This window comes from Clarias gariepinus, chromosome 20, assembly GCF_024256425.1.
Source record: "Clarias gariepinus isolate MV-2021 ecotype Netherlands chromosome 20, CGAR_prim_01v2, whole genome shotgun sequence".
In the NCBI taxonomy this organism is placed as follows: domain Eukaryota; kingdom Metazoa; phylum Chordata; class Actinopteri; order Siluriformes; family Clariidae; genus Clarias; species Clarias gariepinus.
In genome coordinates this window covers 27701740-27845918 of record NC_071119.1, presented here as the reverse complement: position 1 = coordinate 27845918, position 144179 = coordinate 27701740, and the positions used below count along the sequence as shown (strand labels likewise).

Below are 144179 nucleotides of genomic sequence, written 5' to 3'. Positions count from 1 at the left end.
CATCACGTCACTCCATGAGAGCGTTGTAGTCAGAAGCGTCGGTTCGGTTGTCTGTGGATGAACAAGCAGCATTCTAAAATGTCAGGTAAATGGGGAAAGTATGGAAAGTTCCAAATGATGATAGAAAAGCGTTCTGCAAATATTGCAAATGTGAAGTAAGAGCTCACCACGGTGATCTGGTAGCTCATGCTGCGACTGAAAAACAGAAAAAAAAATGGGGCTCCTTTCTCAAATGCCAGAACATTATTTAACACAGGCAGTTCCTTTCTAAGAAATAATGCACCTGTGAAAGAGGCAGAGTTGAAGCTGGCTGCCCATGTTGCTTGTCACTCAAGTACTTACACTGTTGACCACTTAGGAAGTGTTGTGGAAGAAATTTCGAAACAAGGCATTAGTTTACATCGAACGAATTGCACAGCACTAATTAATTCAGTGATAGGACCAGTAGTACATGAAGACCTTTTGGAGGATGTAGGAAATGGACCATACTCTCTCATTGTTGTACAAGTTAAGTTAAGTACAAGTTAGTACTTCTGACTAGGGTCAGAAAATATCAGAGAGGACATGTTCTTATTTGACCTTTATTGTATGAGATTGTGTATTAAAAAAAACACAGTGTGTGATATTAAGAATTTGGGTAAGACAAAAGGCCAATACTTTAAACTTAAACTTATATAAATTTATTTTAAGGCCCTTTGTGGGAATCCAGCCGTTGTCTAATCTGATTGGACACTGAAAAATTGGGCTAGTTTTCATTCCATTTGGGCGGATTTTGAGTTGTCATTGGGCTGGAAATATTTCTGGGACCTGGCAACCCTGGTAAGCGTTCAGCGTGTAATGTGTAATGTAATGTAGTGAGTGCAGGTGTACACGCGTAAGAGAGTGCTCCGGGTTTAAAAGTGTTTTCATATAACTATTTTTACAGGTAAGCTGATGTTAATTAATCGTTAAGTAATGCACAACAGTATTATTTGTTCATGCAACTGTAGTTGGAGTAGTTTTCAAAATTATTGAACTTAGTGTTAATTGAGAGTGCTCGCGCCTAAATCGGCAAACAATGGCGTCGATAATTTGGGTACCAGGTCATAACTTTTAGCAGGTACAAAAATAAGGAACAAATGATTAAAATACCATGGTTCAGATGAAAGTGGGTAAGAAGTAACTGACTGTGAACTGAATTAATGTTAAAGGACATGAATCAGCCGTGTGTGGTTATTAAGGGAGCCAGACAGAAGCGCACGTGCGTATAGACTGACCTGCTCCCATGCTAAAGCCATGCTATTCCTTCAGCCATTAAGTTTAACTAGCATCTTGCTATATTGGGTCAGACTGGGTGTTAAAAGTTAGAGTTTAGTGAGAATGTGTTTGGTTAAATACAGTGATGTGTAGAGTTAAAAGCGAAAAAAGTTAAAAGTAAAAGTTTTTGGAATAGTTAATATAATTCATATTGAGTTCAAGATGTGGTTTACATGATTAATGTAATGAGACAGATTTATACACAGTATTGATGCTGGGGAAATGTGAATAAGTGCACATGGAATAGCCATCCTTATAGCTGTAAATATTGTGTTTTCTATTAACATGAATCTGTTAAAGCAGTATAATCTCATCTTTGTAATGTAAGTTTAAAAATGTTTGTTTATTGTTAGGTTTGATAGCAGAAGATCTGTGTCATGTAATGTAATGCTTAGATGTATGTTTAGAGGATTGGGAATGGACACTGATAAAGTGTAAGCGTTCAGCATGTAATGAGTGAGTGCAGGTGTACACGCGAAAGAGAGTGCTCCGGGTTTAAGTGTTTTCATATAACTATTTTTACAGAAATAAATATGTTGCCCAAGGATGAGCGCCGTCTCATTCTTAAAAGTGTATATATATATATATATATATATATATATATATATATATATATATATAAAAAAGCACCAGCGAGGAAGGCAACAGCACCAGAAAGGTAACAGGAATGAGATACACACACACACACACACACACACACACACACACACACACACACATATATATATATATTTTTTTTTATTTATTTATTTTTTATTTTATTTATCACTTGGATTAATCATTCATTCTGACAGCACTGATGTTTATTGTAGACAACCATACAAGGGTAATTGTTACTAAGCCTGCCCTGGGTTTCTTGTTTGTTGCCCTCACAGAATCCTGCAGCTAAGCCTGGATGTACATTTACATTCCAATAAAGGTTACTGATGACACGCCTCTGAAGTTTGACTTTTTGCACCATTAAAATACTTAGACAACTAGTTATCATATCTTCTTCTCCATGAAACATGTTAATGCTCAGTAGTACACATATATGGTTCTTTAATGTTTTTGCATTGTACTAAAATGCATTCTTTTTCAATTGCCATATACAGTATCCCAAATCACTATGGCCGTTAAAAAATACAACAAAAACACAACACATTTTTCTTTCTTTTTTTTTATGAGGTGTTAGTGCAGTATATAGGCCCGTGGCACAGCCTAAGCTTTTATCCTTAATGCTTTTCCCCCTCACATTACTTTTACTTTGATACTTTAAGTAGTTTTGAAACCAGTACTTTTACACTTTTACTTGAGTAAAAAGCTTGAGTTGATACTTCAACTTCTAAAGAAGTCTTTTTAATCCCTAGTATCTATACTTTTACTCAAGTAATGAATGTGAATACTTTTGACACCACTGATAAGCAGTGGTAGGTTAGTGGTTAAGGCATTGAACTAGAGCTTGGAAAGTCTCAGGTTCAAGCACCACTAAATTTCCATTTGACTCTTGATGGCTCAGATGTGTAATATGATAAAGTCACAAGTAATGTGTTTTAAAAAAGTGTGTCCCCAATGAAGAAAGCTTGGTGATTGAATCTGAGATTAAGGGCATGCTGAAGAAGGGGAAAAGAGGTGATACTGTAAAACGGTGATGGGTAGGTACAGTATACTGTAGGGTCCAGAAGAGAAATGTGGAAGGATTGATTATTTTAGATTTTGCAAAAAGCGTGGAAATGGCAGTGGTCTTGTCTCATAGTAATAATGACGCACAGCACTGCGCTACTGCTTTAAAATACATTCACATCAATTACCACACAGAGCTTTATCAATAATCTCCCAGAGTTATTAACTTTGATTGGATCGCCATCTGACTCCACAGAACTCGTTCAGGCGACTGAATATTTAGTCAACATTTCGTTATAGCTTAAATAATGTAGCTCCAGTTAAAAGAAAAATGATTAGAGATTAAAAAAAACTTGCTTCTTGGTATAATGACCACACGGTATTTAAAACTAACCTTTGAAAATTAGAACGCAAATGGCATCAAACTTTGTTAATAATAATTGTTAACAAAAAATTTTTAATATTCCAAATGGCATGGAAGGAGTGCATCCTGAACTATAAAAAAGCTCTCAGTCCAGCTAGATTGTTGTATCTCTTTACACCACACCACATCAGAACCTAGATTAGTTTTTAGTTTTTTGGTAAGAAACCAACTAATGAGTGGATCAGACCTGCTGTGTGTGAAATACACAATAATGTAATTAAGGTTATTTTATTGAGAAGAACTTTACAGCCTGACTGGTTTAGTGTTAACTCACTCACTCACTCACTGAAAGTTTCATTTGATTATTAATCCACAAACTGGAGCTCAACATTTTAGTAAACCTTAAAGTAAAATTAACAAAAGAGAATTTACACATTTACATTTTTATTAAAACACTGCACTTTTTACATATAATACAATCACTCTGAAGTTTCTCTCTGCTGTAGTTCTGTTTGTTGGAGCGACACTAAGCCAGAACAAGCTCGCTCTGTATCTGATCTGAACAATATGGCTGTAATGTGAGACGCGTGAACACTGAGACACAGATGAAACCTGAAGCTGCTGATTCACTAAATAAAACTGATGTTCCAGTAAAAACTTTAAAGCGTTGTTGATGCGCCTGCTGTTTAAAGATGATATTCAGGATTATATAATGATCAGATGCAAATATTAAACTGATATTAAATACTGAGTCCTGAGGACACGCCCTAACCCCTACAGGGTTTCTCAGCACGGCTCAGATCACACACATTAATCTGTTTGTACACACAGTTGTGACGTGACGAGACAAACACGAGTTTAACCAGCAGGAGGACAAGTTTAGACACGAGATCAAGTCTGAAATCTATTTCCTTTAAAACTACTAGTTATTATACCGAATCACATTTTAAACATTAATGGAAATGGTTTATGGTTAAACATACAGTGAATATTTAGGACCAATTATGTAGGAAATAAAAAGTATAATGTTTATAATATCAGTCCAGTTAAAATGATCCAGTGATGTGTGGAGTTATTAGGATCTCTTCACCTCTGAGTACACCACTGAGCCGTTCTCTTCAACACACGTCACACTCCAGTTTTCTTCCTGTAAGACACAACAGTATATTTCAGTATGTTCAAATTCAAATTCAAATTCAAATTTTATTTGTCACATACACAGTCATACACAGTACGAAATGTAGTGAAATGCTTACACGACCGCCAGTGACCTTAAAAAGAGAATTAAAACTTATAGGTAATAAATATCAATAGACGAGATATGATAAAAAATTTAAATTTAAATAAAAATTTAACTAGAAAAAAATAGAACATGAAAATAGAAATATATTGTATGCATAGAACTATAATTTTGTGCAAGTATGCATAGAAAAAGTGACTCTGTGCAATAGTTATTAAAGTGACTTTGTGTAATGGTCCAGAATGTAAACGTGAACATGTAGTGTAGATGTGATGTGCGTGGAGTTGTCCATATTGTCCATTGATGTATAAAGATTGATTGGTTGATTTTGAGAATTGTGAAAATATTGTGTTAGTTATGCCTAGTGGTGTGGTTGAGAGACCTTATCGCCTGCGGGAAGAAGCTCCTCCTCAGTCTCTCTGTGTTGGCCCTCAGGGAGCGGAATCGCTTCCCAGACCGCAACAGAGTAAACAGTCCATTGTTGGGATGGCTGAGGTCCTTCACGACCTTCCTGGCCTTGGTCCAGCACCGCTTGGTGTAGATTGAGTGCAGGTCAGGGAGCTCGATGCGGATGATGCGCTCAGCTGATCGCACCACCCTCTGTAGAGCTCGTCTGTCCTGCATGGTGCTGTTCCCGAACCAGGTCGTGATGTTTCCCGTCAGGATGCTCTCTATGGTGCAGGAGTAGAAATTCCTGAGCACCTTGGAGGGCAGTCTAAAGTCTCTCAAGCGTCTGAGGTGGTACAGACGCTGCCGGGCCTTTTTTACCACGGTGTTGATGTGACAGGACCATGTCAGGTCCTGCGTGATGTGAACACCGAGGTATCTGAAGCTGTCCACTCTCTCCACTGGGCTCCTGTTGATGACGGGGGTCTGGTAGTTCCTCTCCTGCTTTGTACTGAAGTCCACTATCAGCTCCTTTGTCTTGCTGACGTTCAGGAGGAGATTGTTTCTCTGGCACCAGTTCTCCAGATTTCCAACCTCCTCCAGGTAGGCCATCTCATCGTTGTTGGTGATCAGGCCCACCACGACAGTGTCGTCAGCAAACTTGATGACGGTGGTGGAGTTGGTAGTGGCCACGCAGTCAGAGGTGTAAAGAGAGTACAGCAGGGGGCTCAGAACACAACCCTGGGGGGCTCCAGTACTGAGAGTGATGGAGGCTGAGACATGGCCGCCCATCCTTACTGCCTGTGGTCTGCCAGTCAGAAAATTGGAGATCCACTGACACATGGATGAGCTGAGTCCCAGGTGCTCCAGCTTGGTGGTGAGTGTGGAGGGAATTATGGTATTAAATGCCGAGCTGTAGTCGATGAAGAGCATTTTCACATAATTCCCCCTCCGAGTGTCCAGGTGAGTGAGAGATGTGTGGAGGAGATGTGAGATTGCATCGTCCGTGGAACGGTTTGGACGGTATGCAAACTGTAGTGGGTCCAGTGTGTCTGGTAGTGAAGAAATGATGAAGTCTCTGACCAGGCGTTCAAAGCACTTCATCACTACTGAAGTGAGGGCTACAGGGCGATAATCATTGAGGGAAGCAGGATGAGGTTTCTTTGGGACTGGAACAATAATGGACTCTTTGAAGCATGTGGGGATCACCGACTGAGATAAAGAGATGTTGAATATCTCAGTGAACACAGGTGCTAGCTGGTCTGCGCAGGCTCTGAGGATACGGCCTGAGATGCCGTCTGGTCCTGCTGCTTTCCTGGTGTTCACTCTCTTGAAGGCTCTCCTCACGTCATGCTCGGTGATGATGAACGCGCTTCCGGTGCTGGCAGTGACTTCCTGTCTGCAGCCATTAGCGCCGCTAGCATTAGCATCGCTAGCATTAGCATCGCTAGCGTCTTTAGCTGCAGCCTCGAAGCGAGCATAGAAAGTGTTCAGCTCATCTGCCAGAGACACGTCTGCGTTTATCATACCGGATGTTGGTGCTTTATAATCCGTTATTGTCCTTAATCCCTGCCACAGGCTCCTAGAGTCACTCTGTTGGAGTTGTGACTCTAGTTTTCTCCCGTAGCGCTGCTTCGCCTCTTTCACCGCCTTCCGGACGCTGTATGACGCAGCCTTGTACGGTTCCATGTCCCCCGACGCGAGTCCCGTGTTGTAGGCAGCGGTGCGAGATCTCAGAGCGTCGCGGATGGTTTTATCCACCCACGGCTTCTGGTTGGGAAACGTTTTAATAGTCTTTTTCTCCACGGTATCATCCGCTAGTTTCCCGATGAATCCCACAACCGCTTCCGTAAACACGCTGACGTCACCATCGGAGCTGTTTCTGAACATGTCCCAGTCTGCGTCATCGAGTGCGTCCTGTAACGCGGCCACCGATTGGTCCGTCCAGCGCGCGACCTCCCTCTGAACCGGAACTTCCTGTTTCAGCCTTTGTTTGTATTTTGGCATGAGGAAGATGGCGGCGTGGTCGGATTTGCCAAACGGAGGGCGAGATTGTGCCTTGTAGCCGTCCTTGACCGTAGTGTAACAATGATCCAGTGTCCTTTCGCCCCTGGTGGGGCAGGTGATATGCTGATAAAAGTTTGGCGCTGCGCGTTTGAGGTTGGCACTATTAAAGTCCCCCGCCACAATAAGCGCAGCGTCCCGGTGTTGTGTTTGTTGTTGTGTGAGTGCCTCATGCAGCTCGCATAAGGCAGTGTCCGTGTCCGCTTGTGGTGGAATATAAACGGCGCTGATTATGACCGATGTGAACTCCCGAGGAAGGTAAAAAGGACGACACATGATGGACAGTAGTTCCAGGTTTGGTGTGCAGGAGCGTGTGAGAGGAACAACGCTCGCGCTGTTGCACCAGCTGCTGTTCACCATTAAACACACGCCGCCTCCCCTTGACTTCCCCGAGTCTCGCGTCCTGTCCATGCGGTGAACCGAGAAGAACTCGGCCGGCTGGATGGCGTGGTCCGGCACCGCTGGGTTCAGCCATGTCTCGGTAAAGCAGAGGAGATTGCAGTCCCGAATGTCTCTCTGGAACTTTATCCTGGCCCTGAGGTCATCGAGCTTGTTCTCCAGTGACTGGACGTTGGCGAGCAGGATGCTAGGCAGAGGTGTGCGGTGTGCACGGGCTCTCAGCCTGTTCCTGACGCCGGCTCGTTTCCCTCGGGGCCGCCGCTTTGCGTCGCGTCCTTTGTTGTCCCTCAGGATCTCACTCGGCCAGCTCGGATCCGGAGTTAAAAACGTCGAATTGTGAGTACATTGTATACCAATAGAAACAAGAGTGTCTCTATCATAACTAATGTACTCCATGGTGGTAATTTGACTGGTTTTAAGACGGTAAAAACTAACTTAAATAACAAAAACAAAGAAAATCTGGTCGGAGCAGTCGTGACGGCAGCCGACCTCACCGGCGCCATCTTGGATCAGGGTGAGACTTTATCACTCCTGTGGAACAAATGTGAGTTTTACACCAAAACCTCTAATGCATTTCACATCGTGATCATTTACACAAGTTTAATTTAAACACTTACCGCTTTAACTCTCTTCACATCAGAGTAAGTCAGATCCTCAGATTTATCAGAAACTAAAGATACAAAATCTGATTAGTTTAACTAAATATGGAAAGACAGAGTTTACAAAACAGAAGAGATCTCATTCTTACCTTGTTGCTTTTCTTTTTTTCTCTGAATAAACAGAGGTGATAATATTACTAATATCAGGATGAGATATCCTGCAACAGGATAACCTCCAACAGATATCACGACAGGAAGCAGAAACGTTCTCTTTCTTCACCTGAAAATAACAAAACATTTATAAATGTAATGAAATGTAGTACTTTTTAGTATTTCATGATACACACAGTGTCTACAGAAATGATTAAGTCCTACTAAGTCATGATTAAATTTAACATTTTATACTTTCACAGAATCAGTACACAATTTTGAAAGTTTTTTATTGTTGTTTAAATACATCACAATATTTCAGAAAATAATATTCTGTTATAAATTATAATGATATGAGTATAATCTCATATTGTCCAGCTTTACATAAAACACACACTGAAACCCCTCAGAGATTCTCATATATAATATTAATGAACCCTGTACTATGACACTGCACTGAACTAATACTCCACTGTGTGTGTTAAAGACTCTGCCGTACCTGGGTGATGATCACAGAGCTGTGTGATGTTGAGAGAAGTTGTTTTATTGCTGACAGGGTTTGCAGACACACAGGTGTAAGTGTTAGTGTTAATGTCCTGGTTGTGTATTTGCAGTGTGAGACTGAGGTTAACACTGAGATCTGTGTTATTGGTGATATTGAGTCTCTCAGTCCCTCTGTACCAGGATAACGTCACATCTTCTCCATTCTCCACAGTGCACAGGGGGAAACACACCTCTGTGGGGGAAACACTTTGTCTTTCTCTTTGATTTCTTATTACTGGAGTTGATACTGGAGCTAAAATACAGAAACAAATATAAAATATAACAGATTAGAAACAACAGCTTTAGAAGACAGATGAAGCCACGAAATAGTTAAAAATAACAGAGTTACTGTTAGAACAGTAGAATTTAATAATAAACCTCCAATAATACCTTATTGATTAAAGTTAAATAGAGACACTGGAACTAATTTGGGCTGGGCATTCATGGCCACTATGGACACATTTATGCACACTTTTTGCACTATATACTTATACTTCATTTATGGACCACTGCACAAACCACTTTAATAATAAGACACTTTAAGAAGTCACTTTATGCATATTTGCACACCTCAGTCATTTTTACATTTCTTATTTGGACAAATTTTTATTTTCTTCTTTTATATTTCTATATTATAAGCCTATCTATTTTGTTCTTATTTGTACAGTATATTTTATTTTATTTTACTTAGCACAGTATATTTTACTAGTTAATTTCATTTTTCTACAATATTTCTTTTACTGCAATATATCTTTATTTTTACTTGTACAGTATATTTTACCTGTATGACTCTGTACATGACAAATAAAATTTGAATTAAAAATTTCACTCACACTTTTACTCACCATAAACACTGACACTGAAGGTCTTAGATGAGAGACGTCCAGCGATGACGTGTAATAAATAAACTCCAGAATGATTCCTGCTGATGTTCCTGATGGTTAAAGCTCCACTGATTCTGTCCAGCTGCAGTCGCTCTTTAAATCTCTCACTGATTTCTGTAACAGTTTCTCCTTTAATCACCTGACTGTTCAATATCTTCTGCTTCGTTTTCTCAGGTCCATAAAACCACAGAATCTGAGCATCACTCTGAATCCCAGTTATCCCAGTATGTAGAGTTATAGTGGTTCCTTCCACTTCCTGCAGTGTGAGCGTCTCGTCTCCAGCTGCACACAGTAAACCTGCACCACAGATTCAGATTTAGATTTATTATTTCATTCTTAAACTATACTGTACTACAGAGAGTTGCTGGATTTAAGTTTAAAAAAACCTCGTCCAAATCTGACACAGTAAAAGGCCGAAAGTTTCTGAACATTACACCTGTCTATGGTTCTTCCCCAAACTGTTATACAGTGGTTGAAGCCGGTGCATTGTCATGCGGAACGGATTTGGGTGTTTTAGTTCCAGAAAATGAGGACATTTCTCCCAGAAGAGTGGAATTTATTCTAACAGTGAAGTGGGAATAAATCTAAATGGGGGGGGGGGGGGGGGTTATGTTGTTATGTAATCAACCAACCGCGGCAGCAGCACAAGCATAAAGTCAAGTAGATACAGTTCTGGAGTTTACATTTAACATCAGAATGAATACAAAGTGTGATCTTTGTAACTTTGTTCATGGGACAGATGTTAGTACCGAAGGACTGGCTTAGATGTGTAAAAGTTGGATGTGTAAAAGTTAGTGCCCCCTCTTTAAATACTATATTTTTTGTGCAAAACATAGAGAAAAACATCTGATCATAGCAGGTCTCAGTATTGGGCAAATAAAACATCAAACAAACAACAACAAATATCTCTTTTCACTGTGCCATTATTATTATTATTTTTTTTACAAAAATGAAGCCAAAAAGAAAAAAAAACATATTGGCAATACTAAGTACCCCATGATTCAGTAGCTTGTAGATTCACCTTTAGGAGCAATAACTCGGAGTAATCATTTCCTATATGACTTCATCAGTCTCTCACATCTTATCACTGTTCAGCTCAACACTGAGCAAAACTCACTACATCCAACACACCAAGTATTAAACCTGAGTTTCTCGTTTATAAACTCTTTATATTTACACTTCCAGTTTCTTCTGTTGTGAAGGAAAGGTGTAAACTTACAGCATAGCAGGAGAAGAAAAGTCCAGAGAATCCTGTTTCCTGGTAAAATCTTCATCATTTCCTAATCCATAGTCAGCGTTTCTCAGCCAGACGTTTCCCCTTTGTCCCGAACATCAGTGTGAGTGAGGAATTCAGAGCACAAAGCAGTTAAAGTCCATGCTGTATGGAGCTGCAGTACACAGCCTTCCTCACACTGTTAGCTTAGAGAACTGAAGCCTCCTGTAGAAACCCTCCTGTCTCAGCGTGTTCAGTCTCTACATGCTCAGTGACGCTTCCCTTCAGCTCTGGGGACGGCAGGATTCATTTATAAAATGTCTCTCACATGGGTTTAGTGGGAGCACTAACACTCCACGTTATTTAGTACAGAACAGTCTGTGCAAAAGTCAGTGCACCCTTTGGTTTTTAATTAAATAGTCATTCAGTGTCTATTATTAATTATATGGGGGGTGTAGAGGGGAAATACACAGGACATTAATAAAATTTTTTGTCAAATAGCCATGCAGTACATTTGTGTGATGTATGAGCAATAATGTATTAAATAAGGTTTATTAATGGAGTTATGTATGGAAGTATAACAGTGCCAAAATTCCTCAAAGCAAAACAGCAAACGGAATCACATTTTTTATTTTTTTTTTAACCTTTATTTAACCAGGTTAAATGAACAGGTTTCTTATTTACAACTGTGGCCTGGCAAAGGCTGAGCCTTTTGGGGGAAGTAGGGGAACTCATAAAAATAAAACATTTTAAGAAATATAAACGAAATTACGAAAAAAGAAAATGAAAGCAAAAACAGTAAATAAGTTACATATTTAAAAAAAAAAATAATAATAAATTTAAAAAAAATTATATATATATATATATATATATATATATATATATATATATATATATATACCCATACATATACATGTACATATAATACTTACACACATACACATACACACACACATACACTCGTATACATACATACATACATACATACATACACATATATGAACAATGTGAACAGTGGAGCAGCAATGAATAAAAGCAGCTAGTCTTAACAGCTACACACGTCTTTAAAGTGAGCTGAGATCTGAGATTGAAAAACAGACTTAGGAATGAGATTGTCCAGTTTTAATGTTTTTTGCAGGTCATTCCAGTCTCTAACAGCAGCGTTCCGAAAAGACGACAGGCCAAGTACAGAAGAAGCCTTAGGAACTGTCAACAGAATCAGGTTAGCAGATCGAGTGTTATACCCAGAAGAAAAAGAGTGTAACAATTCTTGTAAGTAAGGAGGGAACAAACCAAGGAGAGTTTTGTAAATTACCACATACCAATGGATTTTGCGGCGGGTATACAATGAAGACCAGTTGAGAGAAAAATACAGGGTACAGTGATGAGTTTTGAAAGGAGCGTTTGTTATAAACCGGATGGCAGAGTGGTAAAGAACATCGCGCTTTTAAAGCAGGCCTTTGGATGCTGATCTATAAAAAACATCACCATAATCAAACATGGGGAGAATGGTCATTTGCACCAGAGTTTTCCTGGCAGATAATGTAAATGCAGAACGCATTCTATAAAGAAACACAGGTTTTGATTTGATCTTAGACTTCAAATTATCAATGTGTTTTGAAAAAGACAGAGTGTTATCTAGCCAAATACCCAGATATTTATATTCAGTAGTCTGATCCAATGGTGTCCCATCAAGAGAGCATGAACTGAAAAAAAAAAACTTGTCACAAAAAAGCAGTTTGAATTTTTCTGCTTTGAAATTTGATCAGAATGAAAAAATTCTTACAGCATTTGTACTGCTTGAAATTTTAGACACTGCAATTTATTGTGGTTGTATATTTCAACTGAAAATGTAATTCAAGCATTTAAGATTCAATGCAAAAATATTCACCTTACTGAATTGCTGTTCAAAAATATATTCAATTGTTAAAAATACAATCTTTATTATTTTTCAGCCTCACAAATTCCGGTTGAAAAACACAGCAGCCCTGGGTAACAGTGTTACTGTCCATAAACAACACTGTTCCAACAATCACCATGGAACAGTAACAATCTGAACAGCTAATATTCTCATCCTAAAGTCATTTAGTCTCTATTCATCAGTTTTAGACTTGTGATATGAACACACACACTCCTGTATTATGATTAATACATCATTCTCGACTTCCCTCTAAAGGCTCAACACTAACAGATCTGAAATACATTTAACTTAGATAGTGAGTGCAGTGGCTGAGATTAACTGGTTCTTGGTGTGAATGAGTGTGTGAATGTGTGTGGAGTCCTGGTGACCCATCCAGAGTGGATTCCTCATTCATGTCCAGTGTTCCTGGGATCCACCTCCATCCTGACCAGAATAAACCAGATAAACCAATAAACTCTTTCTGCAATTCTTTAAAACTAGACAGTAAAACCAGCCTGTATTATACAGCAGTGCAGTTCAGGGGATGGATGGAGATTTTCCATCACTGAGAGCAAAGTTACTGAGGACAAGATGATTGAACATGGGGCTTCTGTAAATAATAATTTTAGGTGGTTAGTGTTCAGATCCAGTACGGATCTATCAAGTAACAGAAACTTCGAAGCACTTTTGTAAGTTGTTGTGGTTAAGATCGTCTGCTGAATGCCTAAATGTAAATCTAAAAGTAAGTCATTTACATTTAAAATACACAGATTTTTATCCTGTATCAAAATAATCTGTGATAAAAATATAAAGCTGAGAATCAGGAATAAATGTGTGTCTGTGTTAAAGTAGTTAAGCAGCGTACAGACCCAAAGACACAGACATTATTATATCAGTATTAAAGCTGAAGATGTGAAGAGTTTAACTCTTTGCTCAGTAAGAACACAGAAACTGAGAGAACAATCAGAGAGTCAGTAGATTCCCCAGCTGAGTATCTGAGACTCACAGGCAGTTTTTATTTCCTCTGTGGTTCCTGTTGTGCTGGAGAATCTAATGCACATCTCTCTATTCCCCATCATCCTCAAATCAATACAGACAAGTTATCTAATGCTTTTAGCATCTAAAGGTCTGTGTGGCTCAAAGCCATGAAACACTCAGAATAAGCAGAATAACCAGGGAACTGGAGGGGTGATGGTTACAAAACTGTATTTAGATAATATTGTGGCGTAGGCGGGGCGGCGGCGGGCGACCATCATGCCTTGCGGGAGGGGTTCTATGTGTTCACCCTGTTGGGGAAGTTTATTTAGATTGGTGGCTTCGGCCATGGTTGTGCGTTCAGTGTGTGTGTCATCTCTATGCTAACTGTGCTCTAGTTTATGTTTAAGGCTGAATTAGGTGTGGTTCTCAAGGTGATGGTGCTACTTATGCTGAACTGTTTGACTGAAATAAACTTCTCCCAGCCATTTGCATTGGGTAGCAAACAAGCTCCCTTGTTCTCCAAGATCCTTCTAGCTGTAAAAATGCTACAATATTATCTAGAGAACTAGTTACCTAAATAGCAGAACTAAAGATTATGTGTAGCTGCTTGGAAAAAGAAATGCGTAGAGTGTGTAGAACAATGATAATTGAATGATTAAACTATATCTGATCTACATTTATCCAGTCTCACATTCAGAGACCAGAAACAGTGTTGTTTTTGTGTGTTTTTGTTTCTTCTTAGAACACAAATTTTTACTTCTCTGTTTTTGTGGTTTTTCTGTTCTTCATTTCTAATGAATTTCATATAGAACCAAAACACACATCTCCTTTTCAGACAGCCACATCAGCACGCTATTCCGGGTATATTCAGAAGATCTCAGAGAGAGAGAGGGAGAGAGAGATGCGTCACAGTGTGATCTATACCTCTGTCAGGTTATCACGTCTATAAATGGTCTAACAAAAGACATTTCCAGCAGATTGTCTCAGTTAGAGAAAAAGACTAAAGACTTCGAGCTGCTTCCAGTTTCCCAAACAGCCACATGTTGAGAGAGTGTTTCCATCATCAGTCTCATACTTTCGGTTTGTAATGTTCCTGCACTAACACACTGTTCTGACTGTAAGACTCAGTGTGTGTCTGGGCTTGTTGATTTCACCTTAGAAGTTAAAAAATGAGTCACATGACCATATGATTTCTCCAGAGATTATAATGAGCATTATATAAAAAATGATAATTATCACTTAATGAAAAAAAAAAACACACATCTGTCTAGCGTTTGCAGTTGATGAGGACAGTGTTGTGGGTTTAGAGCGTCCTGTACGTCCCCATAAAACCCACAGTTTAACAGGAATCTAATCCTAATTTATATTTACAAACAGGGAATATTTCAATATTCTGCTTATTCATTCATTAAACCTATAACAGTGGTCCATTTCACATTCTGTAATATAATTGTACAGTAACGGGAAGCGTGATCAGCAGCTACATAAAGGTGAATGTTTTTATTCAAAATAACAAGCAGAGACAAATCCTAAGTACAATATCAGAGACAGAATCAGGTAAAGGGGCGGGTCATGTTCAAACAGGTATTCAGAGGATGAGACAATTATCAGGGAAGAAGAACTGACAATACAGGGTGATCTGAATGGTGGAGTTTATAGAGGGAAGTTCACTTCACTGACCTTCTCTGTAGACGGAGCAGGGAGTAGGGACTAGGGAGTGTCCTCGTGAAGTACACTTCAGAATAAAACGCAGGTTGGGAGGTCATGTCAGCCATGTTTGTAGTCAGAGGTGCATTCTGGGAAATGGAGTCAGACAAGAAATTCCGCATAGAAGATTAAAAGAATACAATGTTTAATATTTATACATAATATACTGTGATATTCTATAATCTCACCCACCCACTCCTGATGATTTGTCCTCCTGTAAAACAGTGTTATGTGACACATCATGCAGAGACACTTATGATTAGAGATTCTTTAATACACAGTGGCTATGTTACTGAATTATAGCACAGGTCACATGGTCAAGCTTCACACACACCCTGATGGATCAGTGGAGGTTCTGTTTCTGAGACAGAATATCAGTTTATCATCTACAGTGCAGTAATGTCGAAGGCATTCAGACCTCACGTCATAAACCACAGAATGTCAGGAAGAGCAAGTCAGAAGAAGCTGAAAGCAGAAGACGCTTCGACAGCAGAGTATTAATGTAACACTGAACATTCAGCTGTGTGTCTGCATGTGTAGATAACTCTCATTATAATCACTCATGTTTCATTCGGACCTGTCTGACCCATCCTGGTGCCCCGCTTCTGGCTGAAGATCTCGTCACATGGATGCCCCGTGTGTCTCTCTGGGATGCGTCTGGTGTCTGGGGATGATTCTCTCTACCTAGAAAATGGTTCTGGCCTGGAATGGTGTTGGCAACTGTTTCTCTGGGGACTTGACAGTTCGATAGTTTAGGACTGGAACTTCTTACAAGTCTACCTGGGTCTTCAATAACTACCTGGACTCCATATTAACATCAATTGACATCAGCTATTATAGCTGAACTGCCTCCCACCCTACACACTGTATAAATGCAGATGATTTACTGCTTTCTGTTTCACCCAAATGAGGATGGGTTCCCTGTTGAGTCTGGTTCCTCTCAAGGTTTCTTCCTATTACCATCTCAGGGAGTTTTTCGTTGCCACTGTCGCCCTCGGCTTGCTCACCAGGGACAAACTGACCATTTTGATTCATACAAATTCACATTTCATACAAACTTAAATAATTCTTTTGATTGTGTAAAGTTGCTTTGCGGCAATGAAAATTGCTAAAAGCGCTATAGAAATAAAATTGAATTGAATTGAATATTAGACCATACCCAGATAGCACACACACGTTGCGGAGATGTCTATGCAACGTCATCTTTTTCATCTGGCAGATGTCGCCGAGACGTCCGTGCCCGATGTTAGAATGACGTTTAGCCTATGTATTTAAGACGTAAATGAATTGAAACAACCCTGGACCGCTCTTTAGACGATGTTAATCAAATGTTCATACATCTGCCAAATGTCTGATTCATGTTGGATAGACGTTGTTTTATTAAAACACCCCCCCTCCCATTATTTTAATTAAATACCCTCGGCACGTCTATAATGCTCCCTAATGCATGTTACAATGACCAAATATGATAATAATAAATAAACCACACTCTTAACTAATAATAAAACACAGATTTGTTTATTTTTATAAAAAAATACATTTAATAACAAGCAAACATTTGATTAATTTATACAAAAATGAGAAAACAAGATAACAAACCATATACAGATAAAACAATACACTTTATATTTGATGACGCAGACTGGGACATGTTCCGAAACAGCTCTGATGATGACGTCACCGTGTTTACGGAAGCGGTTGTGGGATTCATCGGGAAACTAGCGGATCATACCGTGGAGAAAAAGGCTATTAAAACGTTTCCCAACCAGAAGCCGTGGGTGGATAAAACCATCCGCGACGCTCTGAGATCTCACACCACTGCCTACAACACGGGACTCACGTTGGGGGACATAGAACCATACAAGGCTGTGTCGTATAACGTCCGGAAGGCGGTGAAAGAGGCGAAGCAGTGCTACAGGAGAAAACTAGAGTCACAACTCCAACAGAGTGACTCTAGGAGCCCGTGGCAGGGATTAAGAACAATAACGGACTATAAAACACCAACAACCGGTATGACGAACGCGGACGCGACTCTGGCAGACAAGCTGAACACCTTCTATGCTCGCTTCGAGGCTGCAGCTAAAGACGCTAGCAATGCTAATGCTAGCGGCGCTAATGCTAGCGGAGCTAGCGGCTACAGACAGGAAGTCACTGCCAGCACCAGAAACGCGTTCATCATCACCGAGCATGACGTGAGGAGAGCCTTCAAGAGAGTGAACACCAGGAAAGCAGCAGGACCAGACGGCATCTCAGGTCGTATTCTCAGAGCCTGTGCAGACCAGCTAGCACCTGTGTTCACTGAGATATTCAACATCTCTTTATCTCAGTCGGGGATCCCCACATGCTTCAAAGAGTCCATCATTATTCCTGCCCCGAAGAAACCCCACCCTGTTTCTCTCAATCTTTCTACTGTAGTCCTCACCTCAGTAGTGATGAAGTGCTTTGAACGCCTGGTCAGAGACTTCATAATTTCTTCACTACCAGACACACTCGACCCACTACCGTTTGCATACCGCCAGAACTGTTCCACAGACGATGCAATCTCTCATCTCCTCCACACATCACTTACTCACCTGGACACTCGGAGGGGGAATTATGGTAAAATGCTCTTCATCGACTACAGCTCTGCATTAATACCATAATTCCCTCCACACTCACCACCAAGCTGGAGCACCTGGGACTCAGCTCATCAATGTGTAAGTGGATCTCCAATTTTCTGACTGACAGACCACAGGCAGTAAGGATGGGCGGACATGTCTCAGCCTCACTCACTCTCAGCACTGGAGCCCCCCAGGGTTGTGTTCTGAGCCCCCTGCTGTACTCTTTGTACACCCACGACCCACTACCAACTCCACCGCCATCATCAAGTTTGCTGATGACACTGTTGTGGTGGGCCTGATCACCAACAATGATGAGTCGGCCTACCTAGAGGAGATTGTAAATTTGGAGAACTGGTGCCAGAGGAACAATCTCCTCCTGAACGTCAGCAAGACAAAGGAGCTGATAGTGGACTTTAGTACAAAGCAGGAGAGGAACTACCAGACCCCCATCAACAACAGGAGCCCAGTGGAGAGAGAGGACAGCTTCCGATACCTCTGTGTTCACATCACGCAGGACCTGTCATGGTCCTATCACATCAACACTGTGGTGAAAAAGGCCCGGCAGCGTCTCTACCACCTCAGACGCTTGAGAGACTTTAGACTGCCCTCTAAGGTGCTCAGGAATTTCTACTCCTGTACCACAGGTTTCCTGTATATAACCTACGGAGGTTTTGCGATAATTTGCGCCCAATGGACAATAAACGAAACACTCTCCAAGACGACTCGTTCTTCTGAGTCACATTGAAGATTTGTTCAAAAAGAACAAATCGTTCATGAACGACCCAATACTAATTAATATCTGTGCATGCATGTACTGTTTACTATAACACTGTGACAGCGTGTGTGTGTAAAACATATTTTATTTCATGTTTGTAAGCCTGTGTGTACAGTGCGCGTGTACTGTTTCTTATAACACGTGTGTGCGCGCCTGTTAAGCAAAAGAAAGTCTCATTAGCGAGGTTAAAGATCCATTTTCTCCCTCAGCCTGTCGTTTTGTGTGCATGCGCCTAATTTGACACCGTGCCCGTTCACACACACACTCTCTCTCTCTCTCTCTCTCTCTCTCTCTCTTTCTCTTGCCTTTACACCCCGCACCCCCTCTCTGCTTCACACACACACACACACACACACACACTGCTCTACACAGAAACTCTGCTCTGTCGTGGTTCTTTTTAAAAGTAAGTTGCAGGTTCATTTGTTTTATTTTTACTTTACAGCAGTGATTCCGTTAGTGTGTCGCTCACATGAGTGTCATTAGTGATGGTTCTTGCAAATTTTTTTGACACAACATCTTTCCGTTAATGTGTCTTTGTGTGTGTGTGTGTTAGTGTAAAATTCAAATAAGAGAGGAGAAAGGTTTACTGTGTAAGATGAGAAGGGGGAGACAGGAGGGGCTGAAAGTGAGAGTCTCCTTTTACTTTTGCTTTACACACACACACACACACACACACACACACACGCTGCACGCATAAACGGAAACACTTATCTGTTGGGGATTTATTTTTACTTTTTTTTAAGGTAAAGTGCAGTTTAATTTGTTTTATTTTTACTTTATATTTTGTATAAATTATTTTAATGTATTTTCAAGTTATTCTACACCACCACACTTCTTGGCTCCCTGCACTGGCTTTCTTTAGCTGCCCACATAAAAATGCCAAAAAATGGCCCAGCATATTTATACTTCTCATTTCTAATAGCATCATGTTCCCTCCGAAACTCCAGCACTGCTCGACTGATCCCACCATCTCTCATAGGTCGAGGAAGACATGTCTAGACTCTTTTCTGTTCTGGAACCTAGGTGGTGGAATGAAGTTTCACTAGATGTCCATACAGCAGGGTCTCTGGCAGCCTTTAAACATGACTTAAGACATATCTGTTTTTTCCACAGTCACACCTACAATCACAAAGGGAGGTGATACAATTTTCGCCTGTCATGAGGATAGATTTTGCCACTGTCCTCCACTCGTTACCTGTATTAATGGCATCTGTTTGAACTCGTTATTAGTATAAAAAAAACACCTGTCCACAATCTCAAACTGTCTCACTCCAAACTCAAAGAGCTGTCAAAAGACAACAGAAACAAAATTGTAGACCTGCACCAGGCTGGAAAGACTAAATCTGCAACAGGTTAGCAGCTTGGTGTGAAGAAATGATGTCTGGTGGTAGTAAGTATGAACACCAATTACTTCTATGTCCATATACCATGTAAAAACAGGCTACAACATGAAATAAACAAACATAGCACCATTTTGGATCCGGAGCAGCGCTGCGTGCTACTGCCGCACCGCCATCTTGGATTGTGTGTTTTAATGCCTATTTCACTGTCAAGGTTTTTAAATTACTGACCAAAAGTCAGTCCTGTAACAGGTTTGTGGCATGCGGACACAGCTGGCTAGTGATGGTGGTGGGCAGAGTGGGCTTACACACCCTGCCCTGATTTTAAAGCGGGGAGAAGCCTGCGATCCATTACCGATGATTAGGCCGCAGCCACGCCCGTTTCCAGAGGCCCCATACCACTCGTGAAGTAGCTGCTTTTATTTCTTGTAGTATAGCTCATGGTCACAGACTAAGTCTAGTTAATCAGTGACTACCTAGTGGCGGGATGGGGGAAACAAACCGGTGTCAGGAACAGGCTGAGAGTTCGTGCACACCGCATGCTTCTGTCTAGCATCCTGCTCGCCAATGTCTAATCACTGGAAAACAAGCTTGATAATCTCAGGGTCAGGATAAAGTCTCGAAAGTTCTTGACTGCAATCTCCGCTGCTTTACTGAGAAATTCCTGAATCCATGCCATGCCATCCCGCCAGTTAAGTTCTTCCTGGTTTACTGCATGAGCAGAACACTGGACTCAGGGAAGTCAAGGGGAGGCGGCTCCTGCACACCCAACCTGGAGCTACTGACGTTCCTTAGGAGTTTACATCTGTCATATTTACAGTAGTGCCATTTATATTCCACCTCAAGCAGGCACTTATTTTATCATCTCAACATGAATTTAATAGACCAAAAAGATTTCAGTCGAAAAGAAGTCAGAGCTTCCTCAAGTTTTATAAATAACTTGAGCTGGACAGAACTTTCGCACATCAGCTCTTCCATTGCATTTTAAAGGAACTTCACAACTCTGTGTGGTTTTGTCTTCACATAGTCACTTAACCCTGCGTATAAAATAGTTAAGAATGTCCGTAAATGTCTATAGTGGTATAGATAATTAAATTTAACTGAAATGATTGTTCAGTGTTGGATATGAAAGAGTGAAAGAGTTGTGTAAGTGAACCATGTGTGAAGATGAACGAGAAGTTTCGTTTCACAGGTTTTTTTTCCTACAGCAGTCAATTTTACTTCTGACTAAATTGAGATCATTCAGCAACATGAGAACCCACGTTCATCATCACAGCCTGAGTCTCCTGTTCCTTTTAATATCAGGTACGCATTTTAATTATGTATTTTATTTATTAGCATACATTATAACTAGAAGAGGGATTTGCAAAATTTGCAGTGTGATTTTGACTTTTAAACACATCTACAGACTGGTTGTAGTGTATATTTCATTGCTACTGTAAGCATAATACATATTTTAAAGAATCAAATATTTCACTTAAGACCATGTTATTTTATTTTATTTTAAACAAAAGAATAAAATCTAATTTAATACCGAAGTTAATAATAATAATAATAATAATAATAATAATAATAATAATAATAATAACACAATAATGACTGGAAACTGCTTAATTAAGGATAAAGAAAAAGTATGTGAACCTTTTTAAATTTTAAGAGTCAAGAGTATTGACAAATATAATGTGCCTAAAATAACACAAAAGAATCTTTATTGAGAACAACCATAAAAACCTCATAGTGGTAGTGGAAAGTGTGTGAATCCTTGAGTGAATGACCCCCAAAGGTCTTGTTTAGAAAATGAGTTTGGAGGTACTAGAGCTACTTTGAATGATAATACGCTAATGTGAGCCATGCCTCGCCAAAAAGAGCTTTCAGAGGATCTATGATCAGGAATTTACATATATCTGGACAGGGTTACAAAGTGATGTCAAAGACTTTAGAAATTCACCAGTCTACAGTTGGCAAATAGAGACATTTTGGGACTGTGATTTCTCTACCAAAAAGTGAGCGCCCAGTCAGAATTAAATGAAGAGCACAACTAAATCTCACCAATGAGGTAAAGAAACAACATAGAGTAACAGCCAAAACAGCCTACAGAATGCCATTGTAGTAAAAAAATCTGAAATATTAATCGTATACTTAGCATCAAGAAACTTGCCTCTGGTGTGAAAAATAAAAATACAGAGCAAAGCAACACTGTCTGTTAGCAGTTATGAAATCAAACTAGTGGTTTGTTAAAGATCAACAAAAACTCTTTCAGGCTGAGCTGCTCAAAGACACACTGCTGAATTTACTGCAGAATGTGAACATGATATAGATTTATACTGCACGTTTTTCATATATAAACTGGTTTGTTTCTTTTATCAGATTTTGTACAGTTTGGAAAAGCATTTACTATAATAAACGATTAGGATTATCATAATTACCATAATACATTAAAGACCAGCTGGACGTAAATGTTATTTTTGTTTATTCTGCACAAATGTATATCTGACGAATTCCACAAAAACTGAGACATGAAGAAATAAATAAAAATGCAATGAAAAGAAATAGGTGCAAAAAGTGTATAGACAATTACAAAATGAAGCCTATCCATCTCTGCTAAACAAGTGTTAATAAGGATCACTTAGAAATATATTAAGGTAATGTTTGGTACTGTATAGCTGTGTGCTGTTTTCTTATATGTATAATTAAGTATATGTATTTGGGGGGAAATCATTTGACAGAACCAAACAGACACAGTTGCAGCATTGGTAAGGTTTTCAATAATTAGTTTCTGTTGGTGATTATGATTGCTGTGAGAGTGAAGTAGAGACAGTGGAGTGGGTGAACAGGGCAGAGATGGGTTTGATTTCAATTAAATCCATTTAAATATTTATAATCCATTTATTTGAAAAATACATATATATTTTTATTTTATTTATTGTGACTCTTAAATGAGATCCTCAGTGATCCTGATCCTGTTTCCTCTCTCAGTGATCTTCAGCTCTGCTGGTGAATCTTCAGTTCAGGATCTGATCGGTGCTGTAGGAGACTCTGTTACATTCCCCATCAGTGTCCCTGTTTCTGGTAATCTAATTTATAACGGTAACACAGTTGGATTGGTGTTGAATAAACAGAGTGACACAGAGCTGAGTGAGAAGTTTGTGAATCGTCTTCAGTGGGTCAGTCAGAGTGGGTTCTTCACTCTCTCAGATCTGAGAACAGATGATTCAGGACTTTACACAGTGGAGAGCACTAAAGAGCAGAAGGGAAAACAGGATTATCAGTTGGAGGTGTACGGTGAGTCTGTTCTTCACAGATTTTAGACATAAACAATAAAGAATCTTAAACTCTTACCTTATCAGATTGTTCCTGATGTTTCTGTACAGAGAGAGTTTTAGCTCCTCAGGTGATGAACTCAGCCTCCAGTTCTTCAGAGTTCTGTTCATTCCTGTGTTCTGTGAGGAACGTCAGAGGACTGAAGCTGTCTTTATATGAAGACGGTGTTTTATTAAACCAGGCCAGCAGCAGCGACACATCCAACATCACACTGAATCTACATCTAGAAATAAAGAAGACAAACAATCACACCTTCAGCTGTGTGGCTTCCAACCCAGTCAGTAACAAGACAACCACAATCATCACAGACTCCTGCTCTCTGAACACAGGTACAGAATACACAACACTGTCTGTTATGAGGTCATTAATGTGATCAGTAAATATTAAACAGTGTTGAGCTTTTCTAGTAAAATAATAAGTGTAATGTGTTAGAATCAGGACGAATGTAAAGATTTGATTTGAGTAAAGTACAGTAGATGCACATTACTGAAAATGTATCAAACCAGAATTCAGCAGAAACTTGGTGTAAATACATAAAGTTAAATTCTCATCAATTAATATTTATATATGTGTTAAGGAGATGAACATCAGTCACAGGTAACTTTATAATTACTCTGAATGATTAATATCTGTGTACTGTAGTGAGGCTTGTAACTGCACGTGACCTATGACCCGCTCTTAGTTTCAGTTTTTTATAACATTATCAACATGTTCTATATACAGTACAAAACATACATTAATGCTGACCTCTGCTGATCCATTTCTAAATGATTTCTCAGATAAATCTATAACCTCACCCTCATTATTACTGCAATATATTAACCTGTAATGTCAGTCCTGACTGGTTAAGGTAAACCCTTATATAGAGCGTATAGAGCAAAGGCCCAAGAACCTGCAGGAACTAAAGGACACACAGTTGGATCAATCTGACTCAGGACACTCAAATAAAACATTTTCATCTGAATCTGAATTAATATGTTATTTAAAATAATGCAGCAAATTTTGCATATACTTTATAAAGGCTATTTTACATACTGTATGTTATTATGTATTCCTATATAAAGCCAGAGGAACATCAGCTCAGGTCATGAACACCATGTTTATCCTTTTCTTAACTCACAGTGAAGTAATTTAGATTCTGTGTGTTTTGTTACAGCACAAGGTCGGATTTAGGCTCATGTAAATTGTCTTGCTTGTGATAAACTGTATGTGTAAATATAAATAATATTCAGTTTAGCAGTGTTCATAAAACATGTCTTTAAACACACTGAACTATTAACACATACAAAGTACAGCAGAATACCTAATGATATTTATATAAACGGACAGCACTAATGATACTGGTTTGTATAATTTAAACTATGTTGTGTGTTTTTTACAGGAGCTGATGTTAGTGATACCCGTGTGATCACTGCTGTCATATGCACTGTGCTGTTATTAGCGGCAGTAATCGTGATCGTGTGTCTGTGGAGAAAGAGAAATAAAATGAAAGGTATCCCCACATCTCATCTCTGTTCTCAGTAGACCTGCATTAATATTAATAGTTTTGACTATTTTGGAATTTATTCATATCAACAAATTGTGAATTTACTTTTTTATTGCAGTTAATGTGCAACAGCATGTGTTCACACTACACATGATAAAAAGTCTCATTTATATCCTGATTATCTGGATTATTTTTCCAATCTGTCTGTCAGTGTCTGACCTGATCTCTGTGTTTTTTATCTTAGATAATAAAGATAATGAAGTTCAGTATTCTGAGATAAATAATAAATCATAAACACACTCAGGTCAGTAACTGATGGACTGACAGACACTGACAAACATTTTGCTATAATTAAAAGTAAAAATAAACCCTCACAGTATAGTGTGATGTGCAGCAGCTCATGTGTGGTATCACAGCTTGGAGGACATTAGTGTTGTTAAAGTTCTTGTGATGCTGCGGTCTAAGTGAATTTAAGTGTTACTGAACTCATGCGCACCATGTCTGACTCTCACAGCTTTATAAATGTCTACAGTGTGGTGTAGTGGAGTCTGATATCTAATAACAAGTCTCAGTCTTACTCTCAGATAAAAGCACTGATCTCTCTCTCTCTCTCTCTCTCTCTCTCTCTCTCTCATTTAAACAGCCACATCAGAATGTGAACGTGTCTCTGAAGAACGATGTCAAATAACGACGGTTTATGACAAAATTCGACCAGAGAGAACATCAGACTACAGCAACATCAGAACAGAATAAACCAGAACTGAAGTGTGTTTATGTTATTGGTTGGGTTGGAGTGAATAATGTTAGAGACATTTTATTTGGACACAAAAAGTTGCACAAATTAAAAAGAATTCCTAAGCTTATAATATATTCCTATGTTAGATGTGTGAATGAGTGAGGTTAATTTATCATTACATCATTACGACTGATTATCCTTTAGCTTATAGCTGAATGATAGCCTGAACATGATAGTTGTTTTTAGTTAGTGTTTGTTTTTATAAATAGAAATGTTCTCTAAAACCATATTAGTATAATATATATATATATATATATATATATATATATATATATATATATATATATATATATAATTTTTTAAACAAACAGAATAATTTATCACCATCTCTTTAATTTAATTTTAATTTAATGTTGGAAATGTTAAGGGTTAAGACGAGCTGTTTGCATGAGTTCGAGTGAAACCGTGTTTTAAAGTGGCAGGTCAAATTTAAACATTCACACTTCAGCTCTTCCTGTGTATTTCTAAGAAACCCTCAGATCTGTGTGTTTGTCCTGTTACATCCTGAAAGGATTCACAGCGCATCACTTTTTCCACATTTTGTTATGTCACAGCCTTATTCTAAAATGGATTTAATTAACTTTTTTCTCAGAATTCTACACACAACACCCCATAATGACAACATGAAAAACATTTAAGATTTTTGCAAATTTGTTAAAAAAAAAAAAAAATTAGAAAGCACATGTACACAAGTATTCACACCGTTTGTCATGAAGCTCAAAACTGTGCTCAGACGCATCCTGTTTCCCCTGATCATCCTGTTTCCCCTGATCATTCTTGAGACACAAATCTGGGAAAGGTTACAGAAAAAATTCTGCTGCTTTGAAGGTTCCAATGAGCACAGTGGCCTCCATCATCACCAAACAATGATTGCTTATATATGAATACACCAGTGCAAACAGGTATTGTCAGAATTTTTTTTTTTTTTTTTTAATACTAATTGTATTAACATTCTTGGATATACAGTGAAGTGTCCAGTGCTTTAGCACAACATTTTCCATATTGTTTTAAATTTAAATCTAATGAAATATAAATAAAATCCATATATGGATATTAACAGCCAGACTAAATGCAGATTGCAGTAACAGGTAGTCTCCGCTAGATGGCGGATTTTACCTCAGACATCTGTAGACTAGACGGGCCGGACTCGCTGCACTTCCGTCAGATCTCGACGCCATCTTGAAGAAATCTAAAGCCGCAGCGCGTCACATAACAGTGAACTAAAGGAAAAGCGAAGATCGAGATGAGCAGGGCGAATTATGTTATATATAAAATGTATATAAAATAATCACCAGAGTGATATATATTTATTTTGTTTAGTTTGCTTATATTATATATAACTTCTATTTAACTGTGGATTTTTATTTTTATCATTCAATTTTCAAATATACCCGAAGCTTCTACTTTCATACTTTTACTGTTACATATTGTACTTGTCAGTTTTTTGTGTTTTAATATCAATAAAGTCTACAGAAGATATCTATGGTAAAATCTTCCCTCCTACTGCCGCCTAGCGAAGACTATCTGTTACTGCAAGCTTTATTTATTCTTTCTGTAAACATGCATGCGTATTTTTATATTTAATAAAATAACTGATTAAAAACGTAAAAAATAATTTATTGAATGTATTTTAAATTATTATGTACGTGTTTTCTGTGTTACAAAAATGTTTGTCTTAAGTGGATGAATAATTTTAACACAGTAAGAGCATGGACTTTGGTATTTTTAATGATAAAAATGTAATGTAATTAAATAATGTACCATTAATAAATGTTTTTTCAATGTTTTTAAATAAATATTTTATTAAATATTAAAATACATGCATGTTAACAACAAGAGTAAATAAAGCTTGCAGTAACAATCTCTTAATTTTGACTAAGAATTTCTATAATATAATATTATTTAATGCGCTGCGGCTTTAGATCTCTTCAACATGGCGTCGAGATCAGACAGAAGTACAGAAGAAGGCTGTGGTAAAATCTGCCATCTGGCGGATACTACCCGTTACTGCAAGCTTTATTTACTTTCACATTAAAAATTAGATTAGATTAGATTTAACTTTATTGTCATTACACATGTACAAGTATAAGGCAACGAAATGCAGTTTAGGTCTAACCAGAAGTGCAATTAGCAGAATGTGTAGGATAAAGGTATAAGCTCTAAGTACACTTAAAAGGTATATATTTATATATATATATATATATATATATATATATATATATATATATATGTGCAGGGAGAAGCTGTGGGTAGTTATTACAGAAGGATATTATGTGAGCATAATATACAGATTACGAGTAACTGTAATTATACATTTACAATGGATGAACAGTATATACAATTTGCTATTAACTGTAGTCTGGAATTTACAAGTAGACATGTACAGATAGATATGAACATAATGTTCAGGTTGCTATTTTCTATAGACAGGAATTTACAAGTAGAATGTGTGAATATATACTCAATCAGAAGTTTACAAATGTATTGTGCATGGATATTTGTTTATTTAAACAGGTATGTACATTGTAGTGCAGTCCATATTAAATAGGGTAATGGGAATGGGAAGAATATAAGGGTGTGTGGGGGGGGAAGGGCAGGTGTCAGTGGGGGGCAGATGTCAATAAGGAGACAGCTCTGGGAAAGAAGCTGTTCCTCAGTCTTCTGGTTCTTGACCTGGGACACCTGGAGCGCCTACCAGAGGGCAGGAGAGAAAACAGTTTGTGGGCGGGGTGAGGGTAATCCTTAAGAATACTGCGTGCTCGACACACACAGTGTTTCTTTTGAATGTCCTCAGTGGCTGGAAGTGGAGGCCCTATAATACACTGGGCAATTTTCACCACCCGCTGCAGTGCCTTACGCTCAGCAACAGAGCAGCTTCCGTACCAAACTGTGACACAGTTCACCAGAGTAGATGAGGACAGCTGGTTCTTCTTAAGTGTTCTCAAGAAGAATAGGCACTGGTGAGCCTTCTTGACCGGGCTAGAGGTGTTGGTGGACCAAGATAGGTTTTCCGAAATGTGGGTCCCCAGGAACTTAAAGGATGAGACAGGCTCAACAACCATCCCGTTGATGTAAATGGGTTCATGTGAACCTCTTCTTCCTTTCCTGAAGTCCACAATGAGCTTCTTGGTCTTATTAGTGTTAAGGAGCAGATTATTGTCTGTGCACCAAGTGGCCAGGTGCTTGATCTCCTCCCTGTAGGCAGTCTCATCGTTGTTGCTGATGAGGCCAATCACTGTAGTATCGTTTGCAAACTTTATGTGTTGTTAGTTCCATAGGCCTGCAGTCGTAGGTTAAGAGGGAGTAAAGGAAGGGGCTTAGCACACAGCCCTATGGTACGCCAGTGTTGAGCATGACGGTAGTGGAGCAGATGTGGCCTGACCTAACATGCTGGGGTCTGTTGGTCAAAAAGTCCATAATCCAGTAATCAAGTTAGGTGTTAATATCTAGATCTTTAAGTTTGGTGATTAACTTAGAGGATAAAACAGAATTAAATGCTGAGCTAAAGTCAACAAACATTTGTGCATAGGTGTTTGTATTGTCCAAGTGTGTGAGTATAGAGTGCAGCGCTATGGAGACTGCATCATCTGTGCTCCTGTTGGCACGGTAAGCAAACTGGTGTGGGTCTAGTGAGGATTGGAAAGAGTCCTTTAGGTGCATCAGGACCAACCGCTCAAAGGACTTCATAATAATGGTGTGAGTACTACGGGGCGGTAGTCATTCAGGCACGTTGGGTTAGAGTGTTTTGGCATTGGCACAATTGAGGTAAATTTAAAGCACGCTGGTACAGCTGCTTGGGCAAGGAACATGTTAAAAATGTCTGTGAATACCCCAGCGAGCTGCCCTGCACATGCTCTCAGTACGCGCCCAGGGATACCGTCTGGTCCAGCAGCCTTGTGCACGTTCATCCGGCTCAGTACGTTGTAGACGTCAGATGAGGTAAGTGTGATGGGTGAGTGGTCGGGTGAGGAGGCGATCTTGGTGACATTTTCTTTATTGTCTTTCTCAAAGCGAGCATAAACGTCATTAAGCTCATTCAGAAAGAAGACATTAGTGGCTGTGGGGGTGTAGTGACTGGATTTGTAGTTGCTGATGGCCTGGATGCCCTGCCACATGCATTGAGGGTCAGAATTTAAAAAGTGCTCCTCTAGCTTTAGTTTGTAGCAGTGTTTGGCCTTTTCGATGCCCCTCTTCAGGTTAGCCCTGGAACTGCTGTAGGCCTGTGCATCACCTGATCTGAAGGCAGTGTTGCGTGCCTTCAGTAGGAGACGCACCTCCTTGTTCATCTATGGCTTCTGATTTGGGTATGTGGTGATCTGCATCTGGGTTGTGACACTGTCTATGGTAGTGTTGATGTAATCCAGAACAGAGGAAGTATAGCTGTCTATGTTCGTGTAAAAGCCACAGGTGGCCTATGTTGCAAACATTCTCATTAACATTAAAAAGCATATACTTTTGTATTTCCCCGTTGAAGCCCAGCGTCCATTGACTTCAATGCGGCTGCTTTAAACGTTTTTTTTCCAGTGCTTTGAAACTAGACGGTCATTGGATAAACGCTGCGATTATTTCAGGGCCAGGACGCTGGGCTGCTGCATGATGATTGGAGGAGCTGTTTAAAGGGCGGAACCCCTTTTTTGATTGACAGCATGTCTTAAGTATACATCAGCACTACAGAGTTCAGTCCCATTGTCGGGTTATAGTAAAAACTTTCGGGTGGATCCCGCACTTAAATCCAACTAAAAAGTACTGATCCCGCACTTAAATCCAACTAAAAAGTACTGAAAAAAAAAACAAAACTCAGGCCGGGCTTCCAGCTGTTCAGAGCAGATTGCGACACAGAATCAATGGGGAAATCGCGAGGCGGCGGGACATGCTTTTACATCAATGAACGTAGATGAAAAATGTGACACCACTGAAGATGTGCTGTCCTGATCTAAAGGCATATTCCATCAACTGCAAGCCTTTCTATTCGCTGCGGGAGTTTTCCTCGTTCATTCTTGTGAGTGTGTACATCCCTCCACAAGCGTGTGCAAAGGCAGCATTGCAACAGCAGGCTGCTCAGATCACAGACACCGAGCAACAACACCCGGACTCGGTTTTAATTATACTTGGGGATTTTAACAAATCAAACCTTAAACGCGAACTGCCCAAATACAAACAGCACATTTCATGCCCCACCAAAGAAAAAATACTTTGAAACACTGCTACACCACAATAAAGGATGCATATTCATTCATTCATTTACCTTTATTTAACCAGGAAAAAAAAAACTCACTGAGATTAACATCTCTTTTCCAGGAGTGTCCTGGCCAAGATAGGCAGCCAAATAACAACAGACATTACAAAGAAGACAGTTTACATATTAAAAACAATCACACACAATTTGATTTCTCTCTAAGTTACACAATAAGGACTTAAAATTTTTAAGTGACACTAAGTTCTGTAACTTTATCTCCTTTTGAAGAAGATTCCAATCTGAAGTAGCAGCATATTTAAAAGAAGTTTTACCAAGTTCAGTCCTAACAAAAGGCACACAAAGATTGTAATTTGATTGAGAACGTAGTGAGTAACTCCTAAATGAAGTCCTTTGTATAAGACAGCAGAGATAAATTGGTAAACAACCCAAAATTGCTTTATATATCAACAAATCCCAATGCATTTTTCTACAGATACTCAAAGAAGGCCATGCAACTCTATTATATAATTCACAATGATGTGTTGAAAATTTACATCCAGTTATAAATCTTAGAGCTCCATGATACAGAGCTTTTTTTATCACTTAATGATAAAAAAAAAAACATAAAAACATAGCAAAAACTATTTCTTTCTTAACCTTAAATGAAAAACATGACTTATTTCTAAAATAAAAACCAAGCTGCTTCTTTAATTTATTTTGCAAATACTTGATATGTGAACTAAAACACAATGTGTTGTCAATAATAATGCCCAAATATTTGTATTCCAACACCGACGTAACTTGGCTCCCCTGATAAGTTTGAAGTACAATAGATTTCTCTGAGGTTCTAGAATTTGAAAATAGCATACACTTTGTTTTGTCAATATTAAACCAACTTCAAAGCACAGAACCTATTTTGAATCGTATCAAAAACAGACTGTAAAGAAACTAAAGATTGTTGCTTAGAAGGAGCTGAGCAATAAACAATGGTATCATCTGCATAAAAATGGAACTTTGCATTATCAATATTAAAATCAAGACAATTTTTATATATACTAAATAATAATAGCCCTAACACAGATCCTTGAGGGACTCCCTTAATGATCTCCAGAAAATCTGACCGAGCACCTTCCACCTGAACACATTGAGTTCTGCCCTGTAAATAGTTTGTAAACCATAAAATAACATTTTCTGATAACCCTACCTGTCGAAGCCTTTCTAATAATATAATGTGATCCACAGTATCAAAGGCCTTTGATAAGTCAATAAAAAGACATGCACAATGTTGTTTATTATCTAAGGACTCCACAATATCATTCAAAACCTTTAAGACGGCTGTAGTGGTACTATGCCCTTTACGAAAACCAGATTGATTAATAGATAGAATATTATGACAATTTAAGTATTGAACCAACTGATTACTAACTAAATTTTCTAAGACTTTTGAGAGAATACACAATTTAGATATTGGTCTTTAATTATCCATTAGGGAAGAATCTCCCCCTTTTGGCAAAGGAACAACAAATGCTGATTTCCAAATCCTAGGAATTATATTAGTTAGTAATGAGAGATTAAATAAATATGTCAATGGAGGCGAAATCAAATCAGCCGCTAATTTTAGATACAGTGGGGCAATCTGATCAGGACCTGACGATTTATTAACATCTAGTTCCTTTAAAGCCGAATAAACATCGGTGGGAGTAATCTGTTGAAAAGCAAACTCACTAGACCATAGCTTACGTTCAGCATTAAGGAAATCTAGGTCAAAAACTGTATTATTATTTATCGGATATACAGACCCTGACGCAATGAAATATCTATTAAAACTATCAAGCATTTGTTTTTTATCTGTAATTTTGGTAGACTCTATCGTTAAGCAAGAAGGAAACCCCGAATTGGATTTACTACCAGTTAACAGTTTAATATTCCTCCACAACTTCCGAGAATTTGTCAAATTTTCTGTGGTTTTATCAAGGAAATAATCAGATTTCAATTTTCTAATTGCAGCTGTACATTTATTTCGGAGCTGCCTAAAACATAACCAATCAGAGTTTAAATGTGTTTGTCTAGCCCTGGCCCATGCTACATCCCGTTCTTGAATAAGTTCACACAAGACGGTTGAGAACCATGGGTTATCCGGACATTTAACTCTATATTTTCTCCAAGGTGCATGTTTATTAATAATTGACATAAAACTGTTATAAAAATATTCTCAAGCAAACTCAACATCCGGAATTAAAATAATTTTGTCCCAGTCAATTTGTGAAAGATCATAGAAAAATGCCTGCTCACTAAAGTGTTTCATAGAACTAACGCTAGAACTATAATTCTTGTGGTCTGCTTAGGCAGCCGTGTATCTCTGACTACTGCCACAACACAATGATCACATAATATCATTTGCAAATACAGAAACTGAGGAATATTTATGCGGAACATTTGTAAGAACAAGGTCTAATAATGTAGATTTTTCTTGATATTTAAAATTGACCACTGCCTGGTTCATCTTCTCCCGACCTATAGACAAAAACTTAAATCTGCTAAGCCTGTAGGACTGTAAAGACAGTAAAGAGATGGACCAGTGAACTGGACTGCACTGATTGGAGTGTTTTTGAAGCTGCTGCGACCAATCTGGACGAGCTCACAGATTCCTACATCAACATCCTACATCAGTTTCTGTGAGGACATGTGCATCCCTACCAGGACATTTTTAACATATAACAATGACAAACCATGGTTTACAGCAAAACTTAAACAGCTTCGTCAGGCCAAAGAGGATGCCTACAGGAGTGGGGACAGGATCTTGTACAACCAGGCCAAGAACAAACAAGGGCGATCAGAGCGGCTAAGAGAAGCTACTCTGAAAAACTGGAAAATCAGTTTTCTGCAAACGACCCTGCTTCAGTGTGGAAAGGCCTGAAAACCATCACTAACTACAAGACGCTATCCCCAACTCTGTAGGGAATCAACAACTGGTTGATGACTTAAATGAGTTCTATTGTACATTTGAAACACCCAGTCTCACACCAGACTCCTGTCTTGACCCTCTTTCTACACCACTTTTATCATCTCTGACAACCACTCTCTCCCCCCCTGCACTCCAGGTCTGTGAAAAGGATGTTCGCCAGATTTTTCTGAAACAAAAGAGAAGGAAAGCACCAGGCCCAGATGGCATTTCAACCAGCCTGTCTGAAATCCTTTGCTGACCTGGTAGCCCCTATCTTCACACAGATCTTCAACAGATCACTGGAACAATGTGAAGTCCCTTCGGGCTTTAAACGTTCCACAATCATCCCCCTTCCGAAAAAAAACAACAACAACCCTAAAATCACAGGACTTAATGACTACAGACCAGTCGCCCTAACATCTGTGGTCATGAAGTCATTTGAAAGACTGGTGTTGGCCTATCTGAGGGACATCACAGGACCCTTACTGGACCCCCTGCAGAGCAAACAGGTCTGTTGATGATGATGCAGGATTTTACCATCTTCAGATATATTCTGTAGACTAGACCGGCCGGTCTCGATACACTTCTGTCAGATCCCGACGCTATATTGAAGAGATCTCAATCCGTGACAAACTAATTCACCAGACGACATGAAAGGCTAAATATGGAGTAAATAGGCTTACAGAAATAAGAATGATAGACATGCAGGAGGATAAGAGATTAAAATAAGTCACCAAAATGTATTTTTTCTCTAAAGCTTAAATAAAGAATTTATATAAAATAATATTAGTCCACTTTTGTTGACGCGATGCGGCTTTAGATCTCTTCAATATGGCGTCGGGATCTGACAGAAGTGCAGCGAGTCCGGCCCGTCTAGTCTACAGAAGAAGTCTATGTTAAAATCCTCTTACCTACTGCCATCTAGCGGAGACTACCTGACTTACAGTACCTAGTACCTAGTGAAAATGTATCAGTAATATTACAGTTTCCCCTCACTAACAGAAAAGCACTTCAGCGTCTGCTAGGTATAACATACTGCCTGTCGCAATACATACACAGTCAAGGGTTAGGGTTATATATAGGACATACTGTATGTCCTATATATATAATATGTTGTGTTTATATTTCTTTTTATGCTTTGTGCTGTTTTGAGACACCTTGATTATTAACTGAGATTTTTCTAAAATAAATAGTTGTAATAAATTATGATTATTGTCATTATGATGAAAAGCTGTTTGAAAAAGTATGTGCATTATATTCTGTAAAATAATAAACCTTAATTTATTAGCAAAACTGAGATGTAGGTCATGAAAATGGAAATGCAATGCAAATTGTATTACGTTCTACTTCTTTGTCTTTCGGCTGTTTCCTTTCAGGGGTTGACACAGTGAATCATCTGCCTCCATCTAACTCTATCATCTGCATCCTCTTCTTTCACACCAACTGACTTCATTTCACTCTAAACTCTGTAAATAAAATCTATTAAATAATAACACACCAGATAACTCTTAAATAAATCTCTTTTCCTCTGCAGCCTTGCCTGGGTAATGTGTGCAGTATCAGGGTTCTCTGCACTGTCTTGTAGAAACATGTACTTTTCAACATTAATGGTGTCATAAAAGATGTGAAAAGGACCTTCCAGATGTCTGAAGCACACAGTGTCAATTCCTTCCGTAACGAAAATAAAATACGAATTCATCTGACCACAGCACACATCCATCCCTCCATCCCAGATGCCTCAGAGCCCAGAACAGTTAACGGTGCTTCTGGACACTGTTAATAAAACGCTTCTTTTGCACAATACAATTTTAAGTAGAATTTATAGATGTAGAGTATACAGTACACTGTAGTGCTTAACTCAGGCTTGCCCAAGTAATCCTGAGCCCATGTAGTTATATCACTTGTAGAGAAATGAAATGCAGTGACGTCTGAGGAATCGGAGAACACGATTATCCAGTTTGCACCCTTTCCCTTTACCTACTGAAATCGTCCACATTCCTTGAATCTTTTAATAATGAATTACATTTTAATAATTTCATTTTATTTCTTGGGCTCACATTTTACACCATCATTTTTCCAATGTATTGTAGCCACAATGTAATAGGTAGGACACATAAAAACATACAAGCACATACTGTACAGTAGACTGAACCAAAGTCAGAGGTTTTATGAGGTGAGTATAGAATGTTATACATTTTTATACTTTTACAATCAAATGTCAGTGTTTTAAAAACACAAAATCACACTACTGTTTACAGTAATTAACAATAACTATATATGTAATAAAGTGTTAATAATGCTTGCTTTTCTCCCACACATAACTCGCTGGGTTTACAGGTACTCAGATCTCAGACATTCAGATCACTGTTTCTTCTGTAGTCTCGATCAGATATTAATTCTAAATAAAACTCATAAATCATAAATATAACATCCTTTAAACAAGTGTATGTGTGTGTGTGTGTGTGATCAGCTCATCGTTCATTAAGAATGCCAAAGTTCTTGCTGTTTGTAATATAATAAAATACAATTAAGTGATTTTTATCCATCTGCTTATGACTTAATGCTGATCTACAAAGTAACATTTTTATCATAGGAATCATATTATGTGAATTACACAGTATTTTTAAATAAATGTTATCAGTGATTTTAGTAAAGAATAATAAAGTAAATCAGTGTTTGTTGTAACTCTGACTTTAATCCTAAACTTCTCTGAGGTTCACTGTTGTACAGTTTTATACAGAAACCAGCTGTAAGGTTTTTTTTTCTCTATTTGGAGATTCTAACACTGTTAGGTCCTTCGGTTGTCATTGCTTCTGTTTTTAAAATTAATACATTAATTAATTAATTTTAAAAGTAATAAAAATTTAAGTTTGGAAATCTGGTTATTTTTCCTTTTTATTACACTTTAATGCCAAATATTAAATAAACAGCTAGTAATACTGCTATATAAAAGTAATTAAGGATTTGTAAGACTTTTAGACACAGTGATGTATATGAACAGCAGGGGGCAGTGTTGTACACCAGACCATATTTATGTAGGTGTTCAAGAACAGATCAAATCTCTGAGGACATAAATATCAAACTAATGATGATACACTCCAGTTTTCTTCCTGTAAGACACAACAGTATATTTCAGTATCTGAATCAGGGTGAGACTTTATCACTCCTGTGGAACAAATGTGAGTTTTACACCAAAACCTCTAATGCATTTCACATCGTGATCATTTACACAAGTTTTATTTAAACACTTACCGCTTTAACTCTCTCTGGACTGAGTTTCACATCAGAGTAATTACATGTCTACAATATGTGATAACAATACAGTACTGGCATTTGAAAAAAAAAAAAAAAACACCTAAAAAATGTAACAGTTTAAAGAAAACTTTAAAAACACCTTATATCTCCACAAATAAATATTTAACACTGAAAATTTTTAATGATCACAGAGAATATAAAAGTATATATCTTATATAATTTTAATATTTTACACTTTCACAGATTGTACAGTTCAGATTTTTCGAAACTGAGCTTTGAATTGGTATTAATATTTATCACCAGATAATCCCATATAAAATAATGTAATAAAAAACATAATATTCTGTAAATTATAACAATATCAGTATAATCTCATATTGTCCAGCTTTACATAAAACACACACTGAAACCCCTCAGAGATTCTCATATATAATATTAATGAACCCTGTACTATGACACTGCACTGAACTAATACTCCACTGTGTGTGTTAAAGACTCTGCCGTACCTGGGTGATGATCACAGAGCTGTGTGATGCTGAGAGAAGTTGTTTTATTGCTGACAGGGTTTGCAGACACACAGGTGTAAGTGTTAGTGTTAATGTCCTGGTTGTGTATTTGCAGTGTGAGACTGAGGTTAACACTGAGATCTGTGTTATTGGTGATATTGAGTCTCTCAGTCCCTCTGTACCAGGATAACGTCACATCTTCTCCATTCTCCACAGTGCACAGGGGGAAACACAACTCTGTGGGGGGAACAGTTTGATTTTCTCTTTGATTTCTTATTACTGGAGTTGATACTGGAGCTAAAATACGAAAACAAATATAAAATATAACAGATTAGAAACAACAGCTTTAGAAGACCATGAAATAGTTAAAAATAACAGAGTTACTGTTAGAACATCTTCATGTTTATTCCTCTTACACCACAGCAATAAATATAAAAAGTTATTAAAATATTTATAGTTATTATATATTTAACATCCACAAAACAGACATAAACAGATGTTCTGTAATGAATTCCTCTCAGTGTTACACAACACCAGGAGTGCATTAATATAAACCTGTGATGTGTAGTTACACTACTGTCAGAGCTGCTGTTATAGAGAATTAATCAACACCTTCTGACCAAACACACATTCAGGTGTCTACAGCACTGTGGTTTATAATGTAATAATAAACCTCCAACAATACCTTATTGATTAAAGTTAAATAGAGACACTGGAACAAATTTCACTCAGACTTTTACTCACCATAAACACTGACACTGAAAGTCTTAGATGAGAGACGTCCAGCGATGACGTGTAATAAATAAACTCCAGAATGATTCCTGCTGATGTCCCTGATGGTTAAAGCTCCACTGATTCTGTCCAGCTGCAGTCGCTCTTTAAATCTCTCACTGATTTCTGTAACAGTTTCTCCTTTAATCACATGACTGTTTAATATCTTCTCCTCTGCTTTCTCAGGTCCATAAAACCACAGAATCTGAGCATCACTCTGAATCCCAGTTATCCCAGTATGGAGAGTTATAGTGGTTCCTTCCACTTCCTGCAGTGTGACAGTCTCATCTCCAGCTGCACACAGTAAACCTGCACCACAGATTCAGATCCATTATTTCACCAACAAACATCATCACATACAAACTATACAGATATACAGATGTTTTCTTAATGCTGAATTAAACTTTTAAAGTATCAAAACACCATGTGTGGGTGTAAACTCACTACATCCAATACACCAAGTATTAAACCTCAGTCTGACACGTGTGTAATGTACATGTACCACTTTCAGGATGAACTTCTTTTATAAACTCTTTATATTTACACTTCCAGTTTCTTCTGTTGTGAAGGAAAGGTGTAAACTTACAGCACGGCAGGAGAAGAAAAGTCCAGAGAATCCTGTTTCCTGGTAAAATCTTCATCATTTCCTAATCCATAGTCAGCGTTTCTCAGCCAGACGTTTCCCCTTTGTCCCGAACATCAGTGTGAGTGAGGAATTCAGAGCACAAAGCAGTTAAAGTCCATGCTGTATGGAGCTGCAGTACACAGCCTTCCTCACACTGTTAGCTTAGAGAACTGAAGCCTCCTGTAGAAACCCTCCTGTCTCAGCGTGTTCAGTCTCTACATGCTCCGTGACGCTTCCCTTCAGCTCTGGGGATGGCAGGATTCATTTATAAAATGTCTCTCACATGGGTTTAGTGGGTGCACTAACACTCCACGTTATTTAGTACAGAACAGTCTGTGCAAAAGTCAGTGCACCCTTTGGTTTTTAATTTAATAGTCATTTAGTATTTATTGTTAATTATTTGGGGGGTGTAGAGGGGAAATACACAGGACATTAATTTCATTTTCAGTCAAACGGCCATGCAGTACATTTGTGTGAATTATAATATAAAATGCATTAAATAAAAATGAATATATAAATGGAGATATGGAGGTGTATAGAAGAGGAGGATCTTATAGAAGAGGATTAAAAACACCATCATCAGTCACTCTGTAAATATCACCTGATCACATGATACCAGCTCCAACAAATCCTAAAGAGAGGACGAGTTAATTTAGACGTCTCTGTCAGAGTGGAACATTATTCCATCCACAACATCCTAAACATTTCCTTATAAACACAGCAGCCCTGAGTAGCAGTGTTACTGTCCATAAACAACACTGTTCCAACCATCACCATGGAACAGTAACAATCTGAACAGCTAATATTCTCATCCTAAAGTCATTTAGTCTCTATTCATCAGTTTTAGACTTGTGATATGAACACACACACTCCAGTATTATGATTAATACATCATTCTCGACTTCCCTCTAAAGGCTTAACACTAACAGATCTGAAATACATTTAACTTAGATAGTGAGTGCAGTGGCTGAGATTAACTGGTTCTTGGTGTAAATGAGTGTGTGAATGTGTGTGGAGTCCTGGTGACCCATCCAGAGTGGATTCCTGATTCATGTCCAGTGTTCCTGGGATCCACCTCCATCCTGACCAGAATAAACCAGTTACTGAAAATGTGTGTGTAAGAAAGGACAAACACTGAAACACTCTTATTGCAATTTCTTTAAAACTATACAGTAAAACGAGTATTAGCAAGGCAATACTGTATTATACAGCAGTGCAGTTCTGGGGATGGATGGAGATTTTCCCTCACTGAGAACAAGATGATTGAACATGGGGCTTCTGCAGATATACTGTACTAGGGAAACTCACTATTTTTTTCTGCAGGGATCACAAATTATGAGAAACCTAATAATTTTAAAATATAATGTGATGAACATAATGTAACATAAAAGAAGGGTTAAAAGTGTTTTTAATAAATATTTTATTAAATAGTGAAACCCGTGGTGGCACGGTGGTGTAGTGGTTAGCACTGTCACCTTGCACCTCCAGGGTCTAGGTTTGATTCCCGGCCAGGCTCGATTCCCGTCTCTGTGTGCATGAAGTTTGCATGTTCTCCTGTACTTGTGCTTGGTGGGTTACTGCCGGTTTCCTCCCACAGTCCAAAGACATGCAGATTAAGCTAATTGGGGTTCCCAAAATGCCTGTAGTGTGTGAGTGTATTTGTGTGTGCCCCGTGATGTGCCCTAAGTCTCCTGTCCCCTGTGACCCTGAATACAGGATAAAGTGGTATAGAAGATGAGTAAGTGAGTGAGTTCGGCCCATTTAGCGGTTACTACCTGTTACTTCAGGCTTTATTTACTCTCATAATTAACATGCATACAGGGATTATTCTATTTCATTAAATATATTTTACACACTAAAAATCTAGCTTTCAATTTATTTAATAGTATTATGTTGTATTACATTGTACATTATGTTTTACAAGCTTGTCAATTTTTGTGTCACAAAAATGTTCATTTGTTCTTATATACAAGCATTAAAGCTTAAGCTGATGGATAAAACTATGTCTATTTTAATTTATTATTTTTAACAGGTACAATAACCATGACATTTATAACTATGTCTTTATTGTAAACAAGCAAACAACTGTTATTTCACAGTTTCTTCTTGAGCAAAATATAAACTATATATGCTATTAAAATGCGTGGGTCACAAATATAATGTCTTGTAAGTAAACTGGTGTGTGCTTGTGTTTTGTCTGTTTATATAAAATTAATTTACTAAGTACTAAATTTACTGAATTAATATACTAAATAAAACGTATAACACAAAAAATAATAATTATAATATTTATTATAAATAAAATAATGTAATGATTACATAATATTTTTTAATAAATTGAAGTGATTTAAAACAACAATTTCAACTATTTTAAATGTAAAAAAAAAAAAAACCTATATACTGATATACTGTACGTTAGAGGATATCAAGCTTGCAGTAACAGGTAGTGTCCGCTAGACGGCAGTAAGTGGGAGGATTTTACGATATATTTCTTCTGTAGACTAGACGGGCCTCGGATCCAGACGCCATATTGAAGATATCTAAAGCCGCAACGCGTCAATATTATTATTATTTTATTATTATTTTTTACAGAAGTGGAAAACGTTATGGAACATTAAAGATAAAAGAAATCCGTGATTTATTTTGATCTCTTTTATCCTCCTGCATTTTGTAAGCCTATTCACTTTATATTTATATTGCCTGGTGAATAAGTTTGTTACAGCTTTAGATCTCTTCAATATGGCGTCGGGATCTGACAGAAGCGCAGCGAGTCTACTCTACAGAAGATATCTAAGGTAAAATCCTCACGCCTATACTGCCGTCTAGCGGACATTACCTGTTACTGCAAGCTTCACTTGCTCTTACTGTTTTTATATTTAGTATTAATTTTTCGTAAAGCACTTAAAATGTAGTTGTCAAATCATTTTTATCAATTCTAGTATTAAAGTTTTACATAATGTTCATTAAACAAAAAAATAATTCAATCAATTATAATTCTTGTGTTACAAAAATGTTTCAAAATTAATTTCTTGATTCTTATACTTAGTTAATTTCATAGATAAGCATTAAATCATAAGCAGATGTTCCTGTTGGTAAATCTCTGTGGTTTAAGAGGATTCAAACACACACAGATGTGCTGTTTTCAGTAACTACTAGAGTCCAAACTGTCACAATAAATCAGGTATGAAGTCAGATTTCGTGTGATTTATGTTCTGCATATTTTCAGACTCCTGGGACAATAAGCTCCACTGTGATACCACGTTTATTACTGTGTAAGGTCCAGTTGCTAAAATACGGCCAGTGTGAGTTTGTTTACAGGAATCGCCTCAAAAGACTCTGCACCTCAGGTTCATTTTGACACCAGGATTTCCCAGAAACTTCTAAAAATTACTTTGCCAGCAGTATTTCATAATGAGAAAAAAAAGCATGTTTCTCTATCACAAATGGAGTTACAATCTCGGATAGGGTCATTAATGTGCTTTAAAACAATGTTAGGGTTTTAAAACCTTCTCAAAGCTGTTGAATTATCAGGGGGATAAGGTATCTATTAACCCATTTGTTGACAAATTTAAAATATGATAAGTTTCACTTCCTGCACTCTTCTGGCCGCAGCGCGAAACTAACGTGTGACTTAAAACCTGATTAGATATGACACTTCACATATTCGCCTCATTTATACCTGAGAAAGAACAAAAACAGATGTGCATCACATGACATAACCACAGCCAAGGACAGAGCAAAATAAAAGCCAGACAGCGTGATCGTCAATTCAGTGTCACGTTAATCTGAACCATGGATGTGATGGAGAACGATGGAGATTCTGAGAGCATCTACATGAACGTGGAGGATGCTGAGAAGATTTCCTATCAAAGTGAAATCTACAACAACATCCTGCTGAGCACAACCAATCAGAATTTAGGTGCGAAAAAATCTTATATATATAATATTCTAATTATTTTATATATTAATATTATATATTAATTGTTCTAATTTATATAAATATGTAAATCTAAACAGAGAAATCATGAAATTCTTTAATAAAACAAATACGATTTAAATAAAGAAGGGCAGAAGTCAATCAATATACCGTATAGAAAATTATATTTTATTAAAAAACGTTGATAACAGAGAATTTATAAGTGCTTAATAGATGTATATTAAATAGTATAAAGATACGCAATAAGATACAGTATAAATAGCAATAAGATGCTTATAATGTAAAAGGTAAATATAATATTTTTTGTTTAAATATTATTTATACATATGATTCATTATTTAAAAAAAAAAACATTTTGCTAAGTGATTAAAAGTTTATTCTTTCTTGCATCCTCTTTTATGTGGTTTATCTCTGTCCGACTATCAGTCTGTCAAGATCATTAAAATATCACAGAGCTCTAGAGAAGCAGTAGTGAAAGTGTCACCATGTTCCATTTGTAGGTTCTGCAGGTGCTGGTGAGAGGAGAAAGGTGAACCTCAGTAACATGGCTGCAGTGTGTCTGGGGTTCCTGTGTGTTCTCCTGCTGGCTGTAATTACTGTGCTGTGTATAAAACACAACAACGAGATGCTTCAAATGCAGAGCAGCAATGACAACATGACCACAGAAAGAGATAGGTTATTAATTAGTAATAATATCATGACCACAGAGAGAGACAGGTTATTAAACAGTAATAATATCATGACTATAGAGAGAGACAGGTTATTAAACAGTAATAATATCATGACTGTAGAGAGAGACAGGTTACAGAACAGATATATTATTATAAACAATGAAAAAGAGCAGTTATGGAATCAAAACAACAAACTGATATCAGAGAGAAACCAGTTACAGATCAGTTACAATGCTCTGAGATCTGAGAGGGATGCATTGCAGAATAAACTTACTAACCAAGGTGAGTTATACATGCTAAAGATAACATTATTCAAAACACCTACAGTATGCACAATAGGTCTATTAATATGCTTGATTGTATTCCTGCTAAAGTTTGTTGTCCAGTTGGATGGATGTGGTTCTCCACAAGCTGTTACCTCGTCTCCTCCAGTATAAACACCTGGGAACAGAGCAGACAGAACTGCAGAAATGCAGGAGCAGATCTGGTGATCATCAACAGCAGAGAAGAACAGGTAAAGTGAGATCTGATATCAATCAGTATCTGCTCACAGATAACTCAACATCACTTATATTTTATCTCCAGGAATATGTTTCCAGACTTGGAAAGAATGTATGGATTGGACTGACTGATCATCTTGTAGAAGGACACTGGAAGTGGGTGGATAACACACCTGTGGGAACTGGGTATGAAACAATCAAAAATCACTGCTAGTCCTATTCCTATGAATATCTATCAATAGCTTAATCATGAAACTGAGAAACTGTTTAACTGAGAAATGTTTTACATCTTTAAGGTATTCCAAAAACAAAACATAGTTGTAATGATTAAATTCATGTTAAAAAAAAGAGTAATGTAGGATAATTAAAATTTTTCATCCAAACACATTTTAATGGTTTAAAAAAAGGATGCTAGAGTAAACAATCCACCTTGTTTAGATTCAATACACCAGGGACTGTATTTGCTGTCCGCTTTCTCAATCACCCCCAATGATGTGTTACAATGAATAATTCAGTCTGAATGGAGATCAAATCTAGGGGTGTGTCACTGTGTGTAATTATATGATGTGATTCTCACTGATCAGTAGAATGAATCTACAGTAGATAAACACCAACTCTTGATGGTGCTGTTGAATTAAATTCTACAAAATAACCCACCTTACCATGTACTGTATGTGAATAGAATCTGGTGTTGTAAAGGTTTTCCTGTAACTTTATAAAGTTTACTGTCTCCTTGTGTGGTTTAGATACTGGGGGATCAACGAGCCAAATAACGGTGGCCAGCGCTTTTCTAATGAGGACTGTGCTCAGGTTATTGTCACCAATCCAGTAACATCCAACTGGAATGATATTCATTGCAACAATTATATCCATTATTTATGTGAAAAAAGAGATTCAGTGCAGCATTCAATACCATCTCGTATACATTAATTTTACTAATGTTTTTATTTCCCCTCATGCTGCTGCATGTTTCTGTGAAGGACTTTTATAATCTTCATATATATAGCAGAATAAAAAAAATTACATTGTTTTTATTTTAGTTCTAAAAAGCTAGAACGATGTGTAAAATGTTTAATGCATATCTGTGAAGAATATACTGTTATGTGTTTGTAGTAAATTTCAAATACAGTATAATACAGTAAATTTTTTTTATCAGAATTTATTACCTGTGTATCTATACACATTTGTTTAAAGATCCTATATGTCAGGAAGATAAAACTAGAATAAGGTTAAACTCTACATTTATAATAATTTTGTGTACCAGAGAATAAATCTAATTAAGTGCTGGTTGGAACTGATTGTTAGAGTAGAGAACAGAAATTGTTTGAGGCAGGTGTTTGCCTTTGATCACTTTAAAGAGAGATACATAATTTGCACAGAATAATCGAAATCTTGCACAAAAACAGAGAAAACGAATACTTAGCTGTCACTTTCTTTTTTCCTGTTGTAAATTTAGGGCTAAGTATTCCAAAACAACAACTTTTAATGAGGTAATAAAAACAAATGGATTCTGTATTTTTTTCTAATTTTATTTTTTTAATTTTTTTTAATGACCAATAAAAGCAAACTTCTCTGTTCTGATAATAATCTGATCAGCAGTATTCAGTTCCAGTCTTTTATTTTCTGCTGCTGCTGCACTCACTGCATACAAACCTGATGATAAGCTGTTATAGTACAGACAGAACCTTGTATATGTTCCTATTTCGAAAGAGAGAGAGAAAGTGTGATATTAATGCATTTATCTAAAAGTAAGAGTTGTCATTAGCTATCAGACTCCACTACAGTACAGTGTAGGTGTTTATAAAGCTGTGAGAGTCAGACATGGCGTGCATGAGGAAAGTACGGCTTAAATCCACTCAGACCACAGCACTCACAAGAACTTTAACCACATTGACGTCCTCACTGTTGTGAAATCCAAGTGCTTCATAAGAAAAGCTGCTGCACATGGCACTGTACTGTAGGGTTTTATTTTAATTTTAATTTTCAAGGTCATATGTTTTTCTGTTGGTCCATTATTTACTGACTTGAGTGAGGTTTTTTTATAATCTATCACAGAAATATACTAGATCAAGAAAATCCATCAGAATGCAACAATTATCAGAATTAGGTTTTAATGAGGAATAAAATAAAATAAAATAAAATAAAATAAAGTCACTTCTACAGTGGGGGACAAAAGTACTGAGACAAAAGTGAAATTAAATGTTTTAATGACATGCTTAATTATCAAGATAGTAAGAGTAATTTCTTATTTTATGCACTGAAATTGTTTTACAACAATTAATATTTAGCATGAAGTCCTTTATTCTTCAGGACTGGGAATAGTACTCTAGTGTCACTCGCTTAATCCATGACTGTTTCATCCCTTCCTGAAGATTATGTAAAGAAATTTGCCATATAAGTTCACAATTCACTGCAGAATTCGCTTGTGAGGAGATTTGGACTTGATTTGGACACTCAGAGCTTTGAACTGTTCAAACACTCACTCTAACAGAGCGCATCTGGGCAACAAGAAACACTTGTCAGTTATGTGTTCCAATATTTGTGATCACTTTTTCAGTTATGTTTTGTTATTTAAAACATTTGGATGTAAATATCAGGAAATGAAAGCAGAAAATCTGATCTGTTATCTTATATTAATTTTTATATCTTAAACCCAAACATCCAGCAACAACTACAACAATGTCCTTAATGTTCCAATACTTTTGGAGGAGACTGTAAATCATGTAGTGAAAGTTAAAACTATGCTTTATTCTTCAGCAAATATGTAAACTCTGTAAAAAAAAGAGTCATAAATATGACATCGTGTGTGTGTGTGTGTGTGTGTGTGCTTAACTCATTGTTCATAAATAAAAATGCTGTGAGTTAAATGAAGTAAAATAAGATAATATAAAAGAGACTGTTTTTTTATTCTGCTCGAGACTTAATGTTGTAATGATGTAAATGTCTAACAATAATTGATGAATAAATTTCAGAACTTAATTGTGCAAAATATTCATTAATTTCCAGAAATTTTCGAACTATAATAATTTAAGTATTTAAGGTCATAAACATAATGTAAAACATACCATGTGGTTGGTTTTTTTGCTGCTGAAAGTAAGGGGTTGTTACAGCAGAGCATAAGGTCCGCACATACAAGCTTGGCACAGGTTTTACCTTTTATGCCCTTTTTGATGCAACCATCTCATTTTATCCGGGCTTGGATCCGGCACAGCATCCAGTGGATAGGGTTTGGGCACTGGGTGGGAATCGAAAATGGGCCATCCGCCTGGCAGACAAAACAACATATGTGGGGCCATAGTGCTAACTACGCCACTATGCCTTCCATGTTACTTTATGCTTTTCTGGGTGACAAGAAACACCCGTCACTCACATACTTATGAACACTTTTACACATGATTCAGGTCAAACAAAAGACGGCATGTTTTATGTTATTTTAAATGTTTAGATGTACATAACAGAAAATTAAACATGAAATTTTAATAGATCTCATATTCCTTCTTTTAAATTCAAACTCAAAAAAACTGAATTGTCCTTGCTGTTCCAGTACTTTTGGAGGGGAGCATAACTCCTGTAGTGAATGTTAAATCAAGTTTTCTGCTTCATTCTTAAGTAAAACAGAAACCCTGTGTAAAATAACATTTACAAATGTGTGTTTACAAATCACGGGAAACAATCATTTAAAAAGAAAAATGTAATGTAATTAACATAATGTAACATTAATAAATGCTCATAAGTACGTAATTAAATAATAGAATCCATGTATAAATATAGTGAGGTAAAGTCCAGCCCATCTAGACTACAGAAGATATTTATGGTAAAATCCTCTCACCTACTGCCACCTAGCGGTGACAACCTATTGCTGCGAGCTTAATTTACTCTTTCTATTATCCATATATTTGTTAAAGAACACGTTAAATCATTTATTATATTAATTAACAAATATTATGTAAGTGTTAAATTATGTTCATAAAATTAGATATTTTAATTATTATGATTCCTGTGTTGAAATGTATTCCTCATTACATTTAAACCTTGGATTGTGAGCATAATTTGTTTCAGAACCATGCTTTTAATCCAAAGCACTTGTGTATTTACAGTAAGTGAATTTCCTCCATAAGGAATAATGGAAACTCATGTTGTTACATGTAACCTATGTATGTTACAAATTGTGTAACATACTTGGATAGGGTCATTAAACAATGTTTTTAGGATTTAGGGTGAGTTAGGGTATTTATCAAGGCATTGTTTGACAAATTAAAACATGTTTGACCTAATACCTGATTTGATACGACACTTCACACCTTCTCTTTTTGCCTCATTTATTCCTGAGAAAGAAAAAAAACAGATGTGCATCACATGACATAACCACAGCCAAGGACAAAGCAAAATAAAAGCCAGACAGCGTGAGTGTCCATTCAGTGTTACGTTAATCTGAACCATGGATGTGAGAGAGCATTTACATGAATGTGGAGGATGCTGAGAAGATTTCTTGTCAAAAATAAAAATAAATATACACTTTTATACACTTAAAATACACAACAGAGGTCCAGCTGTTATGTGAATCCAAATATTGAAATAATTTTATTTCTTATTAAAACTAAATTTATTTAAATAATAAAGGACTGAGAAGTCAATAAATTTCTTTAGAAAAATCTATTAAAAAACATTGATAAAGGTGAATTGATAGTTCTTTATAAGTGCTTAATAGATTCATTGAAGGTTCTAAATGTTTATTTAAAATATTGTACAGACAAAGGCAAGTGATAAGCAATAAAAAAATCATTCTTTCTTCCATCCTCTTTCATGTGGTTTATCTCTGTCTGACTATCAGTCTGTCAAGATCATTAAAATATCACAGAGCTCTAGAGAAGCAGTAGTGAAAGTGTCACCATGTTCCATTTGTAGGTTCTGCAGGTGCTGGTGAGAGGAGAAAGGTGAACCTCAGTAACATGGCTGCAGTGGGTCTGGGGTTCCTGTGTGTTCTCCTGCTGGCTGTAATCACTGTGCTGTGTATAAAACACAACAACGAGATGCTTCAAATGCAGAGCAGCAATGACAACATGACCACAGAAAGAGACAGGTTATTAAACAGTAATAATAACATGACTGTAGAGAGAGACAGGTTACAGAGCAGTTACAATGCTCTGAGATCTGAGAGGGATGCATTGCAAAATAAACTTACTACCCAAGGTGAGTTATACATGCTAAATATATAAAATTATCCCAAACAATTCACAATAGATTGATTAATATGCTTAATCGTATTTCTGCTCAAGTTTGTTGTCCTGTTTGATGGATGAGTTTCTCCACAAGCTGTTACCTTGTCTCCTCCAGTACAAACACCTGGGAACAGAGCAGACAGAACTGCAGAAATGCAGGAGCAGATCTGGTCATATGCTCCTGGTCAAAAGTCACTGCTAGTCATATGAGATGTGATGGTAAGATCTAATATCTATTAATAGCTGAACCATAAAACTGAGAAACGTAGATTAATTTAGTGTTTAGTTTGTCCTTCAAACACACTTGAATGTTTAAAAAAGGATATTAATTAAACAATTCATTACAACAGGGACTGCATTTGCTGTGTGCTTTCTCAGTCACTCCTGAGGATGTGTTACAAATAATATTTAGGGGTGTGTCACTGTGTGTAATTTTAGAGCGTGATTGTCACTGATCGGCAGGATGAATCTACAGTAGATCAACACCAACACTTGATGGTGCTGTTGTATAGGGCAGTGGTAGCTCAGAGATCAGAATCTGGTGTTGTAAAGGTTTTTTCTGTAATTTTATAAAGTGTCTCCATGTGTGGTTTAGATACTGGGGGACCAATGAGCCAAATAACGGCGGCCATCGCCTATCTGATGAGGACTGAGCTCAGGTTGTCATCACCAATCCAGTAACATCCATCTGGAATGATATTCATTGCAATAATTATTTTTATTATTTATGTGAAAAAGAGATTCAGTGCAGCATTCAATAACATCTTGTATACATTAATTTCACTAATGTTTTTATTTACCATTTATCATACGTATAGCAGAATAAAAATATACATTATTGTAAAAAGCTGGCACAAAAAATCTAATGTAATTGTTTTAGGGTCAGGTCAAATGTCAGATGTAAAAAATGAATATTTGATCATGTAAATATTACATTTTACATTATTTAACTTGATTATTATTATTTGATTGATTGAAATAGTCTTTGATCCAGCCAAACCTGCCCACATGGTGGATTATTATCAAATTTATACCAAACACTGGGTTTTCCTGAACGAACCAGGGGATGTGTTATACTATTCAAAAGTTTTATTAACATAATAAATTAGTAATAGAAATTACTGAACTCCCTCTACCCAGTGACAGGATTGAATATAATTATTCTTATAATGGACTTGACCCACAGTTTGTTGCAGCCATTTTATTTTTCATTCACCATAAAAACAGCACAATATCTAGAGTAAAGTATTCGCTGGTGGTCCCTTGGTTTAACTATTTTAAACCATCCTTAAATACCATGACATTGGTCTAGCGCTGGTTACTTAAACATATACTTTACAAAGATATTGATTAGATATTGGCTTTTTTTTTTTAAGTGGCCTCTGGATGCAGTACCTGCATGGCCCATTAGGGGGCTGCAGGCTAAACTTTGGGGAAAACTTACCCAGATGTGTTTAATTTTATACCACCATTGGTAAATAATATTGCAAAATATACTGTATTTCAATGTTAGATTTAAACCTTTGAATGAGCAGAGAGTGGTATTTTATGTATTAAAACATACTGTAAAAAGAAAAGATGCAGATGATCAATCAGTGATCAGATGCAGGTGGTGTGATTACCACCTGGTGTACAGTGAGAACTGAAGCTCTGACCTATTTTATACAGGGTTAGGCAACTATGTAAAGACGAAGCCACACACTGTTGTGGGTTTTCTTTAAAATGCACAGAAAAACTGATGTGTGAAAGTTCTGTCCAGCTCGAGTTGTAAAAAAAAACACTTCTTCTTTTCAGTAAGACTTCTTCTTTTGGACTAAAATCCCTTTTGGTTCATTAATTTAAAGTCTTGAGATGGTGAAATTAGCATTAAAACATTTTTGATGTTTGTACATTTCAAACATCAATAAATTCTTTTTATTTATACCTGAAGTTTATGATATTAATGGTATAAAATTGTTGATATTGCAAATAACAAAGACAGAGATATAGTGTGAATTTTAAAATCAGTTTTATAGCTGTATAACATGTAGAAAAAAAGAGAATTTGTAAAAGGCTAAATCACAACCTATAGGTTATAATTGTTCATTTGGAAAAACAGTTATTATCTGATGCACATAGTTTTTTCTATTTTTTGTTGTTGTTTTTTTTTTAAAGTTTTTGATGAGAAACAGAAGCATTTCCCCAGGAGCCCCAAAAATGTAAAAAATAAAACAAAACCAACACATTCATCAGAGTGAAGATCAGGTGTGTGATTTCCAGGGCATGCTTAGCTCCATGCTAGCTTCATTGGCTATTTATGTTAGCAAAGTGAATTAACAATTACATTCCTCTGAGCTTTTTTCTTCACCATAATGTCTGTATGCACATTTATTAAGAGGCCGTGTACTGTACGTCAGGAAGATAAAATGAGGTTACACTCGGCATTTATGAAATTTTTTGTGGCAGAGAGTAAATCCAACTAAGTTCTGGTAGGAACTGAGTGTTAGAGTAGAGAACTGAATGGTCTGAGGAACTGTTTGAGGTTGATGACTTTAAAATGAAATACGCAATTTGCATAGAGTGAAGAAAATCTTGCACAAATACAGAGAGGATTAATATGTGTCTCAAAACAACTTTTAATTAATTAATAAAACGATTGTTGCCTTCTATATTTTTTATTTTTTTTGTTTATTTCTGAACAGTAAAAGCTAACTTTGTTGGTCTGATAATCATCTGATCAGCAGATTTCTGTTCCAGTCTTTTCTGTTCTGATGCTGGTACAGTCACTGCACACTAACCTGATGATAACCTGCTGTTGTCATTATAGACAGAACCTCATATACTGTACGTCCCTGCATGAAGAGAGAGAGAGAGAGAGAGAGAGAGAGAGAGAGAGAGAGAGATTAATGTATTTATCTAAGAGTGTGTAGATGTTTATAAAGCTGTGAGAGTCAGACATGGTGTATCTGAGTTCAGTAATGTTTAAATCCACTCACATAGCAGTCACAAGATCTTTAACCACATTGATGTGCTCAGTGTAGGGCTTTATTTTAATAACAATATTAAAAATGTAATATAATTACGTGTTTAGCAGTTTTATTTTATCAAAAAAATGTGATGTGTTTATGTAAGAAAAAAGACCAACAAACTGTCTTCAGATAAAAGTTTGTCTTATTGGTCTGATTAGGATCTAATTAGCAGCTTTCAGTTCTGCTCATTTCTATTCCGATATTATTCCGTCACTGCACATGAACTGGATGATAAACTGCTGATGTCATCACAGACTCAACCATGTCTCCTTTCCTGTTTGGAAAAAAATGGAGAGAGAGAGAGAGAGAGAGAGAGAGAGAGAGAGATCAGTGCATTTATCTGAGAGTAAGAGTGAGACTTCTCATTAGATATCACTACACTACACTATAATGTGTACACTACACTGTAGATGTTTATAAAGCTGTGAGAGTCAGACATGGTGTACGTGAGCTCATTAACATTAGAATCATCTCAGACCACAACATTCACAAGATCTCTAACCACACTGACATCCTCAGAGCTGTGAAACCCAACTGCAACACATCACACCATACTGTAGGGTTTAATTTTAATTTATGTTGACAGTAAAATGTTTGTCAGTTTATTAGTCATGAATTGGTTTTTAAATGAGCTCTCACAGGACACTGTCTGTATTTTATTTGCCTTTCCGTTACAGATGAGCAGCAAATATATATTTTATAGATTGATAATGAGAGACTAACAGGCTCACAGGTCAGAATAGGATGTACAGGATGTAGGTAAGAAAAATAAGAAATAATCTAATGTAGAAATTAGTTTGTTTTGTCAAAGACATAAATACATTCATAAATAGTAAGATCATTTGAAACTCATTTGCAGTAATGCAGATCTGAGCACTGTAAATACCCCCCCCCCCCCAAAAAAAAAAAAAGATAAAAAATAGACAAATATTGTACCTGCTTTCTATACAGTGACTGGTTTTATTTAGTTTCCTTTTCCACAGACATACACACATGGTCATTACTGCCCCTGCTAACAGCACAGTGCATATGACAGTAACAGACACACTGCTCTGAGGAGGACCAACATCAGCTCCTGTAAAATCAGCACAATGTTAAAACTGCAAAATAGTAGGAATACAAAATCATCTCTGCTTTTACCACATTATGTTGTACTATGTTTTATAAACATTGCTAAACTGGTTGTTATTCATATGCACACGTAATAATAGAGAGACATTTTATGTGCCTTTAATTCCACATTGTGTAAAAAAAAAAAAATTGTGAGTTGAGCATAAATTTATTTAGTCCAGTGTAAATTAGCCTTCATACAGTAGATTAAATAATGTATAAATGTATCTAAATTTAGCTAACATTGATATGATTTTTGACACGAGTTAAAAATGTGTGTTTTATATCAGATTGATCTAACAGATATTGGGTGAACAAGTTCCTACGGTCGTGTGTAGAATACATACAGGTAATTTTAAAAGTTATTTTTATTACTTAATGATCATCATGTCGTCCTGTACCTGTGTTCAGAGAGCAGTAGTGTGTGATGTTTATTGAGGTTGTCTTGTTACTGACTGGGTTGGAAGCCACACAGCTGAAGGTTCTCTCTCTGTAATTGTTCATCTTCTTTATTTCTAGATGAAGATTCAGTGTGATGTCGGATGTGTTGCTGCTGGTCTGGTTTAATAAAACACCATCTTCATATAAAGACAGCTTCAGTCCTCTGACGTTCCTCACAGAACACAGGAATGAACAGAACTCTGAAGAACTGGAGGCTGAGTTCATCACCTGAGGAGCTGAAACTCTCTCTGTACAGAAACATCACGAACAATCTGATAAGTTAAGAGTTTAAAGTTCTTTATTGTTTATGTCTAAAGTCTGTGAAGAACAGACTCACCGTACACCTCCAACTGATAATCCTGTTTTCCCTTCTGCTCTTTAGTGCTCTCCACTGTGTAAAGTCCTGAATCATCTGTTCTCAGGTCTGAGAAAGTGAAGAACCCACTCTGACTGACCCACTGAAGACGATTCACAAACTTCTCACTCAGCTCTGTGTCACTCTGTTTATTAAACACCAGTCCAACTGTGTTACCGTTATAAATTATACTGCCAGAAACAGGGACACTGATGGGGAATGTAACAGAGTCTCCTACAGCACCGATCAGATCCTGAACTGAAGATTCACCAGCAGAGCTGAAGATCTCTGAGAGAGGAAACAGAACTGAGTTTATATACAGTAGGAAACTGATAACATTTTTATTCTGAGCTAAGAATCTACAGATGTGTTTAAAACCAAAATCCCGTAACAGCTTGTGAAAAAATATTTTTCTATTATTAACTTTACTATACCTTTTATCCTGAAAAAGAAACATTTCCCTTCATTAAATTACTGGATACTGTATAATAATAATAATAATAATAATAATAATAATAATAATAATAATAATAATAAACAACAGACATACTTTAAATCTATACCTGATAGTAAGAGGAACAGGAGACTCAGGCTGTGATGGTGAAAGCGTGTCCTCATGCTGCTGTATTGACTTCATTCCACAGCGGTGATGTGACTGGTGAATGAAGTGAATGATAACTCAAATGATTCACTCACTGCTAACAGAATAAACCTCCTGCATAAACACAACTCTTTCACTCAGACCCATCAGACTTCTCTTAAGAACTCTTTAAATGAAATTAAACTACCATAAACATTTGTAAGCCTTTATAATTTACCACTGGATGTTGACTTTGAGTTTTAATTTAATTTTGTTAACCTTGCAATAATTGGAGTTTTTTGTGTATAATAATAAAATATTTTCTTACAATTCTTACTGTCATATTTTTTTTTCTGATAATAAAAATATGCTTTTTTTTTTTTAGAGTTTTCTTTGTAGTAATCAGTTTTGCATATGCATTCTTTATATGTAGCTGCACTATGCTTTAATAAACCTGTATTATTGATGTTAACTTGCCACATACATTTTGACAGAATACTTTTAAGTGTATTTTAAGTTTGAAGTTTAATTTAAGATTGAAATTAATTGAGCTTAAGTGGTATTCGATGAAATAAAACATATATAAAGAAATCCTGGTAATGATAATAATGAACTGTTGCTTCGACTGAGTCACACACACGTTTAGGCAACTATGTACGGACAAACCACAAACTGTTGTGGGTTTCCTTTAAAATGCACAGGAAGAGCCGATGTGTACAAAAGTTTTGTTCAGCTCAAGTTGTTTATAAAAATACTACAACACTTCTTCATTTCATTCAAACAGTGAAATAGGGGTTAAAACATTGCAGCTGTTTGTACTGTAAATTAAACATAAAGGTATATATTACTGAGTATAAAACTTTCATACTTTCATTTAACTTTCAAGACAAAAGTTTAAACAAAGATGCAAAGGAGTTATATAAAGATAATAGTGTATATAATATTAATATTAATAATAATAATAATAATAATAATAATAATGGGGGACTAACTGAGAATGTGTTGGCAAAATTGTTTTTTAAAATTTATTTTATACACTATCATTATAGGATTCAAAAACACAGAGTTCCCACGACTTTCATTGATGGAAAAGGGTTTATTAAAAAAAAAAAAGATTCTTAGTCTTGCGTATTACAATCAACATTTTTAAAAATGTTTTACATTTTTTACATAACCCTATATTATATCAAAGCATTGATCTCTTTCTTTCATTTCATATATACAGTATAAATATATTTATATATATTTTTTGTTTATATAAAAAAAGAAGTTTTTATTCTGTGTTTACAAATCACAAGACCTTTATATTTATTGCAGTTTGTCTTTGTTCAGGCCAGTCTTGTTGCTTTTTTATTAGAAGCATATACACTAACAGTATTTATACAAAATAAGAAATAAACAAAAGAACAAAATCATTTTTGTGAAAAACAAATTTACAGTTTATGTTACATGTACATCTTCACAGGTAATTTATATAGCAAAACAGGCTAACCGTACTACACACACTCACCAGAGGTACTACACCAAGCTCTGCTTTTTTCTTCTGAATCTTATTTACCTTGTTCTTTATGTCTCTATACACATTTAATTACAGATAACAGAAAAAATAAAACCATAATTAAGCTTTACTGTTTCTGTGTCAAATAATTGCTGGTTGGGACTAAATGTGAGAGCAGAGAAGAGAATAAAATGGTCAAAGAAATCATTTAAGGCAATCAATTGCATTCATTGTTTTAACATTTGATACCCAATTTTTAAAGACAAGATAATTTCAGTTATTGCTGAAATCATGACTGTTCTGTAAACATATACTGTAATTAAAATTAATTGCTTACTGTTTTGTTGCTTGCTGAACGTTGTATGAATGTAGAGTTGAATAATTACTTCAAGCAAATGTGTTCACAATAAGTTTAAATTCTGAATTAAACATTAAAGACAATATTGTATTTAAAATAGTGCTGGATCATTAGTGGGCGATTATGTAAATTAACAAGCAAATGTAAAAGAATTGCATAATATATTTTCATTTGTATTATAAATCTAAAAGAGAGAGTTGTTATGCATTGTGTATGATGTGTTTATGTAAAAAACATTAAGTTTCAATGTTTCTAAAGCTATAGTATTTAAACCTTTATTGGTCTGGTAATAATCTGATAAGCAGCCTTCAGTTCTGGTGTTTTCTGTTTCACTGCTGCGGTCACTGCACACACACACACACACACACACACACACACACACACACACACACACACACACACACACACACACACACCTGGTGATAAACTGCTGTCATCACAGACAGAACCTCATATACTTCTCTGTTTGGAGAGAGAGAGAGAGAGAGAGAGAGAGAGAGAGATTAGTGCATTTATCTGGGAGTAAGGGGGACACTAATTATTGGATGTCACAGTCCACTACAGTACACATTTATACAGATGATTAAACCAGTAAATAAATTAGATACGTAGAAGAAATCTAAATTATGTAAATGTTTCATGCACAGAGCTAAAACTCATCATCTAAGCCCATTTTGGAGGAATTATTATTATTATTATTATTATTATTATTATTATTATTATAAAAACTAGTGTTGCGGCTGCATAAATTTGAGTAGTACTCAATTGATGAATTTAAAATGTTAAAATCATTTAACCTTTCATTACTTGTTGATAAAGTCTTCCATAAAGAAAAACACAAAGAAATAAAAAAGCTAATGTAATGTGACGCCCCCATCATGTGACACTGCAGCATGTGAACCTGACAGTGGTGTGTTGTGATGGTTACAGACGCGTCTATTAAAAGTTTGGAAATTATTAATAATGAATTATATAATCAGTGTTATTGAAAGTGAATAAAACAATGTGTAGTGCGACATTCGTGCTCTATGATACACAACAATGCCTTTTATCAAGCTATCATCACATCACACAGCTCAGATAGTCAACAGACTGGCAAATTCTAAGAAAGAACTGATGTAGAATGAAGTAGAGTTTATTAATAAGTTAATTAATTATACATGTTTATTACTATAATCCAGACATTGTGTGTTCATTCATGAAGATATGAGATATTTGCAAAATTAAATCCTTTTTGGATAATGCATTAAAATATGTTACAATTACAATGACTTGAATGTGCAAAATCTACTTTTTACTAATTTTTACTTTACATAATATTTACAATATCAGCTCATAATCATGTGCATTTGGAAAGTTTCCTTTTTTTTTGTTTTTTTTCTCTTTCTTTGCTTCACAACTGTGTGATCACCTCACAGTTACACATCTTTTACTATCTGAAAACAATTTGATTAGAAATGATTAGTTGCTAAGTTTTATTTTAGTAATCTGGATAATATATTAATATTAAACATGTCTCTGCACAGCCCTGATGTTAAGAACATGCTTGCTATAAATACAATTTAAAATAAAAAAAGACAGTAGAATGTAGATTTTTCTTAGATAAAGTGTCCGCGACAATTATTGGAACATTATTGGAAAAATTCCATGTTTTTCTGAAGTAGCTTAATCTCGCCTTGTAAAATTAGAAAAATCCAACTTGAATTTATTAAGAAAAATAAATTACTTATTTAGGACATAATTATTATTATTATTTATGTTTAATATTTAATTATTTTTAGAATTAAATATTAAACATAAATATGTAGATTGAGAAAAACAAGATTCTGTTTAGCATTTAATTCAAGAAAAGGTAGACTTTTATACACATTCTTAATTGCAGACGCTGAAATGACACACAGTTACACCAGTGGGCCCAGTTTTCATGATCTCGCCTCGGGCCTCACAACCCCACAGACTGGCACCGCCTGCTGCAGTCACGGCACACACACCTGGTGATAAACCACTGTTGTCATCACAGACAGAACCTCATGTGCTTTCCTGTTTGGAAAGAGAAAGATAGAGAAAGATAGAGAGAGATATCGGTTTATTTATCTAAGAGTAAGAATAAACTTAATAGAGTCCACTATAATACACTGTAGAACTAAAAGCCCTGATTGGTTGAGCTGCCATTCAGGAGAAAAATAAAATAAGATAATAATTACTACTGTTGTGGTTGCATAATTTTAAGGAGTCCATAATTGCTAAAGGTAAAATTTTGATGTTATTCAAACATGTTTTTTTTTTGTGACAGGCCAGCCTTTTGTAAAGCAAAAAAGAATGAAAAAAAAAGAAAGAAAAGTAATGTAAAGCGATGTCCTGATCGTGTGACACTACAGCATCCGAACTTGGGTTCTTACCTGAGGGTGACAGGTTAGTCTTTTAAAGGTATGGAAGTTGGATTTACTTGAATTTACTTTATAAAAATACTTCTTTAAAACACTTTTTAATTAACTTTAATCTACTTTTAAATCTTTACATAATGTATACAATATCAGCAATTTTTACAATTTCTGTTTTTTTTTTTTTTGGTCCAAAACTTTCCCCTACAGACTGAATGTGAGACACATCTTCTGCTCCCTATAACAAGTAAAGTTAAATGCAACTTTATACAAATTATGCAAGTCACTTTATATTTTTTGTAGACATTCAGATGGTTCTCAGGTCGCGTACAAACAAAAAACACAAGAAAAACATTTCCTGTTCTTTGTCCTGCTTCCGTTTTAATGATTGATGTTTATTAGATTTTTGCCTATTGTGACCATGGTGGATTTTTCCTAAACATTTTAACTAATCTTTTCACTGATAAACAATTAACAATGCCAATAAAATGTGTAAATAAATCCTTAAATAAGAAACCTGAAATGAACTGAAAAGGTAAATAATTGCTTTATTTCTCTCTTAAAGCTCATAATCAGATAAATACCTGCTTCTATTTGTTACTCTGAAAAAAAGAATACTTCTTTCTATTATTTTATTTATCCTTTATGCTAATAAATAACAGTTATAATTAAATGTGTACTTGACAGTAAGTAACAGGAGACTCATGACATGTTTCCAGGCCTCTAAAGCCAGTCTCACACTGTATAATGTGACTTTGTATTTGACACAAAAACAGAATGTAGAAGATTTTTTATGAGTTGAGCTGGTGTGTTCATGTTCATTTAGACACTGCGGTGTGAATTGGCCTTTATAAAGTAATTTACAACTTTTTAATTTTTGCATCATTATTTTTAATCATCCACTCAGTGTCCACTAAAGAAAGAAGTTTATTTCTCCATGCATTAAAAATCTTTAAAGTGTTCTGAATCAGTTATATCTAACAGATACTGGGTTCTTGAAGGTTACTTTATCATCTATAAATAATAACAAAAAATTATATCTTACAGGAAGAGTTGCTCTAAAAGTTATGAATAGCATTTGTTCAGTATGGGTGTGTCATCTTACTGATATGCACTGAGGGTTTACTTTAACCAGTCAGGCTTTACATTATAGTAACATGACACTATATACAGTATAACCTGCAGACTTTAATGCTGTGTGTCTTGAAGTTTCTTTTGACTTTTTCTGTTTATTACTGAACATGACTAATATCTTTAAACAGGAAGTGGTTTGTGAAAAGAGTAATACCCAACGGTCCTTATATGAGGTTCTTAGACACACACACACACACACACACACACACACACACACACACACACACACACACACATAGTTGCATGTTGCATAGTGTCCACTGTACAAACCTGTACACTGTACTGTACTGTACTGTACTGTGTGTGTGTGTGTGTGTGTGTGTGTGTGTGTGTGTGAGAGAGATACAAATACAGTGTCCAGCCTTAAATCATGTTCATATTAATATACTCATTTTAATGTATTACACTTAATATTTTCCTATAGCAGTTTCACACAGTGTAATGACCTCATAACAGACAGTGTTGTGTATTTTGCAGTCTTGTCCCGTACCTGTGTTCAGAGAGCAGTAGTGTGTGATGTTTATTGAGGTTGTCTTGTCACTGACTGGGTTGGAAGCCACACAGCTGAAGGTTCTCTCTCTGTGATTGTTCGTCTTCTTTATTTCTAGATGTAGATTCAGTGTGATGTCGGATGTGTCGCTGCTGCTGGTGTCGTTTAATAAAACACCGTCTTCATGTAAAGACAGCTTCAGTCCTCTGACGTTCCTCACAGAACACAGGAATGAACAGAACTCTGAAGAACTGGAGGCTGAGTTCATCACCTGAGGAGCTGAAACTCTCTCTGTACAGAAACATCAGGAACAATCTGATAAGGTAAGAGTTTAAGGTTCTTTATTGTTTATGTCTAAAATCTGTGAAAAACAGACTCACTGTACACCTCCAACTGATAATCCTGTTTTCCCTTCTGCTCTTTAGTGCTCTCCACTGTGTAAAGTCCTGAATCATCTGTTCTCAGGTCTGAGAGAGTGAAGAACCCACTCTGACTGACCCACTGAAGACGATTCACAAACTTTTCACTCAGCTCTGTGTCACTCTGTTTATTAAACACCTGTCCAACTGTAATTGCTTTATACATTAGACTGCCAGAAACAGGGATACTGATGGGGAATGTAACAGAGTCTCCTACAGCACCGATCAGATCCTGAACTGAAGATTCACCAGCAGAGCTGAAGATCACTGAGAGAGGAAACAGAACTGAGAGTCTCATGTTAGAGTCATAACAAATCACATAAAAAATTACAATGGACTCATCAAATGCTATAAATTATTCAAATATATTAAAACCACCTCTGCCCTGTTCACACACTCCTGTCTCTACTTCACTCTGTCACAGTTATACAGTACATTACAGTAACTTACTCTGTTTATAAATGATCCTGATTAACACTGTGTTTTCTGAGACAGACAAAAGTATCAACATGTAATCAGCTGCGTTCCCTATTTATCAATTAATTCTTTCTTTCTTAATCATTTATTATAAAAAAAAATATTTTATTTAAAACAACTTGTTTTTTCCATTCATTAAACATAAGAAATATATAGAGTATAAATCTGTATAATGATCAGTTATAATCAGTTATATAAGTTATATTATAATCAGTTATAATTGTCAGTAAATTTAGCAGTGCGTCTTCTATACATTTAATAAACCTTTTTTTTTTTCTTCTGTAAAATGATAATTAAGCGTAACAATGAAATATTCAGAGCAGGAATCTGTAGATGTGTTTAGAATTAAAATCTCTCAACAACTTGTGTAGAAATCTGAAGCACATTGTTGTTTATTTTTTATTTAATTACATCTGTTACCCTGTAAAGAGGAACGCTTCCCTTTTTCATTTAGTTAGCCTGTATGCTAATAAACACCAGACATTATTAAAATGTGTACCTGATAGTAAAAGAAACAGGAGACTCAGGCTGTGATGGTGAAAGTATGTCCTCATGCTGCTGTATGATCTCATCTTTATTTAGTCAGCGGTGATGTGACTGGTGAAGTGAAACTTAAAGACTCGTTCAAATGATTCACTCACTGATAACAGAATAAACCTCCTGCATAAACTCTCTCTCTGTGTCTCTCTCTCTCGGGTCCATCAGACTTCTCTTTTGAACAGCTGTTTAAATTAAATGAAACTCCCCTTAATCATTTGTGTATCTTTATAATTTACCACTGGATTCATTAACTTTTATTAACTTTTTCCTTTTGTAATAGTGAAAGGTTTTAGTATAATAATAATATTTTACACTAGACACCCTTATACAGAGCGACTTACATTTTTAAGGGCCTCGCTTAAGGGCCCAACAGGGACAATTTAGTGTTTGTGGGGTTTAAACCTGTGACCCTCCGAACCATAGGAATAATAATAATACTTCCAAACCATACTGTTAATAATAATAGAATATTTTCTAATAAAAGGATGCTTTTCCTATAATAATTAAAGTTTTCTCTGTAGTAATCAGTTCCTCATGTGCTTCACCAGCACTATGCTTTTATAAACCCGTGTTAATGGTGTAAATGTGCCACATACAATTTGACAGAATATTTTTAAGTGTACTTTAGGTGCTGCAAATGATAACCCAGTGATCAGTGCACAGTATAAACTCTAGCTCCAACTGACTTACACACTGTTTTATGTGACTATTTAAGAAGAAAACCACAAACTGTTGTGGGTTTCCGTTAAACTGTACAGGAAGAGCCGATGTGTGCGAACGTTCTGTCCAGCTCGAGCTGTTTATAAAAACAACTTCATGTTGCTGTATGCTCTTGACTTCATTTGATCTGCAGTGACGTGACTGGTGTAGGACAAGTGAACCTGAAACTTAAGGCCTCGTTTATATTCCCCTTACATGATTCACACACTGCTGTCAGAATAAACCAGAACAGAACTCTTTCAGACAGATCCGTCGGACTTCTCTGGTAATAAAATATAAACAACACACACACACACACACACACACACACACACATGGTTGAACATTTTACGAAATTACTTTCTTTAGCTCTCATGAGGATTGGAGGTGCAGTACCAAACTTTGACACCAGGTGGCAGTAGATTAGATGCTTTGAATGAAACTCTACCCAGAGCAATGAGATTTTTTTTAAAGCAGTGTTAATGACTAACGACTAAGCCACCATGCTGCCATATTCCTGATGTGTGCTTTCTTACGGAGCTGCACTATAATGTGTGCTTAATTCATATACTTTAACTAAAATCTCTGCAATACCTGAACGATTATTTTACAAACTGCTCAAAACCACCAGCAGGACTAATGATGATTTTACTACATATGTTATGTGGTGCAGGTTGGAGAGCTGCACCAAGAGATGTAATAACATGTATAAGAGGCCTAACGCAAGGCTTCTGAGGGAGTCAACAAAAAAGGAGTTACAAGGTACTGTAGCAGTCAATGCAAGGGTTGTGATGTTGTAGCCAGGGGAACCCCAGCACTACTCTCTGATTTGGCCCCCAGGTTACCAGAAATGAGATTCACTCGGAATGACGTCTAAGCCATAGTGTGACTGGGGCCGACCTCTGCAGTGCGCATGCCAAATGAACTGGCTGGCCGAAGTCTTGACTTCCGGGTCAAAACTGCCCCCCTACTCTTTCTGCTCCACGGGCGTCACTTGCCATCTGGGGGCCCCATGGGCCACTGCACTGAAGCATTAAACTAATAATACATTTAGCACATTTTTCTTTATGTTGTGATTCAGAATAGAATGTGCAGGGAGTCCAATAAATTTATGTGATTTAAATTAAAAGTTATTATATGGCTCACTGCTATTATTTTGAACACCACTGTATATGAGGGAATGTTAGGTGTTTTATACTTTATACTTAACCTGAGAGAGCACATTTAAGGGGGAGCGTGCCGCCTTTTCTCTCTCTCTCGCCGTATCACGGAGCGGTACGAAGCGAGATGGATCCAAGCGCAGGAAGATGATGGCAGGCTTAGAGGGGACATGGTTAAAGTGTGGAAAAAAAGCGTGGAAAAAAAAGATTGCAGACAGAACGTGAATCATAACATCCGGTGTCTTAAGGAGACAGAGGCTGGGTCTTTGCCTTTGTTTTAAACATCATACTGTAAGCGCTTATTGTGTACCTCAGTGTATATTTAATGATAAACTATTTAAAAAAAATTGTGATCAAAGAATGTTTTCTCCCATGTAATTTCTGCTAATGCTCCTGTTTTGCTAACCATAAATTAGAAAATGTGTCACCTGATAATTACTGAACATGACTAGAGTCAAAAAAGTAGCTACAGTAAGTAGTCCTTTCAGAAAAAATAAAACAGGATACCTAGCTTTCAGCAGCTAGTTTATTTTTCATTTAGTATTAAATCAGCACAAAGAATCTTCGCACTAAAGCGTCTGTTGTTCGCTCGCTCTAATACGACTGTGTTAAACAACACTTTAAATTGAATGAAATTATCCTTTTTAGATTGATATATCATACCAATATTAAAAGGTAGGGTTTTTTTATGATTTTATGATATATCAACAGACTAATTTGCAATGTTCATGTTTATTATAATAATTTAATAAGCTTTCTTCTGCTTATCCTGTCCCAGGAGACTTGGGGCATGAGGCGGGTTACACCATGGACAGGTTGCCAATCAATCACAGGGCACAAACATACACACACTCACACACTTATTCACACACTACAGGCAATTTGGGAAAGCCACTTAGCCTAATCTGCAAGTCTTTGTAATGTGGGAGGAAACCAGAGGACCCACCAAGCACGGGGAGAACATTCATAGCCCATGCACACACAGACCCTGAGGAGGAAATCCAACCCGGTCCCTTTACTGTAGAAGCAAGGTGACAGAGCTGATTTCTACACTACCGTGCCACCATGTTCCAGTTGTGAGCTTCTTTGTGGCTGCACTACGCTTACTCACGCATGTGCTCGATTCAGATACACCAACTAAAATCCTTTTAACACCTGGATTGGAAAGTCATGCCTTGTTTAAGTGAATCTACATGAGGTGATATATTTGTGTAGTAGTGGAGCAGCCAAAAAACGAAAATTATTTGAGTACTAATTTGTGTGATTTGTGAGGTGCAGTACATCAGATGGACACCAGGCAGCCAGACATACTAGATTTTAAAATAATACTACAAAATAAAAAAATTAATAAAATTAAGCAGATTTGATGGATTTATTAATTTATTAATTGTAGGTTTGGGTTTAATCTGTTTTATTGGTAAAGTAATTTAAAAAGCATTTGTCTTTTTTTTTTTTAGTAAAATATCTCTGCGCAACCTGGTGTGTAGTTTGGAAACTGAACTCAACAGAAAGATAATGTATAATTAAAGAAGAAGCATATTTGCAGAAGCACCCTGACACCACACAAGAACAAAATTCCTCATTAGCAAAAATGCATATTATTGCATGTTATTGTGACATTAAAATGTTTTATAGTGCTTTATTTTATTTTTTTAAATGAAATATTTGGTGCTGTAAATTTTGATACATGCATTGTATTAAGGTAAAGGGTGCCAATAATTCTGCTTTATATTCAGCTTGATATTTAAATAATTTTGCATGAGTGACATATTTAGTGACAGTTTATAAAAAAAAATAGCAGCATGTACATGCAGATCAAATGATTGTCATGTGGTGTGCAGTGTGAACTCCCGTGCGAGACTGGTTTACACACCTGCACATGCACACGCATAGCCGAAGTGTGTGAGGACAAAACCACATGCTTGGGGGGTTTCTTTAAAATACACAGAAAGAGCTGAAGATTTTTTAAAACCCAGTTTCACTTGACATCCTGCAAAACTCGTTATACCCTTAACATTTCCAACATGAAACTTTGTGTTCAAATCACACTACAGAGATTCTGATACATCATTCTGTTAAAAACAAGTAAAATAGCTAATAGAAACTAACAGCAGGTGGCACGGTGGTGTACTGGTTAGCACTGTCGCTTTGCACCTCCAGGGTCCGGGTTGGATTCCCGGCCATGCTCGATTCCCAGCTCTGTGTGCATGGAGTTTGCATGTTCTCCCTGTGTTTAGTGGGTTTCCTCCCGGTACTCCGGTGTCCTTCCACAGTCCAAAGATATGCAGGTTAGGCTAATTGGCGTTTCCAAATTGTGGATCACAAATATTGTGGGATTTAAGACTACCTAAGGTAATAATGGTTATGCAAATTAATATGCAAATGGAGAAATGAAAAACAGGGAAAAGACAAATAACATGTTCCTGAGGCACAAATGAAAACTGTACTTAAAGTGTAACTTCACACAGATGATCCTATGATGTACCGCGTATTATAAAAACTACAGCTGGGGGCAGAGCTTTTTCTTACAAAGCCCCAAAATTATGGAATAGTCTTCCAAATAGTGTCGGGACTCAAACTTTCCTCAAACTTCTCACTCATGTCTGTTTATTCAACACCAATCCAACTGTGTCACCTTTATAAATTATATTACCAGAAAAAGGGACACTGATGGGGAATGTAACAGAGTCTCCTACAGCACCGATCAGATCCTGAACTGAAGATTCACCAGCAGAGCTAAAGATCTCTGAGAGAAGAAACAGAACTGAGTGTGAGTTTCATGTAGCAGTCATAATAAACCACATGGAAGTTTTTTAATGTAATATAATAAATAATTTAAATGTACTAAAACCACCTCTGTGTGTTTATACACTATCATCTTTGCTTTAACCTTCAGTTTCTCTGTAAATTAGAGATTAATATTTAATGTTTAACACCAAGCCTTGACCATTCTATATGATCTATTTTATAATCTAGGACTGTTGTAACATTTTAACATAATATTCAATAATTAAAACTCTCAATTATTTAATGCTAATATCACACATGAAAAACTCCCTGAGATGGCAATAGGAAGAAACCTTGAGAGGAACCAGACTCAACAGGGAACCCATCCTTATTTGGGTGATAACAGATAGAGATGATATAACACCATGTGTGTTATGCAGCTGAAAGTACAGTACAATATAAAAGAAATTCTTTAAATTAACATGAAGTCCAGTTCAACATAGGGATGAGTCAGTAGATGTAGAGGGCAGATGGGATCTGGATCACTGGGAGCACAGGAGCAGGATGTGTAGCTCCAACCATAATAAAGCAGAATCCAGCTGGAGCTGGTCCTTCTCTGAATGCCTCAGGATCCTCACAGGGTTGACCTTTGTCTACTGAAGCTGGTACAATCTCCAGATGCCTCGGGATGGGTTGAAAAGTACAGAACAGATGGAGAGAATTAGCGTAGTTGCCATTCAGGATAGATATACTGGAGTATGAGGTTATGGGATGAGTTACGCGTATGCCAGATTAAAGAGATGCGTCTTAAGTCTACTTTTAAACTGGGAAACTGTGTCTGAGCCCCGAACACTGTCTGGAAGGCTATTCCAAAGCTTTGGAGCTAAATATGAAAAGGCCCTACCCCCTTTGGTAGATTTTGAAATTCTGGGAATTACCAGAAGTCCGGAGTTTTGTGATCTTAAGGAGCGTGGTGGATTGTAGTGTATTAGAAGACTGGTTAGGTATGTGGGAGCTAAACCATTTAAAGCCTTGTATGTAAGTAATACTATTTTGTAATTAATTCTAAACTGAACAGGTAGCCAGTGCAGGGATGATAATATTGGGGTTATTTGATCATATTTTCTGGATCTAGTGAGAACCCTGGCGGCTGCATTTTGGACTAACTGAAGCTTGTTTATTGAGGATGCAGGACAACCACCTAGTAATGCATTACAATAGTCCAGTCTGGAGGTCATGAATGCATGAACTAGCTTTTCTGCATCAGATACGGATAAGATACTCCTTAGGTTTGGCGATATTTCTAAGATGGAAAAAGGCTGTTTTTGTGATATTGGAAATATGATTTTCAAAGTACAAATTACTGTCTAATATTACGCCCAGGTCTTTTACTGTTGAGCTGACCACTTCTAAAAACATTTATTCCCTCTAACATTTATAGATAAAAGTTAGGAAATCTGGGTGTTTCTTCTTTTCATTACATTTTAATCCCCAAAACAACAGATAAACAGCTAAGACTGTGTGTGTATAAAGATAAATAATGTTGGTTTTACACAGTACTGTACATGAACAGCAGGGGGCAGTGTGGTGTGTTATAGAATTTTATGTTGTTTTGTTTGAGTTTTTAACTTTACCCATTAAACACTCAAAATTAAGGTTATTTTATTGAGAAGAACTTTACAGCCTGACTGGTTTAGTGTTAACTCACTCACTCACTGAACGTTTCATTTGATTATTAATCCACAAACTGTAGCTCAGCGTTTTAATAAACCTTAAAGTAAAAATACGAAAAGAAAATTTACACATTTACATTTTATTAAAACACTGCACTTTTTACATATAATACAATCTCTCTGAAGTTTCTCTTTGCTGTAGTTCTGTTTGTTGGAGCGACACTAAGCCAGAACAAGCCGTGTTACAGGAAGAAGAGCAGACTATCAGGTTTCTCAGGAACTGCAGTACACGTGTTAATTTAATAAACGAACAGCAACAGTAAATAAGAGCTTAAATAAGATCTGTCTCTCTCTCTCAGTCAGAAGCTTTAACAGGCTGGAGTCTTCAGAGTTACACACTTCCATTTCGTTGGTTTTGCTGGTCAGAGCATTTAAAGGCTGATGTTGTAACTTTTACTGCATGAACCAGAGATCAGCGTGCTTTAGCTCTGTAAGTGTCCAGGTCAGATGGAGTGTGGAGAGCAACACTGGGCTACAGCAGTGAGCTATAATACCAGGCTCAATCCTGAGCTCAGATTACTCTATTATAAATAAATAAAACCAACCTTCAAACTTATATAAATATAACGTGAGGATAAATATAGAAATACTGACAAAAATAATCAGTATAAGTATATATACACACACAATACATAAATTATATATATTTATTATAAAATTATGTATATAATATGCTTAACACACATGCTAAAATAGAGCTCTGTCTCTGTTCTGAACAATAAGACTATAATTTGAAAAGCGTGAACACTTAGAAGCAGCTGAAAAATACTTCATAAAAATAAGCATAATAAAATACAATTATAATAAAATAATATAGTAAGCAGCTGCAAACAGGAAACACTAATCCCTGAGGACACGCCCTAACCCCTACAGGGTTTGCTGGTGATCCACTGACACCTGGCAGGTTGTACTGTGAGCTGTAGGAGTTTGGAGAAGAGGATTTCCAAAATGAAGCCAACAAGCAAAATCCCTGATATGTCCCTGATGATGGTGGATTGTAGTGTAGACCATTTTGACTGCATAATCCACTGACCTGCTTGCTTGGTATAGGCAAACTAAGGGGATCTAACAGTTTTTACGTGATGTTCTTTGAGTGGGCCAATACAAGAGTACAGATGTTAGAGCAATAGGACTGTTTCAGTCCTGTGATGGAGGTTTTCTTGGGGACAGGGAAGATGGTGGACTGTTTAAAACAGGATGGGACTTTACACAGCTGGAGTGATATGGTGTAGATATATGTGAAGACCAGAGCCAGTTGGTCAGCACATGCTTTGAAACAGGAGGGGGAGACGCCATCTTTGCCAGGTGCTTTTCTGATTTTCTGTTTCTGGAAGAGTTATCAGTGCAGTTTGGGTGGTGAGGACAGGTGACGGTGGGGTTACCAAAGGTGTGATGGCACAGTCAGTGGGCATGGGGTAAGTGAGAGGTGTAAAGGTGTTCTTCTAAAACCTGCATTAGAAGGTGTTGAGGTCATCAGCCAAGCTTTTGTTTGAGTCTTTGCGGAGGGGTGGTCTCCTGTAGTTTGTGATGTCTTGCACGCCTCTTTACACTGATGCAGGATCATTAGATGAAGTTTAGCATCTTTTAGTGACTCTGATCTCCTTAGTAAGTTCCGGGTCTGTTAATACAGGATTCTGTCTCCACTTCTGTAGGCTTCCTCGTTGGCCTGATGGTGCCGGTGCGTTCCCTATCCGACCATTTTTTTTTCGTGAACACGGCCTCGTCTCAAGAAATATCTGCGTACACACGAAGCCACTGAAAACGGTGTAGTATATATGCCAGACCAGTATGGGGCGCTGTAATTCTGCCATAGAGATACACTATACACGGAGAAGAAGACTTTGAGCATGCGCATAACCTTGCGCGCTGTATACGAACCAAGATTGTGTTGTCCATTATCGCTTGTTGCTCATATTAGAAGCAATAGATTTTGCTGTAATAAAGCTAGTAGGCTTTGTAGGAACACGAACACAATCATGTAGTCCGCCATTATTGACGCACCTGACACGTGATGTGATGACATCATCGTTTCACGAAATATACGGATTGGCCGTACACACAAAGACGCAAGGGTGTCGTTTTCAGATTTATCCACTTTGGGACCCGGTTTCCATAAATAGCGGTTTCAGTCTCTTAAAACGCCGGATCCGTGTGGACAGGCCCTCAGTCTTGCTGTCAATCATGGCTTGTTATAAGAGTAGAGTTAAAATGATCCAGTGATGTGTGGAGTTATTAGGATCTCTTCACCTCTGAGTACACCACTGAGCCGTTCTCTTCAACACACGTCACACTCCAGTTTTCTTCCTGTAAGACACAACAGTATATTTCAGTATCTGAATCAGGGTGAGACTTTATCACTCCTGTGGAACAAATGTGAGTTTTACACCAAAACATTTCACATCGTGATAATTTACACAAGTTTTATTTAAACACTTACCGCTTTAACTCTCTTCACATTAGAGTAAGTCAGATCCTCAGATTGTACTGAAACTAAAGATACATGAAACATCTGATTAATTCTAATAAACATGGGAGACATAAAGAGTTTACAAAACACAGAAGAGATCTCATGCTTACCTTGTTGCTTTTCTTTTATTTTCTGAATAAACAGACGTGATAATATTACTAATATCAGGATAAGACCTCCAACAGATATCAGGACAGGAAGGAGAAAACGGGAATGTTCTCTTTCTTCCCCTGAAAATGACAAAACATTTATAAATGTAATAAAATGTAATTTCATAATTATTATTTCATAATACACACAATGTCTACAAAAATAAATGATTAAGTTCTGCAAAGTCATGATAAAATTTTAACATTTTATACTTTCACAGAATCAGTACACAATTTTAACCTCAGCTTACAATCTGTGCATTTTTACATTTGTACATCTGTAGAAGTTTTTTTAAATACAATATCCAAAAACATAATATTCTGTTATAAATTATAATGATATGAGTATAATCTCATATTGTCCAGCTCTACATAAAACACACACTGAAACCCCTCAGAGATTCTCATATATAATATTAATGAACCCTGTACTATGACACTGCACTGAACTAATACTCCACTGTGTGTGTTAAAGACTCTGCCGTACCTGGGTGATGATCACAGAGCTGTGTGATGCTGAGAGAAGTTGTTTTATTGCTGACAGGGTTTGCAGACACACAGGTGTAAGTGTTAGTGTTAATGTCCTGGTTGTGTATTTGCAGTGTGAGACTGAGGTTAACACTGAGATCTGTGTTATTGGTGATATTGAGTCTCTCAGTCCCTCTGTACCAGGATAACGTCACATCTTCTCCATTCTCCACAGTGCACAGGGGGAAACACACCTCTGTGGGGGAAACACTTTGTCTTTCTCTTTGATTTCTTATTACTGGAGTTGATACTGGAGCTAAAATACAGAAACGGATATAAAATAAAACAGATTAGAAACAACAGCTTTAGAAGACAGATGAAGCCACGAAATAGTTAAAAATAACAGAGTTACTGTTAGAACATCTTCATGTTTATTCCTCTTACACCACAGCAATAAATATAAAAAGTCATTCAAATATTTATAGTTATTATATATTTAACATCCACAAAACAGACATAAACAGATGTTCTGTAATGAATTCCTCTCAGTGTTACACAACACCAGGAGTGCATTAATATAAACCTGTGATGTGTAGTTACACTACTGTCAGAGCTGCTGTTATAGAGAATTAATCAACACCTTCTGACCAAACACACATTCAGGTGTTTACAGCACTGTGGTTTATAATTTAATAATAAACCTCCAATAATACCTTATTGATTAAAGTTAAATAGAGACACTGGAACACATTTCACTCACACATTTACTCACCATAAACACTGACACTGAAAGTTCTAGATGAGAGACGTCCAGTGATGACGTGTAATAAATAAACTCCAGAATGATTCCTGCTGATGTTCCTGATGGTTAAAGCTCCACTGATTCTGTCCAGCTGCAGTCGATCTTTAAATCTCTCACTGATTTCTGTAACAGTTTCTCCTGTAATCACATGACTGTTTAATATCTTCTCCTCTGCTTTCTCAGACCAATAAACCACAGAATCTGAGCATCACTCTGAATCCCAGTTATTCCAGTATGGAGAGTTATAGTGGTTCCTTCCACTTCCTGCAGTGTGACCGTCTCGTCTCCAGCTGCACACAGTAAACCTGCACCACAGATTCAGATTCATTATTTCACCAACAAACATCATCACATACAAACTATACAGATATACAGATGTTTTCTTAATGCTGAATTAAACTTTTAAAGTATCAAAATTTATAACACTGACACACTAAATGACCAAAAGTATGTGGACCCCTGAACCCTACACCCATGTGTGGGTGTAAACTCACTACATCCAATACACCAAGTATTAAACCTCAGTCTGACACGTGTGTAATGTACATGTACCACTTTCAGGATGAACTTCTTTTATAAACTCTTTATATTTACACTTCCAGTTTCTTCTGTTGTGAAGGAAAGGTGTAAACTTACAGCACAGCAGGAGAAGAAAAGTCCAGAGAATCCTGTTTCCTGGTAAAATCTTCATCATTTCCTAATCCATAGTCAGCGTTTCTCAGCCAGACGTTTCCCCTTTGTCCCGAACATCAGTGTGAGTGAGGAATTCAGAGCACAAAGCAGTTAAAGTCCATGCTGTATGGAGCTGCAGTACACAGCCTTCCTCACACTGTTAGCTTAGAGAACTGAAGCCTCCTGTAGAAACCCTCCTGTCTCAGCGTGTTCAGTCTCTACATGCTCAGTGACGCTTCCCTTCAGCTCTGGGGACGGCAGGATTCATTTATAAAATGTCTCTCACATGGGTTTAGTGTAAAATAAAACAACAACAATCATGAGACTAATGATTAGAAACACTTCCAGCAACGTCTTCCAGCTTACTTGATCTCGTGTCTAAACTTGTCTCATACTTTCGGTTTGTAATGTTCCTGCACTAACACACTGTTCTGACTGTAAGACTCAGTGTGTATCTGGGCTTGTTAATTTCACTTTAGAAGTTATCGGAAATTATAATGAGTATTGTATAAAACATGATAATTATAACTATTCATGCAAAAATAAACACCAAATCTTTTAATGCAACTTCACTGTTGTGAGTAACTTCACTGTTTTTTGGTTTAATAAACACACCTGACACCGGTGGGATTCTAGTGCTGTGGTTCCCCATAAAGCCTACAGTTTAATAGGAACCTAATCCTAAGTAATATTTTAATAGTCTGCTTATTTCTTTATTAAAACTATAACAGTGGTCCACAGGGGGAAACACACCTCTGTGGGGGGAACCGTTTGATTTCCTCTTTGATTTAGAAACAAATCCTTTAAAAGACAGATGAAGCCACGAAATAGTTAAAAATACTGCTACTAAGTTACTGTTATCCACATCCACAAAACAGACATAAACAGATTTTCTGTAATGAATTCCTCTCAGTGTTACACAACACCAGGAGTGCATTAATATAAACCTGTGATGTGTAGTTACACTACTGTCAGAGCTGCTGTTATAGAGAATTAATCAACACCTTCTGACCAAACACACATTCAGGTGTTTACAGCACTGTGGTTTATAATTTAATAATAAACCTCCAATAATACCTTATTGATTAAAGTTAAATAGAGACACTGGAACAAATTTCACTCATACTTTTACTCACCATAAACACTGACACTGAAAGTCCTAGATGAGAGACCTCCATTGATGACGTGTAATAAATAAACTCCAGAATGATTCCTGCTGATGTTCCTGATGGTTAAAGCTCCACTGATTCTGTCCAGCTGCAGTCGCTCTTTAAATCTCTCACTGATTTCTGTAACAGTTTCTCCTTTAAACACCTGACTGTTTAATATCTTCTTCTCTGCTTTCTCAGGTCCATAGAAACACAAAATCTGAGCATCACTCTGAATCCCAATTATCCCAGTATGGAGAGTTATAGTGGTTCCTTCCACTTCCTGCAGTGTGACCGTCTCGTCTCCAGCTGCACATAGTAAACCTGCACCACAGATTCAGAATTAGATTTATCATTTCACACAAACTGTACTGTAAAAAACTGTATACTAAAGATCAATGCTGTATTTAAATAATATATTTAAAAATATATTTTAAAATATCCTTAAATTTTTAAATAAATGGACAAAGGTTTGTGGACACCTGACCATTACACCAAAATGCATTTTCCCTTCACTGGAACTATAAGAGAGCCAAACCTGTTTCAGCATGCGCCTGTGTACAACGCCAGCTCCATGAGGACATGACTCCCAGAAGAGTGCACTCCAAAAAATGCTGGGTCAAATAAGATGTATTACATACTGTACAATGTAGTGGGTCATTTAGAAATTAAACTTTTTCCTTTCTCCACACCTCCCTTACAGTTCTTTTGGACTGTTTGCTCATCCTCAAGATAAACCCCCGTGTATTTGATACCTTTCCTCTTCCATGGTAGCCCTCCAGGCAGCTGAGGAAGTCCACTAGCCCACCTCCCTGCTGCTAAGGCTTTACTCTTTGCCAAATTGACTTTTGCAAAGATAATTGAAATTTTGAAATTTTACAGAAAAATGTCATTATTTTTCATAGGTTATTAACATAATTTTCCTTACTCCTTGTAAACACATTGTTGGGTTGTTTATGTTGGGTAAAAATTCTGGGTTATTTTTGGTACTTTAAACACACTGTTGGGTTGCTCATGCTGGGTTCTCATGTACGGGCCCAACCAAGCCTTACCTCGGAAAGAACTACCGCTGGCTGAGATGTCTCTGTATTGGTTAAAACAGGGGATTTATTTGATTTTGTGTATTTCTAAAAGACAATCTTTGGTATAATATGGGTATGGTATAATATATGGCGACTGTGTGATGCATCCTGTACTCTGCGTTCCATTTGTAATAAACCCTACCATACCCTCGAGTGTGCACTTCCAAGTCAAGTCTGTTCTTTGTATTCGTGGAATTGAGACATGGCAAGACAAACTTTCTGGATTCTTAAAGCTAGCAGTATTTTATGGTAAGTTAATTATGGTAAATTAACTTACTTCTAAATTTTAACTGTTGTAGTTGTGGTAAGAGCAAGCTTATTTGCTCACTTTGATATGGGGGTGTGGGGAGTTCATGTTTTTATATTCTGTGCCACTAGTTGACTATACTGTATGTTATGAAAAAAAGTGTGTTCTGTTAGCAGACATAAATATATTCCTAAATTTTAAAATTGTAATCTTGAATGTTATTTTAAGATTTTTTATGCACGCAGTGTGTGTGCTGTGTGTGTGTTTGTGTGTGTGTGAAGCTAAAAGTAAGCGGAAAGGAGGAATCAGACCCCCCTCTCCCTCTTCTCGTCTTACACAGTAAACCTCTCTTATTTGAGTTTGACACACACACACACACACACACACAATAAAGGAAAGACTGTTTTATCGGAAAAATTAACAAGAAATCTCTCCAATGACACTCGATTGAGTGACACACTAACGGAATCACTGCTGTAAAGTAAAAATAAAACAAATTAATCTGCACTTTAAAAGAAACACAATGTTTTCGTTAGAAAGAGAACGAGAGAGAGAGAGTGTGTGTGTGTGTGTGTGTGTGTGAAGGCGAGAGAAGAAGGGGTGTGTGTGAAGGGGCAATGCTGACACAGAGAGGGAGAGAAAATGGATCTTTAACCTCTCTAATGAGACTTGCTTTTGCTTTACACACACGCTGTACACACACGTATACAGACACAAAATAAAATATGTATTACACACACATGGTCACAGTGTTATAGTAAACAGTACACGCGTGCACGAATGTTGATTATACCAGTGAAAGACGCATAATTCTGTCCTATATACAGTGGGGGAAATAAGTATTTCATCCCCTACAGATTTTTTAAGTTTGCCCATTTACAAAAAAATTACGGGTCTATCATTTTTATCATAGGTTTATGGTAAATGATTAAGACAGAATATCAACCAAAAATACAGAAAAAGCACATAATACAAATGTTTTGAGTTAATGATTTAAGTTGCATTTCAATGAGGGAAATAAGTATTTGATCCTCTACCAACCAACAATAACTCTTCCTCTCACAGACTGGTTATGTGCTCTTGTGGTACACATATTAATTTAAGAAGGTGCTCCTAACAACAGTGTGGTATGTGTATAAAAGCCACCTGTTTACAAAATCTCTATCTTCCATTTAAACCTCACCACCATCGGCAAGACCAAAGAGCTGTCACAGCAAGTCAGGAACAAGATTGTAGACTGAGAATGGGCTACAAGACCATCAGCTAGAAGCTTGGTTAGAAGGAGACAACTGCTGGAGCGATTATTTACAAATGGAAGAAATACAAATTAACCATTATTGGCCCTATATGCAAGATTTCACCTCATAGAGTAAAAATAATCATGAGAAAAATGAGGGACCAGCCCATGACTACACGGGAGGAGCTTGTGAATGATCTCAAGGCAGTTGGGAGCATAGTCACCAAACAAACCATTGGTCTGAGGTTTGCCAATGAACAGAGAAAGATTGGGATAAACTGCTGTGGTCAGATGAAACCAAAATTGAGCTCTTTGTCATCAACTCGACTTGCTGTTTTCGGAGAAAGAAAAATGCTGACTATGACACTAAGAACACCACAGTCCCTACATTCAAGCTGGAGGTGGAAACATTATGCGTTGGGTCTATTTCTCTGCTAAAGGTACAGATTGACTTTGCTGCACTGAGGGATCAATGGATGAGGCCATGTGTTGTAAAATGTTGGATAAAAACCTCCTGAAGATGGGTTGTGGATGGGTCTTCCAGCATGAAAATGACCCCAAACATACTGCCAAGGCAACTAAGGAGTGGCAGAAGAATAAGCACATTAAGGTCATGGAGTGGTCTAGCCAGTCTTCAGACCTTAATCCAATAGAAAATTCATGGAGAGAGCTGTAACTTCGTGTTGCCAAGCAACAGGCAAGAGACCTTAAACATTTAGAGAAAACCTGTAAAGAATAGTGGATCAAAATGCATCTCAAGATGTGTGCAAGTCTGTTAAACAACTACAAAAAAACATCTTCCCACTGGGCTTTCTAGCAAGGGTTTCTCTACCAAGTACTAAGTCATGTTTTGCTTGGGGATCAAATACTTATTTCCCTCATTGAAACGCAACTTAATTCATAACATTTGTATCATGTGCTATCTCTGGATTTTCAGTTAATATTCTGTCTCAATCCTTTACCATAAACCTATGATAAAAATTATAGATTCTTCATTTCTTTGTAAGTGGGCAAACTTAGAAAATCTATAGGGGATCAAATACTTATTTCCCCCACTGTATATAATATCGTATTCATCTAGGGTTTGTTGAGAATTTGAAATGGGGTAATGTTTCATATTAAATCCAGATGGAGTGCCGTGTCCTGTTATCCCTCACACGTTAAATCGTAAGGTAAATTAGTCAAAAATATACACTAAATTTATGTTTACATCATGTACATTAAAAAATAAACCATGAAAGTAAATAAAATAGTAATAGTTAAACTCACTCACTCTCACTCATCATCTATACCACTTTATCCTGTATTCAGGGTCGCAAGGACCTGGAGCCTATCACAGGAGGCTTAGGGCACGAGCGGGATACACCCTTGACAGGATGCCAAACAATCACAGGGCACACACATACACCCATTCACACACTACGAGCAATTTGTGAACACCAATAAGGCTAACCTACATATCCTTGGACTGTGGGAGGAAACCGGAGTACCGGGAGGAAACCCACCAAGCACGGGAAGAACATGCAAACTCCATGCACACAGAGACAGGAATCGAACCTGGCTAGAAATCGAACCCGGACCCTGGAGGTGCAAGGCGACAGTGCTAACTACTACACCACCGTGCTGCCTATAGTTAAACTAATACTTCAAATAAATAGTTAAAATATTTATATGGGGACTGTTTGATGTCATGTTGGCATTATAAGATTTGTATCAAAAACTTTCTCATAAAAATTGATTAAACAATCAATATTGTATTAAATGCAAAAAAAAAAAAATGCAGCATGTAATTCTTTAAAACTAGACAGTAAACCCAAATTCAAATTTTATTTGTTACATACAGCAGTGCAGTTCAGGGGATGGATGGAGATTTTCCCTCACTGAGAGCAAGTTACTGAGGACAAGATGATTGAACATGGGGCTTCTGTAGATATTAATTTTAAGAGGTTAGTGTTCAGAGGCTTTTGTGACTCAGATCCAGCCATCAGCAGTTTTGTAAGTTGCTGTGGTTAAGATCGTCTGCTGAATGTCTAAATGTAAATTTAAGATAAGTAATTTACATTTAAAATACACAGATCCTGTATTAAAATAATCTGTGATGTAAATATAAAGCTGAGAATCAGGAATAAATGTGTGTCGGTGTTAAAGTAGTTAAGGCAAGGCAAGGCAAGGCAAGTTTATTTGTATAGCACATTTCATACACAATGGTAATTCAAAGTGCTTTACATAGAAGAAGAAAAACATGAAATGAAATAAAAGATAATAGCAATAAGACATTTTAAGAAAAACTTTTAAATTTCATTTAAAATAAAAATAAATGCAGTTTGCAACAAAACTTTAAACTAATTAAAATTTAATTAAAATAAAAATAAAAGACTAAGTAAAACTAATAAAAACATAATTTCAAATAAAAATAAAACAGTTTAAGAAATTAGATAAACATAAGATAGTACAGTCAGTTCGGACGTAGCACAGTGCTCATTGAATAAATGCACAGCTGAACAGATGAGTTTTGAGTCTAGATTTAAATGTGACTAATGTTTTAGCACATCTGATCTCTTCTGGAAGCTGGTTCCAACTGCGGGCAGCATAATGGCTAAAGGCGGACTCCCCTTGTTTTGTGTGAACCCTTGGTATTTTTAACTGACCCGAACCTAACGATCTGAGTGGTCTGTTAGGATTATATTCAGTAAGCATATCTGTAATGTATTTAGGTCCTAGGCCATTAAGTGATTTATAAACAAGTAAAAGTACTTTAAAATCTATCCTGAATGTTACAGGAAGCCAGTGTAAGGACCTGAGGACTGGTGTGATGTGATCAGATTTTCTGGTTCTAGTCAGAATCCTGGCAGCAGCATTCTGGATGAGCTGCAGCTGTCTAATGGTCTTCTTGGGAAGGCCGGTGAGGAGACCATTACAATAATCCACCCTGCTGGTGATAAAGGCATGGACTAGTTTTTCCAAGTCTTGATTTGAGACAAAACATCTAATTCTTGCAATGTTTTTGAGATAATAGTATGCTGATTTAGTTACGGCTTTGACATGACTACTGAAACTAAGGTCTGTCTCCAGAATCACCCCAAGATTCTTGACTTGATTTTTAGTTATCTGACCCCTAGAGTGAAGGTATGCATTCACCTTCAGAGCTTCATCTTTGTTTCCAAATGCAATGACTTCAGTTTTCTCCTTGTTTAATTGAAGGAAATTCTGGCACATCCAACTGTTAATTTCATCAATGCATTTGCAGAGGGAGTCTATGGGGCTAAAATCATTTGGAGATAAGGCTAGGTAAAGCTGGGTATCATCAGCATAGCTGTGATAGGCAATTTGGTTCTTTCTCATTATCTGACTTAGAGGGAGCATATATAGGCTAAACAGGAGCGGTGCAAGAATTGAGCCTTGTGGGACTCCGCATGTCATGGACGTCCACTTGGACTTGTGCTCTCCTATACTCACATAATAACCTCTCCCTTCTAAGTATGACCTGAACCATTTGAGTACCATGCCAGAAAGCCCGACCCAGTTTTCCAGTCTTTCTATTAGTATGTTATGATCAACAGTGTCAAACGCAGCGCTAAGATCTAGCAGTACCAACACTGATATTTTGCCGGAATCAGAATTTAAACGAATATCATTTATTATCTTTAGGAGCGCTGTCTCTGTACTGTGATGCGCTCGGAAACCAGATTGAAAACTGTCTAGGTATTCATTTGAGTTTAAATGGTTGTTCACCTGATGAAAGACAACCTTTTCAATAATCTTACCTATAAAAGGAAGATTTGATATTGGTCTGTAGTTATTTAATACGGAGTTATCAAGATTATTCTTTTTTAAAAGTGGCTTAACAACTGCGGTTTTCAGAGAGTTAAGCAGCGTACAGACCCAAAGACACAGACATTATTATATCAGTATTAAAGCTGAAGATGTGAAGAGTTTAACTCATGCTCAGTAGGAACACAGAAACTGAGAGGACAATCAGAGAGTCAGTAGATTCTTGTGTCAGTGTGAGTCAATGTGTTGATCCACATTAGTATTTTAATAGTCTGCTCATTCACTCATTAAAACTATAACAGTGGTCCATTTCACATTCTGTAATATAATTGTACAGGAACGGGAAGCGTGATCAGCAGCTACACCCATACTAATGTGGATTAACTGATCATAACAACTGGATTGTACAGAATGTGCAGGTCGTTAAAAAGGCGGGAGAAACTCACTGAACTGGTTTTTCATGCGGTTGTTCAGAGCCGTGTGCAGAGACAGGGCAGGTGGCATGAAGGTGAATGTTTTTTATTCAAAATAACAAGCACAGACAAATCCTAAGCACAATATCAGAGACAGGGCAGGTGGCATGAAGGTGAATGTTTTTTTATACAAAAAATAGCACAGATCACATGATCAAGCTTCACACACACATTATGTGACACATCAGTTTATCATCTACAGTGCAGTAATGTCGAAGGCATTCAGACCTCACGTCATAAACCACAGAATGTCAGGAAGAGCAAGTCAGAAGAAGCTGAAAGCAGAAGACGCTTCGACAGCAGAGTATTAATGTAACACTGAACATTCAGCTGTGTGTCTGCATGTGTAGATAACTCTCATTATAATCACTCATGTGTATTAGACCTTAATCATCTCTTTTTAAATCTATATTTTTAAAAACATCTGATATAAGATATATCTGGTCCATGATTCACAGAGTCAGTCAGAAACACTCTTAGTCTAATCTTGATATTCTCCAGTGTTTCTTCCTCTTTAGCTCAGTGTTATTGGATTTTCATCAACACTATAATGACTGTATTTACCTTCCTCACTGTGTTTCTCCTGAATAATCTGTAATGTATTTGTTTAGAATGTATTTAGGTTGTTTAGATATACTGTATATTGTTTTGATATATAAGTTTTTGGTCCTGAGTGACACCAGTTTAAATCCTGATGGTGAAACAGCCACCCGGGAGCCAAGAGAGTAAAACTTGTCAGTGTCCTCTGGGTGGGAGGGGCTTACTTTCTCTCAACTGTCAATCACATCACTATGATCACTTTATAATCATAGATGTCTTTGAGCTTTGAGATTATTCTGTTTATTCATTTTTAGTTAAAGCTGTTAATGGTGTTAAACTGCTGACTGTGTTTTTAACACTATAATAACACCATGAATAAAATTCTTTAAATTATTATTATTTAAAAAATTAATTGAAATTGAAATTGTATTGTTTTATGGAGGTTAGAAAAGCTCTGTGTGGTGGTGAGACTTTTTATGCTAACACAATTTTATTCTCGAGTGTGTCCTACTTTTAGAGTTCTAGTTTTATGCATGTAAGAAGTAACAGTCCAAACACCACATACACTTTCACACAGACTTTTGTTCCACCGAACAGCACAAACCACATTATACACACTACATACATACAACTGGTTCTGTTATGAGTTGCAGTGACATGACTCTTATGAAAACCTGCAAAAGTAATGACACACACACCTGTGTCACCTGTTATCCATTACACATGATTCCAAAACATACACCGGGTCCGGAATGTATTCAGCCCCCCTTAAATTTTTCACTCTTTGTTATATTGCAGCCACTTGCTGAAATCATTTAAGTAAATTTTTCCCCTCATTATTGTATAAATAAATCTGCAAAAATGTCAACAATTCTGTGTTTTTCTGTCAATATGGAGTGCTGTGTGTACATTAATAAAAAAATGAACTTAAATGATTTGAGCAAATGGCTGCTATATAACAAAGAGTGAAAAATTTAAGGGGCCTAAATACATTCCGGACCCGGTGTATGTTTATGAGGGCTTGTCATTGACTTTACTCTCTGTTTACCTACATCACACTGAGGTTAAGATCCATCGACACGACACACAGAACTTTCTACAGCACGACCTCAAACACAGGTGAAACTTCTCAGCATCTTTTCACACCTTCTTTTAATTCTTTCACACTTTTGCCCACTGGTTTCTCACCACTTCCTTTAGAGCTGTGACAGTACTTGAAAAGAGGTGTGTGATCTGATATAATTTACTTAAAAAGCCGCTCCCTTGTTGGAAAACCAGATAAACCACAAGACCAAGAGCTTCAGTCATCAGAGCTGCAAAGATTATTAATAGAATAAAAAGGGGACCAAAAGTTTATTAACAAAACTGGTAACATCAGATACCTCGAAACCACCCAGAACAACTTTGCAGTAAATATTTTTATTTATTTTAGATTTTTATAAGTGGCCAGAGGTGAGTAACTAAATCAGCGTTATTACTATAATCAATAACACAGAAAACTTAACGCCAAGATATTTAATGATAACTTAAAACTGTCAAAAACACATAGTCTTAAAAAGAAAACCTTAAATGACTAAAGAGACACTTTATACTGTAGCACTGCTGCTTCTCATGATACACACACCACAAATAACCACCAAACTGCCCCAGGACATGTTAGTGCAAAGCATGCTGGGAATTAAACAATAGTGCTGAGCGCTAACACATTTGTTGCTGAGGTGAAGGTAAATAAACACAATGTCTTTTAGCAACAAACAGCGACATCTAGTGGGCCATTAATCTACAATTAGTTCCTTTTTGTCATGAAGATGCAAAGACTGGATCAAACTTACAACACAGAATTGTTGTTCAAATTAACTGAAATTCTATCTTCAGAGAAACTTGTAAGCAGAAGTTTTGGTGGATTAGGACAACATTAATTACAACAAAATGAAATGGAAGGGCTTATCATATTCGACTCATGCAATAGTATAATATACATTGGATGTTTAGAGTAAGCCTGTAATATGCAGTTGAAAATCAAATGTGTGTATTTTAATCACATTTTGTTAATCTGTTTTCATACAACTTACAGGATGTATCTGCCTCTCTTCCTAAGTCAAACTGCAAATGAACTACAACAACTGCATACTCAAGACTGGACTACTGCAACTCGCTCTTGGCAGACCTGCCTCTGTCCACCATTTGTTCTCTGGAGATGATCCAAAATGCAGCTGCACATCTTATTTTCATTCTTCCCAAGTTATCCCACACCACCACACTTCTTGGCTCCCTGCACTGGCTTCCTTTAGCTGCCCACATTACAGTAAATTCAAATCCTGATGCTTGGCTATAAAAATGGCCCAGCTTATATAAATATATATACTTCTTATTTCTTATCATACTATGTTCCCTCTGATCCTCCAGCACTGCTCAGCTTGTCCCAACATCACTTATAGATTGAGAAAGACATGCCTAGACTTTTCTGTTCTGCCACCTACTGTAGTTAGTGGAATGAAGTTTCACTTCGCTTCGTTATTCCCGAAGTGGAAATCTGGGTGCCACAGGCGGAGGTAGCCAGTCCTCAACTCAGGCATTGGAGATCTCACAGCAGGGGGAGGGGGTGACGACTGGGCTGCACACTTGTTCAGACAAAGCCTATGCTAAGGCTAGCCCACCTGAGCACAACAGGTTTGCTCTCCTCAGTGATGCACCCTCTGAGAAATCTGAAAGAGCTCTGGTTATAGAAGACTCTATAGAGACACATGAAATTATCTGGGCCTTTAGGTGCGTCAGCGGCAGTGGTTAGGTGTATCCCGGGAGCCAGAGCACCGGACATAGCAGGTAATCATTTAGATAAAGTATAAGAAATTTATTTACAATTCCACAGTCTGAAGTTATATCAGGTCACTATCTTATCTCAGTTAAAGTGTGTCATAGTAATAATTTACACACAGAACCGCGCTACCGTATTAAACATACTGTACAGTTACATCAAATACCACACAGGGTTTTATCTGTAATCTTCCAGAGTTATCAACTTTAATTGGATCACTGATCACTTTCCTCCGGGTACTTTGGTTTCCTCTCACAGTCCAAAGATATGCAAGTTTGGCTAATTGTTTGAATGAGTGTATGTGTGTGTGCCCTGCGATGGATACCCTGCCCCCCTAAAAAGGGCTTGCGACGCCCATGATTCCTTATCTTTTTTTTTTTTTTTGGCGTCAACTTGGAAATTATATTTTTTATTTTATTCATGAATCTTACAATTTTACATTAAAGGACATAATTACCTTTTTACATCACAGTAACAGATAATTTGAATACATTGTCAACTTCTATATTTTAATGGCTAAATTCTACATTCCTAAATTTAAATTTCTTTAAATCACCTCCTAAATTATCACATTTCCTCTGTAAAATACAAAAAACTCTTGAACTCATTAAATCTATAAAAAATCACAAGTCTACTCTGCTATTGTCTCGACATTCTGTATAGTTATTTGTGTAAATAAATCTTTTATACCTGAATCTTGAGACAGGCTATGGGTGGTCAGGAGGTGCTTTCAGTTGACTGGACAACTACAGCCAATGTGATCAGGGAGACAGGTAGGAGGGTACTTGGTGTATCATCAGGTAAGGGAAAAGTGGACAAGGAGACTTGGTGGTGGAATGAGGAAGTCCAGGAGTGTATACAGGGAAAGAGGCTAGCTAAGAAGAAGTGGGACACTGAGATGACTGAAGAGAGTAGGCAGGAGTACAGGGAGATGCAGCATAAGGTGAAGGAAGAGGTGGCAAGGGCCAAACAAAGAGCATATGACGACTTGTATGCTAGGCTAGACAGTAAGGAGGGAGAGGTGGATCTGTACAGGTTGGCAAGGCAGAGAGATAGAGATGGGAAGGATGTGCAGCAGGTTAGAGTGATTGAAGATAGAGATGGAAATGTACTGACAGATGCCAGGAGGGTGATGGGAAGATGGAAGGAGTACTTTAAAGAGTTGATGAATGAGGAAAACGGAAGAGAACAAAGAGTAGAAGAGGTGACTATTGTGGAGCAGAAAGTAGCAAACATTAGTAAAAGTGAGGTAAGAACGGCGTTGAAGAGAATGAAGAGTGGAAAGCAGGCCCTAATATCAGGCAGGACACCTAATGTGGTTGGTGACATAGCTTCCTGTTTTTGTATTATTGCCGCGAAAATTTTGCGTTTGTATCAGCGTTTAAATTTAATAGCTTTTCCGTTTATACAATAATAATATTAACAGCAACTATTTTTGTTAATTTTTTTTATATTATTTGGCTTTGCCTTTTTTCCGTTTTTTGTGCTTTTTGGAGAATGTGCGAGTTTCTTTGTCTAAGAACAACAAAAGGAATTCAGCTCCAAACAACTAAACTCCGACTCAGGTATGATATAATGGATAATATTCAGCTTGTTCAGTGTGTAGAGTGCAGGATGTTTAGACATTCTTCCTCCGTCGTTAGTGGTAATTTTACTTGTGATAGGTGTGTGTTAGTGAGCACTCTGACGGAGAAGATATCAGCATTAAAGGAGCACATCCAGACTTTAGAGAGGGTTAGAGAGTGTGAGAGCAGCGTTATTCCCGTAGCGGACAGTCTGGGTGCCGCAGGTGGAGATAACCAGCCCCCGACTCCGGCATTAGAGCCCTCACAGCGGGGCGAGTGGGTGACGACTCGGCGGCATACTGGATCAGCCAAAGCTAACGCTAAGGCTAGCCCACCGGAGCACACCTCTTCTGCGCTTCACGTGTCCAACAGGTTTGCTCTCCTTAGTGATGCACCCACTGAGAAACCTGAAAGAGCTCTGGTTATAGGAGACTCTATACTGAGACACGTGAAATTAGCTGGACCTTTAGGGGCGCCAGCGGCAGTGGTTAGGTGTATCCCGGGAGCCAGAGCACCGGACATAGCAGGTAATCTTAGGACAACCTACAATCTCTAGGACAGCACAGGTTCTGTCCGATGATGTAATATGCTCTGGTCACATCCCAATGAGACTATCTAAGATAGTGGTACATGCTGGAGCTAATGATATACGCCTTCGTCAGTCAGAGATTATTAAGAATAACTTCTCAGAGGTGTTTAAATTAGCGAAGGCGATGTCCGATGCAGTAGTATGCTCTGGTCCCATCCCAATGAGACGTGGTGACATAGCTTACAGCAGGTTATGGTCGCTGAACCGCTGGATGTCCAGGTGGTGTTCTGAAAACAACGTGGGCTTCATAGATAATTGGAAGACCTTTGAGGGCAAAGCTGGCCTGTTAGGGCGGGACGGTGTCCATCCCACTCGGTAAGGGGCTGCTCTCATTTCTTGTAGTATAGCTCATAGTCTCAGAAGAGGCTTAGTTAATCGGTGACAATCCAGAGCCCAGGCCAGGGAGCAGACAGACAGGCTAAACCAACCAGAGTCATCACTCAGGGTTCACTGTATTGAGACTGTGACTGTTCCCCGAGCTAATCACAAATTTAGAAAGACTCAGTCTGTTATAGTAATTTAATTAACATAAAGACCACAAACTCGAATCACACTGAATGTGCAGCCTGTACCTCTGATCTGAAGCTAGGACTGTTAAATATTAGATCTCTCACATCTAAAGCAGTTATAGTTAATGAAATTATTATGGATCAGGAATTTGATATACTCTGTTTAACAGAAACCTAGATTAAACAGGACGAGTATGTAGCTTTAAATGAAGCTAGTCCTCCTGGATACAACTACATACACCAGCCTCGGTTAACTGGTAAAAGAGGGGGCCTTGCAGTTATTCACAATGATAATCTGGCTATCGTATAACAACAAGGACCCAAATTAACCTCATTTGAAGTTCTCTATATTACCATAATAAGTGTAGCTACAAATATGAAGTCAGCTCAGTCGATCCCGATAATCATCATTTACAGACCTCTGAATTTCTTTGTGAATTTGCAGATCTCCTCTCAAACCTAGTCGTTTCTGTAGACAAATCTTTAATTGCTGGAGATTTTAATATTCATTTTAAAAATCCAGAAGACCCTCTGCGTAGAGCATTTATGTCCATACTGGACTCGGTAGGAGTAAATCAGTGTGTAGTAGGACCCACTTATAAAGCAGGTCACACTTTAGATTTAATAATATATTTCAGATTAAGTATAGAAAATTTATTCACAATTTCACTGTCTGAAGTTATCTCAGATCACTATCTTGTCTCAATTAAAGTATGTTATAGTAAAAATGTACGCACAGTGCCGCGCTACCATATTAAACGTACATTCACCTCAACTACAACACAGAGTTTTATCAGTAATCTCCCAGAGTTACCAACTTTGATTGGATTACCGTCTGACCCCACAGAACTCGATCGGGCGACTGAATATTTAGAGTCATTGTTCTCTTATACCTTAGATAATGTAGCTCCAGTTAAAGGAAAATTATTAGAGATAAGAAACTTGGTCCCTGGTATAATGACCACGCACATACTTTAAAACCTACAGCTCGGAAATTAGAACGTAAATGGCTTCAAACTAAATTGTTAGTATTCCAAATAGCCTCCACTCTTTTAAAAAAATAACAAAAATAACCCTAGATTTTTATTTAATACCGTAGCCAAATTAACTAGAAATAAGACCACTGCAGAAATCTCCACAACATCGTGCAATAGTCAGGACTTTTTTAATAATAAAATTGTAAATATTAGGCATAAAATTTAGGCTTTAAAACCGGACAATGCAATTGATGCAGATATTAAATGCACTATGTCAGATCGGAACCTAGAATACTTTACTCTCCTTGAAGAGAATGAACTAATTTCACTCATCTCTTGTGTAAATTCATCAACTTGTATATTAGATTTTATACCGACACATTTTCTTCAACAGACAGTACCAGCAATAACAGAACCCCTGTTTACTCAGCAGTGGGTATGTTTCAAAATCTTTTAAATTAGCAGTTATTAAACTGATTATTAAGAAACCTGACCTCGACCCCTGTCAGCTGTCCAATTACAGGCCAATATCAAACATCCCCTTCATCTCTAAGATTCTCTAAAAGATAGTAGCGGAGCGTTTGACACCATTGATCATGGGGTTCTTCTTCACAGATTTGAAAATGTAGTAGGAATTAAGGGTACAGCCCTCTCCTGGCTCAGACCCTATTTGACCGGTCGTGATCAGTATGTAGACTTAAATGATGATTATTCTGCATGCTCTCTAGTGGAGTTTGGTGTTCCACAAGGTTCAGTATTAGGCCCACTGCTTTTTTTCCTAAACATGCTTCCTCAAGGCAACATAATCGGTAAACATGGTATTATTTTGCATTGTTATGTTGACGACACACAGATATATGTCTCAGATGAGAAAGACTAGCTTACTAAAGTTGAGCAATGTGTGCAGGACATAAGAAATTGGATGCTAATTAACTTCCTTCTGCTAAATCCTGATAAGACAGAAGTTCTAGTCATAGGACCGCATTCAGCTAGAATTAAGATTTTAGATCACACTGTAACTTTGGATGGCCTTTCTGTTCCATCGAGTGCAACAGTAAAAGACCTCGGTGTGATTATAGTTTCCAGCTTTTCATTTGAAGCACATGTAGATAATATTACCAGGATAGCATACTTTCACCTCAGAAATGCTTTTATAAGTTTTACTTTTTAGAAATGCTGAATGCTTTTATCACCTCTAGGTTGGACTACTGTAATGCCCTACTGTCTGGTTGTTCAACTAGATGCATTAACAAGCTTTAGCTAGTCCAGAATGCATCAGCGAGAATTCTCACTAGAACCAGAAGATACAAGCACATCACACCTACCTTAACTTTACTTCTTGGCTACTACTCTTGACATATAAAGGATTAAATGGTATCGTGCCGCAGTATCTGAGCGAACTGCTAGTGGTAACAATCCGCCACGCCTACTTCGATCAAAAAATGCAGACTGCTTATCAGTACCGCGTATTATGAAAACTACAGCTGTGGGCAGAGCTTTTTCTTACAAAGCCCCAAAATTATGGAATAGTCTTCCAAATAGTGTTCGGGACTCAGACACAGCCTCAGTGTTTAAGTCCAGGCTAAAAACCTATTTATTCAATCAAGCATTTTTATAAATAGATTTTTCTTGGGTAAAGGAGCAGATCTGGGGGACTCATGGACGTAGAGTATTATGGTGAACTGGTATGTTTAGATGCTGTCTTTCCCACTCTCATTGATCACTCAGGTTTGTTGACGGTGAGGTGGTTGGTTGCTTTCATCTCAGTTCCCCCTCATGTCTGTGTTTCCTTCTGATTCTTCCTTTTAGTTATGCTGTTATAGTTAGTCCTGCCGGAGTCTCTGCTTGCACTCTACACTAAATATACACTCACATTATACATTATGTGACTGCGACCATTAGGGCTGCAACAACTAATCGATAAAATCGATAATTAGTTTAGTTAGTTGGGTTGCTCACGTCACTGAGGAGTGCGACCACAAGATGTACAAATACACAAAGATACACACAGATACACAGCCGCTCGCGCAATGGAGGTTACAGTACCGTCTGCAGGAAAAAGCGTGCGCCCCAAGTCCTCCAAGGTATGGAAGAAATTTACATTAAAGGCCTCTAAGAAGATGGTAATCTGCATGCTATGCAAGACCGAGCTTTCATGGCATGTCATGCACGAACATCTAAAAAGAAACATGTTGGTGTTACGGATGGCGAAACGTCAGCAGGGTCAGTAAAAACTGTATCTCTTCATTACGTGCTACTCGCTAGCATAACATTGCACAATCACCTCTTAAACAGTAGTAATTAGTTAAATGGCGCTACTTTAGATTAGCTTAAATTACACAGTGCGAATAACAGTAGAATATTACATTTAGTGATTGTTGTGGTTTTCAGCCAATGCAAATAACAGTACATTTGTGACTATTAGCTTTTTTGCGACAATGACAATTGTTAAAAGCGCTATACAAATAAAATAAAATTTAATTGAATTGAAAGGCTGTTGGTCCGGATGACATACCTGTGGAGGTATGAAGTGCTTAGAAGAGGTGGCAGTAGAGTTTTTGACTAGTTTGTTTAACAAGATCTTGGACAGCGAGAGGATTCCAGAGGAATGGAGGAGAAGTGTATTGGTGCTGTTTTTTAAGAACAAGAGTGATGGAAATTTGTGGCCACTACAGAGGCATAAAGCTATACAATGAATACAATGAAACTGTGGGAAAGCGTAGTGGAAGCTAGGTTAAGGGTAGAGGTAAGCATTTGTGAGCAGCAATATGGTTTCATGCCTAGAAAGAGTACATCAGATGCAGTATTTGCTTTGAGGATGCTGGTGGAGAAGTACAGAGAAGGTAATAAAGAGTTGCATTGTGTCTTTGTAGATTTAGAGAAGGTGTACGACAGTGTGCCGAGAGAGGAGCTGTGGTGTTGTATGAGGAAGTCTGGAGTGGCAGAGAAGTATGTTAGAGTGGTGCAGGACATGTATGAAAGCTGTAAGACAGTGGTAAGATGTGCTGTAGGTGTGACAGAAGAGTTCAAGGTGGAGGTGGGTCTGCATCAAGGATCGGCTCTAAGCCCCTTTTTGTTTGCTTTGGCGATGGACAGGATAACAGATAAAGTAAGACAGGAGTCTCCATGGACAATGATGTTTGCAGATGACATTGTGCTTTGTAGCGAGAGCAGGGAACAGGTGGAGAAAAATTTGGAGGGGTGGAGGTATGCTCTGGAAAGGAGAGGAATGAAGGTTAGCTGCAGTAAGATGGAATACATGTGTGTGAATGAGAGAAACACAAGAGGAACGGTGAGGATACAGGGAGCAAAGGTAAAGAGTGTGCAGGATTTTAAGTACTTAGGGTCAACGGTTCAGAGCAACGGAGAGTGTGCAAAGGAGGTGAAGAGGCGGGTACAGGCAGGTTGAAATGGGTGGAGAAAAGTGTCGGGTGTGTTGTGTGATGAAAGAGTATCAGCGAGAATGAAAGGAAAGGTGTACAGAACAGTGGTGAGACCAGCAATGCTCTACGGCTTAGAGACAGTGGCACTGAAGAAAAGACAGGAGGCAGAGTTGGAGGCAGCAGAGCTGAAGATGTTGAGGTTGTCTTTGGGAGTGACAAGGATGAATAGGATCAAGAATGAGTTCATCAGAGGGACAACCCACGTCAGATGTTTTGGAGATAAAGTCAGAGAGGCCTGATTGAGGTGGTTTGGACATGTTCAGGGTTTGAACTGCCAGGCAGGAGGTCTAGAGGAAGACCAAAGAGGAGGTTTATGGAGTGAGACAGGACATGAAGTTAGTTGGTGTGTGAGAAGGGGATGCAGAGGATAAAGTTAGATGGAGGCAGATGATTCGCTGTGGTGACCCCTAAGAGGGAACAGCTGAAAGACGAAGAAGATACCTGAATCTTGTACTTTCATACTTTTCATATTGTACTTGTCATTTTTTTTGTGTTTTAATAATAATAATAATAATAATAATAATAATAATAAAGAATATACAGAAGATATCTACGGTAGATACTGTATCTACTTTTCTGCAGAATATAAACGTTTAACAGATTTATACTGTATATACTGTATTTCCTATATATATATAACCTGTTGTGTGTTTATTTCTTTTCATGCTTTGTGCTATGTTTTGAGACACTTTGATTATTAACTGAGATTTTTCTAGAATGAACAGTTGTAATAAATTAAGATTATTGTCTATCAAATAAGCTGTTTGTAAATGTTGTATGTGCTTTATATTCTACAGAAATTACCTTAGAAAAGACCTTAGTTTGAAAGCAAAAAACTGTAGGTCATGAAAATGGAAATGCAATGCAAATCGTATTGCATATTTCACTCTAAACTCTGTAAATAGAAACTAGTAAATAAATACACATTTAAGCAGAACTTATAGATATAGAGTGTACATTGTAGGTGGTTTGTACTAAGGTTTGCACAAGTAATCCTGAGCCCATGTGGTTATATCACTTCGTCTATCACTACGCCTGAGGAATCGGAAAACACGATCATCCAGTTTAGATTTGCACCCTTGCCCTTTACGTACTGAAATCAATCGACATTCCTTGAATCTTTTAATAATGAATTACATTTGAATAATTTCATTTTATTACTTGGACACACACTTTACACCACCATATTTCCAATGTAATGTAGCCACAATGTAATACGCAAGAGACATAAAAACACAAAAAAACAGACTGTAGACTGAACCAAAATCAGAGGTTTTATGAGGTGAGTATACAGTAGAATGTCATATATTTTTATTCTTTTACAATCAGATGTAAGTAATATAAGTCTAAACACAAAATCACAACTGTTTACAGTAATTAACAATAAACTCAGGGCTTCATGTTGGTTTACAGGTAAACATATAAATTTTATGTTTATTTCATGTAATTCATTGTGATTTTACTTCCATAGAAAGCTTAATTTTATGTCATATTTATATATATATATATATATATATATTTTTTTTTTAATCCAATAACCAAAATTCCTCAAAGTAAATGTTGAATTACATGAACTGAACAAAACATTCATATACTTAAATTTCATTTGCCTAACTGTTCCAATACTTTTGGAGGAGACTGTAAATCCTGTAGTGAATGTTAAATCACTGTTTCTTTTGTAGTCTGATTAGATTTAAATTCTCAGTAAAACTCATAAATACAGTATAACATCCTTAAAACAAGTGTGTGAGTCTAACGCTTAGGTTATTTGGTTCTCATTGCTCAATTAATACATGAATTAATTAATTTTAAATAATTAAGTTAGGAAATTTGGTTATTTTTCCCTTTTATTACACTTTAATGGCAAATATTAAATAACTAACTAGTAATATTGGTATATAAAGTAATTAAGGATTTATAAGACTTTTACACAGTGATGTATATGAACAGCAGGGGGCAGTGTTGTACACCAGACCTTATTTATGTAGGTGTTCAAGAACAGATCAAATCTCTGAGGACATAAATATCAAACTAATGATGAGTGGATCAGACCTGCTGTGTGTGAAATACACAATAAGTACACAGTGTGTACACCACTGAGCCGTTCTCCTTAACACACCTTACACTCCAGTTTTCTTCCTGTAAGACACAACAGTATATTTCAGTATCTGAATCAGGGTGAGACTTTATCACTCCTGTGGAACAAATGTGAGTTTTACACCAAAACCTCTAATGCATTTCACATCGTGATCATTTACACAAGTTTTATTTAAACACTTACCGCTTTAAGTCAGATCCTCAGAGTTTACAGACACTAAAGATACAGAATCTGATTAGTTTAACTAAATATAAAGACAGAGGTTTACAGTGGTTTACTCACAAAACACAGAATTAGAGAGATGTTTTTTATTACCTTCATCCTCTCTTTTTTCCTCCAAACACACAGAAATACTAACACTGATAATAACAGCGTGAGAATTCCAGCAGGTATCAGGACATAAGACAGGATACGGGAGCGTTCAGATTTATCTGTGAACATTTTAATAAATTTTTAAATGTAGCAAAATGTATAATTTTGTTCAACCATCAGATACATGAGACCAGAATTGGGTAACAAAAAACATAACCACATGATACTACAAACATTCCTACAGTTCATGATAATATTTTCCTTTGCATTTAAAAAATTTGCTAGCAAAACTAAATTATCTGTAAAAAAAAAAATATATATATGTATATATATATATATATATATATATATATATATATATATATATATATATATATATACTTTAAACTACAGTTTGTGGAAATAAATCTTCAGAAATAAATATTTAACGATGAATATTTTTTAATTACACTGAGAACCTAAAATTAAATTTTACTATTTTTTATTTTGATGTGTTTCATAGTGTTTATAGCTCAGCAAAAATCAGTTTTAAATTGTTATTAAATGCATCACACTATTTCAGAAACTAATATTCTGTTATAAATTATAATGATATGAGTAGAAACTCATGTTGTTCAGCTTTACATAAAACACACACTGAAACCCCTCAGAGATTCTCATATATAATATTAATGAACCCTGTACTATGACACTGCACTGAACTAATACTCCACTGTGTGTGTTAAAGACTCTGCCGTACCTGGGTGATGATCACAGAGCTGTGTGATGCTGAGAGAAGTTGTTTTATTGCTGACAGGGTTTGCAGACACACAGGTGTAAGTGTTAGTGTTAATGTCCTGGTTGTGTATTTGCAGTGTGAGACTGAGGTTAACACTGAGATCTGTGTTATTGGTGATATTGAGTCTCTCAGTCCCTCTGTACCAGGATAACGTCACATCTTCTCCATTCTCCACAGTGCACAGGAGGAAACACATCTCTGTGGAGGAAACAGTTTGATTTTCTCTTTGATTTCTTATTACTGGAGTTGATACTGGAGCTAAAATACAGAAACAAATATAAAATATAACAGATTAGAAACAACAGCTTTAGAAGACAGATGAAGCCACGAAATAGTTAAAAATAACAGAGTTACTGTTAGAACATCTTCATGTTTATTCCTCTTACACCACAGCAATAAATATAAAAAGTCATTAAAATATTTATAGTTATTATATATTTAACATCCACAAAACAGACATAAACAGATGTTCTGTAATGAATTCCTCTCAGTGTTACACAACACCAGGAGTGCATTAATATAAACCTGTGATGTGTAGTTACACTACTGTCAGAGCTGCTGTTATAGAGAATTAATCAACACCTTCTGACCAAACACACATTCAGGTGTTTACAGCACTGTGGTTTAAAATTTAATAATAAACCTCCAATAATACCTTATTGATTAAAGTTACATAGAGACACTGGAACACATTTCACTCAGACTTTTACTCACCATAAACACTGACACTGAAGGTCCGAGATGAGAGACCTCCATTGATGACGTGTAATAAATAAACTCCAGAATGATTCCTGCTGATGTTCCTGATGGTTAAAGCTCCACTGATTCTGTCCAGCTGCAGTCGCTCTTTAAATCTCTCACTGATTTCTGTAACAGTTTCTCCTTTAAACACCTGACTGTTTAATATCTTCTCCTCTGCTTTCTCAGGTCCATAAAACCACAGAATCTGAGCATCACTCTGAATCCCAGTTATCCCAGTATGGAGAGTTATAGTGGTTCCTTCCACTTCCTGCAGTGTGACCGTCTCGTCTCCAGCTGCACACAGTAAACCTGCACCACAGATTCAGATTCATTATTTCACCAACAAACATCATCACATAGAAACTATACTGTGATGAATATTAATGCTGTTAACTCCAAGATTATTAAGATTCTATTCTACACGGATACATTAAATGGCCAAAAGTATGTGTACCCCTGAGAACTACACCTACAGTATATCTGGTTCTTCTCCAAACTGTTACTACAAGTCTAAAACACACAATTGTGTAGAATGTCTCTGTGTGCTGTAGCTTTACAGTTTCCCTTCACTGAGAGCCAAACCTGCTCTAGTATGACAATGTCCATGTGCACAAAGCCAGCTCCATGAGGACATGACTCCCAGCAGAGTATAGTATAGTATAGTGTAGTGTAGTGTAGTGTAGTGTAGGATAGTGTAGTATAGTATAGTGTACTACAGAAGTGCATGCATTAGTAAATTAATAGTTACAGTAAAGCTAACAATAAACACTGTCCACTTTATTGGGAACACCTGTACATCTGCTCAATAATGCAGCCAGCCAAAGTCAGAAACAGGTTATAAAGAGCGTTTTTTTAAATTGCTATTGACTTCCTTTGGCCATTCTTCTCCCTCTCATCAACTAGGTGTTACAGCCTCGATTAATGTATTTTTTTTTTTTTGTTATTTGTTATCTGTAATATTTTATTACGCAAGTATTTGATTGAAAACTAAATATTGATCTATGACATTTGAGCACTGTGTTTATGAATGGAATTGGATTGAAAAAAACTGTCATCAGTCACTCTGTAAATATTACCTGATCACATGATACAGTATAAATCTGAAATATATTTAACTTAGACAGTAAGTGCAGTGGCTGAGATTAATTGGTATTTCCTGAACTAAACCGTCAACTGTTGTTGTGTGAAGACCTTGAAAAAAAAATCTACAAGAGCTTTGACCCAAATAAATCACACCGCAAAGATTAAAGGATAAAATATGTGTTTGAATTATTTATCAAATTATTTAACAATAAACACAGACTTTATACAAGGAGATACCAAACAAAAGGACCACCAAAGTCTAGATCCACAGGTATTTGTCCTTATGTCAAATTAGTTATTTGTCTTTTTATTTCACACCCAAAATTGACCTGAATCTAATAATAGAGATACAAAACCAGACCTAACAAAGGATTCACGTTAGTGAGCAACAGATAGAGTAAACAAAACCATCCTATAAATATTATCTCCCCGGATCCAATTACAAACCTGTTCTGTTTCCGCGCAACAGCACAATTTGAAAGCCAAATAACCAACCCGCCCAGAGCCAGAGGGATCCTACGTTGTATCATGCTTTTAAAATGAAAGTACACTTTATTATTTATTTATGAGAATTCATGTGTGTAGAATAAAATTATTAAAGTAAAATAATATAATTGAACATTAAGTTGAAATAATATAATCTGGTGTTATAATATAATGTGTAAGAGACCGGATAAACCACAGAGTGTGTACTAAGTGTGTATAAGCTGATGATTGTATCTGTAGATAATCATCTCTCTGTTACTGTTATAATTATCAGTCACATTCTAACACTTACCTGATAGGAACAGGAACAGCAGGATCAGGTGGTGACGGGGAACACGGGAAACACATCTCCCCATTTCGATTAAAATTCTTCACCTAATTTTATCCACATGACTTTCGAGGGATACATTACACACAAGAATGAGTCGCTTTCTAAATGAATCTTTTATTTAGAAGAGTCATTTGAAATGATTCGTCTGAAAAGATTAGATCATTCATGTTCTAGACAAATTATTTACACACACACACACACACACACACACACACACACACATTAGAACACAGTTTAAGTGCAAGACAAAAACACTATTTCATATTAATGACTGAAAGCACAAAATTGCTATACTGTATGTTTTGCTATATGGACCAGACTGCTGCTTTATTAGCAATAGCTAAACTTAGGGGTGTATATATATATATATATATATATATATATATTCTAAACACCGGCCAAAGAGTGAATCAGTGATAAAAAGAGTTGAATCATTTCTGCTGGGAGGAGCTGGAGGAGGAGAGAAAGAGAGGGACAATACTGGGGCTAAACTGATTAACTTTTATTCATTTATTTAAGTATTTATTTATTTGTTTATTTATTAATTTTTTATTTATTTGTTTGTTTGTTTATAGCATTATCTGTGGTTGCATCAGTAGCAGTCATAATGAAACTGTTAACATGTTGGAGATTCTCTCTAGTTATTAGCAATGGTGTTTGGAACTTATATTTTCCAGCAAGGCTTCACTTTAATTTCTGTGAAAGAGGAAGAAATGAGTGTTTAGTAGAGTGAGCCTGACCATCTGTCTGATTTCTGTAAATCACTGACTACATGGGAGGGGTGACATTAGGAGCCATGGAGACCAACAGGGATACTTATCCAACAGGGAGCTCATTAGAGAAGTCTGTCTGGTTTTTATCACACACACACACACACACACACACACACACACACACACACACACACACACACACACACACACACACACTGCACTAAATGGTTTTATGGGCCTGAACAGTAGAGTGTAACAACAGAGATAACCCAGAGACAGATGAGTTTAAAATTATGTAAAAAAAAAAAAAAAAAACTTTAGCATTACATAAAATGTTTTTTCTGATTCTAATATTCCCTGTTTTTTCTCTATTAAATGTGGACCAAACGTAATTACAGCACTGATGGAATTATTATTTAATGAACTTAGGAAATAAGTAAGATGAGATAAGATATACCTTTATTTGTCCCACAACGCGGGAAATGTCTTTGCTACAGCAGCAGAAAAACTATAAAAAATTGTGCAAATAAAAATAGGTACAGTATAGTGTATAAATACAGAAGAAAAATAAAAACAATACAAAACAAAATAATTGTGCTTTCAAACAAATTGCACTCCAACCATTTGCATTAAGATAATATTACACAGTTTAAAATGGTGTTATTACAAAAATTTAGGATATTATAACGGTATTGCAATAGAATATTATTATATTTAAGATATTGTAACTATATAACTATTGTAACATTATATAACAGTATACAACAGTGTGTAATATGGAAACTGGTTTAACTGGGAGCAGCTCTGATTGTACAGTCCAATAGCAGCAGGGAGAAAAGACCCTCGATATCGGTGCTTCAGACACTGAGGATGTAACAGTCTGTCACTGAAGGAGCTGCTCAGAGATGTAACTGTTTCATACAGAGGGTGAGAGTCATTCTCCAGTAAGGATGCTACATTTCTCCCTCCTCCTGTACTGGGAATCCCCAGGACTGATTGGCTTCCTCACCAGCTTGTCCAGTCTTTTCCTGTCTGCAGTAGAGACACTGTTGCACCAGCAAACGACTCCATAAAAGATGGCTGAGGTCACCACACAGTCAAAAAACGTCTTCAGTAGTTCTCCCTGCACTCCAGAAGACCTTAGTCTCCTCAGCAGAAAGAGACTACTCTGTTTTTTTCTGTATCTGTGTTTGTCTGTCCAGTCCAGTTTGCTGTTCAGATGAACACTCAGGTATTTATCAGTGTCCACTCTCTCAATGTCCTTTCCCTGAATGTTCACTGGTGGTAGAGAAATGTGTTTGTGCCTGTGGAAGTCCCACTAATGCATTTGTCTTCCTGCATTTAGCTGGAGACAGTTCCATTAGCACTAATCCATAAAGTTCTGAGTCAGTCCTCTGTACTCCCTGTCATTATCCTCCGTGATCAGGCCGACGATGGCAGAGACGCCACAAAACTCTGAATTATTGAATGTTGAAATCATTGTCTAATGACCTAAATTTCATTTAAATACGTAGACAAAAACTGTAGCAACAGCTCCCTCTTCTGTTCTAATAGAGTATTTCTCATACATTATATTATCATTTGTAGATTTGAAGAATATATCGCATGTTTTTTACCTGTTTGTTGTATATCAAGTTTCTTCTCATGTCTGTCGAATTTGCAATTCTGCAATTACAGTTGTAGGTGTACTGTAGGCAGCGTCCCCCACCTTCCTGGGATTTAAACTTTTCACCAGCACTGTATTACCTGGGGTGAAAGAGTGAGTAGGCTTGTCTGTGGGCAGAGGGAGAGAAGACATTACCGTGAACACTGTTTATTTTTTTAATGAGCGCTTGCGAATAATCGCCGTCGATCACATCCAGATCACCTGTAAGGGAAACATCAGGGTTACCTTTTACCCAGGGGGGTATAATGGTGAAAGTTTGGTTGTAGAATTGGGTGTCATTCTAATTTCACAAAGTACAGATGGTAACAGGTCTTACTGTATCCATCATGGCTTTGGTCAACCTATCTTTGATTGTTCTGTTCATCCTGTCTACCACATCAGAACTTTGGGGATGGTAAAGGATGACAAATTTCAATGCTTAAAAATTTACACAATTTTTGTGTCACTTTGGAGACGAAGGGCGTGCCATTATCACTGTCAATAGATGTTGGAATACCATATCTAGGAATGATTTCTTTAGCCAGAATTTTAACTACTACAGTGGTTACTCACACGGAATGTCTATGACTGCCATGCACTCTGTCGCGGCAAACGGCAAAAGCCAAAATAAATCAGTCGCAATTCAAAGTAATTTGTGAAATGACCGCCAGGTGGCGCAAGGGGCCATTTTGCAAACGGCTGCAATTAATTTTGTTTAGACAGACTCTATGTTTCTCTCTGACTACTGTTATTGTTATTATTAATGAAAATAGCACAAACAACAGCTCAAGGGCTTGTAAAAACATTTTATTTTTAATGGTAAAAATGTCAATTTTGGAGTCAGTGGTCCGAGATGAAAAGTGAAAGTGTGTAACAACAACACAGCACAATGCATGTGTGTATAAGCCATTTAGTGAAATATAACAAACACACATTTACAGTATAAGTGTTAAAAAAGCACTGTCTTTGTGGCGCTGTGCGAAACACACGCCGATGTGAGCCGCTTTATTTCAGATGGTTGTGTATCGAGCGATTAAAAACAATACAAGGCATGTTATGATGAGGAAACTTTCTATCTCTACCATTCCAGTGATTAAAAAACTTTTTAAACAAATTTAATTCAAACAATTTTGGAATCCACAGATGCTTAGTGGTCTGAGCACAACGTAATAATCTTTGTATGATAAAATGACACGTGGCATGAATCTACACGGAGCGCTTCAGTTTTAAATAATCATTTAATAACATGATAATAATAATCAAAAGTAAAATAATATTGTCCTTTTTGCTGTTTATGTCCACCATTTGATAATTATTTAATTATCAATAATTAAAGCTGTTTACATCGCGCGCGCTTTCACTTTAAATCGTGTCGGCTCATATCGGGAGCATTTTGATCAAAGGGGGGATTAGAAGGGGAAAATACGTGTTAAATAAGCGCTGTCTTTGCGGCGCTGTGCGAAACGGACGCCGATGTGAGCCGCCGTATCTCATAATATACAAATATGTTTTAGCTGTGTAGTGGACCGCAGGCGCACAACCTCTCGCGGGCGAGCCTCTGAATACGCTGTTTTAACAAGGGTGGGGATAAGAAACACCGCACCGGCAGAACTAGACTAATGATTATGAATGCGTCAAGGAAAACAACATGGAAACTGACTGGCCATTTTAATAACTCATTGATAAGTTGATGTCTTTTCGTTTCGGCTGTGAGTGGATGCGCTGTACTAATCCACGTTTATACGAATTACATAAGCTGATTTTTTCCCCATTAGTTCATATAAAAGCAGACATTTTGCTTTCTGTATGTATATATTTTTCACGTCTGTGAGGCGAGTATACACAGAGTTTCGGTTTATTTTCTGACGCGCTCAAGTTCACAGAAACCGATACAGAATAGCACTGTATCTCTGTTTGCTTTCATTATTTTATAACATTATAACGTTTTGTCGTCATTGTGCGTGCACTTAAATAAAAGTAAAGTCTTATAAAGGCTATGTAGCTTATATAGGTTTATTATATAGTTTTTGCCTATTAATCTGACAACACCTGTGACTCACCCACTTTTTCTGATACACACACTCAGTTTGAGTGACTGTATCTGAGTTTTCTGGCTACACAAGTGTTACACATGATAAAATATAAAGGCTCACTGTGTTAACATTTACTTTGCTTAAATTCGATGGAACTAAGAAACCCCTATATCTAAGTTCTAAATCTGTCCTGTAATTTTAGTACTGTGATGATATATTAGCTTAAATGTATTTTATAAGGTTTTTGCCGGTGGTGGTAGAGCTCAACGGGGTTGCCTTGATGTGAAAATGTAATTTGTTAAAATGTTTTAATTATTTATTAAAGAACTTTATGATGATTATAACAGCCTACTGCATTTAATTCTTATAATAACACAAAAACAGATCGACACTGCTGACGCAGTAGCACGGCCTGACAATGTTTTAATTTTTATGGTAATTTATTTTCATTTATTTTAGTTAATAATTCTACTACAAATTTAAAGAACACAAAATATAAGATGACGAAAAACATACATGCGTAGCTTTTATAATTACACATGATAAAATCCAAAGGCTCACTGTTTTAACATTTACTTCGCTTAAATTCGATCCTAATAAGATTTAATTTAATTTAAAATCTACATTTGTACTGTAATTTTAATACTGTGATTATGAATTCGTTTAACTCCAACGTTTCACTTTTTTTTCTCCGCTACTATGTGCAGCTCTAACGGCGCACGGCTCATTAATTCTTGAGAGAATGAACTGATGCTCAAGGCGTCAGTCTATAGTTATATTGCGCCACTCAGCGGTAGAAGCCAGCAAACGCACAAACCCAAATGCCGCCACCGTGAGGCGTGACGGTAAAACCAGAATACCGCATGAGTAACATCTGTATGAAGATGGTGTTTTATTAAACCAGATCAGCAGCAGCAGCGACAAGTCCAACATCACACTGAATCTTCATTTAGAAATAAAGAAGACGAACAATTACAGAGAGAGAACCTTCAGCTGTGTGGGTTCCAACCCAGTCAGTAACAAGACAACCACAATAAACATCACACACTACTGCTCTCTGAACACAGGTACGACACAAGACTGCAAAATATACAACACTGTCTGTTATGAGGTCATTACATTATGTAAAACGCACACACACACAGCTGTAAGATATAATTTTTTGTTATTATTTATAGATGATAAAGTTAAAGTTACCTCCAAGAACCCAGTATCTGTTGGATATAACTGATTCAAAACACTTTAAAGATTTTTTAATGCAAGGAGAAATAAACTTCTTTCTTTAGTGGAAACTGAGTGGATGATTTGGACATTGTTAATAATAATGATGCAAAGTTAAAACGTTATTTTAAGTATTTTAAGTATTTTAAATTTTAAGTAAAAGTTATAAAGGCCAATTCACACTGCAGTGTCTAAATAAACATGAACACACCAGCTCAACTTATGACAAATATTATACATTCTGTTTTTGTGCATGTCAAATACAAAGTGCACATTATACAGTGTGAGGCTGGTTTTAGAAGCAAGAAAATATGTCATGAGTCTCCTGTTCCTTACTGGCTGAGGGAGAAAATGGACTTTTAACCTCTAATGAGACTTTACATGCATGCACACATGTGTGTTATAAGAAACAGTACACATGCGCTGTACAAACGCTTACAAACACAAAATAAAATATGTTTCACACACACTTGTGGTCACAGTGTTATAATAAACAGTACACTTGTGCACAGATGTAAATTATACCAGTAAGAGACGAGCACTAAGACCCAGCAGGGGAGATGATTACCTACAATTCCGCAGCGCAAGAGAGAGAAAAACCGTTGGCTCAGTTGTAATCACTTGGCGCTCGGCATCAAAAAAAGAAGCGCATGCATGATACATGATACTCTGTACTCGTAAACCAAGACTTGTTCGTTTTCCAAGTTAAAATTTATTTAAAAATCTTTGCTTGTCTTGCGGAACACTCGCAAACCGTGTTACTCGTAATCCGAGGTTTCACTGTATTTATCTGATTATGAGCTTTTAGAGAGAAATAAAGCAGTGAAATTTACCTTTTCAGTTCATTTCAGGTTTCTTATTTAAGAATGTATTTATACATTTTATTGGCACTGTTAATTGTTTATTAGTGGAAAGATTAGTTAAAATGTTTAGGAAAAATCCACCATGGTCACAATAGGCAGAAAATCTAATAAACATCAATAATTAAAACGGAAGCAGGACAAAGAACAGGAAATGTTTTTTGTTTGTACGCAGACCTGAGACCCATCTGAATGTCTACTAAAAATATAAAGTGACTTTTGCATAATTTGCATAAAGTAGCATTTAACTTAAAAAAAAAACAGAAATTGTAAAAATTGCTGATATTGTATACATTATATATAGATTTAAAAGTAGATTAAAGTCAATTAAAAAGTGTTTTAAATAAAAAAAATTTTTAAAGGAAATGCAAGGAAATCCATACCTTTAAAAGACTAACCTGTCACCCTCAGGTAAGAACCCAAGTTCGGATGTTGCAGTGTCACACGATCAGGGCATCGCTTTACATTACTTTTCTTTCTTTTTTTTCATTCTTTTTTTCTTTACAAAAGGCTGGCCTGTTAAAAAATAATACATGTTTGAATAACATCAAAATTTTACCTTTAGCAATTATGGACTCCTTAAAATTATGCAACCACAACAGTAGTAATTATTATCTTATTTTATTTTTCTCCTGAATGGCAGCTCAACCAATCAGGGCAAATGGACTTTTAGTTCTGCAGTGTATTATAGTGGACTCTATTAAGTTTATTCTTACTCTCAGATAAATAAACCGATATCTCTCTCTATCTTTCTCTTTCCAAACAGGAAAGCACATGAGGTTCTGTCTATGATGACAACAGTGGTTTATCACCAGGTGTGTGTGTCGTGACTGCAGCAGGCGGTGCCAGTCTGTGGGGTTGTAAATCTGAATCTGATTTATATTTCTGTAGACGTTTTTTTTCGTTCACATGGTGGACTAGTTGCCATCCTGAGCTGCTCACTGTAAAGGTAAATCTCCCGCGGCTGTCAGCTAGCGTCCAGGTAACGTAACAACACCCAATGACAGAGAGCACTCAATCTCATAAGCGCATGCAAAGACACACACATTTAAGTTCACTCTTTAATTCAGCAAGTGAACATACTAGTGATGGGTCGTGAACGTTTCGTTCTTTTTAAACGAGTCTTTAATGTGACCCAGAGGAACAAGTAGTCTCGAGAGTGATATGTTCATTTTCTACTTGGTGCGCAAAGCATCGCAGGTTATGTACAGGAAACAAAAATTAGTAGTTACCTTTGAGTCTTTTTTCATGTGACTCCCATAGACGCTATGAAGTGCAGTACACAGGAAACAGAATTGAAGATCTCTTCTCAATAAGTCTTCTACTCCTAGTCATTCATTCTTTTGTCACGTGACTCCCACAGACATTATGCAGTCCAATAGATTTAAAAGAATGAACGACTCAGACCAGAAGATATGACGGTGAGCTACTCATTCTGTTTATTATAATACTGTACGTATGAGGGCAGATATTAGGACATTTTTTAAATAAAATGTGAGCAATTTAAAGAGATATAGTGGAATCTATGTGCACAAATACTATGATCATTACGGCACTCCAGTTCTCCCAGTATATTACAGGCAGTGTTATGCAAATTAGTATGTGGTGCTTCTGTGTATGTTTCAAATCTTTTATGCTTTTATTTACACTGCTGTTTTGTAGTTATTATCGTTTTCAGCAATTTGTTATATGCTGATTATACAGAGTTATTATTTTAATTTTATATGGTGTTTTTTTTTTACTCACCATCATTGTGAATTGTATCATACGTATATATGGTAGAGTGGCCAGACGGAAGCCACTCCTTAGTAAAAGGCACATGGCAGCCCGCCTGGAGTTTGCCAAAAGGCACTTGAAGGACTCCCAGACCATTATAAACAAAATTCTCTGATGAGACTCTCTCGCCACTCTACCATATAGGCCTGATTGGTGGATTGCTGCAGAGATGGTCGTCCTCCTGGAAGGTTCTCTTCTTTCCACAGGGGACCCCTGGAGTTCTGTCAGAGTGACCATCGGGTTCTTGGTCACCTTTCTGACCAAGGCCTTCTCCCCCATAGATGGCCGGCCAGCTCTAGGAAGAGTCCTGGTGGTTTGGAACTTCTTCCACTTACGGATGATGGAGGCCACTGTGCTCATTGGGACCTTCAAAGCATTAGAAATTTTTCTGTAACTTTCTCCAGATTTGTGTTTCAAGACAATCCTGTCTCGGAGGTCTACAGACAATTCCTTTGACTTCATGCTTGGTGTGTACTCTGACATGAACTGTCAACTGTGGAACCTTATATAGACAGGTGTGTGTCTTTCCAAATCATGTCCAATCAACTGAATTTACCACAAGTGGACTTCATTTAAGCTGCAGAAACATCTCAAGGATGATCAGGGGAAACAGGATGCACCTAAGCTCAATTTTGCAAATGCTGTAAATGCTTATGTACATGTGCTTAAATTAGCAAAAATCTCAAGTAAACTTTTTTTTTCATGTTGTTATGGGGTGTTGTGTGTAGAATGCTGAGGGAAAAACTACATTTAATGTGATGTACTGTGAATACTTTCCGGATGTCTAAAGTAAGAACATAAGATCATCTGTGTGAAATTACACTTTAAGTACAGTTATCAGTTAAAGCACAGGAACGCTTTACCGTATTTTTCTCCATCTGCACATTAATTTGCATAACCAGTAATGTTATTTAGTTATTAATACATGAATAGCGAATAACTGTTAATTTTACTTTAGTGGTTTTAAAACCAACACCTGTCCCAGGTATAGAATGAGAGCGTGGTTCATCTGAACAAATCTCAGAACAGCACCAACACATCTTCCAGACGTCCCAGGGGTCGAGCAGCTCGTGACTCTACTGATGTTTTACCATTTTCCTAAATCTGAACTGTAATATCTGTTAACAGTAAAAGGGGACTTGAGCGTTCCTAGCTGTGTGTCTCTGGTCCACTCCACCCTCAGACTGATCAGCAGTCCTGGTTTCCCCTAGGTTTTCTCGTTTTTGTGCTCTATGGGACTCTGATGTTGACCTTTGATCCAGACTTCAGGATGCACTTCACCACAGTCACATGTTCTCAGTTTTACTCACCGGCACCTTGTTATGTTTGATCAGTTTGTCTATTAACAGCTTGTGTGTGCGTTAGCTCTCTGCTTTGTGTTGGACCTTTTGTATTTAGTTTCTGGTCTCTGTATGTTTTTTTGGTTTGTTTGTTTGTTTGTTTGTTTTAGCTTTAGCATTCATAATATTATTAGCCTTTAGCTTATAGCCTAATGATAGTATGTTGTTGTTTTTAGTTAGTGTTTGTGTCCCTGAATAAAAATGTGATTTAAAGCTATAAATATATATATATATATATATATATATATATATATATATATATATATATATATATATATATAATATCTTTAATTTAATTTTAACACAAAGATTCATGTTGGAAATGTTAAGGGTTAAGACGAGCTGTTTGCATGAGTTCGAGTGAAACCATGTTTTGAAGTGGCAGGTCAAATTTAAATGTTCACACTTCAGCTCTTCCTGTGTATTTCTAAGAAACCCTCAGATGTGTGGGTTTGTCCTCACACACTTCAGCATGCGTGTGCATGCTTGCTCACATACGTAAACCGTAGTCTTGCAGGTCAGTTCACCACGTGGTAATCATCTGACCTGCATGAACATGCTGTTATTTCGTATATAACTTGTTCCCTAAAATGTCACTCATTCAAAATTATTTAAATATAACTGAACTCCAGAATTATTGGCACCTTTAGCAGAATTGGCAAAATATTTCTCGTACAACGTATATGACAAAATTTTAATCAACATTATATATATATATATATATATATATATATATATATATACACAGTACACATACACACACACAGTGGAACCTTGGATTTATTGGTTCCTGTGAGCATGCTTGTATATTAAAACACTCATATACCGTATATCGAAGCAAATTTCACCCATAAGAAATAATAGAAAATCAAACTATTCATTACACAATCCAAAAAATATAAATATATAAAAAGTAATTAATACAAAATATAAAGTAAAAATAAAACAAATTAACCTGCACTTTACCTTAAAAGTAAAAATAAATCCCGTCAAATAAGTGTTTCCGCTAGTGTTTGTGCTGTGCTGTGTGTGCGCGTGTGTGTGTAAAGTTAAAGAAAGATAATAGGAGGAATGACTCCCTACTCTCTTATTTGATCTTTAACAAGCAACCTCTCTAATGACACGTGCGTTGCATAAAGGGATGTGTGGATGACTTTCACACACACAGAAACAGAATAAAATATGTTTTACACACACACACACGTGGTCACAGTGTTATAGTAAACAGTACACGCGTGCACGGATGTTGATTATTCCAGTGAGATACGAGCACTAAGACCCAGCAGGGATGACGGTTACCCACAATTCCGCAGTGCGAGAAAGAGAAAAACTGTTGGCTCAGTTGTGATCATGTGACGTCAATAAATTAAGGTGTAGTGTTGCGACTTTCAAACTGCAGAGGGCGCGCTCGTGCAGAAACTCAACAGAAGAAGAACAATTAACACAGATTCTCGCAGCTCTATAGGATCTATGTTTATAGGCAGATTTTTTTATCGCTGTCCTTCCAACCATTTCAGATATTTTAATTATTATAGATAATACTTATTATCTTTTACGAGTGTTGATTTTTTAAATAAAAGTTATAAACGACTTAAATAGTGATTTTAGTTTGATAAAGACTTCGTACTGTTTAAAGAGCCGTAATACGTGAAAGAGCTGCGCACACAATCAGTTAACCGTTACACTCTAGTGTTTATAATATTATGAATGAAATGTGCGTTATTTGGAAGAAAGTCAGGTGTCACTTAAAGTTTAGTTCGCTAAATTTGGAAGAGGTAAACTTGTCCTCTGTAGTGTCACCAACTCCTCAGTAATGAAAGTAGGTACTGTCCCAAACGTCTCTAAAAGAATGACGTCATCGCGTACAAAAAGTGGGTATATAAAAACACCATAAAAATACTTTTAGAACTGAACAAATGAACTTTTTTTCTGTCAAATATCCTATATCCTGCTTATAATTTTATTTATTTATAATTTTTTTATTAAATAATAAAAAAAATGATATGCAAGTGCTATAACAAGTCTTAGTTAGCTTAACACAGTGCATTTAACAAGATTATTATTATTATTATTATTATTATTATGTAATAAATGAAATGAAACGAGATGGAATAGAAAAAGAATTGAACAAGCTAGTGTTAGAGGCCTGTTTTACTTTTGTTAAGGAAAATAATAAAGGAAAAGAAAATAAATAGATAGAATACAAAGGAAACATAGAAGGTAGTGTTAATCATTTATTGTTAGTTTTTTTTAAGAATTTGTTGTTTTCATTTTTAATGTTACAATTCCAACCCTTCGCCTTTATCCGGGCTCGGGACCAGCTAAAGGGACCCAAAAGAGAAACTTGGCGGAGTGATTTATTTATTTATTTTTATTTTTTTGTCTTTGTTTTTATACATATAAATATAAAATACTGTATACAGACACATCAAAGTCTCCAAAAGTCTCCATTAACACACAAAAAGTCACTAGATTTGTCGCTAGTCACTTTTAAAAAAAGTGTCGCTAGAGGTGTCTGAATACTCGCTAAATATAGCTACAAAGTCGCTAAGTTGGCAACAGTGTTCCTCTCCGCCCCCTCCCCTGAGCCCTTCCCCTGAGCCCCCTCCCCTCCCCTCCCCTTAACACTTCTCACAGTTTCTGTACACGGCACCTTCAGCAAGCAGGTGCGTCACATGTATGATATACAATAGAAAACCACTTAGTGGGCCATGCAAATTATTTTTTATTTTTCTCTCCAGATGCTTGTGCTGCCCCCACGTGTCATAAAAAAATGCCGCTCTGGGTGGCTGCCCTGTTTGCCCATGTCCAAAATCACCTGTTCTCCCTGTGCTTGGTGGGTTTGCTTTGGGTAACTTTACTTAATTTTAAGTGTTGTTTAACACAGTTGTATTAAAGGGGGCCAACTGGAAAACGTATTGAATTGAGATCTGCTTTAGATGGACATTTCTTATTTTGCATTCAAAAAATGCAAATCTTATTTTGCATTCAAAAAATGTATAACTGTTACACATCTTAGGAAATGTGTATGGTTATAACATCTATCCCAAAAGTTTTGAATTCAAAGTGCTCACTGTCACTTTCTCGGATATAAAAATCTTGCTTTTCTCACACACACAGATCTCTGAGCTTCATGTTAGTGTACCGGTGACACCCGCGTGTGTGTGTGTAGGTGTGTGTGAACATGTTTGGTCAACTCATTGTTTATTAATAAAAATACCAAAATTCTTGCTTCTGCTGTGTGATAAATAAAATAAAATATAAAAAAAAAGACTGTTTTTTTTTTGTTTCCAATAATATCAATACATTTTAGAACGTCTTAATTGTACAATATAGGCCTTAATTGCCTTTTTGGTAAATGTTGACATTTTCTCTTTTTATAATTAATATCATGTAAGTATTTAAGGTCATTAACATAATGTAACACTTCCATAATATATCTAAATACATTTAAAACATAATTTTACATGCTTTTTAAACAAAGGTGAGGTCATGGTGCTAACTGCTACACCACTGTGACACCCATGTATTATTTTATACATTTCTGGGGGACAAGAAATGCCTGTCACTCACACATATATAAACACATTTAAAACATAAATGGGGTCAAACTAAAAAAATGCATGTTTTATATGATTAAAAACATCTAGATATAGATAACAGGAAATAAAAGATAAAATTAATATACAGTGGAACCTTGGATTGCGAGTAACATGGTTTGTGAGCATTTTGCAAGATTTTAGTAAATTTGCATCTTAACCATATATACTCAGTAAAAAAAGAAACGTCCTCTGACTTTCAACTGTTTTTACTTTCAGTAAACTTAATGTGTAAATATTTGTATGAACACTAAAAGTGTCAACACCATAAGACATAAACTAAAAATATTTCCCAATGTGTCCCTGAATGAAGGGAGGCTCAAAATCAAAAGTACCAGTCAGTATCTGGTGGCCACCAGCTGCTTGAAGTACTGCAGTGCATCTCCTCCTCATGGACTGCCTATTGCGGACAGTCTGAGCACTGATGGAGGGATTGTGTGTTCCTGGTGTGACTCGGGCAGTTGTTGTGGCCATCCTGTACCTGTCACGCAGGTGTGATATTCGGATGTACCCATCCTGTGCAGGGGTTCCCAAATTGCCCGTAGTGTGTGAGTGTATTTGTGTGTGCCCCGTGATGTGCCCTAAGTCTCCTGTCCCCTGTGACCCTGAATACAGGATAAAGTGGTATAGAAGATGAGGAAGTGAGTGAGTTCGGCCCATTTAGCGGTTACTACCTGTTACTGCAGGCTTTATTTACTCTTAAGATTAACATGCATACAGAGATTATTCTATTTCATTAAATATATTTTTCACACTAAAAATCTAGCTTTCAATAAATTTAATAGTATTATGTTGTATTACATTGTACATTATGTTTTACAAGCTTGTCAATTTTTGTGTTACAAAAATGTTCATTTGTTCTTATATACAAGCATTTAAGCTTAAGCTGATGGATAAAACTATTCTATTTTAATTTATTATTTTTAACAGGTACAATAACCATGACATTCATAACCATGTCTTTATTGTAAACAAGCAAACAACTGTTATTTCACAGTTTCTTCTTAAGCAAAATATGTACCATATATGCTATTAAAATTCGTGGGTCGCAAATATAATGTCTTGTAAGTAAACAGGTGTGTGCTTGTGTTTTGTCTGTTTATATAAAATTAATTTACTAAGTACTAAATTTACTAAATTAATATACTAAATAAAACGTATAACACAAAAAATAATAATTATAATATTTATTATAAATAAAATAATGTAATGATTACATAATATTTTTAATAAATTGAAGTGTTCTAAAACAACAATTTCAACTATTTTAAATGTAAAAAAAATACGTATATACTGATATACTGTACATTACTGTAGTTAGAGTAAATCAAGCTTGCGGTAACAGGTAGTAACAGGTAGTGTCCGCTAGACGGCAGTAAGTGGGAGGATTTTACCATAGATTTCTTCTTTAGACTAGACGGGCCTCGGATCCAGACGCCATATTGAAGATATCTAAAGCCGCAACGCGTCAATATTATTATTATTATTATTTTTTTTTTTTTTTACAGAAATTCGTTATGGAACATTAAAGATAAAAGAAATCCGTGACTTATTTTGATCTCTTTTATCCTCCTGCATTCTGTAAGCCTATCCACTATATATTTATATTGCCTGGTGAATAAGTTTGTTACAGCTTTAGATCTCTTCAATATGGCGTCGGGATCTGACAGAAGCGCAGCGAGTCTACTCTACAGAAGATATCTAAGGTAAAATCCTCACGCCTATACTGCCGTCTAGCGGACATTACCTGTTACTGCAAGCTTCACTTGCTCTTACTGTTTTTATATTTAGTATTTGTTCGTAAATCACTTAAAATGTAGTTGTCAAATCATTAAACTGTTATTAAAGTTTTGCGTTATGTTTATAAAAAATAATTAATTAAATTATAATTCATGCGTTACAAAAATGTTTTAAAATTAATTTCTTGATTCTTATACTTAGTTAATTTCACAGATAAGCATTAAATGTTCCTGTTGGTAAATCTCTGTGGTTTAAGGGGATTCAAACACATGGAGATGTGCTGTTTTCAGTCACTACTAGATGCCCAGGCTTAATGAACAGAACATAGAAACATATTTCTACTTCTAAAAATTACTTTGCCAGCAGTCGGGGTTCATAATGAGAAAAAAAGCATGTTTCTTTATCACAAATGAAGTTACAATCTCGGATAGGGTCATTAATGTGCTTTAAAACAATCTTAGGGTTTTAAAACCTTCTCAAAGCTGTTGAATTATCAGGGGGATAAGGTATCTATTAACCCATTTGTTGACAAATTTAAAATATGATAAGTGTCACTTCCTGCACTCTTCTGGCCGCAGCGCGAAACTAACGTGTGACTTAAAACCTGATTAGATATGACACTTCACATATTCGCTTTTTGCCTCATTTATACCTGAAAAAGAAAAAACAGATGTGTTTCACATGACATAACCACAGCCAAGGACAGAGCAAAATAAAAGCCAGAGAGCGTGATCGTCCATTCAGTGTCACGTTAATCTGAACCATGGATGTGATGGAGAACGATGGAGATTCTGAGAGCATTTACATGAACGTGGAGGATGCTGAGAAGATTTCCTATCAAAGGGAAATCTATAACAACATCCTGCTGAGCACAAACAATGAGAATTTAGGTGGGAAAAAAAATCTAATATATATAATATTCTAATTATTTTATACATTAATATTATATATAAATGATTCTAATTTATATAAATATGTAAATCTAAACATAGAAATAGAAATCATGAAATTCTTTAATAAAACTAATACGATTTAAATAAAGAAGGGCAGAAGTCAATCAATATACTGTATAGAAAATTATATTTTTAAAAAAAATTTTGATAACAAAGAATTTATAAGTGCTTAATAGATGTTTATTAAATAGTATAAAGATACGTAATAAGATACAGTATAAATAGGAATAAGATCAGCAATGCTTATAATGCTTTATAATGTAAAAGGTAAACAACATATTTTTGTTTAAATATTTTTATACATATGATTCATTATTTTTAAGAAAAAAAACATTTTGCTAAGTAATTAAAAGTTTATTCTTTCTTGCATCCTCTTTCATGTGGTTTATCAGCTGCAGAAGTGTAATAATACACACTGGTAGACTTTCTAGGTGCAGTAGTCCAGTTTCAAAAGCATCTGAACAAGCACCCGAGTGGCCTGCGTAGAGAGAAGTGCATAAATCTTTCTAATGTTGAAAAGCAGAAATCGTGTCAGGTTAGCAGTGTGAGGGGAGAAGAACAGCTGAGCGTCCATGGTTACGCCAAGGTTGTGTGCAGTTACAGAAAGGGAGATCATATAGTTGTCCAGTTAGATAAAAGAGCCTTTTGAAATGAACAGTAGTTCAGCTTTTTCTAGGATTTAGTTTGAGCTAATGAGATGTGATAAATGATGAGATGTCATCCAGAGGTGGAGATCTGAGTGGAAACACGCATCTGAGGTAGGGAAGGAGATGAGTAGTGAGTCATCTGCATATCAGTGGTCTGAAAACCCATGTAAGGATATGAATGACTTTAATGACAACAATATGGATATGACCTCATCCCCTTCACATCCCTTCATATGACCTTTTAGATAGGAAGTAAACTATTGCCATGATGTGCCACAGATTCCAAGACACTTGAAAATAAACAAGAGAGATGTGAGGCTGGCTGAGCTCCAGAAACTCTATCCCATGATAGCGTTACTTACAGATGGCTGTGTAAAGAAGAAAACTTTAAGAGGATTCAACACATCGAGAAGTGCTGTTATCGGTCTATAATCATACTAAATGCCCATACATGGGCTAAACTGTTAAGTCATCTGTTGTTACTTCCAGTTTGTCCCGTGACATAAACCTCATGAACAGTACATAGAAACATATTTCTACTGCACATGTAAACTATCACAAAGGTATAAACTCACAATTTGGGTAATTTACATTCTGCATATTGCATAGTTCTGGTTCAGTAAACTTCACTGTAATACTAAGTTTATTACTGTATCAGGTCCAGTTGCTGAGATACAGCCAGTTCAAGTTTGTTTTCAGGGATCGCCTCAAAATATTCTGTTTTTAGAATATTAAACTGAGGATTCAGTGAGATAATAGGAAAGAGGAAAACTTCAGTTCCATTCTGACACCAGGATTTCCCTGCTACCCTTAAAAATAACTTTGCCAGCAGTGAGGATTTATAATGAAAAAAAAAGTATATTTCCCTATCGTGGATACATTGTGCATCACATGACATAACCACAGCAAAGCAGAGAGCAAGTTGAAAGTCAGACAGCGTAAGCATCCATTCAGTGTCAGTGTCTGAACCATGGATATGATGGAGAACGACGAAAATTTTAAGAGCATTTACATGAACGTGGAGCAGAAGAGTTCTAATCAGACTGAAATCTACAGTAAAATCCTCCTGGGCACAATAAATGAGAATACAGGTAAAAAAAGAGAAAAAAAAAATAAAAATCATTTACATACACTTAAAATACACACCACAGGTCCAGCTGTTGTGTAAATCTAAACTTAGGAATAATTTTTATTTTTATTGAAAGTTAATTGATTGAAATAATGAAGGTCAATAAATTCCTTTAGAAAATCATATTTAGAAAATTTATAATATGTATCAGGTCCAATTAATAGATGTATTTAATGTTCTAAATGTTTATTTAGAATAAATCACACAGTGAAAGGCAATGCTTTATACTATCAAAAAAAAAAAACTTTAGCTGGATAATATTTTTCTATGAAATATTTACAAGTACAATTTATCATGCCTTATTTTTGAGAAACGAAAGTGCTGAAAAGTTAATTCTTTCTTCCATCCTCTTTCATGTGGTTTATCTCTGTCTGACTATCAGTCTGTCAAGATCATTAAAATATCACAGAGCTCTAGAGAAGCAGTAGTGAAATGTCACCATGTTCCATTTGTAGGTTCTGCAGGTGCTGGTGAGAGGAGAAAGGTGAACCTCAGTAACATGGCTGCAGTGTGTCTGGGGTTCCTGTGTGTTCTCCTGCTGGCTGTAATCACTGTGCTGTGTATAAAACACAACAACGAGATGCTTCAAATGCAGAGCAGCAATGACAACATGACCACAGAAAGAGACAGGTTATTAATTAGTAATAATATCATGACTGTAGAGAGAGACAGGTTACAGAGCAGGTATAATATTATAAACAATGAAAAAGAGCAGTTATGGAATCAAAACACTAAACTAATATCAGAGAGAAACCAGTTACAGATCAGTTACAATGCTCTGAGATCTGAGAGGGATGCATTACAGAATAAACTTACTAACCAAGGTGAGTTATACATGCTAAATATAACATTATTCAAAACACATACAGTATGCACAATAGGTCGATTAATATGGTTGATTGTATTCCTGCTAAAGTTTGTTGTCCAGTTGGATGGATGTGGTTCTCCACAAGCTGTTACCTCGTCTCCTCCAGTATAAACACCTGGGAACAGAGCAGACAGAACTGCAGAAATGCAGGAGCAGATCTGGTGATCATCAACAGCAGAGAAGAACAGGTAAAGTGAGATATGATATCAATCAGTATCTGCTTACAGATAACTCAACATCACTTATATTTTATCTCCAGGAATATGTTTCCAGACTTGGAAAGAATGTATGGATCGGACTGACTGATCATCTTGTAGAAGGACAGTGGAAGTGGGTGGATAACACACCTGTCATAACTGGGTATGAAACAATAAAAAATCACTGCTAGTCCTATTCCTACGAATATCTACAGTATCAATAGCTTAATCATGAAACAGAGAAACTGTTTAACTGAGAAATGTTTTACATCTTTAAGGTATTACAAACACAAAACATAAACCTTAGAAAAGTTGTAATGATTTAATTCATGTTAAATAAAGAGTAATATAGATTAATTATAATCCAAATACATTTTAATAGTTTAAAAAGAGATTCTAGAGTAAACAATCCACCTTGTTCACATTCAATACACCAGGGACTGTATTTGCTGTCCGCTTTCTCAATCACTCCTGGTGCTGCTGAATTAAATTCTACAAAATAACCCACCGTACCATGTATGTGGATAAAATCTGGTGTTATAAATGTTTTCCTGCAATTTCCTAAAGTTTACTGTCTCCTTGTGTGGTTTAGATACTGGGGGATCGGTGAGCCGAATAACGCTGGTCATCACCATTTTGATGAGGACTGTGCTCAGGTTGTTGTCACCAATCCAGTAACATCCAACTGGAATGATAATCATTGCAACAATCCTATCCATTATTTATGTGAAAAAAGAGACTCGGTGCAGCACTTAATATCTCGTATACATTAGTTTCACTAATGTTTTTATTTCCCCTCATGCTGCTGCATGTTGCTGTGCAGGACTCTTACAGTTTAATCTTTATATGTATAGCAGAATAAAAAAATGACTTTTTTTATTTTTAGTTCTAAAAAGCTAGAACGATGTGTAAAATGTTAAATGCATATCTGTAAAGAATATATGTGTTTGTAGTACATTTTAAATACATTACAAAGCAATCTTTGATGTTTATTACCGGTGTATATGTACACATTTGTACACAAGATCTTGCAGTATTACAGTAGGAAGATGAAGCTAGAATAAGGTTAAACTCTAAATTTATAATAATTTTGTGTACCAGAGAATAAATCCCATTAAGTGCTGGTTGGAACTGATTGTTAGAGTAGAGAACAGAAATTGTTTGAGGCAGGTGTTTGCCTTTGATTACTTTAAAGAGGGATACATAATTTGCACCGAATTATTAAAATCTTGCATAAAAACAGAGAACATGAATACTTAGCGGACACTTTCTTACGTTATGGTGTGAATGTATGGTTAGAAAACTATAATACTTTAAGTATTCCAAAACAACAACTTTTAATGAAATAATAAAAACAATGGATAGTTTCCTGTTTCAAAAGAGAGAGAGAGAAAGTGTGATATTAATGCATTTATCTAAAAGTAAGAGTTGTCATTAGCTATCAGACTCCACTACAGTACAGTGTAGGTGTTTATAAAGTTGTGAGAGTCAGACATGGCGTGCATGAGGAAAGTACGGCTTAAATCCACTCAGACCACAGCACTCACAAGAACTTTAACCACATTGACGTCCTCACTGTTGTGAAATCCGAGAGCTTCATAAGAAAAGCTGCTGCACATGGCACTGTACTGTAGGGTTTTATTTTAATTTTAATTTTAATTTTAATTTTAAGGGTCATATGTTTTTCTGTTGGTCCATTAGTTACTGACTTAAGTGAGGTTTTTATAATCTATCACAGAAATATACTAGATCAGGAAAATCCATCAGAATGCAACAATTATCAGAATTAGGTTATAATGAGGAATAAAATAAAATAAATTCCTTTCTACGGTGGGGGACAAAAGTACTGAGACAAAAGTGAAATTAAACGTTTTAATGACATTCTTAATTAACAAGATAGTAAGAGTAATTCCTTATTTAATGTATTTAAATTGTTTTACAACAATTAATATTTAGCATGAAGTCCTTTATTCTTCAGAATTGGGAATAGTACTCTGGTGTCACTCGCTCAATCCATGACTGTTTCATCGCTTCCTGAAGATCATGTAAAAACATTGCCACAAAAGTTCACAATTCACTGCAGAATTCGCTTGTGAAGAGATTTGGACTTGATTTGGACACTCAGAGCTGTGAACTGTTTAAACACTCACTCTAACAGAGCGCATCTGGGCAAAAAAGAAACACTTGTCAGTTATGTGTTCCAATATTTTTGATCACTTTTTTCTCAGACAAAGGATGTTATGTTTTGTTATTTAAAACATCTGGATGTAAATATCAGGAAATGAAAGCAGAATCTGTTCTGTTATCTTATATAAATTTTTATATCTTAAACCCAAACATCCAGCAACAACTACAACAATGTCCTTAATGTTCCAATACTTTTGGAGGAGACTGTTAATCATGTAGTGAAAGTTAAAACTATGCTTTATTCTTCAGCAAAAATGTAAACTCTGTAAAAAAAAAAAACGAGTCATAAATATGACATCTTGTGTGTGTGTGTGTGTCTGTGTGCTTAACTTATTGTTCATGAATAAAAATGCTGTGAGTTAAATAAAGTAAAATAAGATAAAATAAAAAAGACTGTTTTTTTATTCTGCTCGAGACTTAATGTTGTAATGATGTAAATGTCTTACAATAATTGATGGATAAATTTCAGAACTTAATTGTGCAAAATATTCATTAATTTCCAGAAATTTTCTTACTATAATAATTTAAGTATTTAAGGTCATAAACATAATGTAAAACGTACAATGTGGTTGGTTTTTTTTGCTGCTGAAAGTAAGGGGTTGTTACAGCAGACCATAAGGTCCGCACATACAAGCTTGGCACAGGTTTTACATCGGATGCTCTTCCTGATGCAACCATGTCATTTTATCCGGGCTTGGATTCGGGACTGCAGCCAGTGGCTGGTGTTTGGATATGGCGTTATATTCCTGCCACAATTCTGAGCGCGTGGTTTGACATTTTGAGAGCAGACAATGCACTCTATGCCCGTGCAATGTCTCCACTGCGCGCTCAACAGCTTGATTCTGCGCGTGCAGAGTCTTCCCTGCTTGCTCAACATGTTCTCCACGCGCGTGCAACGTTTATTTTCTGTGCGTGCTCGACTCTGCCTGTACGCTTGTTTAACATTGTCCAGTGTTACAAAACTGCCACAAAACCAGCCAATAACAGACATCCACACACTACTTCTGATTGGTTGTTTCTCCTCCAATCAAGTGGCACTACTATCGACCCTTTAACGGAAGCGTTGTAAATAAACATTTATAAGTAAAGCGACCGAGTTGTCCGATTTGAATTTTAGTCGATGTAGTCTAACAATAAGCTATATGGATAATTAGATAAGTAAATAAAAACACACAATAGACAAATGAAACTGGTATATACTAATACTTAATTAAATAAAAAATAAATACTATAATATTTGTTTATATTATTTATACATAAAAACAACTTTATTTACATTGCTTATCTTATGTAATTTCTTTTCATTTGTATATAATTACATTTAATTTTAATTTCTTATAATTTTCTTTTGATTTTGTAAAGCTGCTTTGAGACAATGACCATTTTAAAAGCGCTGTACAAATTATAGTATGCGTTACGCGGTCGATATTGGCAGCTGATAGAGAAGGAACAGGCAATCAGAAGTAGTGTGTGGATGTCTGTGATTGGCTGGTTTTGTGGCAGTTTTATAACACTGGACAATGTTGAGCGAGTGTACAGGCAGAGTCGAGCGCGCACAGAAAATAAACGTTGCACGCGCGTGCAGGCAGAGTCGAGCGCGCACAGAATCGAGAAGTCGCGCGTGCGCGGAGAACATGTTGAGCGAGCAGGAGAGACATTGCACGCGCAGAATCGAGTTGTTGAGCGCGCAGTGGAGACATTGCATGCGCAGAATCGAGCTGTTGAGTACGGTGGCCATGAAGTGCAAAACAAATTAACAAAACGGAAAACAAAATAACTAATATCTGACTGGCCGAGAAGTGCAATACAAATTAACAAAACGGAAAACAAATTAACAAATTCAAAACCAAATTAACAAATCAGAAAACAAAATAACAAAAACAAAAACAAAACAACAAAACTCCCCCCCTCCCTAAAAATAGGTTTTGGGTTTGTTATTTGGTTTTTAATTTGTTTTCCGTTTTGTTAATTTGTATTGCACTTCTTGGCCAGTCAGATAATAGTTATTTTGTTTTCCGTTTTGTTAATTTGGTTTTGAATTTGTTATTTTGTTTTGGGTTTTGTTATTTTGTTTTCAGTTTTGTTAATTTGTTTTGCACTTCAGGGCCACCGTAGTTGAGCGCGCAGTGGAGACATTGCACACGCATAGAGTGCATTGTCTGCTTCTAAAATGTCAAACCACGGGCTCAGAATTGTGGCAGGAATATAACGCCATATTTGGGCACTGGGTGGGAATCGAAAAAAGGCCATCCGCCTGGCAGACAAAACAACAAATGTGGGGTCATAGTCCTAACTACGCCACTATGCCACCCATGTTACTTTATGCTTTTCTGGGTGACAAGAAACACCCGTCACTCACATACTTATGAACACTTTTACACATGATTCAGGTCAAACAAAAGACGACATGTTTTATGTTATTTTAAATGTTTAGATGTACATAACAGGAAATGAAACATGAAATTTCAATAGATCTCATATTTATTATTTTAAATATCAAACTCAAAAAAACTGAATTGTCCTTGCTGTTCCAGTACTTTTGGAGGGGAGCATAACTCCTGTAGTGAATGTTAAATCAAGTTTTCTGCTTCATTCTTAAGTAAAATAGAAACCCTGTGTAAAATAACATTTACAAATGTGTGTTTACAAATCACGGGAAACATAATCATTTAAAAAGGAGAATGCAATGTAATTAACATAATGTAACATTAATAAATGCTCATAAGTACGTAATTAAATAATAGAATCCATGTATAAATATAGTGAGGTAGTAACCGCTAGTAGTCGAGATCTGACAGAAATGTAGCGAGTCTAGCCCATCTAGACTACAGAAGATATTTATGGTAAAATCCTCTCACCTACTGCCACCTAGCAGCGACAACCTGTTGCTGCGAGCTTAATTTACTCTTTCTATTATCCATATATTTGTTAAAGAACACGTTAAATCACTTATTATATGAATTAACAAATATTATGTAAGTGTTAGATTATGTTCATGAAATTAAATATTTTAATTATTATGATTCCTGTGTTGAAATGTATTCCTCGTTACATTTAAACCTTGGATTGTGAGCATAATTTGTTCCAGAACCATGCTTTTAATCCAAAGCACTTGTGTATTTACAGTAAGTGAATTTCCTCCATAAAAAATAATGGAAACTCATGTTGTTACATGTAACTTATGTATGTTACAAATTGTGTAACATACTTGGATAGGGTCATTAAACAATGTTTTTAGGATTTAGGGTCAGTTAGGGTATTTATCAAGGCATTGTTGGACAAATTTAAACATGATTGACCTAATACCTGATTAGATATGACACTTCACATATTCGCTTTTTGACTCATTTATACCTGAGAAAGAAAAAAAAAAAACAGAAGTGCATCACATGACATAACCACAGCCAAGGACAGAGCAAAATAAAAGCCAGACAGCGTGAGTGTCCATTCAGTGTCACGTTAATCTGAACCATGGATGTGATGGAGAACGATGGAGATTCTGAGAGCATTTACATGAACGTAGAGGATGCTGAGAAGATTTCCTATCAAAGTGAAATCTATAACAACATCCTGCTGAGCACAACCAATCAGAATACAGGTAATTAAAAAAAAACGGAAAAAAAAAATGCATATACATACAGTACACATAAAGTACACAACACATGTCCAGCTGTTATGTGAATCTAAATATTGAAATAATTTTTTTTTAAATTAAATTAACTAAATTTATTTAAATAATAAAGGACTGAGAAGTCAATAAATTTCTTTAGAAAAATCTATTAAAAAACATTGATAAAGGTGAATTGATAGTTCTTTATAAGTGCTTAATAGATTTATTGAAGGTTCTAAATGTTTATTTAAAATATTGCACAGACAAATACAAGTGATAAGCAATAAAAAAATCATTCTTTCTTCCATCCTCTTTCATGTGGTTTATCTCTGTCTGACTATCAGTCTGTCAAGATCATTAAAATATCACAGAGCTCTAAAGAAGCAGTAGTGAAAGTGTCACCATGTTCCATTTGTAGGTTCTGCAGGTGCTGGTGAGAGGAGAAAGGTGAACCTCAGTAATATGGCTGCAGTGGGTCTTGGGTTCCTGTGTGTTCTCCTGCTGGCTGTAATCACTGTGCTGTGTATAAAGCACAACAACGAGATGCTTCAAATGCAGAGCAGCAATGACAACATGACCACAGAGAGAGACAGGTTATTAATTAGTAATAATAACATGACTGTAGAGAGAGACAGGTTACAGAGCAATTACAATGCTCTGAGATCTGAGAGGGATGCATTGCAGAATAAGCTTACTACAAAAGGTGAGTTATACATGCTAAATATATAAAATTATCCCAAACAATTTACAATAGATTGATTAATATGCTTAATCGTATTTCTGCTAAAGTTTGTTGTCCTGTTGGATGGATGAGGTTCTCCACAAGCTGTTACCTCGTCTCCTCCAGTACAAACACCTGGGAACAGAGCAGACAGAACTGCAGAAATGCAGGAGCAGATCTGGTGATCATGAACAGCAGAGAAGAACAGGTAAAGGGAGTTCTGATATCAATCAGTATCTGCTTACCGATAACTCAACATCACTTTTATTTTACATGGAAAGAATGTATGGATTGGACTGACAGATCATTATAGAGAAGGACAGTGGACGTGGGTGGATAACACACCTGTGGGAACTGGGTATGAAACAATCAAAAGTCACTGCTAGTGATATGAGATGTGATGGTAAAATCTAATATCTATTAATAGCTGAACCATAAAACTGAGAAACGTAGATTAATTTAGTGTTTAGTTTCTCCTTCAAATACACTTGAATGTTTAAAAAAGGATATTAATTAAACAATTCATTACACCAGGGACTGCATTTGCTGTGTGCTTTCTCAGTCACTCCTGAGGATGTGTTACAAATAATATTTAGGGGTGTGTCACTGTGTGTAATTTTAGAGCATGATTGTCACTGATCGGCAGGATGAATCTACAGTAGATCAACACCAACACTTGATGGTGCTGTTGTATGGGGCAGTGGTAGCTCAGAGATCAGAATCTGGTGTTGTAAAGTTTTTTTCTGTAATTTTATAAAGTTCACTGTCTCCGTGTGTGGTTTAGATACTGGGGGACCAATGAGCCAAATAACGGCGGCCATCGCCTATCTGATGAGGACTGCGCTCAGGTTGTCATCACCAATCCAGTAACCTCCATCTGGAATGATATTCATTGCAATAATTATTTTTATTATTTATGTGAAAAAGAGATTCAGTGCAGCATTCAATAACATCTTGTATACATTAATTTCACTAATGTTTTTATTTACCATTTATCATACGTATAGCAGAATAAAAATATACATTATTGTAAAAAGCTGGCACAAAAAAATCTAATGTAATTGTTTTAGGGTCAGGTCAAATGTCAGATGTAACAAATAAATATTTGATCATGTAAATATTACATTTTACATTATTTCATTTGATTATTTATTTGATTGATTAAAATTGTCTTTGATTCTGCCAAACCTGCCCGCATGGTGGATTATTATCACATTTATACCAAACACTGGGTTTTCCTGAACAAACCAGGGGATGTGTTATACTATTCAAAAGTTTTATTAACATAATAAATTAGTAATATAAATAACTGAACTCCCTTCACCCAGTGACATGATTGAATATGATTATTCTTATATGGACTTGACCCACAGTTTGTTGCAGCCATTTTATTTTTCATTCACCATAAAAACAGCACAATCGAGTAAAGTATTCGCTGGTGGTCCCTTGGTTTAACTATTTTTAAACCATCCTTAAATACCATGACATTGTTCTAGCGCTGGTCACTTAAACATATACTTTACAAAGATATTGATAAGATATTGGCCTTTTTTTTGTGTCATCTGGATGCAGTACCTGCATGGCCCATTAGAGGGCCGCAGGCTAAACTTTGGGGGAATCTTACCCAGATGTGTTTAATTTCCTCTACCATTTTATACCACCATTGGTAAATAATATTGCAAAATATACTGTATTTCAGTGTTAGATTTAAACCTTTGAATGAGCAGAGAGTGGTATTTTATGTATTAAAACATACTGTAAAAAGAAAAGATGCAGATGATCAATCAGTGATCAGATGCAGGTGTTGTGATTACCACCTGGTGTACAGTGAGAACTGAAGCTCTGACCTATTTTATACAAGGTTAGGCAACTATGTAAAGACAAAGCCACACACTGTTGTGGGTTTTCTTTAAAATGCAGAGAAAAACAGTCGTGTGAAAGTTCTGTCCAGCTCGAGTTGTTTAAAAAACTGGAACAACACTTCTTCTTTTCAGTGAGACTTCTTCTTTTGGACTAAAATCCCTTTTGGTTCATTAAATTCAAGTCTTGAGATGGTGAAATTAGCATTAAAACATTTTTGATGTTTGTACATTTCAAACATCAATAAATTCTTTCTATTTATACCTGAAGTTTATGGTATTATGGTATAAAATTGTTGATATTGCAAATAACAAAGACAGAGATATAGTGTGAATTTTAAAATCAGTTTTATAGCTGTATAACATGTAGAAAAAAAAGAGAATTTGTAAAAGGCTAAATAATTAGGTTATAATTGTTCATTTGGAAAAACAGTTATTATCTGATGCACATTTATCAGAGTGAAGATCAGGTGTGTGATTTCCAGGGCATGCTTAGCTCCATGCTAGCTTCATTGGCTATTTATGTTAGCAAAGTGAATTAACAATTACATTCCTCTGAGCTTTTTTCTTTACCATAATGTCTGTATGCACATTTATTAAGAGGCCGTGTACTGTACATCAGGAAGATAAAATGAGGTTACACTCGGCATTTATGAAATTTTTTGTGGCAGAGAGTAAATCCAACTAAGTGCTGGTAGGAACTGAGTGTTAGAGTAGAGAACTGAATGGTCTGAGGAACTGTTTGAGGTTGATGACTTTAAAGTGAAATACGCAATTTGCATAGAGTGAAGAAAATCTTTCACAAATACAGAGAAGATTAATATGTGTCTCAAAACAACGTTTAATTAATTAATAAAAAACGATTGTTGCCTTCTATATTCTTTTTTCCCCATTTTTTTTTTCTGAACAGTAAAAGCTAACTTTGTTGGTCTGATAATCATCTGATCAGCAGATTTTAGTTCCAGTCTTTTCTGTTCTGATGCTGGTACAGTCACTGCACACTAACCTGATGATAACCTGCTGTTGTCATTATAGACAGAACCTCATATACTGTACTTCCCTGCATGAAGAGAGAGAGAGAGAGAGAGAGAGAGAGAGAGAGAGAGAGAGAGAGATTAATGTATTTATCTAAGAGTGTGTAGATGTTTAAAAAGCTGTGAGAGTCAGACATGGCGTATCTGAGTTCAGTAATGTTTAAATCCACTCACATAGCAGTCACAAGATCTTTAACCACATCGATGTGCTCAGTGTAGGGCTTTATTTTAATAACAATATTAAAAGATAATTTATTACATGTTTGTTTGTTTGTTTTATTAAAAAACTGTGATTCTGGGTTTATGTAAAGAAAAAGACCAACAAACTGTCTTCAGATAAAAGTTTGTCTTATTGGTCTGATTAAAATCTAATTAGCAGCTTTCAGTTCTGCTGGTTTCTATTCCGTCACTGCACATAAACTGGATGATAAACTGCTGATGTCATCACAGACTCAACCATGTCTCCTTTCCTGTTTGGAAAAAAATGGTGAGAGAGAGAGAGAGAGAGAGAGAGAGAGAGAGATCAGTGCATTTATCTGAGAGTAAGAGTGAGACTTCTCATTAGATATCACTACACTACACTATAATGTGTACACTACACTGTAGATGTTTATAAAGCTGTGAGAGTCAGACATGGTGTACGTGAGCTCATTAACATTAGAATCATCTCAGACCACAACATTCACAAGATCTCTAACCACACTGACATCCTCAGAGCTGTGAAACCCAACTGCAACACATCACACCATACTCAAGGGTTTAATTTTAATTTATGTTGACAGTAAAATGTTTGTCAGTTTATTAGTCATGAATTGTTTTTTAAATAACTCTCTCAGTATTTTATTTGCCTTTCTGTTACAGATGAGCAGCAAATATATTTTATAGATTGATAATGAGAGACTGACAGACTCACAGATCAGAAAACGATGTAGAGGATGTAAGTAAGAAAAATAAGAAACAATCTAATGTAGAAATTTGTTTGTTTTTTCAAATACATAAATACATTCCTAAATAATAAGATCATTTGAAAATCATTTGCAGTAATGCAGATCTGAGCACTGTAAACCCCCCCCCCCCCCCCCCGCAAAAAAGATAAAAATTAGACAAATATTGTACCTGCTTTCTATACAGTGACTGGTTTTATTTAGTTTCCTTTTCCACAGACACACACACACGGTCATTACTGCCCCTGCTAACAGCACAGTGCATATGACAGTAACAGACACACTGCTCTGAGGAGGACCAACATCAGCTCCTGTAAAATCAGCACAATGTTACAACTGCAAAATAGTAGGAATACAAAATCAACTGTGCTTTTGGAAATGTTTCATACACATTGCTGAACTTGTTGTTATTTATATGCACACGTAATAGAGACATTTTATGTGCCTTTAATTATACATTGTAAAAAACATTGTTGTGAGTTGAGCATAAATGTATTTAGTCCAGTGTAAATTAGCCTTTATACAGTAGATTAAATAATGTATAAATGTATCTAAATTTAGCTAACAATGATATGATTTTTGACACGAGTTAAAAATGTGTGTTTTATATCAGATTGATCTAACAGATATTGGGTGAACAAGTTCCTACAGTTGTGTGTAGAATACATACATTTAATAAAAAAGTTATTTTTATTACTTAATGATCATCATGTCGTCTCGTACCTGTGTTCAGAGAGCAGTAGTGTGTGATGATTGTGGTTGTCTTGTCACTAACTGGGTTGGAAGCCACACAGCTAAAGGTTCTCTCTCTGTAATTGTTTGTCTTCTTTATTTCTAGATGAAGATTCAGTGTGATGTCGGATGTGTCGCTGCTGCTGGTCTGGTTTAATAAAACAACGTCTTCATATAAAGACAGCTTCAGTCCTCTGACGTTCCTCACAGAACACAGGAATGAACAGAACTCTGAAGTATTGGAGGTTGTGTTCATCACCTGAGGAGCTGAAACTCTCTCCTTACAGAAACATCAGGAACAATATAATGAGTTAAGAGTTTAAAGTTCTTTATTGTTTATGTCTAAAATCTGTGAAGAACAGACTCACCGTACACCTCCAACTGATAATCCTGTTTTCCCTTCTGCTCTTTAGTGCTCTGCACTGTGTAAAGTCCTGAATCATCTGTTCTCAGGTCTGAGAGAGTGAAGAACCCACTCTGACTGACCCACTGAAGACGATTCACAAACTTCTCGCTCAGCTCTGTGTCACTCTGTTTATTAAACACCTGTCCAACTGCAATTGCTTTATACATTATACTGCCAGAAACAGGGACACTGATGGGGAATGTAACAGAGTCTCCTACAGCACCGATCACATCCTGAACTGAAGATTCACCAGCAGAGCTGAAGATCTCTGAGAGAGGAAACAGAACTGAGTTTATATACAATAGGAAACTGATTAAATTTTTATTCTGAGCTAAGAATCTACAGATATGTTTAAAAGCAAAAAACCCTTAACAGCTTGTGAAAAAAAAATTTCTTCTATTATTTACTTTACTATACTTTTTACCCTGAAAAAGAAACATTTCCCTCCATTAAATTACTGGATACTGTATAATAATAATAATAATAATAATAATAATAATAAACAACAGACATAATTTAAATCTATACCTGATAGTAAGAGGAATAGGAGACTCAGGTTGTGATGGTGAATGCGTGTCCTCATGCTGCTGTATTGACTTCATTCCACAGCAGTGATGTGACTGGTGAAGTGAATGATAAACTCAAATGATTCACTCACTGCTAACAGAATAAACCTCCTGCATAAACACAACTCTTTCACTCAGACCCATCAGACTTCTCTAACACTTAACAACTCTTTAAATGAAATTAAATTACCATTAAACAATGGTTATAATTATAATTTACCACTGGATGTTGACTTTCGTTTTAATTTAATTTTATTAACCTTGCAATAATTGGAGGTTTGTGTATAATAATAAAATATTTTCTAATATTTTTCTATTTTAAATGTTTTTTTCTGATAATAAAAAAATGCTTTTTCCATAATAATTTGAGTTTTCTAGTAATCAGTTTTGCATATGCATTCCTTATATGTAGCTGCACTATGCTTTAATAAACCTGTGTTATTGATGTTAACTTGCCACATACATTTTGACAGAATACTTTTAAGTGTATTTTAAGTTTGGAGTTCAATGTACAGTAAGATTGAAATTAATTGAGCTTAAGTGGTATTTGATGAAATAAAACATATATAAAGAAATCCTGGTAATGATAATAATGAACTGTTGCTTCGACTGAGTTACACACAAGTTTAGGCAACTATGTACGGACAAACCACAAACTGTTGTGGGTTTCCTTTGAAATGCACAGGAAGAGCCGATGTGTACGATGTTTTGTTCAGCTCAAGTTGTTTATAAAAATACTACAACACTTCTTCATTTCATTTAAACAGTGAAATAGGGGTTAAAACATTGCAGCTGTTTGTACTGTAAATTAAACATAAAGGTATATATTACTGAGTATAAAACTTTCATACTTTCATTCAACTTTCAAGACAAGAGTTTAAACACAGATGCAAATGAGTTATATAAAGATAATAGTGTATATAATAATAATAATAATAATAATAATAATAATAATAATAATAATAATAATGGGGGACTAACTGAGGATGTGTTGGGAAATTTTTATTTATTTATTTATTTTTATACACTATCATTATAGGATTCAAAAACACAGAGTTCCCACAACTTTCATTGATGGAAAAGGGTTTATTAAAAAAAAAAAAAAAAGATTCTTAGTCTTGCGTATTACAATCAACATTTTTTTAAAAGTTTTACATTTTTTACATAACCCTATATTATATCAAAGCATTGTTCTCTTTCATTCATTTCATATATACACTATAAATATATTTATATATTTTTTTGTTAATATAAAAAATAAGTTTTTACTCTGTGTTCCATATTACAAATCACAAGACCTTTATATTTATTGCAGTTTGTCTTTGTTCAGGCCAGTCTTGTTGCTTTTTTATAAGAAGAATATACATTTACAGTAATTATACGAGATAAGAAATGAACAAAAGAACAAAATCATTTTTGTGAAAAACAAATTTACAATTTATGTTACATTTACAGCTTCACAGGTAATTTATATAGCAAAACAGGCTAACCGTACTACACACACTCACCAGAGGTACTACACCAAGCTCTGCCTTTTTCTTCTGAATCTTATTTACCTTGTACTTTATGTCTCTATACACATTTAATTACAGATAACAGAAAAAAAAATAAAACCATAATGAAGCTTTACTGTTTCTGTGTCAAATAATTGCTGGTTGGGACTAAATGTGAGAGCAGAGAAGAGAATAGAATGGTCAAAGAAATCATTTGAGGCAATCAATTGCATTCATTGTTTTAACGTTTGATACCCAATTTTTAAAGACAAGATAATTTCAGTTATTGCTGAAATCATGACTCTTCTGTAAACATATAATTAAAATTAATTGCCTACTGTTTTGTTGCTTGCTGAACGTTGTATGAATGTAGAGTTGAATAATTACTATAAGCAAATGTGTCCACAATAAGTTTAAATTCTGAATTAAACATGAAAGACTGAAATATTGTAATTAAAATCGTGCTGGATCATTAGTGGGTGATTATGTAAATTAACATGGAAATGTAAAAGAATTGCATAATATATTTTCATTTGTATTATAAATCTAAAAAACAGAGTTGTTATGAATTGTGTATGATGTGTATATTCAATGTTTCTAAAGCTATAGTATTCAAACCTTTATTGGTCTGGTAATAATCTGATAAGCAGTCTTCAGTTCTGGTGTTTTCTGTTCCACTGCTGCGGTCACTGCACACACACACACACACACACACACACACACACACACACACACACACACACACACACACACACACACACACACACAAAAACACACCTGGTGATAAACTGCTGTCATCAAAGACTGAACCTCATATAGTTCTCTATTTGGAGAGAAAGAGAGAGAGAGAGAGAGAGAGAGATCAGTGCATTTCTGGGAGTAAGGGGGGCACTAATTATTAGATGTCACAATCCACTACAGTACACATTTATACACATGATTAAATCAGTATATGAATGAGATACGTAGAAGAAATCAAATTATGTAAATGTTTCATACACAGAGCTAAAACTCATCATCTAAGCCCATTTTGGAGGAATTATTATTATTATTATTATTATTATTATTATTATTATTATAAAAAATAGTGTTGCGGCTGCATAAATTTAACTAGTAAATAATTGATGAATTTAAAATGTTAAAATCATTTAACCTTTCATTACTTGTTGATAAAGTCTTCCATGAAGAAAAACAGAAAGAAATAAAAAAGCTAATGTAAAGTGACGCCCCCATCATGTGACACTCCAGCATGTGAACCTGACTGTGGTGTGTTGTGATGGTTACAGGCGCGTCGATTAAAAGTTTGGAAATTATTAATAATGAATTATATAATCAGTGTTATTGACAGTGAATAAAACAATGTGTAGTGCGACATTCGTGCTCTATAATACACAACAATGCCTTTTATCAAGCTATCATCACATCACACAGCTCAGATAGTCAACAGACTGGCAAATTCTAGAAAGAACTGATGTAGAATGAAGTAGAGTTTATTAATAAGTTAATTAATTATACATGTTTATTACTGTAATCCAGACATTCTGTGTTCATTCATGGAGATATAGATATTTGCTAAATTAAATCCTTTTAGGATAATGCATTAAAATATGTTACAATTACAATGACTTCAATGTGCAAAATCTACTTTTTACTAATTTTTACTTTACATAATATTTACAATATCAGCTCATAATCATGTGCATTTGAAAAGTTTCCTTTTTTTCTAGTTTTTTTCTCTTTCTTTGCTTCACAACTGTGTGATCACCTCACAGTTACACATCTTTTACTATCTGAAAACAATTTAATTAGAAATGATTAGTTGCTAAGTTTCATTTTAATAATCTGTATTATATTTATATTAAACATGTCTCTGCACAGCCCTGATGTTAAGAACATGCTTGCTATAAATACAATTTAAAATAAAAAAAGACAGTCGAATGTAGATTTATCTTAGATAAAGTGTCCGCGACAATTATTGGAACATTATTGGAAAAATTCCATGTTTTTCTAAAGTAGCTTAATCTCACCTTGTAAAATTAGAAAAATCCAACTTGAATTTATTAAGAAAAATAAATTACTTATTTAGGACATAATTATTGTTATTTATGTTTAATATTTAATTCTTTTTAGAATTAAATATGAAACATACATATGTAGGTTGAGAAAAACAAGATTCTGTTTAGCATTTAATTCAAGGAAAAAGTAGACTTTTATACACATTCTTAATTAAAATGACACACAGTTACACCAGTGGGCCCAGTTTTCATGATCTCGCCTCGGGCCTCACAACCCCACAGACTGGCACCGCCTGCTGCAGTCACGGCACACACACCTGGTGATAAACCACTGATGTCATCACAGACAGAACCTCATGTGCTTTCCTGTTTGGAAAAAGAAAAATAGAGAGAGATATCGGTTTATTTATCTGAGAGTAAGAGTGACACTTAATAAAGTCCACTATAATACACTGTAGAATAAAAGTCCATTTGCCCTGATTGGTTGAGCTGCCATTCAGGAGAAAAATAAAATAAGATAATAATTACTACTGTTGTGGTTGCATAATTTTCAGGAGCCCATACTGTAATTGCTAAAGGTAAAATTTTGATGTTATTCAAACATGTATTATTTTTTAACAGGCCAGCCTTTTGTAAAGAAAAAAAAAAGAAAAAAGTAAAAAAAAAAAGTAATGTAAAGCGATGTCCTGATCGTGTGACACTACAGCATCTGAACTTGGGTTCTTACCTGAGGGTGACAGGTTAGTCTTTTAAAGGTATGGAAGTTGGATTTACTTGAATTTCCTTTATAAAAATACTTTTTTTAAACACTTTTTAATTGACTTTAATCTACTTTTAAATCTTTACATAGTGTATACAATATCAGCAATTTTTACAATTTTTGATCCAAAACTTTCCCCTACAGTCTGAATGTAAGTCACAGCTTCTGCTTCCTGTAACAAGTAAAGTTAAATGCAACTTTATGCAAATTATGCAAAAGTCACTTTATATTTTTTGTAGACATTTAGATGGGTCTCAGGTCTGCGTACAAACAAAAAACACAAGAAAAACATTTTCTGTTCTTTGTCCTGCTTCCATTTTAATGATTGATGTTTATTAGATTTTCTGCCTATTGTGACCATGGGTAATTTTTCCTAAACATTTTAACTAATCTTTCCACTAATAAATAATTAACAGTGCCAATAAAATGTATAAATAAATCCTTAAATAAGAAACCTGAAATGAACTGAAATGTAAAGGTAAATTTCACTGCTTTATTTCTCTCTTAAAGCTCATAATCAGATAAATACCTGCTTTCTGTACACTGACTGGATTGATGTAGTTTCCTTTTCCACAAACACACATTTGTCCACACATACATCATGATCATTGACCCTAATAACAGCACGGTGCATATGACAGGAACGAACACATGGGTTCGATGAGGATCAACATCAACAGCTCCTGTAAAAAAAACAGCAATGATCATTTTTACATCACAAATGAGGAGGAATACAAAATCACATGTATAATGTCTGGCTTGTTTTCACATTTCCACATGCAGGATAACAGAAGCATGACATGTGGCAGCGTGTGGAGAAATCTAAAGCTAATTATTTTATTATTTATATTTCATTATATCTGTTACTCCATTACTTCTTTCTATTATTTTATTTATCCTTTATGCTAATAAATAACAGTTATAATTAAATGTGTACCTGACAGTAAAGAACAGGAGACTCATGACATGTTTCCAGGCCTCTAAAGCCAGTCTCACACTGTATAATGTGACTTTTATATTTGACACAAAAACAGAATGTAGAAGATTTGTTATGAGTTGAGCTGGTGTGTTCATGTTCATTTAGACACTGCAGTGTGAATTGGCCTTTATAAAGTAATTTACAACTTTTTAACTTTTGCATCATTATTTTTAATCATCCACTCAGTTTCAACTAAAGTTTATTTCTCCATGCATTAAAAATCTTTAAAGTGTTTTGAATCAGTTATATCTAACAGATACTGGGTTCTTGGAGTTTACTTTAACTTTATCATCTATAAATAATAACAAATAATAATATCTTACAGGAAGAATTGCTCTAAAAGTTATGAATAGCATTTGTTCAGTATGGGTGAGTCATCTCACTGATTTGCACTGAGGGTTTACTTTAACCAGTCAGGCTTTACATTATAGTAACATGACATTATATACAGTATAACCTGCAGACTTTAATGCTGTGTGTCTTGAAGTTTCTTTTGACTATTTCTGTTTATTATCACCTGATAATTACTGAACATGACTAATATCTTTAAACAGGAAGTGGTTTGTGAAAAGAGTAATACCCAACGGTCCTCATATGAGGTTCTTACACACACACACACAGTGTGTGTCTGTGTGATACAAATACAGTATCATGTTTATATTAATATACTCATTTTAAGTATTAAGTATTACACTTAATATTTTCCTATAGCAGTTTTACACAGTGTAATGACCTCATAACAGACAGTGTTGTGTATTTTGCAGTCTCGTCTCGTACCTGTGTTCAGAGAGCAGTAGTGTGTGATGTTTATTGAGGTTGTCTTGTCACTGACTGGGTTGGAAGCCACACAGCTGAAGGTGTGATTGTTCGTCTTCTTTATTTCTAGATGAAGATTCAGTGTGATGTCGGATGTGTCGCTGCTGCTGGTGTGGTTTAATAAAACACCGTCTTCATATAAAGACAGCTTCAGTCCTTTGATGTTCCTCACAGAACACAGGAATGAACAGAACTCCGAAGAACTGAAGGCTGAGTTCATCACCTGAGGAGCTGAAACTCTCTCTGTACAGAAACATCAGGAACAATATAATAAGTTAAGAATTTAAAGTTGTTTATTGTTTATGTCTAAAATCTGTGAAGAACAGACTCACCGTACACCTCCAACTGATAATCCTGTTTTCCCTTCTGCTCTTTAGTGCTCTGCACTGTGTAAAGTCCTGAATCATCTGTTCTCAGGTCTGAGAGAGTGAAGAACCCACTCTGACTGACCCACTGAAGACGATTCACAAACTTCTGACTCAGCTCTGTGTCACTCTGTTTATTAAACACCAGTCCAACTGTGTCGCCTTTATAATTTATATAACCAGTAACAGGGACACTGATGGGGAATGTAACAGAGTCTCCTACAGCACCGATCAGATCCTGAACTGAAGATTCACCAGCAGAGCTGAAGATCACTGAGAGAGGAAACAGAACTGAGAGTCTCGTGTTAGAGTCATAACAAATCACATAAAAAATTACAATGGACTGATCAATTGCTATAAATTATTCAAATATATTAAAACCACCTCTGCCCTGTTCACACACTCCTGTCTCTACTTCACTCTGTCACAGTTATACATTACAGTAACTTCCTCTGTTTATAAATGATCCTAATTAACACTGTGTTTTCTGAGACAGACAAAAGTATCAACATGTTATCAGCTGCGTTTCCTTTTTATTAATTCTTACTTTCTTTTTTAATCATTTATTATAAAAAAAACATTTTATTTAAAAAAACTTGTTTTTTCCAGGCATTAAACATAAGAAATATAAACAGTATAAATCTGTATAATGATCAGTTATAATCAGTTATATAAGTTATATTAGAATTAGTTATAATTGTCAGTGCATTTAGCAGTGCGTCTTTTATACATTTAATAAACCATTTTTTTCTTCTGTAAAATGATAATTAAGCGTAACAATGAAATACATTGATACAATGATTCAGAGCAGGAATCTGTAGATGTGTTTGGAATTAAAATCTCTCAACAACTCAATTGCTCTCAAAAGCACATTGTTATTTATTTTTTATTTAATTATATCTGTTACCCTGTAAAGAGGAACGCTTCCCTTTTTCATTTAGTTAGCCTGTATGCTAATAAACACCAGACATTATTAAAATGTGTACCTGATAGTAAAAGGAACAGGAGACTCAGGCTGTGATGGTGAAAGCGTGTCCTCATGCTGCTGTATGATCTCATCTTTATTTAGTCAGCGGTGATGTGACTGGTGAAGTGAAACTTAAAGACTCGTTCAAATGATTCACTCACTGATAACAGAATAAACCTCCTGCATAAACTCTCTCTCTCTCTCTCTCTCTCTCTCTCTCTCAGGTCCATCAGACTTCTCTTTTGAACAGCTGTTTAAATTAAATGAAACTCCCCTTAATCATTTGTGTATCTTTATAATTTACCACTGGATTCATTAACTTTTATTAACTTTTTCCCCTTGTAATAATGGAAGGTTTTAGTATAATAATAATATTTTACACTAGACACCCTTATACAGAGCGACTTACATTTTTAAGGGCCTCGCTCAAGGGCCCAACAGGGACAATTTAGTGTTTGTGGGGTTTAAACCTGTGACCCTCCGAACCATAGGAATAATAATAATACTTCCAAACCATACTGTTAATAATAATAGAATATTTTCTAATAAAAGAATGCTATTCCTATAATAATTGAAGTTTTCTGTAGTAATCAGTTCCTCATGTGCTTCACCAGCACTATGCTTTTATAAACCCGTGTTAATGGTGTAAATGTGCCACATACAATTTGACAGAATATTTTTAAGTCTACTTTAGGTGTTGCTAATGATAACCCAGTGATCAGTGCACAGTATAAACTCTTGCTCCAACTGACTTACACACAGTTTTATGTAACTATTTAGGAAGAAAACCACAAACTGTTGTGGGTTTCCTTTAAACTGTACAGGAAGAGCCGATGTGTGTGAACCTTCTGTCCAGCTCGAGCTGTTTATAAAAACAACCTCATGTTGCTGTATGCTCTCGACTTCATTTGATTAGCAGTGACGTGACTGGTGTAGGACAAGTGAACCTGAAACTTAAGGCCTCGTTTATCTTCCCCTCACATGATTCACACACTGCTGTCAGAATAAACCTAAACAGAACTCTTTCAGACAGATCCGTCGGACTTCTCTGGTAACAAAATATAAACACACACACACACACACACACACACACACACACACACACACACACACACACATCATGGTTGAACACTTTACCAAATTACTTTCTTCAGCTCTCATGAGGATTGGAGGTGCAGTACCACACTTTGACACCAGGTGGCAGTAGGTTAGATGCTTTGAATGAAATTCTAACCAGAGCAATGAGATTTTTTTTAAAGCAGTCCAACATACACACATGGTTGAACATTTTACCAAATTAATTTCTTTAGCTCAATGACAAATTAGTTTTTTTTAAAGCAGTGTTAATGAATAACGACTAAGCCACCATGCTGCCATATTCCTGATGTGTGCTTTCTTATGTTGCTTCACTACAATTTGTGCTTAATGCATAAACTCCAACTAAAATCTCTGCAATACCTGAATGATTTATTTACAAACTGCTCAAAACCACCAGCAGGAATAATGATGATTTTCCTACATATGTTATATATATATATATATAGCCGTTAGCCGGCAAAGCGACCTGCCGCTGCGCGAGGCTGAGCACGCTGAGCCCATATTGGCGGTACATCACGGCGGAAGAGCCGAGCGACCGCCCGCAGCTCAGTGGCGCTCGGTTCGTGAAGTCGCGGCTAGGCAACGAGCAACTTTCCGACGTTGCGCGGCGAGGCCGAGGCACGGGACAGCGTACACCAGCAGCCGCTAAACTAGCGCCGGGAGGACGCTTGGGAAGCCGCGCTGGGCTTCGCGTCGACTGTGTGCTGGATGGCGTCTTACTGTGGGCGCTCGTGGAGCGCCGTCGCGACGTAGAACCCTCGACGCTGAACGTTCTTCCTGTGCAGTTCTCCAGGCTCTCCTGCGGTCATCGGCCGTCTTGGCCGGCGTGCAGCCGAGTTACTGTGTCACCCGCAGTGGCTCCGCTGGTCTCACAGCTGAACTGTGAACCGCTCATCGCCAGGCAGAAGGGCCCCACCCAGCGCTCGCGGGCACCGCTGCAAGACTTTTGGGTGGGGGCACCTATGGGGCGAATGGGCGTGGACACTCACAGCCAAGGGCAAAATTTTGCTGCTGGCGAGCAGGTGTGGGTGTGTTCCTCCGGAAGGAGGAGGAGGGGGCTCTCGGCCGGGAGTGTGTCTCACTGGGTGGGCCCCTGTACGGTAATAGCTCGGCTCTCCGATGTCATCTACCGGGTGCGGTTGGCACGGCGGGTACGGGTTTTGCTCCACCGGGACCGTCTTGCGCCTTACCAGCCGCACGCCGGGGAAACATCGAACTCTGTGGAGGCCGGACCGCCTCAGGACTATGTTCGCGTTCATCCCTCACCTGCCAAATGACGCCGGCGTTCCCACCGCCAGCGCCGACCGCCTCCACGCCTCTGAAACAAAGTTTGTCATGGTGACCAGGGACGGTCACAGCTCGGGTGGGGGCAGTGTGGCGTGGGCGGGGCGGCGGCTGACGACCAGCATGCCTTGTGGGGATGTTCACCATGATGGGGAAAGGTGTTTGGGTTGGTGGCTTCGGCCCTGTTTGTGTGTGTGGGGGTGTGACGTGTGAAATGTGCTCTGGTTCAGGCTGAAGCTGAATTGGATGTAGGCTCCTGAGTGAAGGTGCTGCTCATGCCATACCTGCTGTGTGCCTATTAAAGTACTCCCAGCCATTGCATTGGGCAGCAAATAAGCTCACTCGTCTCTCCAGCATTCTTTCCGGCGTAAAAACGCTACAATATATATATATATATATATATATATATATATATATATATCCTGTTTGTGGCTTTCTGCTCCACGGCCGTTACAGTACTTGCCATCTGGGGGCCCCGTGGGCCACTGCACATTAAACTAATAATACATTTATCACATTTTTCTTTATGTTGTGATTCAGAATATAATGTGCAGGGAGTCCAATGAATTCATGTGATTTAAATTAAAAGTTATTATATGGATATGAAGCTTTACTCACTTTTTTTAACACACTGCTATTACAAGTTCAAGTTCAAGTAGGCTTTATTGTCATTACAACCATATACAGTTAGTACACAGTGAAACGAAACAATGTTCCCCCAGGACCAAGGTGCTACAGTACATGCAACATAAATTTTCGACATAAATTAAGAGACACTAAACTAGCTAACCAAGAGGCCTAGTTAGCTGGCTAGCAAAGACAGGACAAAAAGACCTAATATAAATTACAACATAAATTAAAAAAAACTAACTAGCTAAGTATAACATTTTTACAGACAACATAAAGTGCACGTGCAAATGTGCAAACAAGAGCAACAACAAAGTGACAGTGCGCAACCACGACATAACAGAACATAAAATATAGTGTTGAGGTAGTGGGGAAACATAAACATTCCTTAACACAGCAGCAAGAATTGAGGAATTAGTGCAAAAATTAGTCCAGTAATGATCATTGTGCAAGAGATAAACAGTGAAGCATTTACAGGTTGGTGTGTACGATAGTTTGGTGGTGTAGGTCAGTGTGACCTGTTACCTTGTGTTGATTGGTCAGTCTAGTCCCAATATTTTGAGGTAGTTGAGTTAAGCTGTGTGATAATGTTTGTGTGTGTGTGTGTGTGTGTGTGTGTGTGTTTGTGTTTATCAGTCCAGACCCTTGTTTTTTGAGGAGACGGATGGCTTGTGGAAAAAAGCTGTTGCACAGTCTGGATGTGTGTGCCCAAATGCTTCGGTACCTTTTTCCAGATGGCAGGAGTGTGAAGTGTGTGTGAGAGGGGTGTGTCCGATCAGCCACAATGCTGGTGGCTTTGCGGATGCAGCGTGTGGTGTAGATGTCTTCAATAGAGGCGAGAGAGACCCCAATGATCTTCTCCGCTGTCCTCACTATCCGCTGTAGGGTTTTGTGGTCCGATATGGCACAATTCCCAAACCAGACAGTGATGCAGCCGCTCAGTATGCTATCGATAGTTCCTCTATAGAAGGTGGTAAGGAACGCTGATGGTGGTGGAAGCTGGGCCTTCATCAGTCTTCTCAGAAAGAAGAAACACTGTTGGGCTTTTTTGTGTAGGGAACTGGTGTTGAGGGACCAGCTGAGTTCCTTCTCTAGGTGCACACCCAGGAATTTGGTGCTTTCGACGATTCCCACAGAGGAGCCGTTGATGCTCAGCGGAGAATGGTCGCCTCGTGTCCTCCTAAAGTCAACAACCATCTCCTTTGTCTTGTCAACACTTAGAGACAGCGTTGTTAGCCTCTGCACTTCCTCTCTGTACGCTGACTCGTCGTTCTTGCTAATGAGACCCACCACGGTCGTGTCATCAGCGAACTTAATGATGTGGTTCGAACTGGATGTTGCTACACAGTCGTGAGTCAGCAGTGTGAACAGCAGGGGACTGAGCATACAGCCTTGTGGGGCCCCAGTGCTCAGTGTGGTGGTGCCGGAGGTGCAGTTCCCGCTCCGTACTGACTGAGGCCTACCGGTCAGAAAGTCCAGGATCCAGTTGCAGAGGGAGGTGTTCAGGCCCAACAGGTTCAGCTTCCCAATAAGTTGTTGGGGGATGATAGTGTTGAATGCTGAGCTGAAGTCTATGTACAGCATATGTGTCCTTCTTGTCCAAGTGTGTGAGGGCAAGATGTAGTGTAGTGGAGATGGCGTCATCCATTGAGCGGTTAGGACGATACGCAAATAGCAGTGGGTCCAGTAAGGAGAGCAGCAGGGTCTTGATGTGTCTCATGACGAGCCGCTCAAAGCACTTCATGATGGTGGGTGTGAGTGCAACGAGACGGTAGTCATTGAGACAGGACACAGTAGACTTCTTGGGCACGAGGACGATGGTGGTGGCCTTGAAGCATGTGGGAACGACGGCGCTGCTCAGAGAGATGTTGAAGATGTCGGTGAGAACATCTGCCAGCTGTTCAGCACATGTTCTGGGATGTTGTCTGGTCCAGCAGCTTTACGTGGGTTGACTCTGCGTAGAGTTTTCCTCACCTCAGCTGTAGTGAGACACAGCACCTGGTCGTTCAGAGAAGGGGTGGTCTTTCTCGCTGCCACGTCGTTCTGCCTGTCAAACCAAGCGTAGAAGTTGTTCAGCGCATCTGGGAGGGAGCCGTCACTGTCACAGGCAGATGATGTCGTCCTGTAGTTTGTGATGGCTTGTAAGCCCTGCCACATGCGCTGTGTGTCACCGCTGTCCCTGAAGTGATTGTGGATTCTCTGGGTGTGTGCGCGCTTCGCCTCTCTGATGGCCTGAGAAAGTTTGGCCCTTGCTGTTCTGAGGGCCACCTTGTCTCCAGCTTTGAAGGCAGAGTCTCTGGTCCTCAGAAGTGCACGCACTTCCGCAGTATTCCACAGTTTCTTGTTGGGTCGTGAAATAATGCTCTTGGAGACAGTGACGTCATCGGTGAACTTGTTAATGTAGCTGGTCACTGATGACGTATACACCTCCAAGTCACCGTAAGTTGCAGCCTCCCTAAACATGTTCCAGTCAGTGCTCTCGAAACAGTCCTGAAGAGCAGAGATGGCTCCTGCTGGCCAGGTTTTCACCTGCTTCAGAACCGGTTTTGAACGCCTGACGAGTGGTCTGTATGCTGGAATTAGCATAACAGAGATGTGGTCTGAGTAGCCGAGATGGGGGCGGGGCTCTGCTAGATATGCGCCGGGGATGTTTGTGTAAACAAGATCCAGCGTGTTTTCGCCTCTCATTGCAAAGTCCACATATTGATGGAATCTAGGAAGCACTGACTTGAGATTTGCATGGTTGAAATCTCCAGCAACAATAAACATTCCGTCCGGGTGTGTATTTTGCAGTTCACTGATCTTTGTATACAGTTCCCATAGCGCTTCCTTAGCATTAGCGCTAGGTGGAATGTACACTCCTATAATGAAAACAGTGGTGAATTTCCGTGGTAAATAAAAAGGTCTGCATCTAACACTCACAAACTCCACTAGCAATGAGCAATAACTAGAAACTAGCACAGAGTTCTTGCACCATTTCGTGTTGATGTAAACACACAAGCCGCCACCGCGAGTCTTACCGCACAGAGCTGCATTTCTGTCGGCGCGAAACGAGGCTAGCCCGTCTAGCTGAATAGCGGCGTCCGGTACTCAGTCGCTGAGCCATTTCTCCGTGAAAACAAAGACACAGCAGTCTCTAACCTCACGCTGTGTAGCCTGCGGGAGTCGGATGTAGTCCAGTTTATTGTCCAGGGAGCAGACGTTAGGTAAGATGATGGACGGGAGAGCAGGCCGGCTAGGGTTTGCTTTTAGCCTAGCACAGACTCCCGCCCGCTTGCCGCACTTCCGCTTCCTCAGGCCTCCGGCATTAGGCAACCCCGAGGCTTCAAGGCCTGGTTCACGCAGCAAGCCGAGGTCGCGTAGCTTTTCCCGCAGCTCATCGTAGATATCATTAACTGGGTTATTTAGGTTAAAAAGTGTCTGGCTGTTGTATGTACGGACACTAGTTGCGACGATATTCATACACATAGTAAAATAAACGTGCTACACACAAAACGTAAACAATGTAGCACCATTTTGGCTCTGGGGCGGCCACTGCGTGCTACTGCCGCGCCGCCATCTTGGCTCCCCCTTGGATTATTTTGAACACCACTGTATATGAGGGAATGTTAGGTGGTTTATACTTTATACTTAACCTGAGAGAGCATGTTTAAGGGAGAGCGTGCCGCTTTTTCTCTCCCTCTCGCCGTATCACAGAGCGGTACAAAGCGAGATGGATCCAAGCGCGGGAAGATGATGGCAGGCTTAGAGGGGGCATGCTTAAAGTGTGGAAAAAAAGCGTGGAAAAAAAAGATGGCAGACAGGACTGTCTCGTATTTATTTACCAGGAGGCATTTGTTTGTTGCTTTCTCATTTATTTAGAATATAGTGGAACAGCACACAATACCTTACACACACACCACACAACAGTGTTCCCCTTCTTTGCTGGTGCCTGCAGATGTAGATGTAACTCACTGAGGCCCCCTAGCTGGTGGATGATATAACACATTAACCAGTATACAATACCCTGACACCTCCCCCTTTTAAGTCAATTCCTTAGGGTAGCATTTCTATTACCTTAACATGTGAATCCAATATCACTTACAACAACTTCTTTTTTTTTTTTCTTTTTTTTTTCATTATACAGGAACTGTAAAGACCGTAAACCATTATTCCGAACTTGTTTGTCACCACACAATGACCTATAACTATACACCTTAATATTGCTCCAACATTGCATTTTACTGACTCAACTGTTTAACATCCACTATTCAGACATGCATTACTATGTTGTGTTATAAACAAATTAACATAACACCCACATAAAACATTCTACGTTTGGTACCTGTTACATTTTACAGTAATACTGTAATATATATATTATATATATATATTTATTTATTTTTACAAGTCCAATCGAACCGCAGGCTTACTAACTCTGCCCGACCTTGTGATAGTAGGTGTTATTGCAACTGCCTCAACCGGTATATCAGGGTCCATACAGTGCTGGACTTTCTGTGTAGGCTGATCAGGACTCGTTGTTTTAAAAGTCTCTTCTTGAACTTCAGGTAGTAGCTGGATATGCCTTCTGTTTCTCCTTTTTTCTCCCTCCTTTTCCTGGGAAACAATGTATGACCTTGGAGTGGTACTCTCTGTTAGCACCTTAGCTGGCCCCTTCCACTGTGATTCACCATCCAGCTTCAACATAACCGAATCCCCTGGTCTAAGAACAGGTAAGTCCTTTACGCCATGTCGCCTGTTAAAGTAGTATGCCTGTTGTTCCTTTGCTGCTTTATCCTTCTCTCTTATACTTGCTCTGTTCGGCCACTTTGGTCTGAGGTTTTTCTGCAGAGTGGGTAGAGTAGTGCGGATTTTCCTTCCCATCAACAATTCTGCTGGACTTACACCTGTAGAGGTGTTAGGTGTAGCTCGAAAACTCATTAGTGCCAACAATGGATCCTCCTGCTTCAGTATCCGTTTTGCAGTCTGAACAGCCCGTTCTGCATGCCCGTTACCTTGTGGATTGTGTGGACTCGAGGTAATGTGTTGAATGTCATATGTGGCACAGAAGTTCCTCCAGACCTCGCTGATGAATTGTGGTCCATTGTCACTGACAACTTGTTCTGGTATGCCAAATCTTGCGAAGGTAGCTTTGAGCTTATGTACAACACACTCTGATGTCGTTACACTTAATTGAAGAATTTCCAAATACCGCAAATAATAGTCAGATAGTACCAAATACTGTTTCCCTTGATGCATGCATAAGTCTATGGCTATTCGCTGCCACGGCCTTTCTGGTAATGAGGTTGACTGTAGCGGCTCCTTATGCTGTGTGCGTTTGTTTTCTATACAAAATTTACACGTTTCTATCTTTTGCCTCAAATCCTCAGAAATTCCAGGCCACCACACCGTCTCTTTAGCTCGAGCTCTGCATTTTGACAGTCCTTGGTGTCCTTCGTGAATTCTACTAAGAATGTTCTTTCGCATTGCTTTTGGAATTACCAAGCGGTTGCCTAGCACTAACAGTCCGTCACTTAATGACAAGAAATCCTTCCATTTGTAAAAGCTTTGTATGCTGTTAGGGATACTTTTAGCATATTCAGGCCATCCTTCCTTTACGAATTTCTCCACCATTTGAAGCTGATCATCCTTTTGAGTCTCCATCTTTATCTCTGTCAACTTCTGCTGTGACACTGGCAAACTCCCAATGATCGCATTCACATGGGCACTCACATCCGCTGACATAAAATCCTCTGAGGTGTTTAATGGGCTCCGTGACAATGCGTCTGCTACCACCATGCTTTTGCCTGGCATGTATTCTGCTTTCGCATTAAATCGCATGAGTCTCATTAAAAGTCTTTGACATCTTACTGGT

The 144179-nt window shown here is 36.8% G+C and overlaps 9 protein-coding genes, 1 long non-coding RNA gene and 1 pseudogene across 13 annotated transcripts; 5 read left to right on the top strand and 6 right to left on the bottom strand.

Moving 5' to 3' along the window:
* Nucleotides 1-7968: 7968 nt before the first annotated feature.
* On the bottom strand, nt 7969-8170 carry LOC128508526 (uncharacterized). The gene is made up of 2 exons (XR_008355928.1): nt 8101-8170; nt 7969-8022 (listed from the first exon to the last, which is right to left on the bottom strand). It is a non-coding gene; the product is annotated as an uncharacterized LOC128508526 (long non-coding RNA).
* Nucleotides 8171-8430: 260 nt separating this feature from the next.
* LOC128508525 (CD48 antigen-like) lies at nt 8431-11227 on the bottom strand. The gene is made up of 3 exons (XM_053479865.1): nt 10748-11227; nt 9490-9825; nt 8431-8897 (listed from the first exon to the last, which is right to left on the bottom strand). Exons 1-3 carry the CDS (start codon nt 10803-10805, stop codon nt 8563-8565), a joined length of 729 nt encoding a protein of 242 aa, XP_053335840.1. The 5' UTR covers nt 10806-11227; the 3' UTR covers nt 8431-8562.
* Nucleotides 11228-22138: 10911 nt separating this feature from the next.
* Nucleotides 22139-24033, top strand: LOC128508460 (SLAM family member 7-like). The gene is made up of 3 exons (XM_053479806.1): nt 22139-23323; nt 23413-23691; nt 24005-24033. Exons 1-3 carry the CDS (start codon nt 22978-22980, stop codon nt 24031-24033), a joined length of 654 nt encoding a protein of 217 aa, XP_053335781.1. The 5' UTR covers nt 22139-22977.
* A 13356-nt stretch (nt 24034-37389) lies between these two features.
* On the bottom strand, nt 37390-40015 carry LOC128508524 (CD48 antigen-like). The gene is made up of 3 exons (XM_053479864.1): nt 38883-40015; nt 38270-38605; nt 37390-37822 (listed from the first exon to the last, which is right to left on the bottom strand). Exons 1-3 carry the CDS (start codon nt 38938-38940, stop codon nt 37488-37490), a joined length of 729 nt encoding a protein of 242 aa, XP_053335839.1. The 5' UTR covers nt 38941-40015; the 3' UTR covers nt 37390-37487.
* A 2698-nt stretch (nt 40016-42713) lies between these two features.
* On the top strand, nt 42714-45003 carry LOC128508522 (C-type lectin domain family 4 member E-like). Of its 2 annotated transcripts, XM_053479860.1 has the most exons (6): nt 42714-42840; nt 43359-43533; nt 43660-43811; nt 43904-44043; nt 44115-44215; nt 44776-45003. In XM_053479860.1, the coding sequence occupies exons 1-6, from the start codon at nt 42714-42716 to the stop codon at nt 44957-44959; spliced, it is 879 nt and encodes a 292-aa protein (XP_053335835.1). In that variant the 3' UTR covers nt 44960-45003. The 2 variants fall into 2 exon arrangements, with proteins under 2 accessions (XP_053335835.1, XP_053335836.1); XM_053479861.1 differs by lacking the exon at nt 42714-42840 and having other exon boundaries at nt 43474-43575; nt 43618-43811.
* Nucleotides 45004-45850: 847 nt separating this feature from the next.
* LOC128508459 (oxidized low-density lipoprotein receptor 1-like) lies at nt 45851-49929 on the top strand. Its single transcript, XM_053479805.1, is given in 5 exon segments — nt 45851-45868; nt 48481-48573; nt 48913-49223; nt 49271-49467; nt 49844-49929. Coding segments are annotated over 5 exon segments (705 nt in total).
* A 2422-nt stretch (nt 49930-52351) lies between these two features.
* LOC128508521 (SLAM family member 5-like) lies at nt 52352-97229 on the bottom strand. 3 transcript variants are annotated; one of them, XM_053479857.1, is made up of 5 exons: nt 97103-97229; nt 54145-54450; nt 53768-54055; nt 53193-53331; nt 52352-52530 (listed from the first exon to the last, which is right to left on the bottom strand). In XM_053479857.1, the coding sequence occupies exons 1-5, from the start codon at nt 97164-97166 to the stop codon at nt 52467-52469; spliced, it is 861 nt and encodes a 286-aa protein (XP_053335832.1). In that variant the 5' UTR covers nt 97167-97229; the 3' UTR covers nt 52352-52466. The 3 variants fall into 3 exon arrangements, with proteins under 3 accessions (XP_053335832.1, XP_053335834.1, XP_053335833.1); XM_053479859.1 differs by lacking the exon at nt 97103-97229 and adding an exon at nt 54726-54816; XM_053479858.1 differs by lacking the exons at nt 52352-52530; nt 53193-53331; nt 53768-54055; nt 54145-54450 and adding exons at nt 58418-58638; nt 60604-60894; nt 60984-61289 and having other exon boundaries at nt 97103-97209.
* LOC128508519 (CD48 antigen-like) lies at nt 68443-73218 on the bottom strand (annotated as a pseudogene).
* Nucleotides 97230-114574: 17345 nt separating the features above from the next.
* LOC128508458 (asialoglycoprotein receptor 1-like) lies at nt 114575-117575 on the top strand. The gene is made up of 6 exons (XM_053479803.1): nt 114575-114759; nt 115253-115621; nt 115714-115853; nt 115925-116025; nt 116455-116536; nt 117564-117575. Exons 1-6 carry the CDS (start codon nt 114639-114641, stop codon nt 117573-117575), a joined length of 825 nt encoding a protein of 274 aa, XP_053335778.1. The 5' UTR covers nt 114575-114638.
* Nucleotides 117576-121520: 3945 nt separating this feature from the next.
* LOC128508457 (C-type lectin domain family 17, member A-like) lies at nt 121521-123330 on the top strand. The gene is made up of 5 exons (XM_053479802.1): nt 121521-121647; nt 122078-122362; nt 122449-122588; nt 122662-122738; nt 123165-123330. The coding sequence occupies exons 1-5, from the start codon at nt 121521-121523 to the stop codon at nt 123328-123330; spliced, it is 795 nt and encodes a 264-aa protein (XP_053335777.1).
* An 8335-nt stretch (nt 123331-131665) lies between these two features.
* LOC128508520 (SLAM family member 7-like) lies at nt 131666-135627 on the bottom strand. Its single transcript, XM_053479856.1, has 5 exons — nt 135336-135627; nt 134317-134622; nt 133946-134227; nt 132719-132872; nt 131666-131795 (listed from the first exon to the last, which is right to left on the bottom strand). The coding sequence occupies exons 1-5, from the start codon at nt 135406-135408 to the stop codon at nt 131732-131734; spliced, it is 879 nt and encodes a 292-aa protein (XP_053335831.1). The 5' UTR covers nt 135409-135627; the 3' UTR covers nt 131666-131731.
* Between the last annotated feature and the right edge of the window lie 8552 nt (nt 135628-144179).

Bases quoted from the DNA above. Each gene is read 5' to 3' on its own strand.
- LOC128508522 (XM_053479860.1), top strand. From the start codon at position 42,714: ATGGATGTGATGGAGAACGATGGAGATTCTGAGAGCATCTACATGAAC. The intron at 42,841-43,358 runs GTGCGAAAAAAT...TTCCATTTGTAG, and splicing joins CACAACCAATCAGAATTTAG to GTTCTGCAGGTGCTGGTGAG. The intron at 43,812-43,903 runs GTGAGTTATACA...TTCCTGCTAAAG, and splicing joins GAATAAACTTACTAACCAAG to TTTGTTGTCCAGTTGGATGG.
- LOC128508458 (XM_053479803.1), top strand. From the start codon at position 114,639: ATGGATATGATGGAGAACGACGAAAATTTTAAGAGCATTTACATGAAC. The intron at 115,622-115,713 runs GTGAGTTATACA...TTCCTGCTAAAG, and splicing joins GAATAAACTTACTAACCAAG to TTTGTTGTCCAGTTGGATGG. The intron at 116,026-116,454 runs GTATGAAACAAT...TGTGTGGTTTAG, and splicing joins AACACACCTGTCATAACTGG to ATACTGGGGGATCGGTGAGC.
- LOC128508524 (XM_053479864.1), bottom strand. From the start codon at position 38,940: ATGATGAAGATTTTACCAGGAAACAGGATTCTCTGGACTTTTCTTCTC. The intron at 38,606-38,882 runs GTAAGTTTACAC...TCTGTGGTGCAG, and splicing joins TTTTCTTCTCCTGCCGTGCT to GTTTACTGTGTGCAGCTGGA. The intron at 37,823-38,269 runs GTGAGTAAAAGT...TTCGTATTTTAG, and splicing joins TTTCAGTGTCAGTGTTTATG to CTCCAGTATCAACTCCAGTA.
- LOC128508520 (XM_053479856.1), bottom strand. From the start codon at position 135,408: ATGAGATCATACAGCAGCATGAGGACACGCTTTCACCATCACAGCCTG. The intron at 134,623-135,335 runs GTACACATTTTA...TTCCTCTCTCAG, and splicing joins CCTGTTCCTTTTACTATCAG to TGATCTTCAGCTCTGCTGGT. The intron at 131,796-132,718 runs GTATTTATCTGA...TTTTCCAAACAG, and splicing joins AGTCAGTGTACAGAAAGCAG to GAAAGCACATGAGGTTCTGT.
- LOC128508460 (XM_053479806.1), top strand. From the start codon at position 22,978: ATGAGATCCTCAGTGATCCTGATCCTGTTTCCTCTCTCAGTGATCTTC. The intron at 23,324-23,412 runs GTGAGTCTGTTC...GTTTCTGTACAG, and splicing joins TTATCAGTTGGAGGTGTACG to AGAGAGTTTTAGCTCCTCAG. The intron at 23,692-24,004 runs GTACAGAATACA...TGTGTACTGTAG, and splicing joins CTCCTGCTCTCTGAACACAG to TGAGGCTTGTAACTGCACGT.
- LOC128508525 (XM_053479865.1), bottom strand. From the start codon at position 10,805: ATGATGAAGATTTTACCAGGAAACAGGATTCTCTGGACTTTTCTTCTC. The intron at 9,826-10,747 runs GTAAGTTTACAC...TCTGTGGTGCAG, and splicing joins TTTTCTTCTCCTGCTATGCT to GTTTACTGTGTGCAGCTGGA. The intron at 8,898-9,489 runs GTGAGTAAAAGT...TCTGTATTTTAG, and splicing joins CTTCAGTGTCAGTGTTTATG to CTCCAGTATCAACTCCAGTA.
- LOC128508521 (XM_053479857.1), bottom strand. From the start codon at position 97,166: ATGGGGAGATGTGTTTCCCGTGTTCCCCGTCACCACCTGATCCTGCTG. The intron at 54,451-97,102 runs GTAAGTGTTAGA...TTCCTCTCTCAG, and splicing joins GCTGTTCCTGTTCCTATCAG to AGATCTTCAGCTCTGCTGGT. The intron at 53,332-53,767 runs GTACAGGACGAC...CTGATTTTACAG, and splicing joins CTACTGCTCTCTGAACACAG to GAGCTGATGTTGGTCCTCCT.
- LOC128508457 (XM_053479802.1), top strand. From the start codon at position 121,521: ATGGATGTGATGGAGAACGATGGAGATTCTGAGAGCATTTACATGAAC. The intron at 122,363-122,448 runs GTGAGTTATACA...TTTCTGCTAAAG, and splicing joins GAATAAGCTTACTACAAAAG to TTTGTTGTCCTGTTGGATGG. The intron at 122,739-123,164 runs GTATGAAACAAT...TGTGTGGTTTAG, and splicing joins AACACACCTGTGGGAACTGG to ATACTGGGGGACCAATGAGC.